Source organism: Wyeomyia smithii, chromosome 2 (genome assembly GCF_029784165.1).
Source record: "Wyeomyia smithii strain HCP4-BCI-WySm-NY-G18 chromosome 2, ASM2978416v1, whole genome shotgun sequence".
NCBI lineage: Eukaryota > Metazoa > Arthropoda > Insecta > Diptera > Culicidae > Wyeomyia > Wyeomyia smithii.
In genome coordinates, this window is record NC_073695.1 from 269,703,454 (window position 1) to 269,847,632 (window position 144,179).

Sequence of the window (144,179 nt, forward strand, 5' to 3'; positions counted from 1 at the left end):
GTATATCACAAATACTATTTCAATTTCATCAATCCATTATTTGATGTTTTTGTAATACAATAACTGTTTGCTCGCTAACTGGGCACGATTCCCAGTTTAAAAGACATCAAACGTCAATCATCATAACGATCCGGGGGTAAACTAGAACAGCGGTTCTCAACCTGGGGTACGCGTACCCCTAGGGGTACGCGAGAGCCTTCAGGGGGTACGCGAAAGAAAAATCAGTAATGGCGGACAGGAGAATTTTTTTAAATACTTTATTTGTTGTTCAAACTTGCTCTTAAAACATGACTGTAACAATCAAACAAGCCACAGTTTAATTTGAAACCTGAGCTAGACTACCACAACATGATCTACCACTACTCTCTCCCACTCTGCGAGAACATTCCAAGCCAGGGGGTACAATAGATTTGGAAAATATTGCCAAGGGGTACGCGGACAAAAAAAGGTTGAGTACCGCTGAACTAGAAGACTTCCTCTCCCTCTCAGACAGTTTTCTGTACAATCAAAAGTTTCTGAGCCATAATGCTTTGAATGTTTTGAAATGATAACCTCTGAAAAAATGCATAGCGCTTTTTTAGAAAATTACTCTTGAGTCTAAAAAATCCCTCCACCTGCGAAATATACGCAGTCTTAGCAGAGCAGCCAAAGTTGAATTCAAAGCAAAAATGGTCGATTAATTTTTTTACGCATTTCCAGGCACAAGATCAAAATAGTGGAAAAATTCAACGAACACTATAAAAAAGGTCATTTACCAGACCATTTGAAGAAAATAAGATGATTCTGAAAGCTGGACGTGATCCAAATGACTGCACAGCTTACAGACCGATTGTGATATTGGCTGTGAAAGAGCATTAAGCACTTACTGAGCCAGATACAAAATAAAACGTGCATCAAATATCGGACAAGATATTTGAGAACATAATAAGCATGCGAATAATTATCGAATGGATACCGTCACATGTTGGAATTACTATTCCAAACAAGGACTAACGTGTCCAGCAATCTCGTAAACAGTTAGAAGCAAGAAAGCAGGAGGTAAAACCAATCAAAATGGTAAGACTGTCCACGTTCTAATCGACGGTAAATCCTTCTCAAACGACATCAACGGTCGCACTTAGCGTGTAGTGCGAGTGTAGATTCGGACCTGGTTGCAGTATGCATGTACTCAAAACTTTTAATGATGCGAAACACGCGTCAAAGTCGCGACTACGGGACGCCGAAGTTGCACGGGAGTACGCAAAGCAGCTGGAAGCAGCATTTCCAACGGAGGAGCAGCTTAGCGCAGCTACTTTTGAAGATGGCTGGAGGGACATTCTGTAGCGGCACTTGGTATGGCACAATGGCTCCGAAAAGAAGAAACGACTGGTTTGACAACGAGTGCAAGCAGTTAGTGGAAGAGAAGAATGCTGCAACACCGAACGAAAGCGATCGTGGAGCGCTACTGACGCGCACGAAATAGACAAAACTCGGTCTTACGGAAGAAGGAGCGCCAGTGGGAAGATCGAAGCTAAACAGTTCCTGTAAAGCCTATGTACCACAAGCCGACCTGGACGGCAACCTTCTCACGAACAAGTATTAGGCGAGCATATTAGGGGCCGTTCAATAATTACGTAAGCATATTGTTTCATTTTTGTATGCTGGATGGATCTCAGCATCGCCCAAACCGTCAGAACACTCAATTACCTCAGTTGTCTCTCCTGCATCATTATGCTTTGCTTTGTTTATCTGACGACTATTGGTGAAAAAGGTGAAAAAAAGTCACCGAAACTATCGGAATAAGAAGAAACAAATCGTTTGTGCTTGTATACACGGACTAATTAAGTTAATCTTCCTTCCGTAGGAAAACCTTTTATGAATTTTACCGTTCACATTTTAATGAGCATGGTTTTTTGCACAGCTGCATTAACATGTTTTTCTTACGTAAGATAATCAATTCATCCCCTCCCCCCTTGTAATGTAATGTTTTTTCGTGGTTTTACCTTCACACGCATTGACGAAATTTCCCATGCAGTATAAACCTAACCCATGAGTCAGCAGACGAAAATTGGTTCAAACTCTTAACGTGATGGCGAAAACAGTGAAGCTACTTTATTCAGAAGTTTGCGCGTTCAAGGAACGGTAACCCGCCGAGTGCTATATGGCCATCGTACGGCAGTTTGTGGACGCCGGATACACCCGCTCCGGCATCTACAACATAGTACTATTGGACAGCAATCACAGCATCGAAAGGAAGCCCGATTCCGGACTGCCGACGATCCTGAGCGACAAGAAGCTTCATAGGATGCTGAAGAGAAATACCGAGGAACAAGTGGCTACTTCGCTGCATGCGCTTGGCCGGGAGGTCGATGCAACCGGCCAAACAGAAATAAAGTACCTGGTGAACATGAACATACAGCGGCAGTCCCGTCCACTTTTCTCGAGGCTGCAAGCAATGACGCAACGGCAGCGGCTGAATAAGATGGTAAAGTCGATTTTCCCAGCGAATCGCAACGTGGCGGTAGTGATGAACGTCGAGACCTATCTCAACCTGGATGGCAACGACTGGCAGGGCACTTCGTATTTTACTGCTCCCACGGAGGAAGTAAACTCCGAGGTGAAGTTCATTTCACACACTAAGTTCCCCACAGAGGGGCTTCTGTGGCTCGCGATCTTTTCGAAGCGATCGTTGAAGGAGATGGAGCTGCTCAATATCGATGTGGTCAATTCGAAAATCAAACTTTCCTTATACATTACATTGGTGCTTATTACGGGAGTCACTTCACGGTGAAATCAGAGTGAAGTGAACAAAATCCTATTACGGGACTCACGTAAGTGAGAAAAACGTCGCGAAGTGCCACGAATCTGCCGTGGAATCTGGGTTATTATGAGTGTCATATCAGTGAAGTGAGAACGGAAAAAGCGACGTTTTGCGTGGAATTATTTCACGATCATTTTGAACGGTGAAATGATTCCACGAAGCTGCCATAAGTCTTAAAGTTGATTGATTTGTGATCTTATGGTAAATATTGGAAATATTGGTTACTGAAGAATAAGTAACGAAGCGAATCGGAGTTTGATACGTGCCTTAAAGCGGTCAATTTTTCATTTTTTTGCCCGATGAAAAAAATGCAAACTAGTTCAGGAAATTTTCGATACCGAAAAAAACATTTTTTTTGATGCCGAATGTCTTAGAAATGCAGAACACGTCAAGATCTGGTGTTATCTAATAAAACGGGAAGAAACGACTTTCTGGGACGACTTTCTGGGACATTTTTGAGCTGGGAAACAATCTCATTTCACTTGTCCTATTCTTAATTTCACTTCACTGTCAATCTCACTCCACGGAGGTGATTTTTGTCACCTCACTTGAGGTGAAATCGGGAATAGGTCTAAAAAGTGAAGTGAGCGTGAGAGTGAAATATATTTCACCGCGAAGTGACTCCCGTAATAAGCACCATTGAGATCCTATTGCTGATGTATAGGTCGCCCCTCCCTGGCTACGCCTTTGCCATCCATGAACCTTCTCTATTCCTTACTACCCACTCGGGAAAAAAGTGTGACGCCGGCCCTGAGATCGGCCGGCTGTGAATCAACAAAGCAGCCGGAGCTGACCAACTCCTTAGTGAGCTATTGTAACATGGAGGCGAATCACCGGCTGAAACGCTGCTCTGGGTTATTGTCAAGATTTGGGTGGAGGAGGTACCTCACCTACAAAAAGGCGACAAGTTGGATTGCTGCAACTACCGTTCAATCACTCTGCTGAACGCCATCTACAAGGTACTCTCTCAAATTCTGTACCGTCGATTATCACCGTTTGCGAGGGAATTCGTGGGGCAATACCAAGCAAGTTTTCTAGGTTCCCGCACCGCCACGAATCAAATATTCACGGTATGGCAGGTGCGAAATCAAGGTCAGAAATGCGCGCTTTGAAAGGTGTGATACGTAGGGCTGTTCAGAAGGCTTGTCCAGCTCTTTGGCTTCGCCGATGACATTAATACTGTAGCACGAACGCTTGAGAAGATGACGTAGACGTACATCAGACTAAAGACTGAAGCTGGACGAGTTGGACTGGCCATAAACGCATCGTAGGCTAGTACTTGAGAGGATGAGGTTCCAGAGAAGACAGTATCAACCTCCCACCACGAATTCATATTACCCGGGGAAGGCTTTCGAACGGAAGGTGCTGCGTACCATCTGTGGTGGAGTGCAGATGGAAGATGGATCATGGCGGAGGCGGATAAACGACGAGTTGCATCAGCTGCTGAGAGAATCACTCATCGTTCAAACGGTGAAAATCGGGAGACTTCGCAGACGACATGGCTGGCGAGCTGTAGTCATGGACCAAATTGAATGTAGACGACTTCTGATGGTAATACCTTAGTATGACTGAATCCGTAAAGGACGTTTCAAAGTATCCAGAGGGTACTCGTTGTCGTTTGTGAAGTACAGAATCCTTCGGCCATGACAACGCAAAACCCAAAAAAAACGTGGTGGTGTGTTACGAGCGGATCTCCACAATACTCTCGAGTCGTTTGGTTTTACCACTGGAGCTAATTGTAAGTTAAAACCTATCATACTTATAGTAGAATGAGTTCGTCTCATACAAAGAAATGATTGCAGATAATCATGATAATTTAAGGGACCAATAATTCAACGGCACATAGTGGTAATGCATCCGACAATAGCAAGTCAGCTGGGACTAGGAGGATATAAAGGAAATGTGCCACCGAGTGCTTCAGCTAATCTCCGATCCAGGAAATTTAGAGCGTTTATTTTAAAAATAGATCGTCAGGAGTTTCACCTAACATTAAATTGGAAATTGAAGGCGCTATCCCTCATAAATTCACGTACTGCGGAAATGAGTAATTCCATTTCAAATTTAAAAAATCAACGCAGAAATTGGAGGTTGAAATTAGACTGGCTCGATGTTACAAAGTAAAAAGGTTGTCGTTTAAACGTAATTCATGAATTGAGGAACGACTACTAGAGCAAATTTGAAGAAACGAATTAATGAGAAACTAGAAATATGAGTTGAAGAGAGAATATATCTACTCTGCAACTACAGACCAAGAAAAGAACATGCTAAGTTGCTCAGAAAACTGCAAGATGAGTAAAATATTGTGCAGCAAAATATTAGGGTAAAGAAGATGGTAAAAAAGACTGTCTAGGCATTTTTAAATGTGGGGCACAAAGCATGAATTCAACGTTCAAGGATGCACTGTAATGGGTGACATGGAGAGAATAATAAATCCTTTCTCCTTTCTAAGAAAAATAACCTGCTGACAACAGTAAGTTCTTTCTTGAGTTTATGAATAAACCAAAGTTTATAAATTAAAGTTTGTTAAATCTTTTATACAGGGACAGAATTTAAAGGCAGTAAAAATGTCTAGAAAGCGACTCTGAACTTGACAAATTGGGCCCCATTATGTTATGAGAAGCTACAGTTTCCCAAGTGTCAGTAGAGTGGTGCTTTTTGGCAGGTAAGCTTGTTCTACAAAAAACTCATCCTCGCATGGCGCCAGATTTGTTAGAAGATTCGATTATTTTAAGATGTAATCGCGATTCAATTAATCTGAATCCAATTTTTTCCCGAAACTTCATTCACATTCATGTCTTGAAAGATGTGTGTTCCAATAAACTCTGACAGTGAATTATTGAATAAATTAAAAACAAAATTAACTTTTCAGACAAGCTTTACCGTCAGCACATCAAACTGGCTATGCTCAAAGAAGTTAACATTAATCGTCCTATTGGGGCGAGGATATTAAGTTGATTTTTTCACTGACACAGAAATAGAGGTCAAACGCTAAGCACTGAAAAATGAATCATAATAACACATTAACTAATGATTCTCTATTAAAATTTCCTCTGGCATTCGTATATCATTCGCTCGTATTGTATCCGGACTATTTTACCAATCTGTAGTATTTATCGAACATTACGAAGTCAGGCAATATGTCATGTCATCATATTTTCCTGGAATGTTGATTGATAGAAATAAATTGATAATATTTGATGGATGTTCAAGCCCGAAAGTAAATAACGAAAATACAGTTCAACATTTTTATTCAAGTTTTTTATACTCTGAATATATACATTTCAGCTATGGTTGTACTTGCTAAATCTACTCTATAAAGTAGTTTTATTTAATTTGTATCTATTCCTGCTTACCTTACACTTTCCTTAAGCTTCAACATTAACATCAGCTTTACCTAACAGAGTCAATCGTCATTGTTTGTGTGTGCGTGTGTTTTTTTTTTTTTTAAATAGATAATATAATTTAATTAAGTACCGGCCCTAAACTACATCATTAATTGTGACTGCATACAAGCTATGAAGAAGTAACTAAGCTCCTGATATTGGGAGGATATTTCACTTTTCAACATTGATTAAAACCAGCAAAGAAGAACGAATTTTTCGCCAGAGAGAGAATGCGAATATCACTCTTTGTTTTAAAACAGTTCCAAAAACACACAAACAGTATGCCATGGATTAAATGTTATTGATGAGGATGTAACAAAAAAACTAACAGAGGAACACGATAGTAATAACAGCAAGAGTTGTAATGGAATTTAAGCGTATGTGTGCGTGTATGTATGGCTGTATAAATAAACAGTTGGACAACTGGAGGATGATGGCACAATCCGTCCTGCTCACTTGTGAATGCTAGCCTGCAGTTGCTGCTGAATCTGCTTAACGGCGGAATTCGCACTGGAGGTGGCAGTGGTACGCTTGAGAAAGGAGTTGATCGATTTCATCGATCGATTCTCGACCGCATCGACAGCGTCCCAATCCACCGAAAGACTTCGAATTTTCATCGTATTCTTCAGGTTCTTGGTTGTTTCCAATACGCTCTGCTGTAGCTGTTGGTGATCTTTGTGAAACTTCTTTACTAGCTGATCCGCTTTGGGTACCGGATGGTTCGATTCGGTAGCTGCGAGCAGGTTGTTCTGTTCGAGGTATCGCTTCGCAACGCTGTTGATCGCCACCGGGACATCCCGGCTGCTCATTTGATTGACGCGGAACTTGGTTCGCTTAACCGTGGCCGACCTGTCCAGTGAGGGTTGAGGTGTTTTCAACTTGGGTTTCTCGTCTTCGGGTTCCTCGGCTATCTTCTTCTGCTTGACGATCGTCTTCCGAACGGTGACCGTTTTCGTTCCATCGGAGGAGGTTTTGCTGCTCTTCGTGGTTTTGGTTACGATCAGCTTGTTGGACCCGTCGGTCATCTGCTGGCTGGTGGTCGTTGTAACCGAAGAGATCACCTCCGGTGACGCTGCCGGCGACGCTTGAAGGTGGGAAGGTTTCTGAATGGCATTGCGATCACAGAATTTAGTGTAATTTTCTTTGAATACTGAGTCGTCGTTGCACAGACTGATCGATTTGGGTAGGAATTTGAAGGTTGGCAGCTTGAAGGCGTCACTCGCTAGGAACTCGGGCTGTTTGATTTTGGCCGTTCGGATTATCTTTACCTTCGATTTGAGACTCTCGAGTTCCGTGTCCAGATCGGCTGTGCCGAGCAGAGTTGTGTTGGGTAGGGAAGTAGTCACCACAGGACTGGCAATTGTTATTCCGTTGTTTAGTGTAGTGTCGTTGAGCGTGTTCTGTGGGGTTGAGGGGTTGGTCTTGGACAGGGGTTCCTCCTTATTTTGGGTGGTATTGTTTATGGTAGATAATTTTAGTAAATCGGATAGCTTTCGTAACTCATCACATACCTTCACTTTAGCCGGCTTAGCCACCTCCACCTCCGTGGGGGCTGGTAGAGCAGTCTGTTGAGGCGCCGGAGAATGATCTGAGAAAGATGAACGAGAATGGTCAGATGGGGATGGCGATTGGGGTTCTCCTTGATGATGCACGAGATGAGGTGACAATCTTTCGCAACTACTACTACTATTACTGTTATCATTGTTACTGTTAGCATGGATGTCACTGGTGGGATTACTGGGTTCGCAACTACTGCCGTTGGTGGTGCCAATAATGTTGCTGATCGACGTGGTGCCAGTGGTGGTGGTCGTGTTAGGAACTATCTCTAATGGCACTAGTGCGGGACGCATTGGTGCGGGATCAGGCAGGGAGGAGGCCATGATACTTTCACTACTCGATGCCAGAGCGAGATTAGTAGCGCTCACTTCCGATGATAGTGGTGACGATGACGAACAACACGAGGTCGATGAGGATGGCGAGAGGAGCAACGGTTCTTCGTCGCCTGCGAAAAAGAACGAGAAAGAATGATTTTTGTTTTTCTCCGTCTGTGAGGTGTCTGCTGCGTGCGCCAATTCGCTCTCAAGTGCCAGGATCGGGATCTACTGATCGGGTGAATATGTCCTCTTTATGCACGCTTTGGTGGGGTTTTGCCGAGTGTGTTTCAGGTTAAAGCAAAAAGCGGCGAGGCGAGTTAAGGGAAGAAAAGAACGATAATCGCAAACAATAAAATAAGGTTAATATTTTGCGTGAAATGTATATGCTGTTACGCCATGTTCTAACTTAACACTAAACTGTAATGCTGCGTACACTATTTACACCCGATGTGAAGTGAATGAAAAACTGTCCGCTCAGATTTCTAACTTATTTACACTATTAGTAATACTATATTGGTTCTATTTTGGCTGACGTTTTCTCTCGCTCGAAATGTCGAACTCCTAGTCGCATCCTAGCAGGCGGTGGATTGTCGTCTTTGGTGGGCTTGAAGTTAGCCCTAGCCTGGAGACGACGGGGTCAAGTTTGGTGCGTAGTTCGGTTTTGTAACAGTCGGGGCGTCGAGGCGAAGGGAGTGAGACGCGCGCATATCGGCATATGCAAAACAAGAGGAATAATTAGTTGTTTTATTTTGTTCGTGTAAGTGCAGCATGCGGTTGAAGGAACTGCAGGCTGTCCTTGAGTGCAGACCAGGGGGTGGAGTTCAAACTACTGACTGACATGCTGAAAATTGTCTATTTTTTGCAAACATTAGTTAAAAACATGCTTTATTACATTCTCTTATTAGTAGAGTGTGAAATTATTCAACATGAAAATCTAATATTTCACTGCTTTTGATGCCCTCGTGACGGCTGGTGATCATAACGGGTGGAAAGTTAGCGAGTAGTTTGCTGAGCAACTATGCAAAAGTGGTTAGGCGTTGATGGATGTACCTACAGAATATTAGCCTGAATGCTGTACAAACAATGAAGAACGACTTCCAGATAAAACTTTCAAAGCATGTATTATAGTTGTATATATAGGCAACATTATTTCCTAATAAGGCTTTGTTTATGAGAAGGCAAAAAAGTCTCAGGTGCTTATTACGGGAGTCACTTCACGGTGAAATATATTTCACTCTCACGCTCACTTCACTTTTTTAGACCTATTCCCGATTCCACTTCAAGTGAGGTGACAAAAATCACCTGCGTGGAGTGAGATTGACAGTGAAGTGAAATTGAGAATAGGACAAGTGAAATGAGATTGTTTCCCAGCTCAAAAATCTCTAAGTCCCAGAAAGTCGTTTTATTTCGTTTTTTTAGATAACACCAGATCTTGACGTGTTCTGCATTTCTAAGACTTTCGGCATCAAAAAAATGTTTTTTTTCGCGATCGAAAATTTCCTGAACTAGTTTGCATTTTTTTCATCGGGCAAAAAAATGAAAATTTAACCGCTTTAAGGCACGGATCAAATTTTGATTCGTTTCGTTATTAAAGAATAAATCCAATATTTACCATAAGATCACAAATCAATCAACTTTAAGACTTATGGCATCTTCGTGGAATCATTCCACCGTTCAAAATGGTCGTGAAATAATTCCACGCGAAACGTCGCTTTTTCCGTTCTCACTTCACTGATATGACACTCATAATAATCCAGATTCCGCGGCAGATGTCACTTTGCGACGTTTTTCTCATTTACGTGAGTCCCGTAATAGGATTTTGTTCACTTCACTCTGATTTCACCGTGAAGTGACTCCCGTAATAAGCACCTCAGGCTAGATTAGGTCTCTGAAACCGACTGATGTACAGCTGTATAATAGCTGGGACACGGTTATAAGTGAAAAAGTGTTGGTGTTATTTTTTCGCTACAAAGCACTTTTTGTGTTGGTTATGGTTACATCTGTGTAAATTTACAGATCAATCAAGGAAACCCTTGTTTTGCGTCATTTTTTTGCTCTTCGAAACTATTGCATGGGAAAATAGCACAACATTGATTTTTTCCAGTAACACTGCTGCAGCATGTTGCTGTTGCTGACTTACCTACGCAATGAGTAAGAATTTCACTACAACTAAACTTAAAAACGTGATTTTTTCCCATGTAGTACCTTTAAGAAGTAATAGTATCCTTAGGGTGATTAATCCCTAAGCTTTTTAATCCCCTGCGAGGTGAGGTGTGAGTTTTTGCACTTATGTTTATTATTACATTTTGATAGTAGCCGTAGGTTGATTCTTCCTAAAAGTGAGTGTCGGGAAACTATTTTCACGACGAGGTTAATCAGAAAATGAAATACGATCGTTTAGCAAGTCAAATAATGCTTTAAGCTGTAAATTTATTTTGATGATTATTTCTTTGGAACATTCCAATTGATTTTCACTCACATTTTAGTGTTTAAAGTGATTCCGTTATGCAAAAACGATCGATCTTAGTTCTTCCTTCCGTACCGTATCAAACCGTATCCAACTATAGTTGCACCACGTTTTAATCAATTTCTTCTATTGTTTTGACATTTTCATGCCAATAGGCGCCAAAGCAGGTGTGGACAATTTATTTATGACAGCGCGCTGTAATGATTCTGATGGGTGCTTAGATAATTCCAGCGATCCGACAGTGAGAAAGAAATTTTTTAGGGGACAACTTAGATTCTGGAGGCAATTTAAAAGGTAATACTCTGGTGGTTTTATGGAAGTAGCGTGGTGCGTACAGGGCCACAAATCTGCTTGGACAATGACGAAGTATTCATTGTCATATTTCACCAACTAACTGTAAAATATAAACGAAATTAATCCTTTTTATCAAATGTACAACGATCCCAGCATAAAGTTGCCCATGAGCTGCTCAGAAGTTATGTTTTTGATCCCTTGGCTTGCACTTCTGGAAATATCAAATATTTATATCCCTAATATTTCAAGTATGCAGCAAATTGATGAAAAAGAACTGACTCCAATGAATGTTATGGAAGAAAATGAATCAGATGAAAATTGTACGATAATGTTGCCGAAAACGAAAATAAACGACCGAGATACGAATAACCTTAGCGAAGATCGGGTAACCAATTTTTCTATGCTGACTGGGAAGAAGGATTGTACGCAGCTATGTCTCCATATTAGAGGCGGCGTACAACAGCGTCTGACCCGGAACGGGCGTCAGTGCGTCTTGAGCTGCCCGACAGATCAGACGTATTTTCGGTTGCTTGTGGACTGGTCTTTGACTGCCTATAGCTTCAAAGTTTGTGTTTTGTCAGTGTGTCTTTTAAAGATTACCTGGAAGTTAACTTACATCAGTCTTTCTCAAGACTACCTATTTCTTTCTTTCTCAATACTTGCAATTTGATATTATTTTTGAACTTTTTTCGTATCACCTGAAATGGCAGGACGAAAAAAGAAACCACGCATCGCTACGGGGAGGAAAAGAGAGGCATCTCTTTCTGAAACTAGCTTATGCAGTGAAAATTTATATGATATTCTGCCTGAGCAAGAAGCCGGCGAAATTTAAATGTTCGAAAGTCCCACCTATTGTGGTAACTATTGCTTCTGAATTTGATATTTTTAAAAGAGAACTTTCTACATTTCTCTCCGACGTCAAAGTTACTTATCAAATTGGCCGAAGAGGCGAATGCCGTTTACTGGCCCAAACATTGAAAGATTGGAATCGTCTCATTCAGTATTTAACTGAAAAGATGTATAATTTTTTTACATATGATACGAAGAGCGCCAAGCCGTTCAAGGTCGTATTGAAAGGTCTCACCAACGATCAAACCGTTGATAAGATCAAAATTACTTTGACAGAATTACTTGGTTTAGCCCCTATCCAAGTAATTCTGATGAAACAAAAATCACGAGGCGAAAACAGTCAGCGAACTGGAATTTCCCTTGTAAATTATTTAATTCATTTTAACCGCAGTGAGGTTAATAACTTAAATTTTTTTGAAAAAGCACATGCTTTATATAACGTGCGTGTAAAATGGGAATTATATCGAAAGTTTGGCGGAGGTGAAAAGCATATCACCCAATGCCGTGTTTGCCAACGTTATGGCCATGGTTCAAAGTTTTGTAACATGGACCAAAAATGCCTCATTTGTGGAGACTCTTCTCACAAAAAGGACACATGTCCTGTGAAAGAGAGTAAAAATTTTCGCTGTGCGAATTGTAACGGCAACCATATGTCGAATTTTTATCAATGCCCAGCCCGTTTAGCAATTGTTAAGGCAAGGCAAGGTAAACAAATTTCAAAACAAAATTCTCCAAGCGTACCAGTGACGCATAGTTTACCTACTCCTTTGCATACCCGTTTAACATATGCACAGGTTACAGGTAGTTCGAACATTCTACCGCCTAATGTTGGTTGCTCGAAAATGACCGCTAATATGGGTAAGCAAAACACGCTAGAAAATAATTGTACACCTATTACTCCAGCTTATATTGCTGCCGAAAATATTTTTTCTAATGTCAACTGCCTGGGGCCTATTACGGCAGGTAAACTTTCTTTTTTGCAACAGGCAATGTTCGATCTTATGAACGCCATGTTGCAGGCAAAATCAATGTTTGAAGCCATTCAAATAGGCACAAATTTTACTATTAAAATTGTTACTAATTTAAAATTTAGCAATTATTTTAAATAAAACAATTAAAATATTAAATTGGAATGCTCGCTCATTGAAGGCCAATGAGAATGAGCTTTTTAATTTTTCAATTTTTCAATATGATCCCAATTACGTGGTTCATAGATATGATAGGATTCAGGGTTCCGGCGGTGGAGTTGCAATTGTTATTCATCGCCGAATCAAACATCGTGCTCTTCCCCATCTTGAGACGAAAGTTATTGAAACTTTGGGAATTGAAGTTCAAACTGAAATTTAGATTTTATTTATTGCCGCAGCATATTTACCATTTCAATGCACACGCGAGCACAAACATTATTTTAAAGGTGATTTACAAAAACTCACCAGAAATCGTTCGAAATTTTTTATAATCGGCGATTTTAACGCTAAACATCGTTCATGGAATAATTCTCAAAATAATTCCAATGGCAAAATTTTATTCAATGATTGTTCTTCAGGATACTATTCTATTTTGTCTCCGAATAGTCCTACATGCTTTTCTTCTGTAAGAAACCCTTCAACAATTGATTTGGTGCTAACAGATGTGACGATGGAATCTTTAATTTATTAATCAAACATCTCCTTGAAAGCACAATGGAATTTTTAGTGAAAATTTTCAATTGCTGCTTCAAAATTGCATATTTTCCCAAATTATGGAAAAATGCAAAAATTACTCCAATTTTAAAACCGGATAAGAACCCAGCTGAAGTTTCAAGTTATCGACCAATCAGTTTGCTTTCTTCAATAAGTAAACTGTTTGAGAGAATTATTCTTAACAGAATGATGTCACACATTAACGAAAATTCAATTTTTGCAAATAAACAGTTTGGATTTCGCCATGGGCATTCCACAACTCATCAATTGCTCAGAGTTACTAATATGATACGAGCTAACAAATCTGAAGGTTATTCCACTGGAGCTGCTCTTTTAGACATAGAAAAAGCATTCGACAGTGTTTGGCATAAAGGTTTGATTGCGAAATTGCAAACTTTCAATTTTCCAATTTTCCTAATCAAAATTTTAAAAAATTATCTTACTGATCGAACTCTGCAGGTTGTCTATCAGAATTCAAAATCTGATAGATTTCCTGTCAGAGCAGGTGTGCCTCAAGGTTCAGTCTTGGGTCCAGTCCTGTACAACATATTCACTTCAGATCTTCCTGATTTGCCTCCAGGATGCACAAAGTCATTGTTCTGCGATGACACAAGCATTTCCGTAAAAGGAAAAAGTCTTCGTGTCATATGCAGTCGATTGCAGAAAAGTTTAGATATTTTTTCTTCCTACTTGCAAAAGTGGAAAATCTCTCCCAATGCTTCTAAAACTCAAATGATAATTTTTCCGCATAAGCCTAGGGCTTCTTTCCTCAAGCCAAACAATAATCACGTTGTCAAGATGAATGGGGTTATTTTACGTTGGTCTGACAAGGTTAAGTACTTGGGTCTAATTTATGAACTTTTGATTTACAAACAAATTTTTAGACCAGCAATGCTTTATGCTGTACCGATCTGGTCAAGTTGCTGTTCAACAAGGAAGAAAACGCTCCAAAGGATTCAGAATAAAATTCTAAAAATGATTTTGAAGCGTCCTCCTTGGTTTGGAACACTCGAATTACATAGACTTACTGGTGTTGAACCATTAGAAACTATGTCAAATAAAATTATTAACAATTTTCGACAAAAATCGTTGCAATCCTCAATTGCTACGATAAGCTCTCTTTATAGTCAATAAGTTAGCAATTAAGTTAGTTGTAAGTTTACTTCCCTTTTCTGACAAGTAGGTTTAAATCCCCAGAATGATAAGTCCTAATTGCGAAAGCAAACAAACCCTAACAATTAAAATTACAAATTTCTAACAGTGTTGAGAAGTCACCATTTGTGATTGGACACACATACTCATTATTTACTAATATTTATCATAAATACTTAAGCTACTAACAAATCCCCCTCTTAAAAAAAAACCCGGAACGGGCGGCTTGATCATTAAATGTTGTATCCCGCCAGCGGCGCCTAAGATGGCAGCTCCAGGTATCGCGACCCTGGTAAAGTAGCATACCGAAACCACAAACAACGAAATAAGAAATAGGGACCGCAACAATCGGCAAAGGTCTAGGCTACGAACACGGTAACAGGAAACGGTAAACGATTGGGAACTCGGTACTTGAAACATCTGATCGCTCAATGAACCGGCGCGAGCTGGCGTGCTTCGTGCAGCAGACCCCAATGCACACACTTCTTTTTTCCACTTGGCAGTAAAGCAGCGGAACGAGGCGTCAGTGTTGGAAATCAGAAAACAAGAGGCATCTGTTGGAGGCCCGTAGATGACTGTAATGTGTGTTGAGGATTAAGAGCAAATTCTCCAACTACAGTTTAATCAACCTCTACGCACCCATAAACGACAAATCTGAGGAGGTCACAGATAAGTTCAATGTCAAGCTACAACGAACCTATCACGAGTGTCCTGAAGACGACGTAAAAGTCGTCATCGGAGATGCAAACACACAGACTAGAAGGAAGAAATTCTTCCGTCCGGTCATTAGAAGGCATAATCTTCACTCGTAAACCAATGAAAACGGCCTGAGGCTGATAAACTAAGCCGCGGCCAGAGAAATGGCCATATGTAGCTCCTATTTTCCACGTTTAAATATTCGGAAACAAACCAGGAGGCATCCAAATGGAGAAGCCAGCTCCCAGATCGATCATATACTAATTGACGGTCGGCACTTTTCGGATGTTGCTGATGCTAGGTCTTTTCGGGACCCAAACATTCACTCTGACGTCAATTTTAAGTCGTCGAACCTTCTGAAATCTAACACAGAGAGAACGACGCGCTTCAAAATACAGCGGTTGAAAGCTGGATCACCGAATCTCAGAACACCAGAAGGATCGAGTGGAATACATAAATGGGCTGTGGAGTAGTATTTACGGTGTCATAAAAACGATTGCGAGAGAGGTTGTAGGTAAGACGTGTGGAAGACAACGTAACAGCTGGTTTTATGCTGAGTGCCAGAAACCACATGCTCACTATGGCTACACGTCAGAGCAGAGAGAGAGAGCTGCCGAAGATAAAGACCATCGTCGGAAAAAGCGCGAGCACGAGGAACAGGTGCTCGCCAGCGCATAAGACAACTATCCTGAGAACAATGGGCGGAGCTTCAATAGAACTATCAACAGAGTCAGAAGCAGGAATATCCCTGTGCCGTCCATGTTTTACGACAAGGACGGCAACCTGCTTTCGGATACACAGACGGTTGCAACCAGGAGGAAGGAGAACTTCCAGGCGCTATTGGACGGTGGAGACTAAGAGAAGTAAAACAGGAACAGGATGAGGATTATGAGCGACGAACAAGCTGTGGACCTACGAATACAAAAAGAGGTTAAAAAGGTGTGAGTTAAAAACTGTAATCATACTAAGGATCTGGGTAGATGAACGAATACCGAACGACTGGTTTAAAGGCATCATATGCCTAATCTACAAGAAGGGTCATCGACGCATTACGTTGCTCAACTCCGCATACAAAGTGCTCTCCCGTATCCTGTTCCTCAGATTGAGGCCGTTAACGTAAACCTTCGTTCGTCGGCGAATACCGGGCCGGTTTTCGACAAAGGCGTTCAACGAAGGATCAAATTTTTACCCTGTGACTCTCCTAGCTGGTCTCAAGGTACGATGCTGGCCTAACAAACCAGTCGTCGTAGGTTCGAGTCTCGGCGCTAGCCCCGCAATTGTCCTGTACACTTAACAGTTGGCTGCGAAGTCTGTGTATAACAAACAGAAGGTCAAGTTCCGATACGGAATGTAGCACCAAGGCTTTGCTTTGCTTTGTCAGAACCTCGATAAGTTCTGGGAGTATAACTTGCAGACTCACCATCTGTTTGTTGATTTGAAGGCGGCAAAGGACTCAGTGAAAAAAACCAGCTGCGGCAAATATGCTGGAACTCGGTTTCCCGACGAAACTAATTAAGCAGAGTCGCGAGAGGAATCGAAATCATGCGTGCGGATAGCTGGCGAAACATCAGTCGCGTTTGTAACGTTAGATGAACTGAAACGGGGGAAAGCGCTCTCCAGCTTACCATCCTTGAAGGTGCAGCTTCGTGCAAACGGTACGATCATCACGAAATCTCACATGCTCCTTGGTTTTGCGGACGACATTGATAACATCGGTAGCGACCATTTAAGCGCGAGCCCGCGGGGTTGGGATTCAACATTAACTCTGCCAAAACAAAGTACATAGTAGTTGGCAGGGAGCGTGGGAGTTCAGGTGGTGTTGGTACTGAAGTAGAGTTTGATGGGAAACGATTTGAAGTGGTTAAAGAATTCATTTATCTTGGACGCTTCTAACATGTGACAACGATATGAGCCGCGAAGTGAAACGACGAGTTGCAACTGCCAAGAAGGCTTTCTACAAACTACTTAACCAGCTAAGGTCCCTTAGTTTGCAAACTCGCACAAAACTAGCGCTGCATGGGACGCTAATCCTCCCGGTGGTCAGTATGGTCTATATAGGGTGTGGCAGTATTATTATAGTTGTATTGGTACATGTGTAAAACTGCTATGATTTTATTTACACTACCGTTGCTAGGAGAGGTGCTACGTCATACCAATGTTTTAGTTTTGTTTTCCTGCGTTGCTGTAGTGCAGTGATTCATAAATTTGAATATTCAGCTACTAAAACTTAAAGTATTCCGGAATGCCCAAGTGCGCAGTCTCCTGTTGTGGCCTTACTGACTACCAAGCTGGAAAATGTACCAGCTTACATTGTTTTCCGATAGAACAGACAATACGAAAACAATGGATGAAATTTTGTGACGTCAAAACAGATACGAAGGACCTCTTAACATGCTCGAAAGATTTCCAGCTGCTTGATTTTGAAAACATCTATCGTGATGATGCTCGAAGAAAATTGGTAAAAACAGGTACGTACTGACAAAATGAGAAAGAGTTCATCCTGTTGAAACAGTAAAATTCTAGCTGTCGCATCTATTTTATTACCTCCGCCCGAAAAACCATCTGATCGAGAAATTCGTTTCAAACGAAACGCTCAAAAAGAACTTGTGAGGGAACTCTGAAAATGCACGAAAAAGGCTCTACTTTAAATGATCAAGAAATAACAAAGTATCCCCGAGGTAGAAGCATTAAATGAAACAAATCTGCACAGTAATCGTCCGGTCATCGTATAATTACAGAGCTTCGTGCGACTATCGCTAATCTTCAACGTAATATTCGTGAATTAAGTGCGAAGGTAGGTACCAAAAGACCATACAAGTTTTCTTAGATAACACTTATGGCTGTGCAGCTTTGTGAAAAAAATGTCCAGATCCATTCGATAACATCAGCCTATCAGAAACGTGAGCTTCAGACAAACAAACAGATCAAAGACCTATATCAAGCTTTAGATAATCTTCGAAAAGCTCAAGAAAACTTAATCACATAACCGGAAGAACGAATCAAACGACGTGTGCGTTCCGAACTACTCAAGATTTTCACTGAAAATCAAACCAAACTGATTTTAGGCGAACAGAAAAAGGTTGTCTGGACTTCTGAAGAAATTGCAATGGCATTTTCGCTTAGGTAAATTTTTAATTTGAAATATAGGAATATTTTCGAAGTAATTTATTTTTACGCTGACATGACACAAAACATTAGTCCTGATTGGTTCATGACTCAAAAGCAGTTTACTAACTTCAGATTTTTATATACTAAGATAAGTGTTATAGTGCATACAACAATATGTTTAACATTAAACTGGATAGATACCACAGTCAACCCGCATATAAGATCGTGAGGACCGATTTAAAGATTCCATTACGAGTTATGTTTGCGAAGCCTTCGTGAATGGGCATCATGCATACAGATGAGGAAATGTATTTTGACGGAGATTTTTGATTATCTTAAGATCGTGTTGTGTTAGGATACGATGAAATGTCCGTCAACAGTACGGTGGAATATGACAAAAGAAACGATGAAGTTATCGGGCTTCATAAGGGGCCGTTCCTAAACCACGTGGTCATGTTTTCATCACTTTTTATACCCCCCGTACCCCCCCCCCCGTGGTCTTTCGTGGACTTTTGGCCAACCCCCCCCCCCCTTTCGATTTTAACCACGTGGTCTTTTCATTTGTCAAGTACCAAAAATTCGCTTAGTTTTTTACTTTTTTATTCTTAAATTTTCAGTACATTCGATATTTCTAAAATGCAAAAGTTTCATTCTTGACTTGGTGGCAACAATAAGTTATAAATCAGGAAAAAAGACCACGTGGTCACTTCGGTTAGCCCCCCTCCCCCCCGGGCGTGGTCTTTCGTGGTCTTTTGACAAACCCCCCCGTCCCCCTCTTCATGACCACGTGGTTTAGGAACGGCCCCTAAGGAAGTTGTTGTAGCTCGTGGATTGTTTTCGTCTTGGAAGCAAGCGGTGTATGCAGATTTCGATTGCAATATGTCCAAATATATTTTAGAAGACATGATCAACCGATTTCACGATATAAATTTTACGGTTGTGGCCAATGTTCATGACTGCGGTGGAGGTAACATAAAAGTATGAAGAGAAGCCAAAATCGACTATACAGTACAAAAAACGGCAATAAAGCATCCTGTGACTAATCGTGATGTATATTTCTTCCCCGACGCTCCTCACTTGCTCAAATTAATTAGAAATTGACTCCTTGATCACGGGTTCCTTCACAAAGGTACTTTTTACACTTAGAGATCAATTCAACTACTTTCCTGGTTAACACGTTTTTTTACATATACGTACAGGAAACCTAATTACTAAGCAATTTCTTGAGTAGTTGATAAAAAAGGCTATTACATAGAGCAAATCCATTCATTCAAATTTCATAAGAGGCAACCCAAAAATAAAAAGAATCATACAAAAGATAGGAACAAAAACAAAAAAAAAAGATTCAGCATTTCATTAATTGAATAAAAAAACATAATGCCAACATACTCTGAAATTGTTTTGAAAATTCGTTATAGATATTCGAAAATCAAGTGGTGGTTATTATCGAATGGGTATATTTATGCAATTTCTAAAAAAATCAGGATCATTTTACGGTTGAAGTACATTGTTCATCGCAAAAAAAACAACTAATTTATATCAAAATTTAACGAAAATAATCAGAGCGTGAATACCCGATCAGAAAGACAAAACAAAAATGTAACAGAGGCTGTTAGTTTGTTATGTGAAAAACTTTTCAGGTTGTGTTTTAATTTTGATCCCGTTAGGTGTTAAAATAACAGAAATCACAACAAAAAATATGCTACTAATATCAAACCCATATCAAACTTTGTTACTAACGTATCAACTTTCTAACAAAATTAGATAGCTCATAGAACAGTTTAATAACAACCATTGTTATAAACAACAGGTTTTAATAGAGACGGAAAAATTGTTAGATTTGTTTCAGGACAACTTTATTTCAGGATTTGTTATTATAACTCATTCAGATTCAATTTTGTTATCAAGAGCAAATGGGAAAATACAAAATCGTATCAAAATATGGTATTTGTATCTCCCGTTGATAGAATTTTGTAATTTTTCAGTTATGCTCTTCTGATCGGATAGTGCTTTCCCTTAGACTATTCTGGAAATGATTTTATAAAAAATATTTGTAAAATAAGTCAAAACATAAAAAACTATGCATTATCTTCATAAGAGTAATGAACAACATTTGCGGTATGACGTCACAGCTGTACGCTCGACCGTTACTATGATTATTCGACTCGCTGACACAATATTACATACACTTCTTCCACACCCTATATAAACCATACTGCCCGGTGGCCCTTTACTGACATGAAGCATGGAGGAAGTTGCATGACGAGTACTCAGAGTATTTGAGCGTAAAGTTCTGCGATCGATACTTGACGGTAGATTGAAAGATGGAGTGTAGCGAAGGCACATGGATCACGAGTTGTACCAGGTTTACAAACATGCTGATATAGTGAAGGTAATACAGTGGGGCAGGCTCTTGTGGGCTGGACATGTAGAATGCCTGACAAGAGAGTCACCAAAACTATACACAAAAAGAGGCCGTCGACCTTGAGATAGGCCTCGCACGTTGTGGATGTGCGCGGTGGAAGAAGATACACGATCTACTGGTGTACGAGGTGACTGGAGAACGGCTTCCCAAGACAGAAGTTCAACATCTTTGGTTCGTTCGACTCTAGACCGGTTTACGGTCCGACGACCAACGAGGTAAAGTAAGTAAGTATTAATCATATAAGGTATATCAAAACTCTAGTCGGTAACTTCTCCAACATCGTTAACAGCAAATTCAGAAACGAACGCAATAATGGAGAGTGAATACTATTAGCGAATGGACTCTACAGGACAGATTAGTAGGAATGATGTTTGACATGACCAGCGCCAACGGTTACCATACATAAACTGTTTTTCAATGTCCTTTTTTAGTAACTTAGCACTCTCCCGGCACCTTCGACAGATTTTATATTTAGATTTTGCAATGAACAACGTTCACTGAAGCAACATCGTGGCGATAATGAAGAACTGAATTGGTAATAATGTTTCTAGGTAACAAATGTTATGATGATAAGGATTTTGGGAGCTACTATTCCACGGTGGTTCTTTTCATTCCTCAATGTTATGCACGACAACAATAACAAATGCAGTAGCTGCTGAAATTAAAAAGACAGTAGCTGCTCCTGGTGTGGATTTGAAGTTTTGGAGAGATCTCCATGAATTCCATGAGAAAAACGCTTCAGTTGCTATGAACGCTTTTAAAACCATTTATGGTATCTATCCGAATCAAAACTTTGAACAGCCGCAGGAAACATCCGGGATGTCATGTAAAAGATCGCAATACGGTTTGAAAATGCAAAAATTCTGGTGAAGGCTGATAAGCTACAGAAAAACTTAACACTATCTAGCTTTGTCCTAAGATGTCGAAAAAATGTTTCAATATTATGAAAATTTCAACAGAATTGCTAAAAGATAACCCAGAAAATGACGATAAAATCAACAATGGTGCTTATTACGGGAGTCACTTCACAGTGAAATCCAAAGTTGCTGATTATCACAATCATTCATGATTCATCATCGTCGCTGCTCACTAGTGACTTGGTACTAGAGCTGCAGCCTATCGCATCATCAAGTGCGAATAATATCTGCTATCCGTACGAGTGCGTCGAAAAAATCTCCGGGACCCGACGGTTTACCCAAGGAATTTTATCTGCGCACTTTTGACGTCATTCATCGTGAGCTGAATCTTATACTGAATGAAGCGATACGTTCAAACTTCCCAGCACAATTTGTTGAAGGGGTGATCGTGTTGGTGAAAAAACGCGGAGCGGGGGATACTGCGCAATCATACAGGCCGATCAGTCTGTGCAATTTTGATTATAAAACTCTTTCCCGCATATTGAAGCAGCGGTTAGAAAATGTTGTTCGTAACCACAATGTTTTGACCGGCTCCCAAAAGTGCTCAAACGCCGGTCGAAATATTTTTCAAGCCACACTTGCTGTTAAAGACAGAATCGCGCAACTGAAAACAAACCGGAGGAAAGGCAAACTGATTTCATTTGACCTCGATCATGCTTTCGATCGAGTAGACCAGCGTTTTCTATTCAACACAATGCGGACGTTGGGGTTGAATTCATCGTTTGTGGATCTCCTTTCCAATATAGCAGCAGCTTCATCGTCGCGACTGCTTATTAATGGTCACCTTTCTTCTTCTTTTCCGATCGAGCGATCAGTGCGCCAAGGGGATCCTCTTTCTATGCATTTGTTCGTGCTGTATTTACATCCTCTCTTGCGGCGTCTGGAGCAAGTGTGCGGAACAGATTTAATCGTTGCCTACGCTGACGATATCAGTGCGATAGTAACCAGTACAGAACAACTGAATGCAATGCGGGATTTGTTCAGACACTTTGAAAGGGTTGCAGGAGCGCGTTTGAACGAAACAAAAACTGTGGCGATTGACGTTGGCATAACAAATTCACCATTGACCGTGCCATGGCTACGAACAGAAACCACAATCAAAATTCTCGGCGTGATTTTCGCGAACTCCGTGCGATTAATGAGTAAATTGAACTGGGACTTGCTAGTAGCAAGTTTCTCACGTCTTGTATGGCTACACTCACAGCGGACCCTGTCATTACATCAAAAAGTAACTCTGTTGAATACTTTCCTGACGTCACGCATCTGGTACATTTCTGCAAATTTATTTCCAACGGCGGCACACGTGGCGAAGTTGACTGTCACTATGAGGAGCTACCTGTTTCGTGGCGCATGTGCCACTATACCGATGCAGCAGCTAGCACGGAGAAAAGAGGACGGTGGTCTCAATCTACATCTGCCTGCACTTAAATGCAAGTCGTTGCTGATTAGCCGTCACTTACACGAGATCGAATCCCTTCCATATTACAATTCTGTCATCAACCAAACTAATCCTTCACCTACAAATCCCGCCACAGATCTCCCTTGCCTAAAACAAATTCTAGACAATATTGCTAATTTTCCCTTCCAAATTCGCCAACACCCTTCCGCCGAACTTATCCACCGTTTCTTTGTACAAGGCACAGATAAACCAAAGGTGGAAATAACAAATCCTACCATCAACTGGCTTCGTGTGTGGAAGAATATTAGTAGTAAAAATCTATTGCCTTCCCAGCGCAGCGCTTTATACATCTACGTGAATCAAAAAATCAATCACAAACAGTTGTTGCACACAATGCGACGAGCGGATACCAACGTGTGTACCAATTGCACAGCAGATGTAGTGGAAACCATTCAGCACAAATTTTTCGACTGTTTCAGAGTAAGAAATGCATTCAGATTTCTACAACAAAAATTAATGGAAATGAGTGGCGGTCGCACATTTCGAGCAGAAGAACTTCTCTTTCCTTCATTAGAGGGAATTTCATTAACATCAAAAATAATACTACTAAAGACATTAGTGGTTTATATCACCTTCATTGAAAATTGTAATGATAGGATAGACGTAGACACACTAAGATTCAGTATTGAAGTCGAAGTTTAAATAATTATGTATATAATTTTAATAACTAGAATAAACGTACTTTTACAAAAAAAAAAAAAAAAAAAAAAATAACAGTGCTTACTGAACTGTTTGGGTGTATTCTATCCTTTACTTCTTCTCCTGCTTGTATCTAACTGAGTTAACACATTCGGCCACCCGAAAAAAAGTTACTAACCATCAGTTCGACTAACAGCTGAAGCGAACGAATCTAACGAAGCGAACGAAGCGTCGGGAAAGACCAAGGACATTTACAAAGGAAAAAAACACCGTTGGTAGATAGATTCGTACAAGACCCAAGCAAACGTCGCCACCTAGGGTGGGCAAGCGAACTCTCTGTTTATCGAATAGGGTGTTCGATACATCTGAGAAGGGATGTATTCTTGACAAAATAAATTTTGCGGAATATAGTTTAAGGAATTAGTTTAGATGTTCACACGTATTGTTCGAGATGTTTGAAAAGGAAAAAATGACATTCTTTCAATGTATGTTTTTATTTTTATGTTTCTTGAAGTCAACTGATTATTGGTTTCTGAAATTTAAAATGAATTTAACAAAAGCGTCGATGAGGCACCTATATTCTATTGCCCCTGTAGCAGCAGCTTTTTCCTCCACAACATCCTTCATCTTTGTTTTTAACGCGCGGCAGTTCATCACTGCTAGACTCTTCCTATTTTCACAACTACAACTACGCAGCACTGTTGGCTGAAGAAAGCTAATTGCTTCGGTTCACCAAAAAAAAAGACCCGGAGAATATGACTGATGCAAATCGTACGAACGGTGCGAACGATGCAAATGAAGTGAATGATGCGAATCATCTGAATATTCTAAGTGATGAGATTACAGCGGAAAAAAAAACCTCTGTCTTCCCTATTGATCTGATCGGGTCCGAAGCGAAGATGGTGCGAAGAGAAAAAAAACTTCTCATACGTGAGTCACTCACCATGGCACGGGACAATCAACGCGTTCGTTTCATTTATGAGTGCATGCTTTGATGCCACTGAACTGAGTACTTCTGGTTGCAGACAACGTATTTGAGTGTAATGAAGTGTTAATCAGCAACACTGGTGCTTATTACGAGAGTCACTTCACGGTGAAATATATTTCACTGTCACGCTCACTTCACTTTTTTAGACCTATTCCCGATTCCACTTCGAGTGAGGTGACAAAAATCACCTGCGTGAGTGAGATTGACAGTGAAGTGAGATTGAGAATAGGACAAGTGAAATGAGATTGTTTCCTAGCTCAAAAATCTCTAAGTCCCAGAAAGTCGTTTTTCCGTTTTTTAGATAACACCAGATCGTGACGTGTTCTGCATTTCAAAGACATTCGGCATAAAAAAAATGTTTTTTTCGGTATGGAAAATTTCCTGAACTAGTTTGCATTTTTTTCATCGGGCAAAAAAATGAAAATTTTACCGCAGTCACGGATCAAATTCTGATTCGTTTCGTTACTGAAGAATAAATCCAATATTTACCATTAGATCAGAAATCAATCAACTTTGAAACTTATGGCATCTTCGTGGAATCATTTCACCGTTCAAAATGGTCGTGAAATAATTCCACGCGAAACGCCGCTTTTTCCGTTCTCACTTCACTGATATGACACTCATAATAACCCAGATTCCGCGGCAGATGTCACTTTGCGACGTTTTTCTCACTTACGTGAGTCCCGTAATAGGGTTTTGTTCACTTCACTCTGATTTCACCGTGAAGTGACTCTCGTAATAAGCACCACTGGGTGAAATCAGAGTGAAGTGAACTAAATCCTATTACGGGACTCACGTAAATGAGAGAATCTGGGTTATTATGAGTGTCATATCAGTGAAGTGAGAACGGAAAAAGCGACGTTTCGCGTGGAATTATTTCACGACCATTTTGAACGGTGAAATGATTCCACGAAGCTGCCATAAGTCTTAAAGTTGATTGATTTGTGATCTAATGGTAAATATTGGATTTATTCTTCAGTAACGAAGCGAATCAGAGTTTGATCCGTACCTTAAAGCGATCAATTTTTCATTTTTTTGCCCGATGAAAAAAATGCAAACTAGTTTAGGAAATTTTCGATACCGAAAAAAACATTTTTTTTGATGCCGAATGTCTTAAAAATGCAGAACACGTCATGATCTGGTGTTATCTAAAAAAACGGGAAAAAACGACTTTCTGGGACTTAAACATTTTTGAGCTGGGAAACAATCTCATTTCACTTGTCCTATTCTCAATTTCACTTCACTGTCAATCTCACTCCACGGAGGTGATTTTTGTCACCTCACTTGAGGTGGAATCGGGAATAGGTCTAAAAAAGTGAAGTGAGCGTGAGAGTGAAATATATTTCACCGTGAAGTGACTCCCGTAATGAGCACCAATATCTGAAAGCAGGAGACTGCGTGAAGGCAGCTCTACCGTAATCTCGCAGACTGACGTAAGCGCCATTTTTTCAAATATGGGGTTCTTATGCCAATTTGTTCGTTATTCGAAGACCCATCTTTTGATATCTTTCTTTTAGTTGTTACTTATTCGTACGTTGCATTAAAACAAAAGTGACAAGTAACCCGTTCGTTTTTGGGCCGTATTGAAAAGCTGATCAAATGGATGTACGTCATAATGTTGTATCACGGCAGAGATGCAGTGATGATTACATTGTGGATATAGGACCTATAAAGAACACGGAAAGTGCATTGAAGCGCTGACATTATTTTTTTTTGTCCCACCCTACTGTTTAACTCGTTGCCAAAGCGCTTTCTCAGAGACGAAATGTGTTTTGAAAAGCGTCTTCCTGTTTAATTTTTTTAATGAATTAAAATAATAATTTTTAGTGCTCACGAACATTAAATCAAATTAGCTCAACAAGTTCGGTTAGTGATTCGTGTTATCAGGACGACTTTATATTTAGCTGGTTGTGCTTGTTATCAAACAGTTATGTACACTCTCTCGAACGCACATCTAAACAAACAAACACAAGCATATACAAACTAAAGCTCACATTGTTGTACTCTGGGAATATCAGTTTTCGACCAACACTGGCAATTGTATATCTCGAGTAAACTCGCGATCTGTACACAGTGAAAATAGAAATACAAGATATAGAGGTCGGACAGGAACAGAAAGGAAAAAAAACCAAAACAGCAAGATTAATATACAAGTTAGCAGCTGCTGATATGGCCTGCCATCGCCCTCGCTCGTGGTTTTTAGTTATTTTGAGTTGCAATTCCAACTTGGTAGTAGACCAGTTAGTGGTGAAAGTTCGTTAAGTGTTGGTTGGATTCTGCGTATTGTGTCAGTATCTGAGATTGGAACGTTCTGTTGCTAGAGGCGCACACCAGCAGTGGCAGAGTGAAGCATGGAAACTCTACTTAGCGCGTCCAATTATGGCTGGCATTTAGGTTCTTTCTCTCTTGCTCACTCACTCACTCAACCGCACCAGAAATTATGGTTTCATGATAGTTTTGTGCAACACTTACCTCTTGCTAGGCTACCCCTTCGGCCTCCAGCGTCCGCACTCGGGCGACGAATCTGAATCGTGTCTCCACTGGGCGAGATCACACTTTCCGTCGACTGCTCGAACGCGTAACGATTGTTGGGGGTTTCATTCCACTTGGATACCAAGCCTTTAAGGTTTTCCTTGTCGATTTCGGCATTGGACTGAAAACAAAAAAAGGATAGGTTAGTCATGCGTTTCAAAGAAAACGGGCGCGAGATTATTAATGTTACCCGATTGTTGCCATTACTGTCGAGCAAAATTGGTTTGAAGTTTGTGATGGAGGGACGTCGATTCGTAGGATAATACTGCGGTTTCCGCTTGGTCCATTTGTGCTTGAGTGCTTCTTCCGCGGTGATTCGTTCCCTGGGAAAAGGCGGTTTGAAATTATTATATCTTTAAATTTAGTATGTCTTGGAATCCTCCTGTTACGTACTTTTGTTCCTTCACTAAACAACGATTGATAAAATCTGTCGCTTCCTCGGAGACACCTTCAAATGCTTCATCGAGAAAGTCATACCGGCCAATGGTTATATTTGCCATCGTTTGAATGTCATCTTCGCCTGCGAAGGGAGACAGACCAGAAACGCTGCAAAAAAAAAAATGTTGTTGTCAAAAATACACACCAGTAATCCAAACAATCTGTTCTCACAGCACATAGGCGATAACGCCCACGCTCCACATATCCGTCGCGAAGGAGATAGCTTCGAAGTTGACCACTTCCGGTGCAACGAACTCTGGGGTTCCGAACAGTACCTGAAGCTTGTTGTCCGGATCGTACTCTCGAGCCAAACCAAAATCGATCAGCTTTATCCGGTTGCCGCTCTCTGTGAGGCACAGTATATTTTCCGGCTTCAGGTCCAGATGTACGATGTTGTTCCCGTGGATGTAGGCGACTGCGTCGCAAATCTGTCGTAGAAAGATGGCGCAAGCCCGCTCAGTTAAGATGAACTTCTCGTCCAGTACTCGATCGAACAGTTCACCTCCTTCCACTCTGAGAAGAACAAAAAAGGTATTCGTGAATTCCAGTGTGATTCCGATCCACACTCTGTCGAAACTTACAATTCCATCACCATGCAGAAGGTGCGGTCATACTCGTATGCCCCGTACAGCTGGGCAATCTTCGGATGTCGAAGGACGTTCATCATGTGCACCTCGCGCTCGATGTTCCGCCGATCGCCCTTCTTCACGATCTGAATGAACTTCGCCGCCAGCCGGATGCCGGTGGATTTTTCCTTGCAGATGTGCACAACGCCGAATTTACCCCTGTGAATAAGAATAAGATTTAATGTTTGTTGTCTTACACACAACTCAAATGATTAATTGAATTAACAGACTCTAATTTCGAGAAATGAGCAAAATTTTAAAAAAGGATGAAACTTATCCAAAAAGTAGCTGTCCGCCCGCGCTCGATGCACCCATGCATTGCCGATTGTATTTTCAACAATACGGAAACTTAATAAATTCAGAACTGTTTTGATATGTTTTGGGTTAGGTGCAAAAAAAAAATAAATAAAAGCGAATATAAATGTAATTGAATTTGATATAAAAATTTGAAATGTCGAAATTTCATGACATGGCATTGACTCTTTCTCAAGTTATTGCTCTCGAAGTGACGCTACATTTGTTATTTTGGTTACCATGGAAAGAAACAAGTTTCGTGTTTTTATCGAGCATTGCTTCATGATGGGGAAAATACTGTTCAGGGAAAGCATTCTGTTACGGAACATTTACTCCAGCTAATTCAATTTCGTTGTGGTCGTTTTTCTATAACTGATACAGCACGTTCTGGAAGGCCTTATGCCACCATGCAGGAAAATATCCAAAAAATAGTCGGAAAATATTCGTGAAATGGAGCTAAATGGCCGCAAATTGAAATTGATTGAGCTAGTTCAGATCATGATGAGTAGAACATGGTGTAACGGTTTAACCAAAAACTAGACGCGGGGTGAGGAAGTGTTTTTTTCACTTTAGAGGGTTGGAGACGAAGCATCACTATGCAACAGCGAATAACTTTTTCGCGTTTGTTGATATATTCTCACTAACTAAGCAATTGAATACCCAGGGTGGCACACATTTTACATTTTCGAGTTCCCGCATTTTTCCCGACTTTTTCCCGCATGATTGCAAGAAATTCCCGATTGTCAAAAACGGTAACTAGCTTATGTTCTATCGACGGTTGAACGTCAATTTTTGAACCTTAAATTGAAAATAATAGCGACTTCTATTGAATTTGCTCGGGACATTCTACACAAACAGTTGATTAGTTACATAAAATGCAACTTTTGCCTTTCCATGGTAGACAGGTTAAATATAATTTTTGCGATTCTCTTCAATTTGCAAATTTTCCATTATGCAGTCAATAACCTCGTTAGCTATTTTGTGCATTTATTATGTTTGTCTATCTGACTTCTAAGAATATGATATAAGCACCGTTTTTATTCAACGCATAACAACCTATTAGGGCAGCGGTTCTCAACCTGGAGTACGCGTACCCCTAGGGGTACGCGAATGCCTTCAGAGGGTACGCGACAGAAAAATCAGTAATGGCGGACAAAGCAATGTTTTGATAATACTTAATTTGTTGTTCAAACTTGCTCTTGAAACATGACTGTACTGTAGCAATCAAACAAACTATAGTTCAATTTGAAACCTGAACTAGACTACCACAAAATAATTTACCACTACTCCCTCCCACTCTGCGAGAACATGCCAACCCGGGGGTATACAATTGATTTGGAAAATATCATCAAGGGGTACGCGGACAAAAAAAGGTTGAGAACCGCTGTATTAGGGTAACAACAAACAAAACAGCACTTTGCGTACAAAATATTTTTCCGTTGTTCAAATCATCGGAAAAAGTCACGGGAAGTTAAGGGTGAACATAAAACTACTTAACCTAAGAGTAAAAAATATTTTAGAATTGATTATTTAGGGAATAAAACTTGTGATATGGATTTGCGTTTTTTTTTTCTCAAATTAAAGATAATGTTATTTTACGTTCAGGAAAAATACTGCCATTTAACTGTATTTCGTTTATCACGCGTTACATATATTCAAAACATTTCAGAAGTGAATTCACAACTTTTTTGCCATTTTGATTTGCTAGTCCATCAACGTTGCATCTCTCTGGTCATCTGCCAACATCTGCAACTTCTTTGCATCCAGCGCTCAAAATGGTCAATCTAGCGGTCAGGCTCAGCCTTTCTCATTCAAACTTATTATTTGTAAAAATAGATTTACATGATTGCTCAAATCCAATAAAGGTATATTCACTCTTTGGGTTCTTAAATATTGATGTTGTAATTGAAGTATAAAATATAAAATTTGACGTAATGTTAGTGCTTAAGAAATAGCGAAATAAAAGAAATGACTCTTAATTTCGAACAATTTAATCACGAGCGATACCGGGAACGTTCAAATACATACGATACCACATTTAAATCATGTTGAGGCCATATATTAGGGTGGGGAAAAATGATCGATTTTCCAGAACCAAGTTTTTTTGGTTCCTTTTGGGGCCCCACACAACCCTAAACTTACCGGGAGTCGATTGGTTTTTTCTCCGCTTGGCGCATTTCAAATTTGTATGTAAATTTATATGGGAAAACCCACTTGTTTGCATTGACCTTTCTAGAGAGCTCAATAATGCTCTAATAATGCACTACATTATGTTAAAGTATAGTATTTTAGATGCCGAACAACTTTGTAGAAGACACTGAAGAGCTAGAATGTCCCTAGAAGGAGCTATAGCTGTTCAAAGTTAAGCATGTCGATTTAAATGATGAAAATCTTATTTTCTGCCAACATTACCAATGTACCGGCGTCAGTAGGATTCCCATCAGAAGTAACCTGTCATTACGAGTTTGTACACTCAGCTGGATCAAGCAAACAAATTTAGGTCAATATTCTAGGCGTAGAAAAAATCTACAACGTGTTTCAAAGGTTACTTCTGATGGAAATCTGACTGACGCCGGTACACTGGCAGTGTTGGCAGAAAAAACGATTTGCAACATAAATTTCGACATACTAAACTTCGAGCAGCTCTAGTATTTTTTTGGGACACCCTAGCTCTTCAGTGTCTTCGGCCAAGTTGTTAGGCATCAAAAAACCTACCATTTGAAGTTATGAAACCTATGGTTTGAGCCATTTTGAGCTCTTTAGAATGGAAAATGCATAAAAGTTGGTTTTTCCATACAAATCTCCATATAAATTTGAAATGCAATGCGCCAAGCGGAGACAAAATCAATCGACTTCCGATAAATTTAGGATTGTTTGGGGCCCCAAATAGAACAAAAAAAAACTTGGTTTCTGGCTTTCTGCTATCAAGTTTCGTTTTTTCCATATAACGATTCCCCACCCTACCATATATATTGATCAAAGCAGGTATAGTGTTGAATAGTCTTTGAATTTCTTTTCTTTCCAAAACTTTTGAACAGCATATCAATTTGTTATGAAGTTTGTTATTTGTAAGTTTGAGAGATGATTTGGTTGTATGACCCTAGTTATGTTCAAATAAATCGTGTAATACTTGAGATAATAGATTTTCGTTGTTTTAACAATTTAATACATAACGGTTGCTTAAGTTTGATAACAATCAAATGAAAAGGGAACGTATAGGGCAGCCAAACTTTGAAACCACGTGTTCAATCATAATTCATCAGTTAACCCTTAACTAGCCCGTTCATCTGATATCAATATTGTTAAAATCGGTTGTGTAGTTTCTAAGATAATGATGTTTCGAGATTATCACATTACGATACATTACAGACGAAGTTACAGTCCGATACAGTAAAATTCAATAGGGTGTTATGAGGCAGCTAGACCTTTCATTTGACACTAATTTTGTGGAAATCGGTTCAACCATCTCTAAGAAAAGTGAGTGAGTCCAAGTAGTCTTCGGAATATGTTTCTTTTCATAGCTGAATTTCACATTTTTAAACATAACAGGCAAAGTAATAATCCGTTTGCAAAAAAAATTAATAAGGTTTTATGGGGCAACAAGACCTTCCATATGACACTAATTTTATGAAAATCGGTCCAGCCATCTCTGAGAAACATGAGTGAGATTAAATAGTCTCCAGAACACGTTTCTTTCCATAACTTCTGAACCACAAGTTCAATCTTCATAAAATTCAAAAGCTAAGGTTTTTTTAGGTAGCCGTTCATATGAAATTAATTTTATTCAAATCGGTTGTGTAGTTTCTGAGATATTGATGTTTCGTGATTTTTACATTTTGATACATAATCTATAAACTAGAAATCAGATTACAATAAAATTCAATAAGGTCTTATGGGGCAACTAGACCTTTCATTTGCAATTAATTTCATTGAAATCGGTCCAGCCATCTCTGAGAAATCGAGTTAGATTGGGAGAGCGTTACACTCACAGCTTCTGAGATATAAGAGCGATTTTCACGTTCTGACGCAGCGCCAAAACTTAAAGTTTGATTACAATGAAATGCTATAGCGACCTAAGCGGCAAATAGACCTTTCATTTAAATAAAAAAGATAGAAAGAATCGGTCAGACCATCTCTGAGAGAAGTGAGTGCGAAAAAAAGGTGCACATACACACGTACACACCCACACACAAACATATACACCTATACATGCATATATGCAGATAATGCTCGATTCGTCGAACAAAGTTGAGTAGTATATGACATTCGGCCATTTCAATCATTTGTCTACCTTTTAATTAGCCAGTGATCGTTAGGAGAAAGTCAATATGTTTACTTTCATTGTGTGATTTCACATTTTCATGACCAACGGACAAAGTTACAATCGGATTACAATGAAATTCAATAGCAACCTATGGGGCAACTAGACCTCTCATTTGACACTAATTTTGTGGAAATCGGTTCATCCATCTCTGAGAAAAATGAGTGAGTTTAAAAAACCTCAGGATAACTTTTCTTTACATAACTTTTGAACCATATGTTCAATCATAACGAAATGTACAAGTTAAGGGTTTCAGAGACAGCCCGATCATTTGCAACCAGTTTTATTGAAATCGGTTGTGTGGTTTCTGAGATATTGATGTTTCGTGATTTTTACATTTTGATACATAACCTCTAAACTAAAATCCGATTACAATGAAATTCAATAGCAACCTATGGCGCAACTAGACCTTTCATTTGCAATTAATTTTATGAAAATCGGTCCAGCCATCTCTGAGAAAAGTGAGTGAGAAAAAAAAGTTGCACATACACACACACACACACACACACATACACGCATACATACATACATACATACAGAAAATGCTCAGTTCGTCGAAAGGTATATGAGGTGGTATATGACATTCGGCCATTGGGACCACTTTTATTCCTTTGGTTTTTCCAGTGATTGCTATATTTCCAGTGATTGCTATACCTTTCTAGGAGAATGGCAAAAACGGTACGAGAAAAAAAATATTGTCGTTGGTCGAGAAAGTCGGTTTCCAAGTCCAACGAAGATATTCGAGTAAATCAACTACCAGGTTAAAATGGTTTCAATAGTCGCGAGGTGTACGATCCAAGAAAATTTGTTAAACAATATTGAATGGTTGGAAGATTTTTAGTTTAATTTGTTCTATTGACGTTGATTGTGAATTGTTACTGAATTTCCGCTTTAAAGGTCTCTTGAATGCGGTCCTGTCTTAACTTGATTTTGAGAGATTCAACTATTCAAGATCACCTTTTTGCCTGGTCATTGAAGCAAAAAAAAATTTTTTTTTGGGCCATGTTCAAACTATTGGAGCGAACTGTTCGAACGATGCACTGTAAAATCGATGTAGGATGGAACAGCAAAAATTTATGCGAAAGCTTGGGCACCGATTTGCTGCAGAGTTTTGTTCGAAGTTGCATATCTGTTCTGTGATATCTTGCAGATCCTGAAATTTTTCCAAATCCATTTTATTAGGATTTTTTAAAAATTTTTAGTTTTTATTACTCCATGATCATCAATGTTCGGTTTACATTATGCAGTTTTTAAAAAATATAATAATATTTTTCGAAAATCAGCTCTTTGAATATTTAATTTAGAATATTCTCAATACTCAACTACTGCCAACAACTTTGCAGAAAACATCGCACCAATCAAACAAATCGTTCTGGTTTCGAAAAAAAAATCTTCAGAAATTTTATTTTTAAATTTATTTCCGTGTTCAAATAATCAACGTTGTAACATTTGGCAACTTAGAATTCAAAAAATAAGCTTTTTGAGATATTCATATCCAATTTTTTTAAATAGAACTAATATCTACAGCTTTGCCGGAAACATCACACCAATCAAGCTAATTATTTTGGCTTTTAGAATATTTAAAGTATTTTTGTTTATTGGCCACAAATTTAGCAGCCAACTGTTTAGTGCACGGGGCGATTGCGAGCTAGCGCAGACACTAATAGTCTCTCTCGAGCCGAGACACGAACCTACGACGACTGACTAGTTAGGCCAGCACCGTACCCTGAGATCAGTTGCAAAACAAAAAGTATGTAAATAGTCGTATAAAAACGTCGTTATATAATGTTTTCATGAAAAACCTCGCAAACGATTATGCTGTTTTCTAAGAACATTTCTGATTGTATTTACATCAAAAATAGTTTTTTTTGCAGTCATATTGTATAATTTACAGAAATAAAATACGATTTTGAAATATGTACAAAAATTAGTTATTCAGAAAATTCCAAAATAATGTTTATTTTGCGGCAAGTTTGTAATGTTTTTTCAATTAACTGCTTCGCATAGCAAGTTCGTCCCAAACCCAAATTTTCACCAGCATTGAGTTTCTTAGCGAAAACGGTAGCTAGTTTCGCTAGAGTTCGCCAAATATTTCTTCAAAAAGACTAGCTGAAATAAAAATCTATTTGAAAAACTGAAGAATCAGAACTGTGTGCCACTTATTTTATCCTCAATATGTTTACTCAAATAACTGCTAATAACTAGTAATGTTAGTAAGATTGTACAGTGAATCTTATTTCGCATTGCTCTCAGAAATTGAAACAGTTTCTATTGTACAAATGAGAATTTATGATTGATTCTCTCACTAAAAACGTTTTCTCGATAAACTGGCAACTTCCATTCCCAGACTCCGGACCGGTTTTCGACCCTGGTTTCAATTCGCTTTACCATCTAAAAAGTCGGGAATCTAGTCCCACAGAGTCTATTCAATTTTTATAGATAACATCAGATTTTGACGTTTTATGCTATTCTAAGACACTTGGTGTCAACATTTATTTTATTTGAAAAGCAGGACTGATAAAAGTAGTCAGCTGGTCAGCGGGTCAAAAAAGGAAGTTTTGATTAAAAAATTGACTGCTGAAGAAAAATGTGGCTTTTAAGGGACCAACTTGCAGTCCTGCACTTCCAACTTCTCTATCATTTGTAATTGCATCATACACATTACTATGAAAAAATCTTGGTAACAAAATCCCGATTGAATAAAAAAATTCCCGACTTTTTCCCGCATTTTTCCCGATGTAATTCAATTCCCGACTTTTTCCCGCATTTCCCGTTTTCCCGATTGAGTGGCCACCCTAAATACCGCAAATTCATGTGTTTTAAGTTGAAAATTGTTTCTTAAATTAATGAATATTGGTAGTAAGGTATGTAGCATTGCCATATTTATAATTTAAATGCATCCAAATGATATATTATGAGATGCGATAATTTTCATGCCCTAGTTGTTTATAAACAAACCTACTCGCTGGCAATTTTTTTTCCAATATGGCCGATTCTGCTTTTGACATATCGTTACACCATGTCTTTATACATCATGGTTCAGGTTATAAAAAAAATATGGAAATTTGTTAGAATAATGCGAATGAAAAATAATGGAATCCAGCAAAAGTGTATTTAGGCGACAAATCAGCCACTAATGCGAATTGTTTGCTGATCACTTTTATAGTGTTTGTAATACTACCATGGCCACTACTGAAGAAGCTGTACTCGCCGCTTCCGATATCGCAATGCACATTATTTTGGCTGATATTCCTAAGATTACCAAGAAATTGCTACTAAAGGCGGCACAACGATTGAAACATCCAATGCTCTTGGGCCTGATGGTATGCCTGCTATTATCTTCGAAAGATGCATAAATGAGCTCGCAAAACCACTGGCAAAAAGATTCAACTTGTCCTCACAACAATACAAGTTCCCAGCTTTTTGGATAAGCTCGCATATTTCGCCGGTATTTGAAAAAGGAAATAGACAAGACGTTACTCACTATCGTGGCATCACATCACTAAGCGCCTGCTAGAAATTGTTTAAATCAATGCTTAGTAACCACCTGTTGTCTCGAACAAAAATCAGCATTTCTTTTGCTTCGTCTCGGATTGTGTCTCTCACACTGAAAATGGAAATGGTTGATACTGTGAATACGGATTTGAAAGCTCCGACAGTTGGTTAAATGACTGCAGTCATTCCTTTGTGACAAAAGTCTGAGTGTGAAACTTGGATCCAACGCATCCCGACGGTTTACAAACACATCCGGTGTGCCCCAAGGGAGTAATCTTGGGCCACTTCTTTTTGTATTGTGTATCAATGATGTCGTAGCTTGTCTTGGAATTGGTTGTAAGCTGTTCAATGGTGATGGTTCCATGATTTTTGTGGTCGTTGGAGAATTATTCGATTGTCAAAAGCTGCACGAATTGTTGAATATTTTCGAGGATTGGTGCCAAAAAACCATCAGATCAGATAATCAATTTTCCAGCTGCATATATTTGCATCTTAGTCGATAACAAGCGGCTAAAGATGGTTTTTTTTTTAAAGATTCGTTTGAATTTCATACTTTTTACCTAGTTTTTTAGAAGGGTTGTGGTACATTCAGCTCAAATTTACAAACTTGTTCTTAAACATTTGTCTATAATCAAATTTGATGTTGAAATACGGGAGGTTCCTGAGAAAATATCGAATTTGTTTGAAGTTATTCCAGAAGAATAACGTAAAAAAAGAAAAATCAAACTTTGATCGTTCTGAGGGTTCATTTAACGAAACCAGATTGTGCTCAAATTTTGCATAATGACTTTTTCCGAGAAAGAAAAACTTTTGAAAGCTGCCGTATTTTGAAATGCAATGGTCAAACTTTTCCCTATATTCGATTTGCGCCCTATTATGCACGCATAATAATGGCAATGCCATAAAATTGAGACAACTTGGATGATGGCAGTCCCAGAAAAGTTTGTTCTAGTCACCTAATTCTGTCGATTTCAGCAGTTTTCATGGGCAATACTGTAAAAAAAATGATTTATGACCGCCCTTGCCATACAAATCGATAACTTGTAAATTCCATTCATTAACACGGTAATTGTCGGATGAATCAACAATAAATAACAAGTGATTAGAGTTGACTGAAACGCAATATTCAGTCGGTAAAGTGTTTACTCTCGGAATTAATTCGACAGAAGCACGATGGCTTTTAAAAATGAATATGTCGTTGGATAGATAAAATAATAGCCATTATTGGGACATGTCACTTTACTTACTTTTGCAGCCCAGTGCCGTAGTGGCTCGTGTGGTATCAAAATTTTTCCTTCACTTTTCTGGGTCCTAATTCCCAAGGCGTCTCGACCAGACTTGTAAACGGTCAACACCTTCATGTGCTCCCGCTTCGTTAGTGTGCGTCGCAATGTAAAACAACCGTCACCTCTCACACAAAGAACAGATGGTCAATTGACACTCGCGCATCGATGAGATACACACCTTGTCATACGTTTGGCGATGTTGTTTTGGCTTATTTTTGTGTACCTCGTTATATTTATGTCTGACATATTATTACAAGATCAATGATATGAGTAATTGCCAAAATCTCCGCACACATCGTGCGTAATTCTCATTTCTAGAAAAATTGTCAAAATACGTTTGAGTAAAATACATCGTGGTGGCGAGTACTTGTGTTTGCTCAAGAAGCCTTGCCACCGTCAAATTAGATTAACGCAGTGAAAAGTTGTTCTATCGTGACCAATTACAAGCCTGGTCTCGACACTCATAGATCCGCTTCAACCTGATTAAGCCACTCAGCACGTCAGGCCTCCCTGTTTCTGGTAGCGGTATAGAGAATCAGTTTTACAGCAGTGTTCTCCGACATTCTCGCCACATGTCCCGACCTTCGTCAGGTGCATAAAGGAAATCTCCTCTAAATGTTGTTCGCAACACTTACCGTTCAAGAGAGACCTATATGTCTAATTAGGGTTTTGTTCATCGTCAGTTCCTGGATTGAAGCGAAGGCCAAAGTATGATTGATTTCCAGTTCGATACGTCGTTGGATCTCCTTACTTGTGTTATTGTCGGCGGTTATTAGGGACCCCAGGTATGCGAATTCATCTATCACTTTGAGTTCATCGCCGTCCATGATCATCGTACGTGGGAGGCATATATGTCTGGTTTTCGACGCAATAAGCTTCAACTTTAAGGTGTAGATTGCCTCCGCCATCGTAAAGTTTCTCTTAACAGCGTCGAGGTCGTGTGGGAAGCCTATGAGTAGGCTATTGGCAAAATCGTGCCTCTGGTTTCGATGCCCGCTCGTCGGATTACACCCAAAAGACCAATGTTGACCAACGTGCAGGATAGTCCATCTCCTTGTCTCAACCCTCTGCGCGCTTCGAAGGGATTCGAGAGTGTCCCCGATACGAGCTTGGATAAGTCGTGAAGCCCGCTTGGCACTGCCCTACGGTTCTTTTTGCTAGAGAAGAAAGAAGACGAAACAGAATTTGGGGGCGGGCTTTGTAGACGGCGTTGATCAACGATATGCCACGGTAGTTGCTGCATTGTAGTCGATCGCCCTTTTTATAGATTCAGCATACAACTCCTTCCATTCATTTCTCCGGATAGTTTTAAGATAGTTTTGAGCGCAAATGTTCATAGTGTAATAGTTTAGACGTCATTACTCAGCAGCGCAAATTGATAAAAAATTTCAAGGTCGAATTTCCGCGAACAATGAACCAATCACGTGCGAGCATACGTAGCACAGATGCCATGAGTAGACACAACCCGTCAGCCGTGACGTTCCTTTTATCAGCAAGAAAAAAATTGACAGAATCTCCCCGTCCCAACAGGTTAACTATTGTTTGCTTCAATCAGCCTAGACAGGAAACTTAGTAAAGTACGCACACCATTATGAGCTGAGCTAAAATGTCAGTGCTCGATGCTCGTCGGCACGCAACGAATCAAGAGCTGCACCACATAGCGAATATCTCTTTTTTAGATCTTTTCTACTACTGCATGGAGTGTGGAGCTGCTATGAGGCTTGGATTGTTTGCCTGTCTTTGCTTTGTGCCGTCTACTTGCATACGTTTGTTTTTTTCTACACGTTGTAAATAGTGTGGTAGTCATTCCGCAATGTATACACGGATGACGTTTGTAGGTGATTTTCTAGTCATTTGATTTCAAGACTGGTACAACTGAAAATCGATAACTCTAGATTTTTTTGTTAATTTTGAAACCGATCTTCATGAGATGAAACTGAATTGTAGCCATCAATAACATAAAACTGTAAACATTTGATTTGTGTCAATATTGAAACCAACTGACGATATATTTCGTACAGGCATGCTTTCAGCAGCAAATCCTAGCGCATATACCAGAACTACTCGTTTTTGGTTTTCAAGCCAATGCAATTCTAGTGCTCAATTAACAACCACAAAAACCACAATGGAAAAGTATAAATAAAATTCATTCGGGTGTTGAAGAATGGATAATGAAAGAAGGATTTACGGGAAGCCTATGAATAAACATTCACATGCCTTTCGACAAATCACCTAATTCTGTCAAAATTCAAACCTACGACTACGCGATAATCGAAGTCGACACTGTAACTTTGTAACTAAAAACACTCTAATTACACTATTTATTCCTATGTCACCCATTTATACAACCATATCATCATCAGTGCTTATGTGGACTACAATGATGGTTGTATGTAGCAACCGAAACACGTATCTGGGGACGGTATGAGAGGGTATTCGATCTTTTGTAGTAGAATTAAGGAGAAACCACAAACGGCTAATTGCGAGCCATCACTTCGAATTTCCAGAAGCACAAGACTCGGAAATTGATAACGCGTTCCCTGTGAAAACGCAGCAAACATAAAACAGCGTTTTCACAGATAACGCATTAACTATTACCGAGTCTTGTGCCTTTGAAAATTCAAAGTGGTCGCTCGGAGTCAGCCATTTGTGGATTCAATACTTTTTTTTTTTTTTCATATATTTTGGATTCAATACTGTTTGGCCTTAAATGGAAACATGGCTTATTCTAAATATTCAGTTTCATTCTACTGAGAAGAAAGCCTCTTGATGGTTCATTTGAAAAAAGGAAGAGTCCAAAGAGAACTATTACTGGAATTTACCGCTTCAGACCACCAAATTGATTGACCCCAATTGAGTGTATTCCCTAATCTTTTGCAAGAAATACAATGAAAAAGACTGTCGTCTCATACAAAACCTCTTCAACTTTTTTCCTAAAAACTAGTTTCCCGAAGACTTTTCAGCTCATGTAGTACAACTCTTTTTTGAAAACTTGAAAACTCCAGTAGTAAATACAAATGCTGGAAAATGCTGGATCTACACAACAAAGTAATTTTGCTGCATGACAATGCTAGCCTTTTTTTTAAAACAAACTGAAAACAACATTCAAGAAAAAAAGAAGCACGAATTTGCATACTTTTCTATTCCAAATTGCAATTGGACTTCTGGAAAAAAAATCAAAGCCATTATGAGTATAATATAAAAATGTCTGTTTAAGCGGAATTCAACACAATCGTTCCCATTGATGTCTTTCGCCCAGAATTATTCTTTGGGTAGTAAATGCTATAAAAATATAATGATAAAGCGTTAAAATATCAAAAAACAGAATCGAAATTAAAATTAAAATTAATTAAAACAAATTAATCAGGGCAATTTTTTTGAATATAAAAATCTCGCTGATTTTCCCCTAATTAATACCAACTTTTCTGATTATTTCAAGGTTTCGTGTCTTTACAATGAAACTCAATCCAATTGATATTTTAATACTCCGTTAATCCACAGTGGTAATAATTCTTCGATCAAAGTCAGTAAGTTATAAGTTGACCATGCGCCTCCATATCCCTCAACTAGAGAGCATACAAAGCTTGCTCTATAAACCTTTCACCAGTTTTAAAATTTATTCGCTGGCATAGCAACCATAGCAACAACCGGCAAACAGCACCATCTGTTCCACCACTGTGGATTCAATAAATCTGCTTAAGAAACAAGCGGAAACGTAGCCTGCTTCGGGTGCCGTATGTTACGTTTCAAAGTATATGTACCAGTGACACCACGTGAGCACTCCGGCAGCGGCGTTGGCTACCCAGAGCGCACCCGAGCGTCATTCCTAGTTCGTAAAAATATTACAAACTATGTCATTCACTCTTCGCTTTCTTCGTTACGGTCATGTACTGCCCTGGGAACTTGGTTGGTATAAATTTTTCCAAACACGTGATTGTGGTCCCGTGTTGGTGAAATAGCACAGAAAATTAGTCTCGTTTTTCCGTCTTTTGTGGTTGGCGCACCAGCTCGGAAGTAGACCTGCATGTCCGTTAATTGTTTGCGACGCGGAATCTCACCTTCCAATTTCAGTGCTCAACTCGTACAGCTGCTTGGCGTCCACTCCGCGTTCTATCTCGACCTCACGATAAGGAAATGGCGGTGGTACATCTGTGAAAAAGACAGAGAGAAGAAAAGAAAATTTGAAAACAGATATTCGTAGTCATCCGAAAATTCGTTTTTCCCACTGGGGAGATGTTGCCAAAAGAAGTGATTCGCTCGAAGCAACGACAAGCGTCACATCAGAGTTAATGTTGCTTAACGGCCGCTCGCTTCCTTTCCGTATCATTAAACACGGCTCAGTCACAGAAACAGAAGACTAGCTTAATTAAATAAACTAAATCTGTAGAAATAAACTGCTCAACTTCTTCTCCTCCCACAGCCCTATGCTTACGATTAATTTTATTCCGTCAACAGGCTGCAGACTGCAGCCAACGCCAAATATTCTCTCTCTTTCGGACGGAAGGGCAGTGAATTCTCTTGACCGTCAAACCAAGCAAGGGGAAGTAAAGCAAACACGGAAAAGTCCCGCCAAGAGGAAGCATCACCCAGCGAAAGGAATGCATTTCCCGTGCGCATCTTGCATTTCCTCCGCTACGCTGTCACCCGCCAGTCAGTCAAATCACATCGGGTGGCATCGGAGAAACGTTCACAGTGATGGCTGCCAAGAGAATCAAAAATGAAAAAAAAAAACAGAAATCGATTTTCCCCATCTACCGTCCGGTACTAACTAAAGGATGCTGCAACAATAATAAATACACAACTGGTTGGTAATATATTTAGTTATAATTAATGACTTGAACTTTTCCTGTCTTAAGTTTGTGATACATTTTGAACAGTTGGTAGCGCGTATTTTGCACTGTTTACCATGATCGACAACACAGATGTTGGGTTAAGGCTCAAGCGTTTTTCAAGACCAGTGTATGCATTTTGACATACAATTTATTTGAAGCATTGTAGCTCCAAAACTTTTGGTTCTATACAAAAATTCACCAAGAACGAGTTTTGCAGAGCTAATAATGCTGTGTAAAAATACACTGAAAAAAAATGCTACAATAACACAGTCAACCATTGAGCAGATACTGATGGTATCAATACTGCTTACGCTGGTATTATACATACAGTTAAAAACAACACTTGCCGTAGGACTAGTACCAGTACCAGTACCCGCTAAATTTGAGCACCGTTCTCAAATCGATCGTTAAATGTAGCATACAAACTGTTTTAAATTGATGTTAGTTAGCAGTTTTTTTATGAACGTCACGAAAATTTTTATCTCAGCTAAACCTACAACCAATTTCTACAAGACTTCCCACAGTTTGAAAACAACCTTTTAGGCAAATACGACACATCTAAGTGAGTGACTATTTTAAGTTCTGTACTATTGTCACTAACATCCCATATCAATACAGTTTCCCTTGAAAAAGGCAACCAAATCGGCCGAAACGTCGGGCAATGTGACTAGTAGAGATGGAGACGGGTTCGGGTCGGGTTCGGGTTTGAAAATTTTTGAAAGTGTCGGGTACGGGTCAGGTTCGGGTTTTGTGAAAAAAAATATTTTCGGGTTCGGGTTTGAAAATGTCGGGTTAAGGTCGGGTTTGGGTAAGAAAACCCGAAACCCGACTATAAAATCTATAAAATCTCGGGTTCGGGTCGGTTTTCGGGTTTCACAATTTCGGGTTCGGGTTTCAAACAAATAAAATTTTCGGGTTCGGGTTGGGTTCGGGTTTGAACGAAAAAAAAAAAGTTTCGGGTTCGGGTCGGGCTAGGGTTTCAACCGAAAAAAAATCGGGTTCGGGTCGGGTAAGGGTTTGAAAAACATCAAACCCGACCATCTCTAGTGACTAGATCATCATGTACTTTTTTTCAAAAAGACCGGGATTTAAGATTGAAGCTTTTTAACCATTCGTGTGAAGTTGGGTGTCCCTAGCCACCAGCATGTTTTTAGACACAACGTTAAAGCGACGAACCCGGTGAGCAATTACACTGGGGTCTTTTTTACGCGGGTTATTATTTTCCCCTGAAGATGTCACTGATCAGTGACGAAACGTCGGACAGTAAAAAACCAGATCGTTCTACTTATTCGAGACTGCTTAGCTGAAATTACAAACCAACCATCATGTATATGATGTATATGAAGCACATACACTATACAACTTTTACTGATTCCGTCATTCTAGCTTCAGCGTTTTTTTTTCTTTTTCTCTGTGTGGACTCATCACTGCGACCAGTAACACTTGATCTATTGTGATTAAACCCAGGTGTTTTATGTACTCCGCACTTCATATTATTGGCAGTATAACTATTAAATTAAATGATACGCTTTTTCATGTATATCCGTGCTTGTGTGTGAGATTTTACCCTTTCGCTCAAGCTTACTGCTCTACAATACCGAGCCTCTTTTCATCCTACTAATTTTGCCACATTACAATTCCGAGGAGTGAGACTGCACCTAACGTTCCTCTCTGGCCAGGTTTATTCTAAGAGGGACTTATTATGTCAAGAGGAAGGAGTCTTATCGAAACCTCGTTTTTCCTGCCAAGATCGCGCCATAATCACAATTCCCTGAAGAGAACTATTATACGTTACTCAGACCAGTTTTATTCTAAGAGGGGCTTATTTTTGTTAGGATGAATGTCAGCAGGGCAGGGGTACTGTAGAATTCAACTTGAAGGAAGGGTTTGTAGTGGAGAGCCTGAGAATAAACCCATGTTAAAGTTTTTTGACAACCAAATGGCCTGATTCTACTAAGATTCGAACCCACGACAACCCACTTATCAAAGCGGACTCTTTAACCTTGCGGCTACGCTTCAGCGTTTACGAAGCTGGTCGTTTCTTCTCTAAGGTAATGAAAACACCCAGCTTCGTAAGCGCAGAAGCGAGAATGACGGAAGTAGAAAAAGTTGTACGCGCTTCATATGCATCATCTCTCGGAAGATATTTAAGAACTGTTGCTGATGCTTCTGTTTCAAAAGCCAGAGTGGATATGAATGCGTGTGCTGCTTTTATGCATGAAAACGAGACCATCTCTTCCACGGGAACAGTTGGATGATTGATGAAACGACCAATCAGCTGGAAGCGATGAAGATGCGAGGTGTAGAGGCAATATTTAATATATTTTTGTGATATATGTGATGTGAAGCGTGCACGTGGTTGGTTGAATAATATTGGTTTCGGGTTAACCTACGACTCGTTGATTGTTTTTTGCCTTTCTCCTAGAAAGGTATAGCAACCACTGGCAAGACAAAATGTATAAAAGTGGTCCCAATAGCCGAATGTCATATACCTCTCGACTCAGTTCGACAAACTGAGCATTTTCTGTATGTGTATGCATGCTTGTCTTTTCTCCTCAGAAAACCTCTAGAGTGCAGGAGAACATCTTGCACTGCAGGAATAACTGCCGTCACACTAAAGAGCAAATCAACGATCATACTAGAAGAGAGCGACAAACGATTTTCATCTGTTGAGCTACCTGAACGCACTGCGGTGAAATCTGAAAGCTCTCTTTTGCGAGACAATGAACTATGGTGTACTTTCTCACAGTGTGGACATCACGCACAATAATTACACTGCAGAGCTATCTGCGGTGCGTTTCACAGTTGGTTTCTTGAGCATGGCAGAAGAGGAAAAGAGATTGGAAAAAAATAGACTGCGTTGCTCGTGCCGCTCGTGCTGGTCGAATTTACTCTGGTGGAATTCGTTTTCGCAGTGCTACACGAGGATTACATTTTTGCCCGGTAGGTTTTTTTTTCACCTTCCGGACTACTCGCCAGTGGACACTGTTGTGTACTTCTGCGTTTTCTCTGTAGAGTGATTCACCCCTCTTGTTTCTATCAGATGTGAGGTGAGCTGGAAGTGTGTTTGTCTCTCCGTAAGCTGGTTGAGACACTGTGGAGTGAAGAAAGAAGCAGTGTGGTGGAAGCATTTGCTACACGCAGGCATATACTGGAAGGGAAGTGCGCGGTGAATTTTTCTCCTCTCCTTTCACATACTGAGGAGAATGACAAGCATGTGTGTGTGTGTATGCGCAACTTCTTTTTCTTAGTCACTTTTCTCAGAGATGGATGGACCGATTTTCATAAAATTATTGCAACTGAATCGGTTGCTCATAGGTTGGTCATAGGTTGCTGTTGAATTTCATTGTAATCGGATTTTTAGTTTGGAGGTTATGTATCGAAATGAAAAAACCACGAAACATCAATATCTCCGAAACCACACAACCGATTTTAACAAAGCTGGAGTCAAATGAACAGGCTGTCTTTAAAACCCATAACTTATAAGTTTCATAATGATTAAACAAATGGTTCAAAAGTTATGTAAATAAATGTTACCCAGAAGCTGTTCAAACTCACTCATTTTTCTCAGAGATTGCTGAACTAAATTTCACAAAATTAGTGTCAAATGAAAGGTCTAATTGTCTCATAGGTTGCTATTGAATTTCATTGTAATTGGACTATAACTTTGTTCGTTATTTATATACATGTAAAATCACGTTATAAAATGAAACGTATTCCAAAGACTGCTTAAACTCACTCACTTTTTTTAAAGATGGCTTAACCGATTTTCCCGAAATCAGTTGCAATTGAAAGGTCTAGTGGCTCCATAAAATGCTATTTATTTTTATTGTCATGATACATTTGGTTTAAGTTCAGTGTTTCAAAATGTGAAAATCATCAAACTTTATTATCTTCTGAACTACGCAACCAATTTTTACCAAGCTGGCGTCAAATGAAAAGACTGTCTTGGAAACACTTACTAATGATTTTAATGATGATTGAAAATGTGGTTCAAATGTTATTAAAAGAAACATGTTCCGGAGGTTGTTAAAACTTACTCATTTTTCTTAGAGATGACTGGACCGACTTTCACAAAATTATTATTGTCTGAAAGGTCTAGTTGCCCCAAGAACCTATTAAATTTTATTGTAGTCGGACTATAAATTTGTCCGCTATGTATGAAAATGTGAAATCGCGTTTTGAAACCTAAATTAATCCACCTAGCGGTCCGACTCAGCCTTTCTCATTCAAACTTATTATTTGTAAAAATAGATTTACATGAATGCTTAAATCCAATAAATGTTTATCCACTCTTTGGGTTCTAAAATATTGATGTTGTAATTAAAGTATAAAATATGAAATTTGACGTAATGTTAGTACTTAAGAAATAGCGAAATAAAAGCAATGACTCTTAATTTCGAACAATTTAATCACGAGCGATGCCGGGAACGTTCAGATAGTACGATACCACATTTAAATCATGTTGAGGCCATATATATTGATCGAAGCAGGTAAAGTGTTGAATAGTCTTTGAATTTCTGTTCTTTCTAAAACTTTTAAACAGCATATCAAATTGTTATGAAGTTTGTTATTTGTAAGTTTGAGAGATGACTCATTTGTATGACACTAGTTATGTTCAAATAAGTCGTGTAGTACTTGAGATAATAGACTTTCGTTGTTTTACAAATTAAAACATAACGCTTGCTTAAGCTTGATTACAATCAAATGAAAAGGTAACGTATGCGGCAGCCAAACTTTGAAACCACGTGTTCAATCATAATTCATCAGTTAACCCTTAACTAGCCCGTTCATCTGATATCAATATTGTTCAAATCGGTTGTGTAGTTTCTAAGATAATGAAGTTTCGTGATTTTCACATTTCGATACATTACAGACGAAGTTACAGTCCGATACAGTAAAATTCAATAGGGAGTTATGAGGTAGGTAGACCTTTCATTTGATACTAATTCTGTGGAAATCGGTTCAACCATCTCTAAGAAAAGTGAGTGAGTCCAAGTAGTCTTCGGAATATGTTTCTTTTCATAGCTGAATTTCACATTTTTAAACATAACAGGCAAAGTAATAATCCGTTTGCAAAAAAAATTAATAAGGTTTTATGGGGCAACAAGACCTTCCATATGACACTAATTTTATGAAAATCGGTCCAGCCATCTCTGAGAAACATGAGTGAGATTAAATAGTCTCCAGAACACGTTTCTTTCCATAACTCCTGAACCACATGTTCAATCTTCATAAAATTCAAAAGTTAAGGGTTTTTATGGTAGCCCGTTCATTTGAAACTAATTTTAATCAAATCAGATGTGTGGTTTCTGAGATATTGATGTTTCGTGATTTTTACACTTTGATACATAACCTCTAAACTAGAAATCAGATTACAATAAAATTCAATAGGGTCTTATAGGGCAACTAGACCTTTCATTTGCAGTTAATTTCATTGAAATCTGTTCGGTCAGACCATCTCTGAGAAAAGTGAGTGCGAAAAAAGGTGCACATACACACGTACACACCCACACACAAACATATACACCTATACATGCTTATATGCAGAAAATGCTCGATTCGTCTAACTGAGTCGAGTAGTATATGACATTCGGCCATTTGGATCACTTTTCTACCTTTTAATTAGCCAGTGATCGTTAGGAGGAAGTCAATATGTTAACTTTCATTATGTGATTTCACATTTTCATGAACAACGGACAAAGTTACAATCCGATTGCAATGAAATTCAATAGCAACCTATGGGGCAACTAGACCTTTCATTTGACAATAATTTTGTGAAAATCGGTTCAGCCATCTCTGAGAAAAATGAGTGAGTTTAAACAACCTCAGGATAACTTTTCTTTACATAACTTTCGAACCATATGTTCAATCATTACGAAATTCAAAAGTTAAGGATTCTGGAGACAGCCCGATCATTTGAAACCAATTTTATTAAAATCGGTTGTGTGGTTTCTGAGATATTGATGTTTCGTGATTTTTACATTTTGATACATAACCTCTAAACTAAAAATCCGATTACAATGAAATTCAATAGCAACCTATGGCGCAACTAGACCTTTCATTTGCAATTAATTTTATGAAAATCTCTAAAATCCAGCCATCTCTAAGAAAAGTGAGTGAGAAAAAAAAGTTGCACATACATACACACACACACACACACACACACACACACACACACACACACACACACACACATACACACATACATACATACATACAGAAAATGCTCAGTTCGTCGAAAGAAGTCGAGTGGTATATGACATTCGGCCATTGGGACCACTTTTATACCTTTGGTTTTGCAAGTGATTGCTATACCTTTCTAGGAGAAAGGCAAAAACATAATCCAAAGACTGCACAGTGTTTTATTTCGCCGTTTTCGTGCGATTAAATAAATAGCGTTTCAAATGTTGATTATAGCCATAACGTACGAGTGATCAATCCTCCTAAAAGTAAGATAGAAAATTTACTATTTCACCAGATTGAGATAGACGTATGGTGTCTTCGGAAAAATTGTAGGTGATCTCGAGTCAAGAAACTTTGTAGAAGACATCATGTTTTTATCTCTTACATATTACCAGCAACAAAGTTTTCTGTGAAGAGGCACTGAAAATAACAATTTTCGTTATAACATTTTTCTCAGATTTTTCCGTGTTTTCAAACCTTCTACAAAGTTATCAGGCATCCAAAAATGCATGTTTATGCTGAACAATGTTATTTTTTATCTCCTCAAATAAATAAATAACACCAAGGCTTGGGACTGTTTGGTAAGGTAGCTAAGTTGTACTATAAGCTAGTTAAGCTTTGATACTTGACAATTCATAAATGAATTTATGCCGTGCCAAATAAATTTTTGATGATGATTTGATATGATTTGATTTATTTCCTTTGAATCATAGATTAGATGAAGAAAAAAAAATTCATAAATGAATGAGTAGAGTGATGTTTTAGGTATGTATGTTTCTTGGGTTTTCCAAACAAAAATGCACCAACTACCTGATTAATGAATTATGGAATGTCTGAGAATGAACCCGCTTGTCGAAGTCGATACTGTAACGTTTGTAACTAAAAGACCCTCTAATTATACTAATAACACCGTCACCATTTCATACAACCTCTGGTGATATATACTTTGCAGTATTTTTTATGTATTTTCTAAGATTCAAAAGCCAATTTTTTGTTATTTTTTTATAAAGAATGTGAGCCCTTCAAATTTTCAATATATTAATGATTTGTTAACCAATGCTCAAATATTCTGTTCACCGCCTTGATTTTTTTAGCCTCTGATTTCATTTACGGCAAAACCATGAAAAATCAATCCGAACTCAAGGTTTCCGTACGCCCAAAATTGCAACCCGACAATCTTCCTCAGTAACTCGTTTTGGCAATGCATCCAAGCAGCTAAATAAACTTAGCACATGAAAAATAATTAAGCCATCCATTCTCCGCCCATTCCCCGGTTCCTCTCGTTGCGATACCAAACCGAAAAACTCAGTAAACAAGTCACAAATTATTACAAATTTCGCGAGTGCCTTTGGTGCCAAATTGACGAATGACTGTCAATGAAGCCGGCATTGCAAGCGCCCCGCTGACGGGGATCGATTTTTCCAGCAACCGCGGCGACGGTCGAACACGAACATCATCCGGTGTGGCCTTTTCGGCCTGCCCGATCGCGCGCATAAAATATACATAATGTCTCAAGACGAATGGAAAGAGGCAGAGAGCAGGAAGAAGAGAAAAATACATTTTTTAACGACATCCAATATCCGTTTCTCCGGTCCGAGCAGGCAGCTGTAGAATGATACGAACATACATTTTTCACCTGATAAACAGCGCCAAATAGCTGTCATTCCGAGTGCGAATCATGGGATGCCCGGACATGGCGAACAGGAGTGGAATGTTGGTGCTAAAAATACGTCCGATTTTCTTCTGCTTCTTAAATTTATTTTTTTGCCAACTGTGAGAAACTACGTTTACTTAAGCAGTCAGCTCTCAACAGACGGACGCTGATTAACTGAACGCTGCAAAGCAACCGCCCAGTCCAGGTCGGCTAATGTAAATGCAGCTTCGTTAATTATTTTTACTAGCGTGACCACGAAGAAAATTGCAATCAATCGTTCCACCCCATTGCGAAACGGTTGTGTTTTTTTTTTTCAGGAACGCCCCGCGAAATACGCTGTGATCCAAGCAATCGGCGACGGGAGACAACGGGTGAATAAGTGTTAGTTTTCGGTGAAAACGAAATGCAAGGTCAACTATTGGCCTTAGTTTCGACTAAAACACAGACGAACGAAGGTTAGCACCGAACTGTTGGTCTGGTTCCCGACGGCTCAACTATTCGACAGCATTTATTTGGAGGTAGTAAGCCCTTCCACACCTCATCCATTAGAGAGACAACCGAAAGCAACCACCGCAGTTAGTCGGTGGAAAACAAATCTAAGAATACTAAATTTGTTTCCCCACGATCTCCGCTATCCTACTGCTGATTTGTTACCCTTCCCCCCATTTCATCGAACTTAATGGCTACTAAGAAGAAACAAATCGATGAACCACTGGGAAGAAAAAGTAAAATGCTCTAGAAGAGTAGGCGAGGAAATCGACACTGCCACCGCTGCTGAATTGCAGAAGGAAGAAGCCGCGCTAGTGGTCGCTAAAAATAACAACCGAGTGGGGAGAATTTCAAGCTGAATGCGAGCCAAACAGCAGGAGGATGCTGCTTGCAAGAAGAAAATCGATAGACAATTTGTTTATAAGTAAAAAAAAATGACACCCTCCCACACACACGGCACCCTTTGTTTCCGTTTGTTCAACACGTTTAACGACGGCGAGGGGGAGGAAATCTGTCGTTTTTGTTGATGTTTTCATGCGCGAAAGTTGGCCCATTCAGGCGGATCTCGGATAAACGAATGAATGACTGCATCTGTTGTGGACCTTTGGCGAGATTCAACAAAAAGTTCTGTCATTCCTGTACTGCGTAATATTTAGTTGTAAGTTTTCAATAATTTAATGTTTTCATGGACTTGAAAGCAGTTTTCATCATTATTATTCAAATTAATTATTCAAAGATTCCTCAAGGCAGCAACATAGTATTGTCCTTTCTCATTATATTCTTTAGTTGACAGCTATAACAACTACAAAGTTAGAAAAAAGGGCCATAACTCATGTCGAATCGCATATAAAGACTTTCCTCCATCGCTTATGATAGAAAATTCCATAATATTCCACGCAAACTGAAATGATATTGCACATAATTTTCGAACAAAATCGTGGTTTCGTCAGAAGCAACTGAAATTCAAATATGAAAATAATGTATGTACGTGATTTGTAATATTCCGAATTTTTTACTGTCTAGTTTAGACATTTGCGAGGCCATAACGGTTCCTAGCAAGGACTTACTCCAGGTTTGGGTTCCTTTCATGCGGGATATTTCCGTCGACATGGAAAACTGCATGCATGTTTCCCACAAAAAGGAGATCGGGAGAATTTGAACAATTACCGAGGAATATCATCGTTTTGTACCATTTCCAAATTGTTTGAGCTTGTTATTACCTGAGAGAGAGGCGCCAGCTTTTATGCTTTATGTTTTTATGCTCACGAATGTCATCGTGAACCAGACAAGAAATGTCATTGGGAACCGGTAGGCCTAATGAAATGAAATATGGAGAGTATCGTAGTCGATGTAAATTAATCCGGCATTTATTTTTTCAAGATAATTTTTGAAATAAATATTTCTGAAAGATAAATTATTTCTGTTCTATCTTCCGCCTTGGCTCATTTCTAGTCTAATTTAGTTGTAAATTTGCTTATTTTTTTATGCTTTGGTGATTTAAGCGTTTTTACGAAAGCTCTCACTTTATCAAAAGCCTGCATATCAATATTTTAACCAACGTCGCTCAACCATAAATTTAGAATTGAAATACTGTATAGTTTATTTTTAATTTACAAGTAAATATGAACTTCCACTATGTAATCAATATTTACTGTATTCTTATTTATTATTTGAAATTGACGGTGAAGTTAATATCTCTTCACATATATTGTAAAATATGTTGGAGTTTTTTTTTACTTAAATAATATATAACCATCTCCTAACATGATGTAGAAATTGGAATAAGCCCAAAGTAAGAACAATAATAATAATGACAACTACAGTATAGGTGTAAAACTCATATTGGCGGGATCTCACTAGGCAATGTGGCACAAATGATATCAGAAACAATCTGCCTAAACTTTTATTTTTACCTTGTACGCACTGCTTAAAAGCACTTGTATCAACCACCCAAAAACAATAACACATTGCTGGTGCCTGACACTGTAAAATTGAAATTCTTTTGAATTAGTAACATTTGTTTGCCTGAAGAGCATTGAGCGAAAGCGACACATCGACTGGATTGGTTATTATTTTGAGCTGGTTAACATGCGTTGCAAACCTTCATTGCATCTGTCCGTTTCCAACAGCCTCTCACGTCACTGAATTCTAACCACCGCGTTAAAATAATGAATCAATCGAGTGTCGATGAAAAAAAATGTAGACAAATCCCATTGCAACCTAACCTTGATTCACAGAAGATTATCAGAACTACTAATTCATAACTGCACGGACGGAAACTGATTCCATGAATCTACTTTCGCTACATCAAAAATATATTATAATATTCAACTAATATGACAATCATCTCAAGTTTGAACATATTTTTGAAAAATATCATCATCAAAACGAGAGACAGATGCGCACGCTGACTTGATTCAAACGATTGTGAGATATTTTTCTTGCACAAAAACGAAAACGAAATAGACCAAAACAAAATTGAACTGCATTGAGCTGGCGCCTCTCTCTCAGGTTATTACGACTCCTTTGCTGTCACATTGCAAACAATACATGAGCGATAATTAACACGGATTCGTCTCAGCTAGATCAAGTACTACAAATGTCACGTCACATCGTATGTTGCGGAAAGTGTGGTGGATCGCACTCTAACGGACGTCATCTATACCGATTGGTCTACGACGCTTGACGAAATCAATCACTATTACGATTGAAAAACTCGAAAGATTCAGCATTAGCGGCAGTGTATTACTTTTGTGACAATCGATGATTTTTAAGCAAATGCTTTTTGGCTTCATCTGGAATTACCCAAGGAAGCCACTTGGGACCGTTAATCTTTCTGTTGTACTTCAATGATGTTACGTACTGAAAGTCCCTCGTTTATTCGTCGCTGGCGATTTGATGATTTTCATGGAAACTTGTTCTATGCTGGATGCCATCTGCCACCAGTGAGAGCTCGACTCCTTCATGAATTGGTGTGACTTAAACTGCATGCTTGTCAATACTGTTTTTGCTCGTATTCGTCACTCTGTCATCTTTGACTACAAGCTCTGTGGTACCGAAATCCGACGTGTCGACCATGTGAAGGATCTCGTCGTTATCTTGAATAACCAACTATCGTTTGAACGGAATGTTTCCTCATTAGTGGATAAGGCATCCAGAAGATTACTTTAGCGAAACCCGTTTCGCTTACCGAGTTATGACAGCCGAAGACGTCTGATCCACTATTCAACACAGTAGCTACAGTTTCAATGTGCCATAAAAATATCGATAACGAATTTTCTCAAATAATTTTGTTGATCGAGACCGCTATTATATACATGAGAATGTGAGCAGGGCAGTGGCTAGGCATTTCTGATCTAATTGTTGTGCTGAAAACCGGAAATCCGGCGTGGGTTGGTTAGTAGTCATCAAACGTTTTTTTTTTTTTTTTTTTTTTTTGACAAAGCCATGCTGCCATTGGGATAAAATGTGGTACACTTTTGGGTAGAGTGAATCGTGAACCAGACTTTCGAACACTTTCGGTAAGCTGCTCAGTATGGGAATAGCCCGATAATATTTTACGTCATGAACAAGGATGGAAAAAATCGTATCGCATAACAATCATTTGGGTATCATTATTGAACTTGCTATTCATAAGATTCCAATCCCAGCAAACCATCGCTATTAAAAGTTACACATTCTCACGCATGCAAGAGACAACTTATAGCAAAGAAATATATGGTAGCTTTCTTTGATGATTTTGTTTCAGTATTGCCTGCTTTAGGTGAAGCGAGCAACATATAGCGAGTGTTTCACGAAAGAATCGTAAACGATTGCAATCGAGCGATCGCAGCGATTCTTTCAATTGTTGGTTTTTTTTTATTTTTTTTTAAAGGGGGGATTTGTTAGTAGCCTAAGTATTTATGATAAATATTAGTAAATAATGAGTATGTGTGTCCAATCACAAATGGTGACTTCTCAACACTGTTAGAAATTTGTAATTTTAATTGTTAGGATTTGTTTGCTTTCGCAATTAGGACTTATCATTCGTAGGGATTTAAACCTACTTGTCAGAAAAGGGGAAGTAAACTTACAACTAACTTAATTGCTAACTTATTGGCTATAAAGAGAGCTTATCGTAGCAATTGAGGATTGCACCGATTTTTGTCGAAAATTGTTAATAATTTTATTTGACATAGCTTCTAATGGTTCAACACCAGTAAGTCTATGTAATTCGAGTGTACCAAACCAAGAAGGACGCTTCAAAATCATTTTCAGAATTTTATTCTGAATCCTTTGGAGCGTTTTCTTCCTTGTTGAACAGCAACTTGACCAGATCGGTACAGCATAAAGCATTGCTGGTCTAAAAATTTGTTTGTAAATCAAAAGTTTGTTCTTTAAACAAAGTTTAGAATTCCTGTTAATGAGAGGATATAAACATCTCGTATATTTGATGCACTTGGCTTGTATACTCTCAATGTGCTCTTTGAAAATAAGTTTTTTATCATAAATTAGTCCCAAGTACTTAACCTTGTCGGACCAACTTAAAATAACCCCATTCATCTTGACAACGTGATTATTGTTTGGCTTGAGGAAAGAAGCCCTAGGCTTATGCGGAAAAATTATAATTTGAGTTTTAGAAGCATTGGGAGAGATTTTCCACTTTTGCAAGTAGGAAGAAAAAATATCTAAACTTTTCTGCAATCGACTGCATATGACACGAAGACTTTTTCCTTTTACGGAAATGCTTGTGTCATCGCAGAACAATGACTTTGTGCATCCTGGAGGCAAATCAGGAAGATCTGAAGTGAATATGTTGTACAGGGCTGGACCCAAGACTGAACCTTGAGGTACACCTGCTCTGACAGGAAATCTATCAGATTTTGAATTCTGATAGACAACCTGCAGAGTTCGATCAGTAAGATAATTTTTTAAAATTTTGATTAGGAAAATTGGAAAATTAAAAGTTTGCAATTTCGCAATCAAACCTTTATGCCAAACACTGTCGAATGCTTTTTCTATGTCTAAAAGAGCAGCTCCAGTGGAATAACCTTCAGATTTGTTAGCTCGTATCATATTAGTAACTCTGAGCAATTGATGAGTTGTGGAATGCCCATGGCGAAATCCAAACTGTTCATTTGCAAAAATTGAATTTTCGTTGATGTGTGACATCATTCTGTTAAGAATAATTCTCTCAAACAGTTTACTTATTGAAGAAAGCAAACTGATTGGTCGATAACTTGAAACTTCAGCTGGGTTCTTATCCGGTTTTAAAATGGGAGTAATTTTTGCATTTTTCCATAATTTGGGAAAATATGCAATTTTGAAGCAGCAATTGAAAATTTTCACTAAAAATTCCATTGTGCTCTCAGGGAGATGTTTGATTAGTATATTAAAGATTCCATCGTCACCAGGTGCTTTTATATTTTTGAATTTTTTAATAATTGATTTAATCTCGTTCAAGTTAGTTTCAATTATTTCTGCAGGTAAAAAATTCTGGGAAGAAATTAAATCAAATTGACGTGTGACTTCATTTTCAATTGGACTCACAAAATTCAAATTTGAGTTATGAACACTCTCAAACTGCTGAGCAAGTCTTTGGGCCTTTTGTTCATTGGATACAAGAAAACGTTCACCATCTTTTAAAACTGGAATAGGCTTTGAAGGTTTCTTAAGAATCTTCGACAGCTTCCAAAATGGTTTTGAATATGGTTTCAATTTTTCAACTATAGTCTCAAAATTTTGATTTCTCAGAATAGTAAATCTATGTTTAATCTCTTTCTGGAAATTTTTATAAATAGTTTTAAAAACAGGGTCACGAGAACGTTGATATTGACGTCTGCGGACATTTTTCAAACGAATTAGAAGTTGAAGATTTTCATCAATTATTGGTGAATCAAATTTCACTTGAGCCTTTGGAACAGAATAATTCCTGGCATCAACAATTGCACATTTTAATGCGTCCAAAGCGGAATCAATATTCACTTCGTTTTGCAAATCAAGCTCATTATTGAAATTTCTCTCAATATGAGTTTTGTATCTTTCCCAATTAGCCTTGTTATAATTAAAAACAGGGCTCATAGGGTTTAAAACTGATTCATGTGATAAAGAAAAAGTTATTGGAAGATGATCAGAATCAAAGTCAGCATGTGTGATCAAATCACTACATACATGACTTTGATCTGTAAGCACCAAATCAATTGTTGAAGGGTTTCTTACAGAAGAAAAGCATGTAGGACTATTCGGAGACAAAATAGAATAGTATCCTGAAGAACAATCGTTGAATAAAATTTTGCCATTGGAATTACTTTGAGAATTATTCCATGAACGATGTTTAGCGTTAAAATCGCCGATTATTAAAAATTTCGAACGATTTCTGGTGAGTTTTTGTAAATCACCTTTAAAATAATTTTTGAGCTCGCGTGTGCATTGAAATAATAAATATGCTGCGGCAATAAATAAAATCCCAAGTTCAGTTTGAACTTCAATTCCCAAAGTTTCAATAACTTTCGTCTCAAGATGGGGAAGAGCACGATGTTTGATTCGGCGATGAATAACAATTGCAACTCCACCGCCGGAACCCTGAATCCTATCATATCTATGAACCACGTAATTGGGATCATATTTTAATTTTATGTTAGGTTTCAAAAATGTTTCAGTAATAATTGCAATATGCACATTATTTACTGTTAAAAAATTAAAAAGCTCATTCTCATTGGCCTTCAATGAGCGAGCATTCCAATTTAATATTTTAATTGCTTTATTTAAAATCATTGCTAAATTTTAAATTAGAAACAATTTTAATTGTAAAATTTGTGCCTATTTGAATGGCTTCAAACATTGATTTTGCCTGCAACATGGCGTTCATAAGATCGAACATTGCCTGTTGCAAAAAAGAAAGTTTACCTGCCGTAATAGGCCCCAGGCAGTCGACATTAGAAAAAATATTTTCGGTAGCAAAATTAGCTGGAGTAATAGGTGTACAATTATTTTCTAGCGTGTTTTGCTTACCCATATTAATGGTCATTTTCGAACTACCAACACTAGGCGGTATGATGTTCGAACTACCTGTAACCTGTGCATAAGTTAAACGGGTATGCAAAGGAGTAGGTAAACTATGCGTCACTGGTACGCTTGGAGAATTTTGTTTTGATGTTGGTTTTAATTGAGAAATTGAATTTTGTTTACCTTGCCTTGCCTTAACAATTGCTAAACGGACTGGGCATTGATAAAAATTTGACATATGGTCGCCGTTACAGTTCGTTACAAAAATTTTTACTCTCTTTCACAGGACATGTGTCCTTTTTGTGAGAAGAGTCTCCACAATTAAGACATTTTTGGTCCATGTTACAGAATTTGGAACCATGGCTATAACGTTGGCAAGTACGGCATTGGGTGATATGCTTTTCACCTCCGCCATACTTCCTATAAATTTCCCACTTTACACGCACATTATACAAAGCATGTGCTTTTTCAAAAAGTTTTAAGTTGTTAACCTCATTGCGATTAAAATGAATTAAATAATTAACAAGGGAAATTCCAGTTCTCTGACTGTTTTCGCCTCGTGATTTTTGTTTCATTAGAATTACTTGGGTAGGGGCTATGCCAAGTAATTCTGTTAAAGTAAGTTTGATCTCATCAACGGTTTGATCGTTGGTGAGACCTTTCAACACAACCTTGAACGGCTTGGCGTTCTTGGTGTCATATGTAAAAAATTTGTACATCTTGTCAGTTAAATACTGAACAAGACGATCACGACCCTTAACTGAGTCGGCTAATAAGCGGCATTCACCTCTACGGCCAATTTGATAGGTAACTTTAACGTCAGAAACAAACGTTGAAAGTTCCTTTTTGAATATATTAAATTCAGAAGAAATAGTTACCACGATAGGTGGAACTTTCTCCTTTTTTAAAGATTTTATATTTTGTATAGTTTCATTATTAATAACTTCCATTTCACCAGCTTCTTGCTCAGGCAAAATATCAAAAGGATTGTCACTACAGACACTCGATGTGTCAGAAAGAGATGCCTCTCTTTTCCTCCCCGCAGCGATGCGAGGTTTCTTTTTTCGTCCAGCCATTTCAGGTTATACGAAAAAAGTTAAAACAAATGTTAAATTCAAAAGTAGGTAGTCTTGAGAAAGACTGATGGGAAATAACTTTCAGGTAATCTTTAAAAGACACACTGACAAAACACAAACTTTGAAGCTATAGGCAGTCAAAGACCAGTCCACAAGCAACCGAAAAAACGTCTGATCTGTAGGACAGTTCAAGACGCACTGTTCAATTGTTGGTTGCTTGCAGGCGTAATTCGGCTACTCCACATCGTGCTTTCACCGTGATACACCGCGATGATTCTTAGTGATTTCAAATATCACATGCTAATGCACCATACTACCATTTCCGTAAGCATTGATGATACCTAGTTACTCCGGTAAGCAAACAGTTGAACGCAATCTAACGTTCATTTGGATTCATAATTTTGTATCACTGGCGATAATATCTCAAAGCTTGACGCGATACCGTTGAATGCAAGTGAACTTGGATACAATAAATACTATCGTGTTTGAATCATTAAGTCACCTTCTATGGTATTTGGAACTTTTAGAAGCGAAAAACAATCAGCAGCGTTTCTATGGAAAACTTGTACGCGAGTGGAAACAATTGAACGATACCTGATGAATCAAAGAACACATTTGCATGAAATATTGCTAGTGAGTGAAAATTTCCATGCTTGGTCATGAATACTATCTGCTTTATGAACGGGAACAATTGCTGCTGATTTCCATTACACTGGGAAAGCTTCCCTCGGATATTGATCTGTTGAAAATGATCCTTGTATTTTTATAAAGCTATCAATCAAATTGATGGAAAACATTGTAGACAAAAGCAAACGAAAACAAAACGTTTACGTTCAAAAAAATTCTGTTAATAAATATGGCGTACCTATCCGATCAGAAGAGTATAGCTAAAAAATTTCTAAAATCCATCTACTCGAGATACAAATAACATATTTTGATACGAATTTTGGTTTTTTCCATGTGCTTTTGACATAATTAATTAATCTGAACGAGATACCATAACAAACCCTGAAACGAAGATGTTCTGAACCAAATCTACAAATATGTCGTCTCTATTGAAGCAAGTTATTAGTAACAATGGTTGTTATCAACCTGTTCTACATGCTATCATATTTTGTTAGAAAGCTGATACGTTACAAACAATGTTTGATATGGGTTTGATACTAGTAGAATAATTTTTGTTATAATTTCTGTTATTTTAACACCTAACGGGATCAAATTGAAATCACAGCCTGATAGGTTTTTCGAATAATAAACTAACAGCATCTGTTTCATTTTTGTTTTGTCTTTCTGATCGGGTAGGTGCAAGGTAACTGAATATCTATGATGCGATTGTGAGAGATTTTGCCCGTTTGCGTCTTCTTGATGGCTCGTGCACAGATTTTAATGCAACCTTCATAGCAAGTTTCGAACGCTTTCATTGCACATAAGTGTTAGAGATATCTCCGGCACGAGACGGATAAAGTGTGCTGTGACATGCGAACTGTAGGTACTTACTCGTCTCTTTGGAAACGAATGTACAGTGCGATCTGAATTGCTCTTAGGGGCTATTCCCACTGCTTCCGATCCGGGACCGGGCTGGGACCGGGCCGTGGCTGATCCGTGTGTCATCCGGGCTCGTTTGAGATTGATTGCATGCGTTCTTACGAACGCATTCACACCGACGCGACGTGCCCAGACCGGAGCAGCGCTGAGTTGCCGTCGTGCTGCCGCCGTGCGAGAAAAAAACTATCGTTGCCGACGATACTTTGTGTTGCCGGGAGAGTGCACGGAAGGCATTCGGGTAGATGCGTGTATGTAGTAGTAACATATTTTCGGTTTTGCTTTGCATTTGCATTCATGCATATTGCCGTCACAGTCAAACGTTGAATTATAGTTCGGGAAAAGTGTTGTGTTTTCTCAGCCAGAGCGCAGCGCAGGCACGGTTCGTACACGGCGCAGTGTGAATGCATTAAAGTCCCGGACGGGACACGGACACGGCCCGGATCAGGCCTGGCCCCGGAACGGAAGCAGTGGGAATAGCCCTTCACTCGTCTCTTTCGAAATTGATGTGCAGTCTCCCAACGGCGTGTGCTTTGCTCGCAAAAAAACGAGTAGCAACCGATCACTGACTCACAAATAGAAAATCTCTCTCTCCTTCATCTCTTACACCTTCCAAATATTGGAGAGGTACACAAGACACGGTGTCTCTGGTTGAAGAACTTATCAAAAAAAAAAAAAAAAAAAATAGTATCGCTCTAATACTCGTCATTCGAAAGCTTAATATCCTACTAAAATTGAAATGTTCTATCGGGGGGTCTAAAACAATTTGTTTTCGATCATATATTTGTAATTGAAAAGCTAGTGAAATGGAAATAAATAATATGTTTCAGAAATATAAAAAGTTATCAGGGTTCTCTGATCATACTGAAATATTTAGGGTTGTTTTAATTTATATAACAAAACAAAGCTTTACATAATATCAGATTTTTTGAAAATAGTTAAGTGGGGTAAAAAAGACCCTCGAAAATTTAGAGTCGAAAATCAACTGAAAACAAATAAAATGTTGTGACTTTGATTACATTGATTTTGATTGATGATTGATTTGACTGATCTCTTAAAAAATCGACATGGTAATTCTATCCTATAAAAAGTATGAAATGCTGGTTGTTAAGAGTTGCTGTCATGATTTCGTTATAGGATATTTGCATTTTTCTTCAAAAAATGGTGATTATTACAGCTCTTTTTTGCTCGTCAACAAAACTGGACCCTGTATATAAGCTAAACGTTTTATAGAGCAACTCAAGAGCTTTCATTTGATGTTATCAAAAAATACGCCGTTTTAGTAACGAACCCATTGTGCCAAGAGCGCAACTCCGTTTTGTATCGATGTCCCCCAATCGAGCTTAAATTTCCAGGGTTTGTTCATCCATGAAATAATTTGTACATATAAGTTTTTTTGGGAAATGAGTTGAGGGCCCGGGATAGAAATTTTCGTGGGGCCTCTTTCTTTAAAAAAAATAGTTGAAATGATTTAACGCTTCGCTGGAAGGTGACGAGCAAAACAAAAAAAAGGTCTTCAACCTGTATTCACGTCTGGCCTAGCACTAGGGAGGCCCCTTGTGTCGAAAGGGCCGGTGCATTTGCCCCCCTTAAATCCGGTGCTGGTGGAATGGTATTTCATACTCTAAAGTCCAGGTGCTGCTAAAATCGTAATGTTACTGTAACTTTGAGTAAAATGCATCGATTTTTCTGAAATTCGGTATGTTTATTGTACCATTAGGAATGTTTGAAGTACTGGCTACAAGTGATGGTCGGGTTTGGCTTTTTTCAAACCCGTACCCGACCCGTACCCGATTTTTTTTTGGCTGAAACCCGAACCCGAAATTTTTTTTTTTTTCGATCAAACCCGAACCCGTAAATTTCCCAACCGAAATTGGAACATACGAGGACTGGCTTGTAAGTCAAGCATCGTACCTCAAAACTAGCTGGAGTGTTATAGAGTTATAGCCTGCTATAGCCAGCATTTTAAATGTAGGTACAAAATATAGTTGCGCTCCTTGTGCAACAGGTTCAAATGATGGCCTGAACCTTGTTATGAAAAAATCGTTTTCTTAAAACGGTGCACTTTTTGAATACGTCCAATAAAAGCTCTTGATTGATTTATAAAACGCATTGTTTAAATTTAAAACCTAGTTCTGATGACAAAAGAAAAAAAATCCAAAAATCACCATGTTTTTGAAGAAAAATGTAAATATTTAATTGTGTAACCTCGATAGCAACTTTCAAAAACCAACATTGTATATTTTATAGGATAGAATTACCATAACAATTTTCAGAGAAATCGATTAAGCGAACAAAAAGTTATAGCTTTTTTTGTCTTGTCAGCAGTTTTTGGACTCAAAATTTTCGAGTCTTTTTTACCCCACTTTACCCTTTTCGAAAAATCTAAGATCATGCCAAATATTGTTTCATTATATGAAAAAACAAAACTTGAAGGTTTCAACTTCTGATCGGGCCCCCCAGCACCTAAATCCCTTAATAAGTATACATAGTTCCCATTCCACCAGCTTTTCAATTACAAAAAATGTCTGAAAAAAAAAATTGTTCTGGACCCGCCGATAGAACATTTCAATTTCAGTAGCATACTGAAAGGGACACCTTGAGCTTTCGAATGATGAGTATAAGAGCGATACTAATTTTTTTCGGATAAGTTTCTTCTACCAGAGACAGCGTGAAGAATCTGCGAGACGCAGACGCAGATTTTCTGCGCAGCTCTGAATAGTTACCAGGTATACAAACATGCTGATTTAGTTCTGTGGACTGGACATGTAGCCAAAATGTCTGACGAGAGAGCAGCCAAAACTATCTTCTGCAGGAAGAGGCCGTCGTCTTCGTGGTTGGCCAGGACACTACAGCAAGATCGTCATCGGAAATGCAAATGCGCAGGTCGGAAAGGAAGACTTTATCCGCCCCGTAATTGGTAGAGAGAGCAAGCTTCCTCTCTACTACGAACGATAATGGCCTGAGCCTTATCAATTGCGCTACAGCCAAAGGCATTGCTATTGGTAGGCTTCCTCTAAGATCGATCGTATTCTGATCGATGGTTGGCACTTTTCGGACGTTACATACGTAAGGTCGTTCAGAGGAGCAGAGAAACGTTGACTCGGATCACTATCTCGTGGTGTGTAAGATCCGTGCCCGGTTGTTCATCTTTCAATACGAGAGAACAACGAGGAAGATACGATCGAACATCCAGCGGTTATCAACTGGAGGAGTGGCTGTAGAGTTCTCGCAGAAAGTTGATGAGCGGATCGAAGAGTAAGTTTGTTGGGACCTAAATGAACAGTGGAGACATCCCAAGTAACCAAAAGTTCGGATAAAAGTAGAATTCATAGACTAATCAGCCAATCTAACGATCATGAATAGAATTCTATTCAGCTTAATTTTTAAGTAACTAACCGTACTTTCAAGTTCGCATTTGTTGAATAAACTTCGAGTAGCATGCAAAGCAGCTTCTAAACCGAACTAGAAAGTTCACATTAAGTTCGTTTAGGTCGCTGAACAGAGCGCTATTTAGCTTGAAAAGAAAACTTCAAAATACTAAAAATAAAAATCACGCGTGAACTTTATGTAAACTTTAAGATTCCAATGAAGGGTAGTAAGCAGCTTCTTATGAACTTTCGTGCTGATTAGAAGTACGGATAAAATGTTAACCGAACTTTAATTTCCGGGGGTTTTGAAGTTCACGTGTGAACTTTATGTGAACTTTAAGGTTCCAATAAAACGGAACAAGCAGCTTCTCATTAACTTTTAAGTTGCTTTCAGGTGTAGACGGTACTTTATTTAGAATGAAGTTCGGTTTGTGAGTAATGTGTCTTGTTGTTCAGCAAGAAAGTTCCGCGGAACCAAATCCGAGCCTTATGTGAACTTCTAAGTTCGTTTGTTAAGTGAAATTCGAACTTCTGGTTGCTTGGGATATTCACAGTACGATCAGCACCATAGCGCGAGAAGTGGTAAGTATAGCTGCGGCAACCACGTCCACAGGTAAGAAGAACCTCACCAAAGATCACATGCTTGCTACGGCAGCTTGCTAACCCGTAAAAACTAGCATTCTATAAAACACTGATTTTCCCGGTGGCTCTCTATGGCCATTATGCGTGGACACTGAAAGAGGCTGATCGGCGAGCGTTTCTGAGTGTTGAATTTTGCGGTAAATCCTGGTAAATGCTGTTTGGCGCGGACGCATTAACCAGTCTACCAGGCATACGAATCGTCGAACGACATGCGGATAAAACACTGCCGGTTTCAGTGGGCTGGGCATGTAGCCAGAATGCCTAGAAACGATAAGTGAAAACTAAATTTAACAGGAATCTCGATAGATGAGAATAGACCCTACGGGATGCCCACTTATTAGGAGCTGGATGCGACTGAAGGATAATAGCCCAAAATCGAGTAACATGGTGACGAATTCTGGATTTTGCGGTGGCTTGATAATCGATCTGTCGCCGCAGAAGTAAAGTAAGTAAGTCATATTTTTACTACTATAACTGGGTTCTATCTGATTACCCTCTAGTTATTAGAAAGGCTTTAAAGCAGGTTTAATGATAGCAGCACTTTTCTTTCCGTGTGTAGTACGGCATATAGCGAATGTGCCCTACATACCCTTCTGTTACGTTAACACTTTTCAATGCCGCAGCTCGCAACTACATATTCAACATAGCATTGCCAATGCCTAGGAACATCATGCGAATGTTGAAATTGTGTATGTTTGTAAAATATACAGTGACTATAGTGTAGCGTGGAGTGACAACCACGAGAATATTTTTGGCGAACGATCCTCGAAAATAATTATCAATTATTTTGCGTGTTCTTAAGAGACAACATCCACGAAAACTATATTCATTCTCTCCTATTGGTTGCAAGATAATTTTACTAGAGGGTGGACATTCAAGGGTCTGGGGGTGACAACCAAATTTTCACCCCGGAAGTCACCTAGTCACGCTACGCCCCTGCCGATCACCTTGAAGCCTCTTCAGTTAACGACTAAATAATTAATGACCTCAGCAGGTGTGATAGAATATAGATTGAAAGCATCCTCTGGTTAACCGTTTTCTTGTTAGCCGAGCTGGAATAATATGCTATTTTAAATTTGCATTGAATTTTAAATTTGCAAAAATTCTGCTTACTGGATCAGCTTTCATATAAATATATATTTATATGATTTCTAGAAAAAAGGATGTTGACTAATCGACTCGAAGCTTTCGGAAGTACCTCATCACTGTTCTTATAAAAGTAACTCTAGTACGAATGTATAAAGTTGTCCAGCAGGCTATAACTTGCCTTGACACCAAGTTAATTCTTGATATGATCATCTTGTCAACACATAGGCACACTCCAGTTAGCATGTACTACCGAATAATTTCACTTCAACTCGAAACGAACACTGACAGCTAAAGTCTGCGTTTCTGCGGTTTTCTTCGAACGTGTTCTACTAGTGCGATAAGTAGGCCAGCTCAATACAAATCGACCAACTCAATTACCCACGTGTCTATCTACGCAAACAGACATGGCCAGCTGCGCAAAAAGTTGTGCTGGAATTTCTACACATCGTTATGACGTATATCTTCTGCCAGAACTCTGACATCTCGAACTCTGTTCGGATGTGCTCTTAACTTTCCAATAATATTTGCCTCCGTTTCAGTTGCTGTTTTTTTTCTGTGGCCTCAAATATAAATTCCACGGCGATGAGCACGAAACGGTGTACTCACAGTTTTAAACTGTTTTCATTTTTGTTGTTTATTCGACCATTTTTCACTGCCCAATCATGGCTGCTGCTGCTTTACAATTTTAAGTCGCACCTAAAACCACGAAGCACAACAGGATTTGCTTCGCATCAAGAGCGCCGCCAAGCATACCGAGCTCAATTACCGTCGCCGTCACGACCAGTTGGAGAGAAGTCAAAAATCTAGATTTTAACCTAAAATATTTGTCCTTTTGCATACGTGTGTGTAAATGAGTAGTGCTGGTACTTACCACCGAGGGGATCCGTTTCATCCACGTGAATCATGTTGACGGTGGTGATTAAGTAGGTTGACGGCTCTGTGTGACGTGGCCCGAAAGAGTACGGTTTTTACCGGCAGCAAGGCCAGACAGATATCTCCCGCAAAACGCAGACACTGGTCACCTGATGGGACACTGTTAGCGTGTGACTTCTAGAGGGGGGTCCTTTTCTAGCTTGCTAATGTTTCTTTTACTGCCCTAACTTCAAGAAAGGAGTGGTTCACAGTAAGGAAGCAGTTTGTTTGAGGTTAATGAATTCACCAATTTCGCTTTCTAATTTCCCACCAAAGTTGAATTCAGCTGCTGTTGCTGCATTCAAAAGTGAATCTTCGCTAGGTGAATGACTCCTACCAAATAGTCGCAAGTTTTGATTGGTTTGTTTGAAGAAAAAAGCAGGGGTGTGGCATGGCTCGTACTATCTCATGGCCTGCTACTGTGTCAAGGGATATCATTTCCGCCAACAAGAGCCATCGGTAAGTTATTTTACTTTCAGTTTCAAGGTTATCTCCTTTCAGGTGAGTGAAAAGTGAAAGTAAGTGAATAAGCTGATTACGAGTAGTGGATACACAGCCGTGCGCCGAATTTTCGGTTTTCCAGGAAGAGGGTTTACCCGAATGATCTGATCAATCGAATACAGGTTTACCATTATTGTTTATTCGTTCGAACCCCATTTAAATAAAAATAATTGTCAAAAGATAAAAATAGTTACATTTTCAAAAGATAGAAAATGCTACTAGATAAAAAAGTTACTTTTGGAAAATTCCTTTGAAAATAAACTTATCTAATAAACTTCACAGAAAAAAAGTAGAAAATCAATTCTCCAAAAGTTTCCAACCAGGCCAACATTAGAAAAAAAAACTAATATCAGGCCACAACAACCTGCTCTCGATGTACTGATCTGTGCGCTTTCCAAATTAGATGCTCGTCATAAGATGAAATCGGTATTCGACATTTTGATCACCTGTCCTAACTAGTCTTACCGACACCGGACGAACGCTTTAGATCAAAGTCATTCGCTGCTTCACATTCCGATAAATCAAACACAGTGAAACTCTACGGCATAAAGAAGTGGAAGATATCCCCCTGCACACATACATACACACATACATAACGTGTTTATTTTTGGAAAGCAAAACAACAGAATGCCACACCGACTGCTGTGTCGTCGCCATGTAGAATATGATTGAATTTTTGCACATTAACCAGACCAGACCAGTCAAGAGGCGGCAAAATGTACGCCAAACTGACTTCCCTGTCGCTACCGCTACCGCTACCGACGCCAGCCGCCGGGAGACACTGGTTCCGGACCCTGTCAGTTTAGCTCTCAAACAGCACGAATTCCTTTCACCACTCGTTTGCCACTCGGTTGCTCGATTTGGAATAGAAGCCAAGAAGTGATGTAACCTGACAACCCGAACGGCCAGCTTCCTAGAATGGATCGCAGCCAGCCGTAGACTCAATCAACGGTTAATTCTCATTTCTAGGGCAGCCGGGCTGTGAATGTCGTTGGTAATAAAATAACACAAGAAAATGTCCCATAACAATCTTGTCGAAGTTTCCACAAAACCACCGGTCCCATTGTCCCCCGTTGTTTTTACGGGTTTCTACGCAGCATCCCGCTTGCAGAATCCATCTCTACATCATCAACACAAGGAGTGAAACAAACGACGGAATGATGGGAAAAACGAGCGTTTGCGAAATTGGTGAATTCCTCGGTGCTTCGTCACTGTTTGCGTGATCGTCTTCGAAGTGTGCGTGTACACGTGCGCTGCGTACTAACGCGCACACACTATCCACCCTTTGCTCAAACATTTTCCACTGCACCAAAAAAAAAAAACAACCAACTGATAACTCTTGATAACACACGTTTGCACTTAGCCTAATCCGGTTTCAATAACTCGCAATGTTGCCCGCACGAAAACCGAAAAACTTGTTCTGATTTTCCTCCTGTCAATTTTTTTCCGAATCAAAACGCAAGATGCAGAAATTTTTTACTAGATTTCTCTCGTTCTCGTCGTCGTCGATTGCTTTGATCACAGAACACTTCTTCTACGTTTTTATTCCGCCGTGGAAACCCGCGATCATCCTATTTTTTTATAGCGCGCGCTGGTTCTCTGGTCGTGCGTCCGCCAGGCAACAATATCGAATGATCACTGCGGGCCAATCTGGCCACCGAACTGAAGATTCGCTGCGCCAAAAATTTCCCTCAGTGAGTGACGCTCAGCAGTACGAAAAATCCTTTGCCATCCACTCACCGTTACTGGCTCTGGCAGGTTCTCACATTCGATCGGAAGCTGAGTGGCGAGTGTGTGTGATTCAGCCGACGCTAGGAATGCAGAAAATCGTCCCTAGCTGCCCGGGTGGGACGAACCTCGCTGAAATGTCTTCTCCCTCTGGGCTAGCGAACCTATACATTAGAGAAATGACAAGACACTCACCGTTAAGGCAACTGTCAACATCAAAACGGATAACGGCAAAGCAAAATTATACAGATCGCCCGTTTTGATGTTGACAGCTGCCTTAACGGTGAGTGTCTCGGCGTCTCTCTGGTGTATAGGCTGACTACTCTGGGCGGTGTTCATTCATGGTAACCGTGGGGTGATTGATCACCACGCGCCTCCATGAAAAAATAGATGCGCGTAAAATTTCATTCATGCTACCTGTGGTTATACCTCACTTTAAACACTATATCTAAACAATAGTTTAGTTAGACGAAAACAATTATGAAATGGTTTGTATAACAAATTCTCAACGCGCAGCGCACAGCGCGTATCCAAGCGTCTTTTCACCGAAACAGTCTTTGTTGTAACTGGTCTGATGATGATGACGACGACGATGGGGCGGAAAAATATTTTCCAAACTAACGCACTTTCACCAACGCACCAGTGCTGCCCATTCGTGCAGTTCGACATCGTTTTTCATCTATAACATGGTTCACACGTACAAAGCAACGATTACATCGCATAGCGTAGCAGGCTTCGATGTGCTGCCAAGGTCAGGACGGCACTCGTTTCCGGCTGATCGATGAACGCAAGTTATGACGTTTCACCGTTGTTTATTTACCTACGGACGAGACGCAACCTTTTTTACGTGTTCTGTTTATAAATTACTGAGATTTAATAAGCGGATCACGGCTGTCGCTGTTTTTCTAACTTTGAAAATGTCATTTCTTCGAAGCCATTTTATTGCACCGCAAATCAATCGGCAGTGCAAAGCAGGATCATTTGCGCTTGCTTACGCTTGCTTGGCGAACTCGAAATCTTTATAAATGTTACTTAAAAGCAGTGGTTAAAATTATCAAATAAGTTTCACAACATTGAAACTATGCTTTTTCGTCGTGTAGGTGATACATATTACCATGACAATCGGTTTCACTATCCGATATGCGATGTAAACAAAAGTGTTCATCGTTACTTGACGTCTCAAAATGAATATAATATCCAACAAGAACGAAACAGAAGATATTCGGATTGGTTCATCTATCAATTCAAAAATAGCAACCGTGAAAATGAAAATGAAAATGAAACTTTTTTGAAGTGCAGTTACATTTTTTTTATTTCGAAAATAATCTGAAATGGATAGCAATACCAACTGGAAGCTCTTCTCGTAATAACGATATTATCAAAACTAGAAAGCTTTGTGCAGGTATGGTTATCGTCCATATGTTTTCAACGTTGTAAAAAGTGCTCCAACATAAAAAAATCTTCTTTTAGGGAAGCGTACGCTACAGGAAGTTGCTTTACCGCTGATTGCACGTGGGCGATGTCAAATTGATGTTGGGAGCGAATGCAAACATTCCTAAGTCGTTTTGGACGTCGGGAATATCATCCGGCATATCCGTACTAGTCATTCTTTTGAAGCGTATGAGCATGGTTTATTCAAAGGTGATGAAATTACACAGAAGAAACTAAGAATCATCACCAATAGACAGGGCGCTTTAGCTGATCAATTGTTCATGGATTCAAATAATAAGTTTGTGATTATGATTGAACTTATTTATGAGAAATATCATTTATTAGAATAAATGTATTAAATGTTATAACTTAAATAAATTTAATGAATTATATGCTATGATGGCTGCTGTAATTACGTATGAACTGGTCTAGGTCAGTCGGTTGCTTGTCGAATCCCAGAAATTTAATATTGAATATTGCATCTGAGCTCAACGTAATACAAATATTCAGTACAAGTTACTGACACTGATATTCGTTCTCATTTCCGTGGTGATGATAATGAATTTCAACTTTGACAACATATAAACGAATGTGAACTTTGACTGAGGAATGAATACCAACAAACGTGTTCATCGAAAATCAACATTTCGATCTGTCTAGCGCTCGTTGTCTAGCTACAGTTTATGTTTGTGCATAGAAAAGATATTTGACGCTAAGGTTGGCTTGATATCAGTCTGTTTGAGTTTCTAGGCGGTGATTTTTCTCAGCACTGCTAAAAAGTAAAAATTGTCAACACATATCTATACATGGAAAATATATTATTATTTTTTATATTATTATAATATAAAATGTAAAAATGTATCAACACAGTCAAGAAGATACAAAATTGCAAGAATGTCACAAATTTCAAGAAAGTCAATGAGGCCAACAATATCAAAGCAAGGCTTTGGTGCTATATTCCGCCATCGGAACTTGACTTTCTGTTTATTCGACACAGATTTCGCAGCAACAACTGAACTGACAACTAAATTTTTGAAAGTTTTTTCTACTGCTGTCAAAAAAAAGGTACTTAACAAAACATCGATTCATTTTCACAAAAAAATAAAATGCACATTTGGGAAAAGTCCGTAATCGGCAGAGGCAGGTTCGTTGGGTTGCGTATATTGGGTACAAATGGGGTCGATTGGTTGTTCAGGAACGTTTGTGTTTATTGCCGTAATGTGAAAATTCCATAACGGTGCTTTCACGGACCGTTATGAAAAAAATGCAACTGAGGATCAGAGTACACCATCCCATTCGTTATGACGTCCTGAATCTCTGGTCGAAATTTCAAAATCGTCGTACGGTACATTTTTGAGTAATGCCCTTTTGAAGTTCGTATAGTACAAAAAATGATATAAAAACGACGAAATGCTTATTGCCAAGCACGTTTTTCAACCACCAGAATATATCTTGGAATGTTAAAAACTTCCGAAATATTTTCTACACATTCCAAGTATTATATTTCATGACAGTCACCATTGGTGGAGAGATTTATTGTAAAATCCAACAGTACACGTTTAGATTTGGCTGTGAAAAATTAATTTTTTGTACTCAATGTCTGCAGCTTGGCATTTTCGGTTTTTCGATCAATCCACCTAACAGTTAGAAAAAAAAAAATTATTTTTGATTTTCAATTTACCAGATTGCTTCCTTTAGCAAACTTGTGGAAAAATTTATGAGAAAAAAAAAATTCAAAATACTATGATCTGTACGTTGGACACGACGAAATGGAGTTTTTTATGGCACACCTCTTTTCCAAAGTACTCACAGTAATAGTTATGACGATATTTTTTTTTTTAATTTTTGGCTTTCTCAATCTTTTTTAAAAAGCCCAATTGCCCAATTTTCGGCCGTTTCGGTAGCCTGAAAAAGAGTCAGAAAGCCAAAAAAATAAAAAAAATAATCCGCAGAACAAAGTACTTTTTGTCCATTACTTTGGCTGGTCATCCACTCATTCCTGGCGAATTGTTGTTAAGGTCTGAAGGAAATTTTACACAGTTGGAACGGAACGGAAAAAACATACAAAATTCTCTCCCGCATCCTGTTCCACAGACTGAGGCCGTTGCAGGAGACCTTTGTTGGCGAGTACCAATGCGGTTTTCTAGGGGGACGCTCCACGACGGACCAAATGTTTACCTTGCGACAAATCCTCGAGAATTTCGAGAATTCAACTTGCAGACGCACCATCTATTCATAGACTTCAGGGCAGCGTACGATTCAGTTAAGAGAAATGAGTTATGGCAGATTATGATCGAACATGGCTTCCCAACAAAGCTGAATAGGCTGATACGTGCCACCCTTGAAGGTTCTACATCAAGCGTCAGGATAGCCGGTGAGATATCGGACTTGTTCGTGACGTTAGATGGTTTGAAGCAGGGTGAGTGGCTGTCGAACTTATTGTTCAACATCGCATTGGAAGGTGCTATACGGAGGGCTGGTGTGCAGAGAAGTGGCACCATCATTACGAAGTCGCACATGCTTCTCGGTTTTGCGGACGATATCGACATCATTGGTATCAACCGTAGAGCTGTGGAAGAGGCCTTCGAACCTCTCAGGAGGGAAGCTGCGAGATTAGAGGTTGTCATAAACTCTGCCAAAACGAAATACATGGTGGCTGGCAGAGTGCGTGGTAGTCCCTCGGAGGTTGGTGCTGCGGTGGTGCTAGATGGGGAAACATCTGAAGTAGTCGACGAATTTGTTTGCCTGAGAACATTAGTGACATGTGACAACGAGGTTAGCCGTGTGATAAAGAGGCGGATAGCAGCCGCAAACAAGGCCTTTTACGGATTAAGTAACCAGCTAAGGTCCCGCAGTCTGCAAATCCGTACTAAACTTGCACTCTATAAAACACTGATTCTTCCTGTGGCTCTCTACGGCCATTAATCATGGACGCTGAAAGAGGCTAATCGGCGAGCTCCTGGTGTTTTTGAGTGTAGGATTTTGCGTTCAATCCTTGGCGGCAAACTAGAAAATGCTGTCTGGCGCAGACGCATGAACCATGAAGTGTACCAGGCATACAAATCGGCGGATATAGTCAAGCGGATAAATCACGGCAGGCTTCGGTGGGCTGGGCATGTAGCGAGAATGCCGGATGAGCGTCAAACGAAGGCTATATTTAGCAGGAATCCCGATAAAGGTCGTCGATTTCGGGGTAGACCCCGCACTCGCTGGATGTGTGCTGTCGACGAGGATGCACGCGAAATAGGTGTTAGGGGCGATTGGAGGATAGCAGCTCACGGCCGAGGGACATGGCGACGTATTCTGGATTCGGCACTAGGTCGATGATCGGTCTGTCGCCTTAAAAGTAAGTACGTAAGGAACGGAACGGAAGGCTTGCGCATTTGAAGTGGTTTACCGTGAACTTTTTGCTGAATATTTCATACCGTTCAATTAGAACAAGGCGACGCCATTTTGAACAGCACTAAGCATGCATAACCAGAACAAGAGAATAAATATCGTGATTAATCTAATACCATGGCTATTGTATACTTTTCAAAGAACCGCGTCCACCCAAGTGTGTTTGCTTGCTGGAGGAAAATCGTGATTGCCAATTGACAGTTTTTCAAACACTTGAATGCTTCTAGAAATGGATGGTCTTCGGGCACGCCGCTCACATAAGTTCGCGATGTTTGACGAGAGAGATACTCATCGTTCTTCTTCGTAGGGAGCTGACTTCGCGCGTAACATCGATCGATTTCGTCACTTACCACGGTGATACAACCCTTCCTTTCCGTCGCAGTCATGGAGATGCAGAGGTAAACTCGGTCTCCGACAACAACGGCTGTTACACTTCCTTCCTTACAACATCCTCCCTTACCCTAACGATCGTAAGGACGTGGCCGGCGCCGTTGAAGCAAAAGCAGAGCCTTGGTGCTACATTCCGATTGCTACATTGACCTTCTGTTTTTTATTGCACAGACTTCACAGCTGACTATTTAGTGTACAGGACAATTGCGGGGCTAGCGCTACGATCCTACTGACACTAACAGTCTCTCCCGAACCTACGAAGACTGGCTATCTGGGAGACGCCGTTATCGATCTTTACAAAGCGGTAGCTACTGAATTGTTGTACACTGAAAATGGCAACCTAATCCCAAGTAGCCATATACGTGGTTCCTTATGCAACTTCACTAGCTCAGTCCGCTCACGGAAATGAACGATCGTTCAAGCTCAAGCTCAAGTTTAAGCTCTGGAGAAAAATTTCAGATTTCATGCGGGATTTTTTGGAAGCTCCTCAGATACGAACGGTTCGCTGCTCTCAAGCGTCTTTTTGTCCACAATAATGAGAGCAGTTGTTTCGCAGTGTAGGATATTTTCGTGTACGCTAGTGATTCTCTGGGAAATACAACAAGCCTGGTCACTAATATATTAGTTTTGACTCCATCTCATTAGCGTGAGCAAGGGGGAGGTCAATTTGTTCTCTGTAAACTTGAAAAAATATCCCACGATCATTTGAGACTTTTCTGTATCTCATTATCGTAGTATCAGTATAGATTTCAATAAATTAATTCGGTATATAGAAGCTGTCTAGTAGCTGTATTTCAACGACTTTGAATTTTATCTATTTCATTCGCGTGGCCAGGTGAGGGGAGGTAAATTTGTTATTTGTGAACTCTTAAACACTTAACTCGGTCCTCGTACCAGTTTATACACGTAGATTCTCAAATATGTTTCTATGATATTGATTTTCCTGTACCTCAAAGGCGTAGGCAAAAGGAGGATTTCTTAAAATCGAGGATTGTCTTAAAATCTGAAATTTGACTCATTCACTTTTATAGGTATAAGTAGATGCTGGAGTATTTTTTTATAGATTTTATTTTTGCTATCACATTAACGAGGTCAACACTTTCCTCTAACAAATATATATGTACAAGGGTTTTCAAACATAGAGTGTATTTATGATATATTGAATTTGCTGCTTAACCCGTCAAATACGATTACTATGAAAATTTACATTTAAGTTATTTAAAAGGAGCAGTCCACATAACACTGATGATGGTTGTATGTAGCAACCGAAATACGGTATAAGTGGGTGTTCGATCTTTCTGTAGTAGAATTGAAGGGAAAATAACCTATTCTCAATATTCAAGAATCGAGAAATTCAAGTTCAACCTACCATAGCCTATTCCTCACAGCAAAACACGGTAGCTGAACCCGTCAATCTACGCTGGTTGAAAACGTTAGATCAATTCTGCTTTGATTTGAAAGTTCCGAGCCAGCAGAGAAAGAAACTAAACCTCAGGAGATGGTAATGATTGGTTACGTTCCGAATTTTGTCAAGTTCAACGAAGAAGCTTTCCTTTAGACTGAGCAAATTGAAGGGACATGTCAAGTTCCCTTGATGATTCCCAGTGGGCTTGCCAGTTCTACGGATTGATCCGTAGATCCACAGATTCGTTTCACTTCTACGGATGTAGAAGGGGGACTCCCCACCTTATATAATCCAAAGAGAGAGGTACACCTGTTCTAGTTGTCATACAAAACCTAGTGTGGCCCAGAGCATATTGCCCAGCAACACCTTCCTCCACGTGGTACAGTTTGTATGAGCGTCTGTTTCCCATGTCAGAGCCACCTCAAACTAGAACAATCGGCAACGACCTCGATGGGGAAATAGAAATTATTACTGGAAGCTCGGTACATGAAACTGTAGATAACCGAACATCCCGGGTGGCGACTGGATCCGCCAGAAACCCCGCCACTTCGACAGCGTTGCGCTCCAGGAGCTTTGCTGGAACGGAGAGAAGGTACGAAGAATTTGTGATCGCTCGGCACAGTACTGGTACTGGCTTTATAGTGCTGGGCAGGATGCAGAGTCGTGTGATCAAGTGGTAGAGAGTCTGCGACAGGTTGTGTATGATGAGAATAAAAGGCTGGTTTTACAACTACTTCATCTTCAACGTGCAATTCCCTCACGAAGGAAGACCCGATGTGGAGCAGCTCCGGGACTCACAGGCTGCGGAAGAACTCGCACAACAGCTCGACGTGGTACAACTCACGACGGAAGGGCTTGGCGCATCGCCTCTCTAGGACGAATGGTGCTGGATTCGCGTAGCTATCAGGAAGACCGCAACGGCGAGGCAGCGGTGAATGAGAAGAACCGGACCTGGACGATATACCTAGGCAAGTTAACGAGGGCGAACAAGGCCAAGTACAAACGGTCACGGAACGACATGACCACCGTTCTCAGACAAAAGAGACACCAGCAAGAGGAACGTGAACATGAGGTGCTCGATCAACTGTCCTGTGCCTGTAATACGTGGAAGCTCTAAAAAAAGGTGAACCAGTCTCGCAGATGCTGTGTGCTGCAAGTCAACATGTGCAATAACACGAATGGGAACCATCGCAGGTATGTCAGCGAGGTGGTCGACAGGGGGAAAAAAACCCCGATGGACACCTGAATGGCGATACAGTAAACAGAAGCGGAGCAGAAACTCAGCTAGGAGCACCAGCAGCAGATGACCGAGCACCAGCCCCCGTTCATGAAGTTCTTTATGAGATCCGGAGCTGAAGATCAGCAAAGCCGCAGGCAAAGATGGATTGCCGAGCGAGCTCTCTAAGCATGGTGGAAAGACGCTGGATACAGCGCTGCACCGGGTCATTTTCGGATTTGGAAGGAGAAAAAGTTACCAGACGAGATGAGTTATCTGGAGGTTCCTGAGCCAGTATCGAGAGGGTTTTATGGGAGCTTGCACCATCACGAACTTGATGTCGTGAATATAACATACCCACATATTACATCTTCATTGACTTCACAGCGACCTATGATACAATCAATCGAGAACAGCCATGGCAGTTCATGAACCGCAACGGATCTCTGGAAAAACTGATTCGAATGATCAAGTCCACCATGGAGCAAATCATCGGGCATCGACACGAGGGGCACGGTTTCCACAAGGTCGGTTCAGCCTCTGGGATTCGCGGATGACTTTGACATCATAACACATAACTGCGACGGCGACGGAAACCTACGCTCGACTGAAAGCCGGACGAATCGGACTGCGAATACACGCGAGCGAGAGGCTCCAAGGTGAACAACAGCAGCCTCCCAAACCAAGGCTCTGTAGACGGCGATGAACTTGAGGTGTCCGACGAGTTCGTGTATTTGGGGTTACTGATGACCGCCTGCAATAACACCAACAAAGATGCGTCCAGGCTGAAAACGGTGCCTACTTTCCAACATAGACGCGACGACGCCCAGGGTTGACGCTGTTCAAAAACCTGATGAGACCGGTAGTTCTTGACGGAATCGAGTCAACACTTGACTTTAATGCCCTTGAGATTTTCAACCGGAAGGATGTTGACAGGCTGGCGTAAGTTAATAGGCTACGGTGTGCCAGCCACGTCGTGAGAATGCTGGACGACAACTCTGTGAAATCGCTTCTCGCCAGCATCTCTACCAGCACCAGAAAAGCGTGCACGATGGCTCGACCAGATCGAAGGAGACTTGCGGGTGATGAGACGCCTGCGAAACTGCCGTAACCCAGCCCAGAACCGAGCAACACGGCGACAACTTCTGACACAGCTCTCGTCTGATTAGTGATGTAAGCTTCCCCCTGAAGTTGGAGAATCTGATGATGAAGTTCCTCATAGAAGTTCGAAGGAAGAAACAAGCCCTCCTTCCGCAACAAACTAGTGGTGATTGTTCGTAGAAAGCTACTAGGCACAGCGAACGAAAGCGTAGACTTGCAAAGCAAGGTTGGGCATGAAAGGGTTCCTCCAGAAGCCTGGCTTCAGTTATCATTAAATCTATGCACCGGTAGCCAAAATGACGAAGATTCAAAACGCTCTAACAGTCGAGCCAAAAAGAGGATTAGTCATACACCAGATGGATGTGAAGACGTCCTTTCTACATGGTGAACTCCAGGGAACAATTGTCATGGCTGCATTGGATGATATCGAAGCGGATCCTGATACAGTTTGTCAATTACAGAAGTTCTTCTACGATCTCGAGCAGGCTCCCAAATGTTGGAGCGAGGAGCTGGTTCAAGTACTGGTAAAGCTTAGGTTCAAGGTGACGGTTTGCAGTTTGAACGCTGGGAGATTCAAAGATCTACGACGAAAAGCTTAAACTGAATTGACAAAATTGTCAAAAATAACCAAAAAGTCAGAATTGAAAGAATTTTGATAAATTTTCGTTAAAAATCTAGATAAACATTTCAAAAGGTCCTATCTGCTTTTATCGGTTTTTTCTGGAGCGTCTTTTTATTTTGGTAATGGTTCAGCTTCAGTAACTTTCCCAAGCGTGGTTTTCGTTCAGAAGGCTAGATTGATCCCTCCACTATCAACTCGTGCAAATAACGTGGCATAATTGAATGAAAGTGATCGATCAAAAAATCGATCAAAGCAGATAGGACCTTTTGAAATTTTTCTCTAGAAATGTCAATAAAATCAACAATAAGCTAAAATTGTAAAAAAATGTAAGAATTGACAAGTTTTAGAAACTCGAATAATTGTCAAAAGTATCGAAATTATTAAAAAATCCTCAGTTAAAAAATATCAAATCTAATTTCCAAAGGGTCAAAATGATCGAAATTTGAATTTCAAATGTCGTCAAAATTGAGAAAAAAAAACGGCTAAAGTGTTCTAATCTTTTCAAACTGCCAGAAATGGTTCATAATTTACTTCTATCCTTCTTCGAAAGCTCAATGATGCGTATGAAATAAACCCGATTCTTTTGAGGTATTTGTCAAGAAAAAGTCCCCCGTTTGTCTCGATAAGAGACTGAAACCAGAAATATGATGCCGATAATAACATTGCCATCAAATTTTCTTTTTTCTTATCTCTGATAAATATCTGAGTGAGTACGTTTTCCATTGATAATTCTGCTCTACCAGTCAACAATAATTTCGGTAAAAATGAAATTTGAAATCTGACAGTAAGACGGTGCCAGGATGTCGCGAGAAGGCTACCTCAAGCAGCAACCTTGACAGTGCAAACCGTCTTATCACGGGCTGCGGCAGGCCAGCGGCGATCCGACAAGTAACGCAAGAACAGACATTGTCCGTAGAGAAACGTGATTCCTTTATTTATAGCTCTCACGACGTTTGACCCGGCTTGAAAGGTAGACCTTTCCGTTCTTATGTTTCTGTCTTCGGTGGAATAAATTATCACACTGCACTGAAGAACCCAACGAGGAGTGAAAAATAGTCTACGTTGTCCTCAACTGGTGACAATTAAAAACCGTCTATCCACCAAATCAGTACGGCTACAAAGTTCTGACCACGTGAGACAAGTTCGCTGTGGGAGAATGCAATCGCGCGGAAAGAAACCCTTCGCACATAAGAACGCAGATAATCGATACCGGTAAACTCCGGGACGGTCCGGCCAGCAATCAAATTGGATTAAAACCTCCAAGTCCAGCCGGGGAAAGTCTATAAAACTCTGCACTGGCACCGTTACTATTTCCGATGGCTGCCAACAGTCGCAGCAGGCACAGTTAGCGGTCAGTTACGTTGGAGCATCAGCCGGTCAATCAGAGCCTACCTAGATCGATTCGGGTGTTCTAGTTCCACTGTAGAGAACTAGTGAGTGTACAATTAGTGGGCTGTAATTGAAACCATAGTCGGGACGGAAAATCAGTTCGCGAAGAAAGAAGGATAATTGTGTGCCGGTGTGTGTGGGTTAATTAGTGCCAAGATTGGATGGCGATTTGCTAGTGATTCAGAAGGTGTGCGCTATAAATTAATAATTCGCGTGGCATACATTTGAGTATTGATACAGGTTTGTAAACTTTTCAAAAGCTACTTACAACTAAATTAAGAGTATTGAACAAATCCAGCAAACGATACTTAGAATCTTAGATTTACAAATCTTGCGATCCATAATGTAGAACCAAAAGCACAAAAACTAGACATTTAGGATACATAACTTCATACTGATAAGTTTGTAGATCCCGGTTTTAGGTTCTGCATCTTAGCCTTAAGTTTTCGAAATCATTGATTGATTTGATATAGACTTGAAATTCAGACTGTTCACATTTTAACCAAATTCAAAGTAATTCTTAGCAGTAGTGATGGCACGTATTATCGAAGATATAGGCTCATCAAATCCAAACGCTGTGATTAATCCGTGAATGGAGAAGAGTAGGGGTCCTTAGAGCACGCAATCGGACACGAATATCAAGTAATGTCAGCAATTCGACCAATTGTGCCACTTAATTCTGTTCCATTGGAAACATTTGAAATGTTAACTACACTAGATTACAAAGTACAATATGCGGTAGAAAAATGCGAATATGTTCAAACGTTAGTATTGGGTTAGTTTGTGTAACTAATGACCTGTTTTGTTGAACAGTATACACTAAGGTCGTTTTAACGCAGGTTTTTCTATGCGGCTTTTTCTACGCGGATCCCGGAATTTACGCGGTTTTTTTTCGCGGGTTCCGGAATTTACGCGATATTTTTTGACGTAGGACTACGCTGCCCCTCATGGCAAGTCCGTCCCAATTGCATTTTTATCAATTTTGACTTTATTGGTGGGATCATCACCTCTTTACAACTTCTTTCGATAGAACACATTATTTTGAATACTTTGTTCTGAGGAACTACGAAAAAAATAGCAAGTCGGTTTGTCGGATAGCAAAAATGATCGCAAGTCGGTCTCATAGAACAAATCATCACAATCATCAGTCCCACAGTCAAAAATAGTTATGAAACATGTCATGTTTAACATAGTTCATGGTCTTTAGGTTTAGAATTTCATGTACCAGTCGACCAAGTAATTTTCAACAGGCGGTTCGATTGAATTTTACTATAGTTTCGCGTTTAAAACGGGAAAAATGAAACATTTCGTTTCCTATAAGAGAAAACTGATTTCTAGAATCTGTTGGAATCGTTAGTTGTGTGCCGATATCTTGTTATAGGAAATTACGAGAGAACAAAGCTAATTACATATGCATTGAAGATGGGATAAAAATTAAAACCTTATTGTTTGGCAGTTGATCGGTAATGTCTTTGTATAATTCTAAAACTAAAACTACAAAAAATTGTCAATGCTAAGTTTTTACTGGAAGACTATTCCAAAAATACTTCTTCTCGTCGTTTAAAACTGGAAAATTGCCTTCAGTCGCCTTTTTATGACCGTGTGGATCTCGCTGTTTTCCTCAAGGAAAAAATCCCACCAGTTCTTTCTTTCATCTTTTTTTTTTGGTTGAAATTCGTTTTTGCCATCGCCGTTAGGTGTGTCACTGTACTGTTAATTAGAGCATCCAATCAATATAAAATTCATACTACTCTCGTATTTTATCCATGTTTGGCCGTGGGTAGAAATTGAGAAACGGTGTTTTTTTTTTTTGAAGAACGTGTCAACAGTCACAGGTTCCTCCACCTCTACTGATTTAGAATTTAATCATAGTATTAGATGAAGAATCAAGCGGGCAAACTATATAACCACATTGTAATACATTTCTCACTACAAAATCGTTTAATGATTATGTGGAAGCACGCGAGAAGGTGATCGGCCAGCGGCTGATTTGTTTCAAATGCAAGCTATCACCGGAATCGCTTTGAAGTAGTTTGCTTTTCATTACCAGTCGTAGGTGGCTATGGGACTGGTAAGCTATCATTCTGGATAGGTATCGTAAAAGTAATCGCATATGGGTCCCGGCTTATGGTTTGCAACATAATTTAATCAAATTTTGGTGTTTATGACCGGTTTAAAACGCGGAAGTATTGAATTGACATTGCAGTAACAATTTCTGTTGATGGTCTTGTTTAAAACAGCATAAAAGTGCAATATTTCTCCCAAAGCGTTACGATTTTTAATTGCTGTTTCCTCATCAGCACGAAAACGCAAATGGGACGAACTTGCTATGAGCGGCAGTACGTGTCACCTCACTATATCGAGATACATTCTGCGGAAACTAAAACCAAGGTGTAAAGTTGGAATGAAAGATTCAAACGGTAATACTTATGTAACCACCATAATCAATATGTCGTTGGATTCATAAAATGATGGACAATTTCGTGATTCTTCAGTTATCATTAAACAGAGAAAATTTCACAAAAGTTTCAAGGTCGAATTTTCACGAACAATGTACCAATCACATGCAAGCAGGAAAATTTCTTTGCCACTTGGTGATCGGAAAGTGAGCCATCGTTCACAAGACAAATAAATGTTGTTTAATTTCTACTAAATCGTACTCAATTTAGCTCTGTATAAAAATAAATGGACTGTATTAGAATAAAAGGTATTCATCAATTATAAAAAGAATTTTTTTTCTACCACAATAGAGTGCTGCAAATAAATAATCAAAATACAGACCCCGTTCGATTTTGCCAAACACGACACGGCAGAATTTTCTTGTTGCCAAGATTGAACCATGCAAAAAATGAACGGTTCTCTTTTCATGACATTTTCATAGATATTTCCACCAATGAAGTAGTTTTAGTTCCAAGTCGTTTGAGGTGTTGCTTGATGAATTGAGGCTGACGACCTAGATACTTGATATTACTACCCGAGTAATCAGAGGCTTAGCACTGCTTGGATCATGATCATTGTATTACCGGCACATGTGCATATTCCTGGAACCGTTTTACCGATTCCGGTCATCCGCTTCGGCAACATAAAGAACCAAAATACTCTTCTTTTGGAGGATGTGGAGCTTAAATTGATTCAAATAATCAAGAAAACTAAGAAATGTAATTAGACATAATCGCTCGTTTTTGGCACATGTGTGCCAAAATCGAACCGTGCCAAAAGTAAAACGAACTTAAATCAAACAGAGCCTCAAAGGGAAACATAAAACTATTGTAGTCCTACGTCAACTATGCGGTCGTGTCTTGGATACCACCCTCCTACTATTTTTTCTTACGCGGATTTCGGGTTTTTTTTTCACTTGGATTCCGGAATTTATGCGTTTTTTACGATGATTACGAAATTTACGCGGTTTCCTTTTACGCGGCGCGTATCCCCCGCGTAAAAAGCGACATTAGTGTATTTGTTTACATGCAGTTTGTGCTGCAAAAGAACATCAAAATTGGTTTATTGCAAATCAAAGAACTGGTTACGAGTTTACTGTTCGCTCAAACCTGCTATTTAAAGTTCTGTTCAGATAGAATCCGGAATGGCTTATTATGTTGCAGCGGCACGGAAAGTGACCGCTGCAAGATTTCTTTTACAGCGGTTTGTTTACTTGAACACCCACTTTCTGTGGTATAAATTCTTTGGTGTTTCGTGCAGTGCGTCAAAAGTTATTTTAGATGAAAAACGAGAGGAGAGGAACAGTGTAATCGGATAGCTAGTGTAATAAAAAGAATGATTATTATATACCATTTCGTTTCTTGGAACGTGTCCAATGATGTATAGCACCTTACTGTAGGGCCACTTCCTGGAAATCAGCAGGCGTTGAAAAAAGTGACAGTCAGTATCAACGATTTGCTTATCTATCTCTATGCAATTAGCATTGAAGTGTTCGGAGTTTGAATCATAATTTCTCCTTGTTCTCATGTCCAAAACGTGTTTTAATCAATATGAATAGCACTTAATTGAAACAACGATAAAATAACCAACATGCTAAACCTTTAAGATCGATGCGAAAGTGCAGTTTTCGTTGTTTTTATGTTGCAAGAAGTTACATCATAGCTTGAGTGTTCAAAATTTGATGCAGTACGGTACGGTTTAAAGAATTCGTTTGCGAGTATTTCGTCCTTACGAGCCAGCAAACAACCTAAAAGAACGTTAAAGCAAAGTTTGGTCACCGAAACTCGAGCTCGAAAGTTGTACCAGTAGGTTTTGACGAAGTACTAAGATCTACTTAGAAGTACTAAGAGGAGATGTTCCTGCGAAGTTTAAGTTTGCTTTTATGAACAAATTTGCCAATAAACTGATGGTTTGGCAAGGGATATACAGTTGCGGAGCAAAGACCAAAGTGTTCTTGACGAACTGTACAAGGAAGAATGCCTCAACAAATCGCGTACTACCTTTCATAAAACCCATGAAGGTCATGTGAAGTTTTTGCCAGATTTGGCGAGCTGCCAAAACGATGAAAACATAAATCCACCCAACTAACAGCAGTTTCGGCCTACCGAGAGATTTTCGGCAATAATGAAACAGAAGCTTAAGAAAAGTGGAAAGATGGCTCGGGACGCGACTCAGATGACCAAAATGTGGAACAAATGTGCCAAAGAAGTTGACTCCGAAGGTGTGCAGCGTTTGATGGGAGGAATAAAAAAGAAAGTGAGAATTTTCATTAAAAACGATAAGAAATGATTTATATTGATATTTTTTCTTTAAAGTATTACCTTTGTTTTGATGTATTCACCTTATTTGTACGTCAATCCGTTACCAAGGTACAGATGTTTTTATTTTTCCGAGCTTTAAATGGACATAACTTTAAAGAGTATGGGTATTCATGTCGAGCTCGTAAACAAATACCCAGCCGTAAAAATACTCTCCTCCATTGACGAGTAATGGAAGATACACAGTTTACGGCTGGGTATTCGTATACGAGCTCGATGTGAAGACCCCTAGTGTTTCTCATGCTTAAATATACAGTAAGTTTCCGTTTTTGGCAACAATATTTTAAATTTCAGTTGCCAAAACTGGAACCGTGCCAAAAACGGAATCCTTTTTTGCCATTAATATATTCAATTTGAGACTTCAAAATTATTATGAAAATTTATTTATTTATACGATTCAATAGGTTTTTAACTAAATCCGTCGTATATAGCGTACAGTAATAACAAATTTCAAATCACAGCACTTGTACAACAGCGTCTGTGACGTCAAACTCTCTGTTCTATTTGACATCAAGTGGGTAGAAACGACGGCTGGTTCTAGATTGCCAGACCTGCTGTCTACGACAGTGCGTTGTTTACAGTTGAAGTCAAATACACTAAAAACGCTTTTAACGCTAGGGATACGTACCTTGTAAAAGGAAACCTCGTAAAAGGAAGCCCCGTAAATTCCGGAAGCCGCGTAAAAAAATACGTAAATTCTGGAATCCGCGTAAAAACCCGCGTGAATTCCGGAATGCGAGTAAAGAAATTCCGGAGTCCGTGTAAGCAAAAAAAACCGCGTAAATTCCGTAATCCGCGTGAAAAACCGCATAAATTCCGGAACCCGCGTAAATAAATGGACTCCACGTAAAAAACCGCGTAAACTCCGGAATCTTTGTAAAAAACCGCGTAAAAGGCGACTAAGGTCACACGTACACGTTAAATTTAAATTACCCATTATTGAGAGAAATTTCACCCATTTTCGAAAGAATTGCACGACTTTTTATTGAGTAAATTTCTTACCCATTTGGTGAGTAATAGCTATTAGGGTGAGGAATCGTTATATGGAAAAAACGAAACTTGATAGCAGAAGGCCAGAACCAAGTTTTTTTTGCTCTTTTTGGGGCCCCTAACAATCCTAAATTTATCGGAAGTCGATTGATTTTGTCTCCGCTTGGCGCATTGCATTTCAAATTTATATGGAGATTTGTATGGAAGAACCAACTTTTTTGCATTTTCCATTCTAAAGAGCTCAAAATGGCTCAAACCAAAGATTTCATGACTCCAAATGGTAGGTTTTTTGATGCCTAACAACTTGACCGAAGACACTAAATAGCTAGGGTGTGCCAAAAAATGCTAGAGCCGTTCAAAGTTGAGTATGTCGGAATTTATGTTGCAAATTATTTTTTTCTGCCAACACTGCAAGTGTACCGGCGTCAGTCAGTTTTCCATTAGAAGTAACCTCTTAAACACGTTGTAGATTCTACCTACGACTAGAATATTGACCTAAATTTGTTTGCTTGGTCCAGTTGAGTGTATAAACTCGTTACGACAGGTTACTTCTGATGGGAACCCTACCGACGCCGGTACATTGGTAATGTTGGCAGAAAACAAGATTTTCTGCATTTAAATCGACATACTCAACTTTGAACAGCTATACTGCCGCTCATAGCAAGTCCGTCCCATTTGCGTTTTGGTGCTGACGAGAAAACAGCAATTGAAAATCGTAACGCTTTGGGTGAAATTTGGCACTCAAATGCTTTTTCAATCAAGACCATCAACAGAATTTAGTACTGCAATGACAATCTAACACTTTCACATCATAAAACTTGTATAAACACCAAAATTTGACTAAAATTTGTTGAAAATCATAAGCTGGGACTCACATGCGATTACTTTTACGGTACGTAGCCAGAATGTTAGCAAGTCAGTCCCATAGCCGGCTACGACCGGTGATGAACAACAAACTACTGCAAATCAATGGCGGTGCTATAGCTTGCGTTTGGAATGAATCCACCGCTGGTCAATTCATAAATGACCTTCTCTCGTGCTTTATTAAACAAGTTTTTTGTGAGAAGCATAACATAATGTACCAACTGCGCCGCTCAGAATAAAATTAGATTTTGTTTTTACATTTGATACTACTGATAAATTCGAAATCAGTGTAGGTAACTTATTCTAAATTTTCCTGAGAGCGGTCACACGTTCGTAACGGCGGACAGCTTCGACGTAGCAGTGGAAGCAAATATGAAAAAACAAATATAGCTTAGGAAAATGTTTGCTCCGTTAAAAATCAGTTAAGTAGCGTACCGAAGTATTTGATATAACTAACAAATTCTTCAAAACAAAATTCATGACAATAATGTTACAATTCTGGCCCACGTCTTTACATAAAATACGGATAAAATACGAAAAGTAGTATTTACTCAAGAATGCTTTAACTGACAATACAGTGACACACCTGAAGCGTTCATTGTCAACAACCAACAGCTGAAAGAAGCTACTGGTGGAAACTTTGTCTTGAAGAAAACATTGTACTATCAGCTAGAGCCACACGATGTAGAACGTGTAAAATTCAATCAAACCTCCTATCGAATATCACTTGGTACATCCAATTCTAAACCTGAAGACCATAAGTTGTGGTAAATATCACATTTTTCATAATCATTATTGGCTGTAGGGTTAAATTGCGAAGATTTTTGCAATGGGACCGACTTGCGATCACTTTAGCTATGGGACAAACCGACTTGCTATTTTTTTCATAGTTCCTCAGAACGAAGTATTCAAAAATATTTGTTTTATCGAAAGTAGACATCAAAAGAAATTGATTCCATAAATAAACTCAAAATTGACAAAAATGCAATTGGGACGGACTTGCCATGAGCGGCAGTATAGCTCTTATTATGGACATCCTAGCTCTTCAGTGTCTTCGGCAAAGTTGTTAGGCATCTAAAATACTATACTTCAACATAATATAGTGCATTATTAGAGTATAATTGAGCTCTCTAGAAAGGTAAATGCAAAAAAGTAAGTTTTCCCATACAAATTTCCATACAAATTTGAAATGCAATGCGCCAAGCGGAGACAAAACCAATCGACTTCCGGTAAGTTTAGGGTTGTTTGGGGCCCCAAAAGGAACCAAAAAAGCTTGGTTCTGGAAAATCGATAATTTTTCCCCACCCTAATAGCTATGTTTTGATGAATTTTGAGTGTATATTCTATTCGGAAAGACAAAATTATCATCTACAACTTTGCTGAAGACGTCATACCGATCAAACAAACCGTTTTGGCCTTAAAAGTATTTGTAACTATGTACCATAAAATGTTGCCAAAAACGGAACCCTTTTGTTGCTTAAATCGGAGTGTGCCAAAAACGGAGCATGCCAAAAACGGAAACCTACTGTATATTGAAATTAAAGATGTGTGTGTGTGTGTGTATAGTACCATACCTTACGTTTGATTTTGAGATTTTTTCTTCAGTTTTAAAAATGTCGTCGAAGTAAGATGAATAGTGCATTAAAATTTTGCTCGGCTCGGGCATCTCGAAAATCCTAACTAATCGCACGCCAAGTTGGCAGAATTGTTGAATGTGGCCAAATCAACCGCCAAACCAACGTAAAAAAAGTGTTTGGAGAATGTTTGACGACTGCCAGGGGAAGGAAATCGAAATCCCCAAATCGTGACGATAAGCAAAACAAATCCGTCAGACAACGATCGCGAAGCTGTATATGAAGATGCTGAAGAAGTTTGATTGCGTGGTAAAGGATGACGCAACTTACGTCAAGACAGACTTTAAACAGCTTCCTGGACAGGAATATTATACGGCACCCAGAAGAGGAAAGGTGGCAGAGATTTCCAAATACATTTAGCTGTCGAAGCTGGCGAAGAAATATGTCGTGAGGCAGGCCATCTGTTGCTGTGGTTTGTGGAGCATTATTTTCATCGCGAAAGGTTCCATCAAGCAAGATATTTAGGTGTAGGAGTGCCTACAAAGTTAGTTACCTTTCCTCAAGCAACGCGATTGTTCCTTTCTGTTGGGTCGGATTTGGCATCTTTCCATTACGGGAAAAAGGCTATGGAGTGGTATGCTGCAAAAAACGTCCAGGTGGTGCCAAAAGATATGAACCCTTCCAACACACCAGAGCTCCGCCCTATAGAAAAATACTGGGCTATCGTCAAACGGAATCTCAAGAAGACACAAAGGACAGTTGTCAACGAGATGCAGTCTAAGGTTAATTTGCGTTCTGCGGCGAACAAAGTGACCAAGAAGGCTGCATAAAACTTCATGGAAGGAGCCAAGAGAAGGGTCCGGCAATTTGCGTCCGCCAAAAAAAGCACACAGGAACACCTTAAGCTGTCAAAGACGAGTATTAGAGCTTTTTTTTTTAATAAAGTCCTGCCACCAGAGACACCGTGAAAAAACTACTTCTCCCTCATCGTCGCAAAACTCTTTAGGTTTTTGAAGACAAATGCTATCGCAACTTCTTGAAGTCAAAAGTTGATTAAAAAAGAGATTTTTCCACTTTAATAGAGGTGCAAGGTTATTTTGATTTGTTCATTATCACCTCTTCTTGATTCGTTCAAATTTATATTATTCAGAAGATGGAAAACGTGAAGTTGAATCATTTGGAGTTGAGTGAATTAATGGTTCAGAATAAAAATAAAATAGTGAAATGTCCATTACACAGCATGAACTCCAACACAAAATCCCCAGTATTTGTTGAACATTCTGGAATTCAGAAATTCAAATTCAAAGATATTGATTGAACCGATGAATATTTGATTTCGGATTACCAATTTGCCTGCGAAGCGAATTTGCGAATTTGCGTAGAATCGAAGGTAATATATTAATTTGCTGCAAAAGTTACTCACTAATTGAGAAAAAAGATTATCGGAAATGTTTATCCTTTGATGATGACAGTTCAAAGAAAGCTGGAACCAAGTTTACACGGAAATTTTCACGACTCAGAAATATCAGGAAACAATATTCCCAAAAAATATTGTTTCCTAACTTTACATGTTTAGTTTCCCTGTTAGTTTGAGAAACTGAAATTTTGAGTGGCTTTCGTACCAAAAAGGGGTACCTGTGGATTTTTTTATTTTTATCATCGTGATTTAATCGTGATTTAAAAATCATTGGCAACATATTCTGATTTGCTTCGGCTCAAGTCCTACAATAGAAAAGTTTGTGTTCTTATTTCTTGTGTTACTGCGTTTATCATGTTGATTCCTTCTTTGATTCCAAAACAATCACGACTATGTAATCGCGGATTATCACTACGGTTCAACGAACCGACCGGCAGAAATCCCTCTGAGACTTAATACCACAAGAATTAGTACCACATCCGCCTCTGTCCCCCATGAAACCCTACATGAGACTACATACGTTTTTTGTTATTCACGGTAACCAGAAACATTTCCCGGTATTTCTACCGTGGGTAACAAAACGATGTCGGTTTAATAGGATCAAGTCCAACATCACGTTTTGGCACATCGGCGCTAATACTGTTTCTTTTTTGCACTGTACAATTTAACTCATCCGCTTAGTTTGGACGTGTATATAGCTTAGCCATGCTCTGTTCCCTGATTTTACCATTGACATCTTTGGAGTCAAACTTTTAATTTAAGTCCAAAAGCTCTCAGAATTTTTTTTTACGAACTTGCGATAACCGACTTGACGGACTGAAAAAAACTCTCTACACCACCGGGAGGGACACTTCAGTGAACTGAGTTGCGTCGTAAACGTGTTCTCGCTGCAGACACCCCTAATTGAAGTGGTACGGCACTTAAATTATATTGACCGAGTCAAATTGGAAAACGCGTTCAAAAAAGGTGAGCCAATTTTTATTCATTGGAGGAATGTTTTTCCAACGTGTGGCAGATGCGAAAACCAGACTGGAGGGGATCGTTCCTAAAACACGTGACCAAATTTTGGTGGATGTTTGTTTTGGTGTGTTTTTCCAAAACATTACAAACAGTTAAATTTTACAAAGAGTATTGAAGTTTGATTTTTTTTTTTCCATATGCAGAAATGTGCCGAAAACAATTGTATGAAAAAGCGTAAAACTTACCTCCTTAGGATTACAGTAGGCGCTGGTTGTCAGGAAGAGTAGATTTATTTACATATTAGTTGCACGTTGTAAGCGAAAATCCACGGTGTGGAATAGTACGACCATCCACGGATTCCGTGGAGCGATAGAGACAGCGGATCCTAAAACACAGACGAAGGCGGTTGGCTTTTCTTAGCAGAACCCGAAGCAATCCGCCAAGGACGCGATAAAGACAAATGTTTCGGAAGTCTTTAGAAAAATAAACTATCTCCCGCCCCTTCCCCCCCCCCCCCTCTCACAACCCGTTCGGGACGAAAGAAGAGTGACTTTGAAATCCTCTTCTTGCTGATTGCCAGCCACAGCAGCACCTTCTTGGTTCTTGGGGAATTTGGTGTGTGAAATGAACTTCACTTGGTGCAAACTTCCTTCGTGGGGGAAGTAAAATATGAAGTGCCCTGCCAGTCGTTGCCATCCATGGTGAGAGAGGTCTCATCGTCCATCACCACCGCCACGATTTGCCGGGAGAACTTGACCATCTTATTCGGGCGTTGCTACTCGGTCATTGCCTGCAGCTCCAAAACTAGTGGACGGGACTGCCAATTTGCACTGTTTGGTCGGTTGCACCGATCTCCCGGCCAAGCTCACGCAGCGATGCAGCCACTTTTCCCTCGGTCTTCCTCTTCAGCATCCTAGGGAGCTTCTGGTCGCTCTGTTTGTTGTCCAATAATGCCAAGATGTTGTAGATCCCGGAAAGACGTATACGGTGTCCACGAACTCTATCACGATGTCCGTTTTCGACGCGACTGGGTACCGTCCTTTGAACGCGCATACTTCTAAACGGAGTAGCTACACTGTTTTCGCCATCACGGTTAAAGTTCGACTGATAGAACTGTAAATTTTTTTCTTCTGACTCATGGGTTACTATGATTGATGTTGCATGGGTTCGTTTCGTCAGTGTGTGTAAAGGTCAACCCATGAAAAATCGGCATGTTTTGTCCATTTTTCTACCGCAAACGTTAGATAGAAATTACATTTATTTAAGAAAAATAAAACGTATATTTTAACCCTGCAATTTTTCGTTTAGATTTTGAATATCATCATTCTGAAAAGCTCAATATTCCAGTCTCGTTCTCAATAACCGCGTGGTTTAGGAACGACCCCCTAAACAGCCACGAAAATAGTTCCTCGCACTAAGCTAAGAGTCGGATCATAATTCATTTGAATCGTTTGTATTATTTCATGTGGTGCTTTTCTTTCATTTAAGTCGTTCCAGTGGGGACCAACGCGTGCGCGTTTGTGGCCATTTTAAGTCCGCAACGAGACAAGTGGATCGTGCCTGACACATGCAGCAAAAGAGAAATCTATTTTGTATCAAGTAAGGACCTCAGCCGGAGTCGGAAGGCTCATCAAGACTTCCATCCGCAGCCATGGCCAATGAGAAGAAAGATCCTGGAGGCGTTAGTTATTGTTTATTTTCATCACTCAAAGAAAGTTTTAACATGTATTCCACTTACAGGTTGGCCTCCAGATCGAGGCACCTTCACCGGTGCCATCGAATTCCGTGTTCAGCATGGTCGTGAACACAATCAATCTGCCCGTTCCGCTCACGATGGAGGAGAAAAAATATCTGCTCGCGGTGGAGCGGGGCGATATGGCCACGGTCAAGAGAACACTCCAGCGGGCCCATCGGAAGCACCACATCAACGTGAACTGTGTGGATTCGTTCGGACGGGGTGCTCTGACGCTGGCCATCGAGGGCGAGAATCTGGAAATGGTTGAACTGCTAGTTATCATGCAGGTGGAAACTAAGGACGCTCTGCTGTTGGCCATCAACGCGGAATTTGTGGAAGCCGTCGAACTGCTGCTGGAGCATGAGGAACTTATCCACAAGGAAGGGGAACCTTATGTAAGATGTAATTTGAGTTTCAAAAGAGTATTCTGAGTTTTTCCTCTGTTTAGAGCTGGCAAAAAGTGGACATCAGCACTGCCGTGTTTATGCCCGATGTGACTCCACTGATGCTGGCTGCTCACAAGAACAACTACGAAATACTTAAGATTTTGCTGGATCGCGGTGCCACCTTGCCGATGCCTCACGACGTGAGGTAAGCTACAAACCCCCTCTTCAAATTGAAGATCTTTAACAAGAATATCTTCCAGATGCGGTTGCGATGACTGCATCAAACGTTCCACGGAGGACTCGCTGCGTCACTCGTTGGCACGCGTCAACGAGTACCGAGCGCTGGCTAGTCCGTCGCTGATTGCCCTCAGCTCACAGGATCCCTTGCTGACCGCCTTTCAGCTTTCCTGGGAGTTACGTAATCTCGCTTTTGCCGAGCAGGAAAGTAAGGCCGAGTATCTAGCGCTGCGCCGTCAGTGCCAAAAGTTTGCCGTCGATCTGCTCGATCAATCCCGAAGCTCGCAGGAGTTGGCCATCATACTGAACTACGATCCGGAATCAGCACCCTACATGGATGGCGATCAAATGAAGCTGGCCCGGCTTGAGCTAGCTGTCGAATTCAAGCAGAAAAAATTCGTTGCCCATCCGAACATCCAGCAGCTGCTCGCTGCCATGTGGTACGAAGGTGTGCCCGGATTTCGGCGAAAGTCAGCACTGCAGAAACTTGGCATTATCGCCAAAGTTGCCCTACTGTTTCCAATCTACTGCATGATCTATATGATAGCACCAAACTGCGAGACGTCGAAATTTGTGCGGAAACCGTTCATGAAGTTCTTGATCCACGCCTCGTCCTATCTGTTCTTCCTTTTTCTTCTCATTCTGGTTTCGCAACGGGCGGAAGTTCATGTGGTGCTTCTGTTTGGAACGGACAGTATGAAACGAGCACTGCAGGAAGATTTAGCACGTCAACGGGGCAACGGTCCAACGTACCTCGAGTGTCTGCTCGTGTTCTATGTGATCGGTTTCATATGGGAGGAAACGCAGGAAATTATCAACGAAGGTCTTCGAAGCTACCTGCGCAACATGTGGAACTTCATTGATTTCTCGCGAAACTTCCTGTACTGTTGTGTGGCTCTGCTAAGGCTGATTGCCTACATTCAGCAAACGTCCGAAATCAGCAAGGATTCGAGTACGGCGTACATCGCCCGGGAACACTGGGACGATTTTGATCCGCAGCTAATCGCCGAAGGACTGTTCGCCGGGGCCAATATCTTCTCGGCGCTGAAGTTAGTGCATCTGTTCTCGATCAACCCCCATCTGGGACCGCTGCAAATCTCCCTCGGACGGATGGTGATCGATATCGTTAAGTTCTTCTTCATCTATTCACTGGTGCTGTTTGCCTTCGCTTGTGGTAAGTGGTGTTTGTAGGGATTCATCTCACTAAATATTCTAAAATCAACTATCATTGTACAGGTCTAAACCAGCTGCTTTGGTACTTTGCCGATCTGGAAAAGTCCAAATGCTACAGCCTGCAGGGTGGCCTACCGGATTGGGACAACCAGGGCGATGCTTGTATGAAGTGGCGACGATTCGGAAAGTAAGTGTTCCACCCCAATCTACCAGACATAGTTAACCCCTTGTTTCACCTCTCTTCAGCCTGTTTGAATCGTCCCAGTCACTGTTCTGGGCCAGCTTCGGTATGGTCGGGCTAGAAAGCTTCGAACTGGCCGGCATCAAGTCGTACACCCGCTTCTGGGGTCTGCTGATGTTCGGCTCGTACTGTGTGATCAACGTGATCGTACTGTTGAATCTGCTGATCGCCATGATGTCCAACTCGTACGCGATGATTGATGAGCACTCGGATACGGAGTGGAAGTTCGCTCGGACCCGGCTCTGGATGAGCTACTTCGAGCAGAGTTCGACCCTGCCCCCGCCGTTCAACATCTTTCCGACGATGAAACATTTGATGCGGCTGTGTGGCAAGAAAAGTAAGCGTGAAATCAAGCGAGAATCAACTATCGTAAGTCATCGGATTTAGAATTCTTTGAGGAACATTAAACATTGTTTGTTTTTATGTCGAAAACAGCGTCGCAAAGAAGGTAAAGAACGGGCGGAGAGATACACCAACGTGATGCGTGCCCTGGTTTGGCGGTACGTGGCAGCCAAGCATCGCAAGGAGGAGGAGGACGCCGTCACTGAGGATGATATTAACGAGGTTAAGGGAGATATTTCCGCCTTGCGGTATGAGCTGTTGGAGGTCTTCGAGAAGAACGGAATGGACGTTTCGACAGCCGACCGTAAAGAGAAGGGTAAGTGAAAGACCGTGCGACTCCATTGGAAGACAATCGATGGAGACGCTTAGTAAGACAATTTCTTTTATTTTTACAGCTGTTCTGGCGAAGCGGATGAAGGTTTGGGAGCGTCGGCTAATGAAGGATTTCCACGTAGCTCCGGTAGACATACAGGCTGATATACTGGAGGAGGACGAAGAAGGTGCTGAGGAGAAGGCGACAGTGGACGCCAACCCACTGGCTAGATTCCGCCGCATAGCCCTCAAGGTGGCTAGTGAAACAAATGCCGCAAAATGGGGACATGTTATGTCCGGCGTGGGAATCGAAACCCATACCCAGATTGGGCGGTGCAAAACACGCGATAGTTACCGCCAACAGCAGCATCTTCAAAAAGCTATAGTGGAAGCGCAGCGACTGGTACAGCGTAGTCCGATGCTCCACTCGCGGAGTGCCTCTCCGGAAGTATATGAAAATGAAACCACTAACACTCTGCTTGAGCTGATAAATCAATTCTCGGCAGAATCGGAAGCAATGTCGAAAAAACATACGCTGCATGTGCAGAACGATAACCATCGAGCGACAACTCCCCTTGAATACTTAACCGCCCAGTTGCAGATTGCGCTGAGTAAATCTCCACGGGCTGAAACTAAGGGAATATTCCCTTCCCCTTCAGCTACGGCAAACCGATCGCGCTCTCCAGCGCTGCGTAAAACTCCCACTTCTCCCGAGCCGACCAGTTCTACCCTAAGAGTTAACTCACCTCCAAATATCATGTCGCCTCCACCGGATAGAATCCACTCACCAGTGCAGTCTCCTCCGCCGACCATTCGAGTAACAGGCACTGGATCTCAGCGAGTGAAAAAATCCAAATCTAGGGAGGGCATCGGCGATCGCTCGCCGTCTAGCAGCCCAACTGAACAGCCTAAATCGACTAAGAATCCCGTCAGATCTCCTCCCCAAGTGATCAAACGGAAGGCTCCGTCTCCAGTACCCTCTGAGGCTTCTCCAACTAACGCAGACATCTCGGTCTCCCGTTCAGTAGCTAATAAACCTCAACCGGGCCAAGGAATGCTACCCCCACCTCCTTCCAACTCTATCATAATCCCAACGCTTTCCACAACCCCAGCAACTCCGCTGCCTTCCCACAAGAAACTGGAAACCTCCCCGGCTTCCAGAACATCTCCCCCAACTCCAGCTCCTCCACGGGCCACCAAACCTCAATCCCCTCCACCGCCACAACCACCCAAACCCCCGTCATCACAAGCACCGGCGATGGCGACGACGACGAAACCCAACGTAAAACAATCGTCCCCAACGCCACCGCCGCCGCCACCACCGATGTCGACGGACGTCAACTCGAGCACCGAGCAGCTCATCACCAGTGGAAACGGGGATCCTGCGGCCTCATCGCCACCACCCTGTCTCCGTCCGATCCAAAAGATTGCCGACGTGAAAACCATCAAACGGCAGCCCAAATCCGGCTGGCTGTAATGCTCCTTTTAGTAGTTTTTTAAAAAAATAAAAAGTGAATTATAATTTTGTCTAGTCCGGTCTTCGCCGAGAAAAAATAAATAGTGGTCTGATTTTGAATGGGGAATGGTATAGCTAAACCTAAAGAGGGTGGTGATTAGTAAAACTTGGATGGGAAATAAAACAATCTAATAAATTTCGATGTTGAAATGATATTTTGGTTGGGTTTTGAGTTTGAAAAGAAAGTGCCTTTTCAATCAGCTAACAGCGTGATCGAGAAAAAATGGGCAACCATTTTATTCATGGTCATCTTCGATCTGCCTTAAACTTAACACAGACGTTCCTATAAATCATTGCATACAAAAAATAATCTCACTTTTTTGACTTTTTTTCCCACTGGTTTGTTTACAAGGTGTTAGAAATTTTTTTTTCATTCACTGTTCAGTGATAGGAGTGAAAATGAATGATACGAGTACGAAAAAGATCAGACATCTCCCCGCCTATGCGAATTCGTTACTAACAGGCAGTAAAACAATTTCTAACAACACACTTCCACATTTTCACTCGTGCCGAAAATTTTACAAGTCCATGTAAACAAACCCGCGACCACTGTGAAATCTTCTTCTTTTTCTTTTTTTGTGACGTCACCGTGCGATGATCTATTGTTTGAATCACGACTAGTTCTTGAAAAGGGCTTGTGTATGGTATTGATGCTTACAAATACTTTTAGAGCCAGAACAATATGTTTAAAGTTGTAGATAAGAATAGTGCGTCTTTCCTAAAGAAATATACACTGAAAAAAATACTTTTGGGCAAAACTATTAAAAAAACAAAGGTTTTTCTCTAGAGCTCAACTGAGAAAATGAATAGTTATAGCGACAAACCCGGCGAGTAATTACTCTGTCACATTTTGGCGCACTTCTGCATACACTAGTTAAACTCTTTACAAATCGCTAAGACAGGTTTGTATTTCCCGTAGTTAGTTCGTCTAAAATTCAGTCGCGAACGATCCCCAAATCTCATGGATATTACCGGCACATTCAGGTTTATTTGCACCAGAATGTTTGAAGAACCAGTAATTTGACGGCAAAATGAGCTGAGTTCCGCAGACACTGCATAGTTTCCATATCAAGTAGACGGCATTAATCCTTGGATGGCAAATCTTTGAGTTACTCCAAGTAAGAAACCCAAGTGCAAGTTTGCAAGTTTAATGAACTGCGATTAAATTGTTTCGATTATGGTGGTCCAAACGAAGGCGGCGTGTCCGAAAAAAAATTCCAAGGTCTCTAACAACTCCAACTATAACGTCCGGACATTCGTCAATTTCGTAAACTCATTCAATGGGAGATTTCCTCCTCGTGAAGGATATGACACAGCATTTATGTACGCTAATGACTAGCTTTTCGAACATTTTAATAAGCCGGTATAGTTCATTATTATAGTTCATGTCTTCTACTGATTTGACGATAAGTTTTTGAGCTCATCAGTATGCACAAGTTAACAGCCGGGAGGTAGAAACAAACAGACATCGTTGAAAAAGATCGAATACAGTAAAGGTCCCAAGTTACTTCCCTGAGGTACCCTGGAACTGTTTGCGGAGCTTCAGGAGAGAGTCAATCCAAGTTTTTTGTTTAATTCACGGTTGATTAAATAGGAAATCAGGAGAGGCACCCAAGCGCTCAAATTTAACAAGCAGCGAGAAGGCAGCCTCAAGATCTGTATAGATTGTGCCGATTTGATTACCGTCCTCCATAGCCTTGATGCAGAGCGAAGAGAATTCGAGAACGTTAGTGTCAATTGATCTTCCCTTGAATAAATCATGCTGAGCAGGTGAAATATAAAATCTGACTGCATAAAATAGAATATCTTAAACTAGAATTTTAAAAAGTTTAGATCCAGTGCATATTGATGTAATCCCTCGGTGGTTGTTGATATCACGCTTGTCCCCTTTTTTCCACATTTTCGGAAATTTTGCCTGCGAAAGGTTACGCGTTCAAAATGATGGTCAATGGAGTTGCAATAGACTTAAGCCCAGCTGGTCGGTGTTAAGTCAGACCGGACCAAGTCGCAAAATTGGAAAAAACGAGTTAATGATAGCATTGGATAAAGATTTTCTGAAGCTACACCACACAACAATCAGATTTTATTTATCTTTAAAACAGCAGAAATAACAGCATGATTTTTGTCTGCATGACCAATGAAAAGCGATCACAGTGTTCAGTCAGAATGGACCAAGTGTTTATTTTCAAGGAGACTGCCTTCGGTCAGCTATTGATAAAAGCGAACGAACGGAAGAATTTTTAAAGCGTTTTTCCGGAATTCTTTATATCAGAGAACTCTTTTACTCACCCCCCATCGGAATCTGTGAAGTTTCACACAATGCCGTGTTTTTTAATTATGTTTTTGGACCGTTTATTGCTGTCACTAATATGACCTGATATCATGCCTTATAGTGTGCAGACAAAGTGGACCATGTGTTAAGTAGAAAAAAGTTGAAATTATCGGAATTTACAGCATCGGATTGAAGTCAGCATAAATGGATTTCAACACTATCAGGCAACTTATCGGAATGCTTCATTGCCCGTTAGTCAAAAAAGCATACTTTACCAGTAAAGCAGGAAAACGTACATGGTCCACTCTGATTGAACACGTAAATGAAAAACGTTAGTCATTTGTGTGGGTGACACAAAATTCCACAATTTTAGAAAGAAGTTCAGGTTACAGTAGTAGTACTGACTTAAAACTTGACGATTTTACCTATGAATTATTTTCTCAGAAGATTAAAATAAGTGGTAAGTGTATGTTTGTTACTGTTTTATGCAAGCTTATTAGATTTCTGCCCGTAATGAAATTACAATGCTAAAGGCACAAGCTAAAGGCACAAGCGATTGTTTGGAGAAAACCTTTCATATTAATACAAGAAGAAGCTGACTCGATTGACATTTAAGTGTGTAAAGCATGTTGTCATAGCTGTTCAATTCTAATTAAATGTAATAAGATGAAGGCCCAATCGCAGAGAGCAACTGTTCAATATTATTTTGTAATCAATAATGGTGAACCTGTGCCAACTTTTCATGAAGCTGTCCTTGAAGCACTACATCCAAACGGGAAAGATATTCCAGAACCAACACACGAGGAAACCATCCAGTCCACCATCAATTCTACGGCAATTTTGGCCAAAGTTACAGAGAGAGTGGATGATTACGAATAACTTAATTGAGTGAATTAACCATGTTTTTGTTCCATTGAAACATTACGTTCCTACCATTGCTTTGTTGAAACAAATACAGTTTAAAACTCATTCAAACTATTTCCAATGATTGTTGATGTCGCAGAAGATAACCATGTAGATTAAAACTTTTTGACTGTTCGACGATCAATGGACTAAAATTTTTTGTTCAATTGTTCAGTCATAATGGACCAAGTCATTAATGATTCTTCTTTGATTCAATCAGAGTGGACCAAGTACATCTTATCAATTACAAACCTGTCCTTTGTTAGCTCACGGCACTCCTTTTTTTCAATTGTCACATTGCATGATACAGTTAAAGAGTTACTACAACTCATAACATCAAAACTGCGCAAAAATATTGAAAACTTCGTAATTCCCAGAGCAACAAACTTCAAATTCGTTTTTCTCGAAATGATCAAAATGTCACTTGGTCCGCTCTGACTTAACACCGACCAGCTGTAACAGACGATTTTACTGTACGAACTGTACGAACCCCGTCAATAGTAAACAAGGAAGTTAACATCGCGAGGCACAAATCCCAACGCCAAATTAGCTGTTCGTTAGCAGATTCAGCATCAAACACGCCAGAGGAATCGTCGGCAAAAAGATTACAAATTTCCTCACGTGAGTCCGCCCCTTTCGTACAAAGAAAAACACTCCATACGTTTTACGTTTTCCTTTCATAAAGTTCCAGAAATATTTCGGGATGTACCGTGCTGGATCGAAATCCGTACAGTATCGAAATCCGTACACCTTGATGTTTTTCTTCAATTTTAGCCATTATAAAAATGAAAATTCATATGATAGTTACATGTACATGTCCGTTGAACTATTGGCCTTCTGTTCAATTAAACTATGCGCAAGTAGGCCATGAAATAAAAATATTAAAAATAAAAAATCTATCGTGTATCGGTTTCAGTTGTCATTTCGTCGCATTGTTAGAGAATTTACTAAGGAAACATTCTTCAGATAAAAACATTTTTCAAGTGGGATATAAGTGTTTTACTTCGTAAATCTTTTTGAATTCGATTGAAAAGGTAAGTCTTTGTCCTTTTCTAGTTGCATATTGTCTGGTGTATAGTGTAAATTATATTTATTCATCAAAAACTGTGCCGTACGGATTATGATCCTTGTTAATCGCTTGGATCAAAATCCGTACAGTGTGTGTACCATACATATATTATTGAACTTTTATTCTTGTTTTCAGCATATTATGGAAGAAAACCATCATAAATATACAACAAACAATTTCGAAGAGCTGTGACTGAGGTTCGGGAAGTCGTATCGGGAAGCTTCGAGAGGTTCCGGCGTTCTGGTGACTACGATAAGGGATGCCGTAACGAATCGCTACGAATCTCAATCAAAGAAAGCTCCACCAACCTTCACTCCTGAAGAGAAAGATAGGAATATAAAGTGGGTGCTATGCATGGGCATAGCAATCGCACCCCCCCCCCCTTGATTCTGGGCCTGGAAGAAGGCGCCTTGTAGCTGGTTGTTGAGAAAAATTGTATGTTTTCTTTGGTCGAATCATTCACTTGGGATTCAAAGCTATACCAGTTTTTATATATCATTTTAAAAAGCCGCCTTTTCTGAGCAAAACGTGGTTTTCAAAAAAGTTTATCGTTTTTCTTAAACGAAGAATGAAAAACTGATCGAAATGTCTTAAATGGCAGATCGCCCATGTAAATCATGTTTTGCACAGAAAATTGCACTATTTCAGCTGATATGAAAAATTATAAAACCGTGTGAAACCTTCGGAACCAATTGACCCTCAAAATATATTTATTCGTAAATTTAAGGATACATTTAACAATAAAATTCATTTTTGTACTTCTATATCCATACGGATTTCGATTCATTGCTGTACTGACTTCGATTCAGTCTATATAGCGTGCGTGCGGATTTCGATTCAAAAGTGTACGGCTTTCGATTCAGACGAAAAACTGCGTACGGATTTCGATTCAAAACAAGTTCTATTCAAACATGATTTTTTCGAGTTTCAGAGTGATTTGAATCATTTTGCTTGAAAATAGTGATAAAATATAAGTAGACCTATGAGTAAACATGTCAGTTTAAAGCAATATGTGATTTTTTGATTTTATATTGACCGTCGAAGATTATCATGTGCTTAGGTGTACGGATTTCGATCCAGCACGGTATGCCCTTGAATAAAATCAAAGCCACGTTGAGAGTATTCACATGCATGTCGAGTTTGCTGCTACCACGCTATAGCGCTTTTACATAGAAAAGGTGTAGTAGGCAGCGAAAACGAATATCACTTTATATGTGAATCATCAACAGGTGCTTGTTTACTCAACAACGACGCCTCAATAACGACGCTAAAGGTCCAAACACAATGGTTTGCGTTGCGTTGACGTTAAATTGAGAGAAAATGTATGAGCTAACTGTCAAATTGCCGCAAACGCAGCCGCAACGTATCCATTGTGTTTAGACCTTAACAGCTTGTCTACCGCTCATAGCTTGCAATCATAGTAATCTAATGACGTTGTTTTTTGGACTAAAAGGCGGGAAAAGGCGAAAATGTATTTCAATTTTATTTTCAAACTTTATCAGTTGATTATTGTTATTTTAATGGCTTATTAACTCGTCGGAGATCAAGACAAAACAAACACAAAAAGAATAATTCAAATCCGTTGATTCTATTTGGAGTGAAACGCCGTTATACAGACACCAACTTATTTTTATCTAATAAATTTAAGATTTATGATTCTTTGTAGTCAGCAAAAAGAATCGTTCGCAGTGATTCGTTTTATTCATGCCAATTTTAAGCTTAACAAAATCATTAGTTTGTAGAAATCTGCAGACCAATGCAAGCGAGCCACTTGGAGCACCAAGAATGCGAACCAAGATCACCCTTTAAGAAAAAGTGTACATTTCAACTTATCGCTCTTAAAACAAACAGTTGAGACCAGTGCTTTGTAAAGGATCGCAAGTTGACTGTTAAAACACGAATGCGATACAACTTCGCTGAGTTGCGGGCCAGCGAAGACGGCACCGAAGGCGGGAAATTAAGAATGAAATAACTTTTGGTCGCTTGCGCGGCAATTAACACATGAGATTTGCTATTTCCTAATTGTGTGCTTTGCATCTGAGGTGGATGGCCTTTAGATTTTTTTTTGGTGACTCGACTGTGGTTGTAGCGTATCCTGCGCTGCGAAAGCGGCTCGCCCTACCGCAGTTTAATGTACAGGTATACTTAAGGCTGTACATTAACCCACGGTAAGGCGAACCGCCTACGCAGCGCAGGCCGCGCCAGTATGTTTTTAGCCACACAGTCTTTCGTGAGGGTGTAAAAGGAATCATATTTTCTAATCAATATTTTGTACCGTAAAACGGGGTATCATTGATCAGCGGGGTAACATTGATCAGTTTTACCCTTCTCATGAATAGTTGAAATAAAACTGCCCCGTGATTACTTTTGCTAAATTTGAGTAAAACATCTTAGTCTTGTGTCATTCGAGATCTGAACAATATTGCATTGTTTGAAATTTGTTATTGTTTTGATAACCAAATTTTCAAATCAATTTGATCGTTATATTTCTTACTCTCAGTAAGCGCCAAAAAAGCACTTTATACTAGTCGAGTATTAAACATTTTGTATTCATTGACATGTTTTTCAAATCCGTTATCTAATTTTCTCAATCAACTAGAAAAAAATTTATGGAAATTTATTACATTTATAATTAATTAATTTATATATGTTGAGAAAGTCCAGTTTTATGCTCTAACCACACATCATCCTGGTCTACGCCAGGATGTTGTCTTGGCTAGAGCATAGAACGTAAGAGGCTAGAGCTGGCCTATTGATACTTCCGTTGTTGGAAAGGCCTTGCATATATGATCAACATACGTTTCCTGAACACAAACATTTTACAACGATTGCTGACTTACAAAATACTTCTGGCACATTTCGCAACGTTTACGTTTTTCATCATCGAAAGGTGAAATTACATACGGCATAAAAATGACTCGCAGTAGGCCGCGGCTAGGTGCAAGGACAGGACTATCCTCCGCAATGAGAGCAGTCAAGGAGAACGTGATGTCAATCCGGAAAGCGTCTCTAAACATGTTATCAAAGCAATATCTAACATTTTTAGTTCAAAAAAGTTTCAAAACAATTCAAAATTGACACCGATCAAAGTTACCCCAAATAAGGAAACAACGACGAAAAACAAGTGTTTTAATGTTCAACATTTTCGAAGGGCTTTGAAAACTAACTTCTCAAGTTCTGAGGATGCCAGTACTGGTACTAAAAATATGAAAACTGTAATTTCAGTTGTAAAATATATAAATACACACGCAAAAGTTGAAGTCTTGTACAATCACTGTGTCTTCCCGATTCGCACAAATGTTGCACAGAAATCGCACAATAAATGTGTGAAACGCATAAGGCAACAGTTGTACTGCGAATACTTTGACATAGAATGAAATCAGAATATGTATCATATACCGACACTTTATTTCTCACGTCGAGTGTATTAGTGACTAGACTAGACACATCACATACAATTTGCAGGTTCCTCTTTCGCTTCTCTTTCGGTTCGGCTTGCGACGCGCAAGGCGATATTTCGTTGCTTCACGAAATGAGCGAGACACCCGTGCTGTACATACTTGATACCATAGTGTTGTTAGTCTCACTCATACTGTCGGTGCGTGCTTGCTGCTATTCAGAGAAATGCATGAAGAAGAAAAAGTATCTCAAAAGCGTGTGTGCAAAAGACTTGAAAAGCGTAGCATATGTCTCGTCCTCAAACAGAAAGGAGGAGAATGGTTTTGCTTCTCGCTCGCTTCGCAATGCTGCTTGATACCAGTTGAAACTGTTTAGGTGTAGTAGTTTGGAGCTGCCAAATACATTGGAGAAACGCTAGAGCATTAATTGCGTTATGCCCAACACGCAATCATTGTACTGGTTCCGAATTACATCAACAATTGCGCTAAAAACGCACAATTTTGTACTGGTTTCGCACCATCCAACTTTTGCGTGCACAGGGGTCTTTTTTTACGCGGTTGGTTGTACCGCGTTGAAAAAATCCGCGTATAAAAAACCGCGTAATTTTAAAAAATGCTCAAAAAACTCCATTCAAAAATAAGATCCGATTAAAAATAATGGCACGTAAGTAAATATAAACTTGAAAAATGATATAAAAATGGTAACGAAACACACAAAATAAGTTTTTAGTGCTTCTAAAATGAAAATTCATTGAAGAACATGACAATAACTTTTTTATAATAATTTTGCTACATGTTTAAGCTTTCGTTTCTTGAACGGAAGTAAATCGCAACGACCCTGACTCGTATCGTTATAAAATAATTAATGTATTTTTGGTTCTTCTTCACGAATCAACGGAAATTTGCATATTTTTTGATAATAACAGCAAATATATTTAAAATATGCATTATTTAAATTAATAATACAGAATATCTTATTGTCATGAACCATACGATTGATTTTTACTTTATTGGATTTACTTATACTGAACTTATTTCGCGTAAAAATAATCGTCACTGTGCTACAGCGATTTAGAACTTCTGAAGTGACCTAGTGTAGGTTATAGGTCTTGTTGAGTATAACATTCGCTTATACTAGAAATTTTACAAACACCCTCAAAATCTGAAGTTAGGATGAAAATACGGGTTTTGGGACCTTAGCGCATATAATATTTTTTAACTCAGTCATTTATCAACCGATTTTTAATATTTAAGCAGTTTTAGAAAGGGGTTGAATAGAGCTTTCAAAATATATACAGGTTTTACTAATATCAATAAAACATGTTGAGTTATTTGAGTTTAAATATAGGTTTATAGATTTTTTCACGCAGTTTTTCGACTTAATTTGAAATTTGCCGTTTTTTTTAAGAAACATACCACAAATATACTATAATTTTGAAAGTATATTCAATTCCGAATCAAATGAAAGTATTTTGGTGAAAATCGGTTGATATTTGGCTAAGTTATATATATTTTTTTAGAAAACCAGTATTTTTGGCTTCTATCGCACAATTATTTCACGGAGCTACAAATGATAAAAAAATGCAAGAACTTTTGATGTGGCTTAGTGTGGGTTATATTAGATCAATGATCTAATTAATCAGCCAATATAGGCTTTTACTTAGTATAAGTCGGGTCTTCTTCAATCAGTTATTAAAAACTATCTTTAGATTTAATCTTCTTAATTGTCTCCGTACGTACTCGTTCACGGCTCAAATCAGAAAGCTCTTATATTCGGTCTTTTCATGCTATCATTTATCGAGAGCGAGAAGTCTCTCGCATCGATTGATTTTAGTACAATTTGTTAGTTTTACATGCTCAATTTAAAGAACTAAACTATCAGCATATAACAGATTATAGTTTAAGTCATGCGTTACTTGCGCGTTTACTTTAAGTTTTTCAAAAAACCCCAAAAATTATAAGTTAAGGTCAAAACCCTGCTTTTTACCTCAGCTTACATTTTTATGTTTAATTCGGTTATTTTCCAACCAATTTTTTATATTTTGGCTGTAGGCGAAAATAGAAACTTTGAAGAATATAAATATGTTCAAAGAGTTTACCTGTATGTGATGAATAGTTTTAAAATAAATAAGATGATTCATAAATAATAAAATAAGATGATTTATATATTTTTTCAAATCTTACCTATACGTGATAAATAGTATGTTACACTCAACAAGACCTATAACCTACACTAGGTCACTTCAGAAGTTCTTGCATTTTTTTTTTCATTTGTAGCACAGTGTAATCCGCGTTATGTCAAAAAACCGCGTATAAATAATCCGCGTTATTGTAAAAATCGCGTATAAAAAACCACATAAAAAAACCCGCGTAAAAAAGACCCCAGCGTACTCACGAAAAAGTGAAAAAACTGATCAATGTTACCCCGTTTTACGGTATATACCTAGTTATTTGTGTTGTTGCGAGCACGAGTGGTTGATTTTTCTTTAAATGCTGTTAAGCAATTTACTTTGATTATTGAATTTCATAGATTCAACTGCACTAATGCTGTGCAGAGCATGCAACAAAACGAGACGATCAAAAGAATTGGAATTTTGTATTAAAACGTAATTGAATTTGGATACGACGGCCATATAGCATGTACCACTTTCACTCTATGAAAAAACAACGGATACAAACGTTGCGAGCTATTTATTTAACCCCCTAGTGCCCAAATTAATTTCTAAACGGACTTCGATAAAATCACTATAAACCATTATAAACACTTTTCAAGTATTTATTGAAGCTTTTCGGAACTTCGACTGAAGCCCGCCAAATGGCGGCATTGGGCACTAGAGGGTTAAAATATATACATTTAAAACTTATTCCAACCACAAATCGTAATTTTGACAACAATGCGAATGTCAAGCATCATTTCGGAATTCTCTCGCTCCGCCTCAAACGTAAGAATGCTTTAGACCAGTGGTTTTCAACCTTCTTCAGTTCATGCACCCCCTTTTGATAATTTACACAAGCTTTTCCCCCCTATTGGCACCATGAAAGAAAAGTTGTTGTAATTAAAAAATATAAGACTTTTTAAACTTTAATTTTTATCAGATTTCAAGCAGGAACAGAACATCAATACACGGGCATACAATTCAGCATCTTTTGTGAAGGTGTACCCTTTTCACATGTTTGGCGAGAAATGTGCTTGTTGACGATGTTCACATGTTTGGCGAGATTTGACGTATGAATGCCTATACACGCTCACTCTGGATAACCCAAAACTGAGTCAAAACCTAATCAGTTTCGCTAAAACTGTATGTACTCAAAATTTAGTAGAAGTTGTTTTACTCATTTTTGAGTACCACCGAATGTTGTAAAAATTGAGTAAATATTACCCATATTATACCTGATGCGCGATGCGTAAATGTTACTCATTTTCGACTCAAGAATGAGTACTTTAAGCTTCAATGAGGGAATTTCGGAGAAATTATCATTATTGACTCGATATTATTATATTTTGCCTTTTTAATGAATTTTATTTAAAAAAAGGCTTATTTCAAGAAATTTACCTTTGTTTGCTGGGACACGGGAGATCTTTGAATTTATTAGCCGTATATCCAACCAACGAGTCCTGGTGAAAAAGAAAAATTGGCATTAGTTGCAGTCAATTATTTCAAATTATGAATTACCTACCGATAACAACTAATTTCAAACATTTCTATTTCATCCTTTTTTCAGACGGTTTGCTTGGTTTTCTGTTTGCTTTTAATTGCAAAGAAAAATAACAAAAACAACACGCAAGCACCAGTTACCCAATTTTGAGGAAATTTGCCGCCATGATCAATTTAATTCTACTCATAATTTGACATCTTCGAACTGAAAAAAAAAATGATTAAAATTCAACTCAACTGCTGAGTAGCCCAGAGTGAGCGTGTAGAGCAAAATAATTCGCAACTGCTGCATGGGTTTTTTTCGAGCTAATTCATTGGACACTGAAAAAAATGTCGCACCACCGTCAATCACAAAAGCGCATTACATGTGAAATTTTTCCACTCGCAATTCCCCCCCTGCAACGGCCAAATTCCCCCCTAGGGGGGGAATTCCCCCCCGGTTGAAAACCGCTGCTTTAGACTGATTGACTGTTTTTTCGGTCGATCATGAACATAAACGAAAAACGGAATGGTAATGCAGACAGAACATTGTACGAAGTTTCCCGAACGGCCTTGAATACCGAAGCCGTGCTCCTTTTGCGGAAATAACGCACGCAGCCCGTTGCATATTCGTGAATGTTGAAGACTGATTGACTGTTTTTTCGGTCGATCATGAACGCAAACGAAAAGTGGTATGTGAATGCCGGCAGACGATTTTATGACGGACATGAAAGACAAATCGGCGGTCCTTTTGCGGAAGCAAACGTTGCCCGCAGCTCGTTCCACATTCGCTCTGCTTTGAGCCGTTCTTTGAAATGGAACATGCTGCAGATACAAGTTGAAAATGAGCGAAGGGTCGCACAAAAAGGAAAGCATGTAACTGAACGAGAAAACGTTCAAGCGTCTTTTTAGAAAAAGATTTTTCAAAGCTCTGAGTTGAGACTTCTCTCCTCTTTTTAAAAATGTTTTTAAAGTTTTACCTATCTTCGTGATATAAGCGTTGAGCTGCATGTTATTGGTTTGGTTATCAATTGAATGGATATGCTAATACTCGATAACAATAATAAATTTGTCGAAATTTTAGTAATAATAAAAAGGGATTCAGATAATTTCTTTGTATTCAATGAGTTTCTTACATGTTCCAATCCCGAGAGTTATACCCTTCGAATTATCAAAAGATATTCATTATGTAGATATTCAGATCAACTGTACACAATTAAGGCTGTTTTAATATTCGTGAATAATTTGTCTTAAAACATTGCATCAAACCGATTTTTACTTTGACTTTTGCGTACGACTGCTGCCTACTACGTTTTCCAGCACATCTGGAACACACGGTGTCTTTGGTTGAAGAACTTATCCATAAAAATTTAGTATCGCTCTTATACTCGTCATTCGAAAGCTTGAGCTACCAAAATTGAAATGTTCTATCGGGGGGTCTAGAACAATTTGTTTTCGAACATATATTTGTAATTGAAAAATTAGTGAAATGGAAATAAATAATATGTTTCAGATATACAAAAAGTTATCAGGGTTGTCTGTTCGTACTGAAATATTCAGGGTTGTTTTTATTTACATAACAAAACAAAGCTTTACATAATATCAGATTTTTTGAAAAGTGTTAAGTGGGTTAAAAAAGGCCCTTGAAAATTTGGAGTCGAAAATCAGCTGAAAACAAATAAAATGTTGTGACTTTTATTACATTGATTTAGATTGATGATTTTAATAGATGATTGATTTGATTGATTTCTTCAAAAATCGACATTCTATCCTATAAAAAAATATAAAATGCCAGTTGTTAAGAGTTGCTGTCGTGGTTTCATTGTAGGATATTTGCATTTTTCTTCAAAAAATTGTGATTATTGCAGCTCTTTTGTGCAACAAAACTGGACCGTGTATCTAAGCTATACGTTTTATACAGCAACTCAAGAGCTTTCATTTGATGTTATTAAAAAATGCGCCGTTTTAGTAACGACCGAGAAAATTTCATTATTCATACATGTTTTAAATCATTATTTGAACCCATTGTGTCAGGAGTGCAACTCCGTTTTTCATCGATGTCCCCCAATCGAGCTTAAATTTTCAGGGTTTGTTCATCCATGAAATAATTTGTACATATAAGTTTTTTTGGGAAAGGAGTTAGTGGGGTGAAATGCAGAGTGGGATTCAGGTGTTGGGGGCCCGGGACAGAAATTTTCGTGGGGCCTCTTTCCTCAACAAAATTAGTTGAAATGATTTAACGCTTCGCTAGAAGGTGACGAGCAAAATAAAAAAAAAGTTTCCAACCTGTATTCACGTCTGGACTAGAACCAGGGGGGCCCCTCGTGTCGAAAGGCCCGGGCATTAGCCCCCTCCCTCACTTAAATCCGGGCCTGTTGATATGCCATTTTAAACTGTAATGTCCAGGTGCTGGTAAAATCATCATGTTACTGTAACTTTGAGTAGAATGCATCAATTTTTCTGCAATTTGGTATGCTTATTGTACCATTAAGAATGTTTGAAGTACTGGCTACTAGAGATGGTCGGGTTTGGCTTTTTTCAAACCCGTTCCCGAATTTTGTTTTGGTTCGAGCCGAACCCGAAAATTTTATTTTCGGGAAACCCGAACCCGGCCCGAACCGGAAGCTGTGAAACCCGAGCCCGACCCGAACCCGAGATTGTTTTTTAGAGGTCAATTTTTTAAACCAATTTGAGACTGGGTGTTATAGAGCTATAGCCTGCTATAGCCAGCAAATTAAATGTGGGTACAAAATGGAGTTGCGCTCCTTGTGTAACTGGTTCAAATGATGGTCTAAACAAGTGGTTTTCAACCTTCTTCAGTTCATGCACCCCCTTTTGATAATTTACACAAGCTTCTCCCCCCTATTGGCACCATGAAAGAAAAGTTGTTGTAATTAAAAAATATAAGACTTTTTAAACTTCAATTTTTATCAGATTTCAAGCAGGAACAGGAGAACATCAATACACGGGCATACAATTCAGCATCTTTTGTGAAGGTGTACCCTTTTCACATGTTTGGCGAGAAATGTGCTTGTTGACGATGTTCACATGTTTGGCGAGATTTGACGTATGAATGCCTATACACGCTCACTCTGGATAACCCAAAACTGAGTCAAAACCTAATCAGTTTCGCTAAAACCATATGTACTCAAAATTTAGTAGAAGTTGTTTTACTCATTTTTGAGTACCACCGAATGTTGTAAAAATTTAGTAAATATTACCCATATTATACCTGATGCGCGATGCGTAAATGTTACTCATTTTCGACTCAAAAATGAGTACTTTAAGCTTCAATGAGGGAATTTCGGAAAAATTATCATTATTGACTCGATATTATTATATTTTGCCTTTTTAATGATTTTTATTTTAAAACAGGCTTATTTCAAGAAATTTACCTTTGTTCGCTGGGACACCGGAGATCTTTGAATTTATTAGCCGTATATCCAACCAACGAGTCCTGGTGAAAAAGAAAAATTGGCATTAGTTGCAGTCAATTATTTCAAATTATGAATCACCTACCGATAACAACTAATTTCAAACATTTCTATTTCATCCTTTTTTCAGACGGTTTGCTTGGTTTTCGGTTTGCTTTTAATTGCAAACAAAAATAACAAAAACAACACGCAAGCACCAGTTACCCAATTTTGAGGAAATTTGCCGCCATGATCAATTTAATTCTACTCATAATTTGACATCTTCGAACTGAAAAAAATGATTAAAATTCAACTCAACTGCTGAGTAGCCCAGAGTGAGCGTGTAGAGCAAAATAATTCGCAACTGCTGCATGGGTTTTTTTCGAGCTAATTCATTGGACACTGAAAAAAATGTCGCACCATCGTCAATCACAAAAGCGCATTACATGTGAAATTTTTCCACTCGCAATTCCCCCCCTGCAACGGCCAAATTCCCCCCTAGGGGGGAATTCCCCCCCGGTTGAAAACCGCTGGTCTAAACCTTGTTATGAAAGAAATCGATTTTTTTTAAACGATGCACTTTTTGAACACGTCCAATAAAAGCTCTTGAGTTGATTTATAAAACGTAGTGTTTAATTGTAAGACCTAGTTCTGATGACAATATCATGACAATATCTAATTATGTAACCTCGACAGCAACTTTTAATAACCGACATTGTATATTTTTATAGGATAGAATTACCATATCAATTTTCAGAGAAAACGATTCATTACAAAAAGTTATAGCTTTTTTTGTCTTTTCAACAATTTTGGACTCAAAATTTTCGAGTCTTTTTTACCCCACTTTACCCTTTTCAAAAAATCTAAGATCATGCCAAATATTGTTTCATTATATGAAAAAACAAAACTTGAAGTTTTCAACACTATCTGATCGGGCCCCCCAGCACCTAAATCTCTTGATAAGTATACATAGTTCCCATTCCACCAGCTTTTCAATTACAAAAAAATGTCTGAAAAAAAAATTGTTCTGGACCCGCCGATAGAACATTTCAATTTTAGTAGTATATTAAAGGGGACACCTTGAGCTTTCGAATGATGAGTATAAGAGCGATACTAATTTTTTTCGGATAAGTTTCTTCTACCAGAGACACCGTGAACATCCTTAATATGAACTAAAATGTGAACACTTGGAAAAAGGAACTTCAAAGACAAACCTTGCGGCTAGTGGGGACTCAATTCAAGTAGTTAATCTTATTATCACTATTTATGAGATAACTCTGATTGTGCGAGAAAAGATGGAGTATTCTTCAAAACTAGCAAATCGTTTCCCAACTTCCCTGATAGAAAGAGTGATCGAAAAAAAGAAACTACAATCACAAGACCAATAAAACAACGCCACCGGTAGACCCGTTTTATTTTTTGATTTTTTTTATATTTTTGCATTTTCTTCTTTTTTATGTAATATATCTATGATTAAATTCAATAATTAATAACAATGTACAATAAAATCAAAATTCTTTTCCTAGTTCGATTTTTTCCCTCGTGTTTTTGCTGCTACTGCTGCTGCCTTTGCTTATCCTCTTTCTTCCTTTCTCTACCTGTCTCTTGCTCTCTCTGTTTCTCAGTGTTTCTAGCTTAGCTCGCTCACTAAGGGAGCAGCACCTTTCCCCCCGGTGTTTGATTGTTATTTTCCTTCTCTTCTGCTGTTTTGGGCCTCTGTTTTTGCAGTTTTGGTTGCTCTAACTTTCGCTCTCTCTCTTTTCTTAAAAGGAAATGAAATGGTTCCGAAACTATTTCTTGTTTAGCATGTGTGTATGTGTGAGTGTGTACATGTTCGCCTTTATTTTTTGTTTTGTGTGTGTGTATTTTTTGTTCTGCTGCGAGGGAAATACACTGCCCTTGCCGGCTGCGGTTGACACTACGCTTCCGCACCGCACGCGCGTCGCAAGGGGAATGGCGGGTTTCGCACTGGCGTTTTTTTTTTGCTTCTTCACTTTTTAGAGGGGGAGAGGGAGCGCCATCAATTTATTTGACATGCTGTGTGGGTGAGTTGTTTTTTAAGTTTTCGTTTATCTGGTTTTCAATTTATTTTAACTTTTATGCTTTATGGCTAAGTTCTATACAATTTTATTCTCATTTCGCGTTTGATTTTTCTTCTCCTTTAATCATAGGTTTTTCCCCTTCTTTTTTCACTGGAATAACATTGATAGAGTGAATTTCAAGGCTTTTAGTTACTTCATTACTTTAGGTTTTTTTTCTTCCCTTCAATATTTGCTTGTTCAGAATTAAATGGGATAATACTCCTTCTCAGTGTTGGCATTTCTTGTGTCGCACTGCTTTTGCTTCGCGTTTTTTTTTTGCTCCTACATGTTTAGAGAATTAGTAAACATCATGATGAGAATCAAGTAAACGATCAATAGAAAATAAAACTTTTTCTGTATGACATTTGCTTGTAACAACTATTTAAAATAAATAACATTTTTTGTTCTCTTTTTTTACACACTAAAGGGTAGGTCACTACTTTTTTGTAAGTACCAGCTCGAACCTAAAGTAAAGATTTACCTCGTTTTTTTTTGTGGTTTACCTTTGGTTTGGGGCATACTTCCCTAAAGTCTGCTTTGCTCTCGGGCGGGACACAGAAGAATGGTTTTCGCGTGGGAGGAATCGAATGAAGTTATCAGAAAAGATGGGGAAAGGCGTGGAGATCAGTTTGTGTTTTTTTTTCTCTGTATGCTTCATGATTTTCTCGGTCACTTTAAACCCTACCGTTCGACGACGACGATAACGACGAAAAGACCGCAGAGATTTTTAGAAAAAAGGAACATAGTAGGCGTCAAGCTCTACTACACAAGTTTACTTTGATTGCGCACTGACGGTGGGCTTTCCTTTCTGCTCATTCCCTGCTTGGACTCTCGATCTCTGCTGCACCCCTGTCTGTCTTCTGTTATCGGTTTTGCTTGTACGGGGGGAATACCTTGTTCTGAACACATGTATGGCATTTGTGGTGATAAGAATCGTGTTGCTTGGATGCTGCGTTGGTTTTCATAATTCGCATAATTTGTTGCCTCTCTCTCTCTCTTCAAAAAGCGTGACCCTTTTTTCTTGTGCGTAATTATAACAGTTGGTATAATACACAGTACAAAAGGACAGATGTTTGTTGTTGTTTAATTTTTTTACAGCACTCCCACCTACACGCCTGATATCGGCTTATCCCTCAGAAAACTAGAAACCCACCGGGGGTGCGCACACGCAAATGAATCAAGAACTACGCGAAATGTTAACACAGTTAAAAGTGGCATATAACCTATAACTCTCTTACCACTAACTATCAACGAAAACAATGTCAAAAAATATGGCAACGGATTGCGTTAATGGCGAAATGTGTACGCGTTTTTGCTAGACTAATTTTCCTCTTCTCGCCGGATTCTGTCGAATGACAATCTCACTTTTCGCTTTATTTAGTTTTTCTATAAGAGAAATGGCTACGTAAAAAGATTTAGCTTAGAGTCCGCCTCGTTCTCGGGGTTTGAGGGAAGGAAGAAAAATTAGGAAGGGGGCCAGTGGAGATGAGGACGTGATGGAGGTCTGTGGGCAGGAGGGGTATCACACTAAATGCAAACAGAAGACTTAGAGCCACAACAACGACGGTCAGATTGGTCAACCTTTCGTTGCGCCGTTCTCAGTGGATTGCTTCGATGGGTGGTTGACAGTTGTTTGTTTTGGTTTCTCTCCTGGGGTCTGACTCTAGTAGAATAGCTTGGTGGGATTCGGTTGGTAAACGAAACTAAGCAAACGCGCGGACTTGCTGCGACTGGTCTAGTTCTCAGTTCGATTTGGTTTTCTCTTTTAGTTTAGTTAGTTAGTAAGTTAATTAGTTAATTAAGATTTTTCTTTTTTTTTGTCGGACTAGTTTGATCACTTGATAATTTTTTGCTCTTAGTAAAAACTACTACACGACTTAATCAACGCTGCTACGGTTCTTGCTTGGTTTACCCGCGATTTTTTATTTGTTTTACTTGTATCCTAACAATCGTATGTTTTATTTTTTTCCTTTGGCTAATATTCAGTAAAACGTTTAAATTCAAAGCAAAGAAAATCGTGGATCGAGACGGTAAACTAAACTTGCTAAGGGTTTTACACAGGGGGGGGGGGCGCTAGGAGTAGGCTGAGGAGGCAAGCTTTTCTCCCCGTTTAAGATGCCGTAGGTTTTGTGTTTTTGTTATTCTCTTATCTAGTGTCAGTGAACAATCGCTAACAAACTGATGTGTTTAGCATATGAGTTCGAAGTGTCATTTATTTATGAATTAGTTTTTAAATCGAGTTATTTCATCTTAGGTGACGTAAGTATTACACACACATATGTTGAAGAAATCTTCGATTTTTTTTGTTGGTTCCTATAGAAATATAAATGTCCATAAATGTGTACGAACGGTGTCAAGTGTTTGTTTATCTCTTACGTGTGGGAGATTAATTTGGTGTTACTTCGTATTTTCATTTCATTTAAATGTATGTGCACAGTAGAATGTGTTTTTTTTTTCTTTGTGTGTGAACTCTCCCTAGATCGCTTCTCTTCTCGTAATTATGATGTTAGTGTTTAAAAATGCTTATTTAGTTAGTTAAGTTAATCTCCCCGAGAAACGGTAGGCGGCGTTCGTCAAAAACAAAAACTGCCGTGCCTCTTGTCTTTCACGTTGAAGCAAATAACGAGAGCAACTCACCTATTCAACCACAAACAAATAAAAAATTGATAGCATTTTACACACGGCAAACTGCAAGCCTTTCTGCTGTTATGTGCGTCGCAGTAGACCATGAACTGAAGACACAAGATACTGCACACGTCATCGTATAACGAAAACAAATTTCTGATGACGGATCTAAAACATACTTCACAGCGGAAGTTTTCATATCTAAAGTATCGGCAAAAACTACAACAACAACAGCAAACGAAATGAAAAATCGCAAACAACACAGGAAAGGGAAAGAGAGAAGAAACGTTAGCTTCCCTATCACAGATTCGTCGTAGCAAGTCTGCTGGTCTACTGCAACGGCACGTTCTCATCATATATGAGGAAGTGGCCCTCTCTTCCAGTAACGCGCGCTACCGTTCCCCGCCCAAGCGTTTTTTACCCCGACTAAAGACTTAGTATTTAGTATTTTGCTTTATCATATCGTATCACCTTCCATCTATACACTAGCTGTTCATCACCAGACGTTGCTCTTCCTTCGCCATCTTTATTTCTTCTTATATTTTGACTAATCCCTTGCGTTTATTGGTTTATTTTACTGACTTTAGTAGACTAGATTTTTGTTTTGTATTTTAATATATAATACGCTATCGCTTTCATGGTATTTACTTTTGCGCTTAAATCAACAGTGTGTTGCCTCTCTTCTTGTTTTTTTTTTGTCTAATAACACGAAACTTAATCCAATTTGATTTAAAGTCAAGAACCGATGTTGTTTTTTTCTGTCTACGCTTGATTTTAGTTTTTTTGTTTTTCTAATGATTTCAACTTGCTGTTTTTATTTTTTTTTTTTCTCTCATTGGTTTATCTCTAGGTTTATCTTAAATGGTAGGTAACCTCAAACAAATCGGGTTCTTGTTTTTTTATTATTATTTTACTTCGCTCACGTGGAATCTCATTTAATTCGCTAACATTTGCGTCTCTTTCGCCGAGGGAAAGTTGTGACGTTTTTTTTTTAATTTTCTCCTTATTTTTTCTTGGTTTGGGAAATTGTATGCAACAGTAAAAATATCTTGTTTTCATTTTATTTCCTCCTTAATGTAAAAATGTGTTTTATTGCGTAAATATCTCGACCATCGTGATTATTTTAGATTTTTCTTCTTCAGTTATATATACGTTTTAATTATTAATCATTTACAATAATTCGCTTCTGCAGCACCATTTGCTACTATATCCTCTGCTGTTGGTTCTAGTACTTGGTCATATTGAAAGATTTTTCCTATGCTGTTAATTTACACGTTTACTAAGGGTTGTTTCTCATGATTTTGTTTTATTTTTTCTCCGGCGCGATTACAATACTTTACGCTCGCTTGCTGTTGTATTTTTTTCTCTGCCGAAAAGATCAACAGACGGTACGGTTCTGCGCTTATAACAAACTTAAACCAGAGGGAAAAATCTGATCAGGTTCCCTGTTCGATATTTGGTACAAATTATGCTCCTCGGGATGCTTTTGTTTTTCGTTTGTCCGAGATTTTCAAATACTCATTTTTCCGTTGCATTTTTGATCGTTCACAAATTTGTAAAAAAAAAACTCTCAAAGACTTCGACAAGATAAATAACACTGGAAGCAAGTAATTGTTAGATTTTTATTGAAAGAGGAATGTCCGGTGCTTCCCAAAGAAAATATTGCCAGAGTAAAGACATCGTTTGCTTTGTTTTAAGAGTCAATCCCGCTTATCCCGCCTATAAATCGTTACTTGTGAACACTCTTACTTTTAGGTAAAACGTCCGGTAAATGTCTCTTCAGTGAACGAAGAGAAACGAAAGTGAGTAATCTGAAAAAAAAACCTAAGTAAACTTCAAAAACTAGGAGTTGCCACTAGATTTGAAATGAATTCAGATGAAATACCGAAAAAAACTGGCGCTCAATCTTGCATCTAATTCAAGTTTCACAGAACCATTTAGAATAAATCACAGTAACTCTAAGACAAATCTTGTCATAAAGCAAAACTGTCTTGCCCCTCGTCAATAAAAACAAAACAAAATAAAGAAACTCTACAAAACATTTTCTAAACATATTACCTGAAATTCGAGTTATTTCTACGAGGTAAGTTCTCACTGTTAGATGGCACCAGTAGTAAATGCTGCTCGATTTTGATATCTCTTAACCAAGCTAAGACATATAGTAAACAACCCACTGTGACACATTAGTAATTTTGTGTTGCGTTTTATACTCTAAGTAAGTGTTAAAATGCCTGATTTTATGAGAAATCATCATTTGCAGGGACTGTTACGGCAGCTGAAGTACATCGAGAGTTAAAAATGTTTAGTGAAGTGCTGCTCTAAGTGTAACATCGTGTTTTGATTGGTTCCGTCACATGGTGATTTCGATGGTGGTGACTCCGCATAAATGAAAGCCGAAAACCTTCGAAGATGGCGATTCATGCCAAGCGCAGGAACAGCTTGCTTCGGTATTGAGAGTTACCCACCAATCAAACTGCATTTTTGTTTGAAAAAAAAAACAGCGAGAACGTAGTTATGCACCTACTGTTTACGATTTTGGAAAAGTTGTCCTCAAGGTTTTTACAGCAAATTTAAAAAAAGCTTCCTTGTTTAAATAGTCCTTCAACCTATTTCGATCTCCACAAAATTGGTAACATCAACAGTAAAATAAGCTTCGTCCTTTGTATTTCACTACAACCCAACTTTAAGTCTGATTCTGTCGAGTTTTAATACCAACAATTAACTCAGGAAATGTTCATTTTTTCTATTTTGAATGAGTTTCAGACAGCAGGATTAGATTAATCCGATCTCGATTTAACATGAAACAACATTACAGTTAAATCGAAAGTCCAAACAAATACTTCCAACTTGAAACCTTTTCACCAAACAAAATGGCGATAAGAAAAGTTCCCATGCAACATCTGATTTTGATGAGAATGAATTGATGAAAATGCATGTTTGTTTTTCGTATCTCATTTTATGCAAAATAAAGGTTAAGACTTAGAAAAAATTACGTACTATTCAACAGATCAAAATAACAAAAACAATAACCTTGAATTAGTATTACCCGAGGGGCAAGTTAGTCTTTTTTTCGAAATAACTCAGAGTTACTCAATATAACAGGGGGAAATTATATCCCACTCGAGTGTTTTACATAAAGCCCTATTTAGAGTTCCAAGCGAAGTGAAAATCTCATACAAAATGTTCATTTTTTCACGCTCGTGAAAAAAGCAACCTGGAAAAATTTCACCTCGCTTGAAACTGTAAACAAATTCGATCCAGCGAAATCGAAAGTTGTGGATCTCATCTTTTTCACTTGGGTTCACTGTTTTCGCGCATGCAAACGCTAGTGAAAAAAGCAGCAGCAAGCGAAAACTTATGTGCGTTTAAATTCTGTCAGTTGCAGCCAATTTTCACTTCGCTCGAAATGTAAACTCGTGAATTTCGCCTCACTTAAACTGTAAACTGCAGGCTGATGAAATACCTGCGTGTTCCACAAACGGGTTTTCACGACAGATTTCGCAAGCGAAAATTTACGCTTTTTCACCTGTCAAATTTTTCACTTCGCTTGGAACTGTAAACTATGCTTAAGCTAAAAACCACTGCGCGGATCTTTGTTCTTTATGACTTTTCCAAAATATTTGCGGAAAGTTAAGCCAAGAAAACCTCACGCTTTTGTCAATGCAATGATCCGACCAGTCGACATCATCAGCGTGTCAATTTGGAGAACATTCACGAGTAACGATACACAAAGGTAAGCGGTTAGAATATTCGTCGCTTAAAAGAAACTCTTACCTTAACAGTTCGTTTTTCTTTTCAGGGCCGAAATTAATTCATTCTTCTCTTCAAAATTTACCGTTATTTAAAGGTGTTCAGTTTTTCAAGCGATCGTTTGATAGTTTGACTTTTTTTTTAACTGCGGGAAGCTGGACTCGATTTTCTTGAAGGCCTGCAACGAAGGGTAATTAATTGTGTGAACTGTGAATTTGTACGGATATTTTACAACAATTTCATACAAATCATACAAATGTTTCTCGGTGATAACTGAAGGGTTTTACATATTGCATACCATTTTTCTGAAGTTTTATTTTCACTTTTTTACATTTTTCATATGACGTTTGCCGTTGGTCTTTTTGCTGATTGTAGACTGCAGACTCACACGCGTTTTTTTGGTTAATCTTTTCCTGTCGTGCATTACGATCCACACTACCTAATGATTCAGATGCACGATCCTCGCTTGCATTTCTGTCGTCTTGGAAGTTGGTACAGTTTTTCCACTGGTCGGCGGAATCAAAAAGTGTAGAGTGGTTTCATGGTGATATTCCAATTTGTCAGTCGTTTGAAAAGAGGAGGTGAGAAGCAAGCTGTGGAAATACGCTGTTAACAAAGTAGGTCTGCTGGATAATCGGGCTGGTTGGCCCATCCAACGCCAACTAAGATACGCAGACGCATGTCAACACAGCTCGACCCCTATAACAATTGAAGGAGGAAAGGGAAAGAAATCGAACAAACCAAAATGCGCCGCCATCATCGCTTAGTATCCTTCTAACCCGGGTGTGCGCGGGGTGGTTGGTCCCGGACACCCCGAAAAACTTCGGTCATCTGGACTTACAGCCCAGTAACCGAACAGTTTAAGCAGCTGGAACAGTAAACTAACAACAATAACACGGGCGATTGCGAGGAGACGGTTTCCGCTCAGCACACTGCACAGGTTGTTCGAGTTTGACAGGATGTTGTTTTTTTTTTGTTTCTGTTGCCAATTTGTTTTTCTCTCGCTTCCACGTTCCGTCAAATCGTCGCCGCATTGTGTACTGAGTAGCGAACCTATACATTAGAGAAATGACAAGACACTCACCGTTAAGGCAACTGTCAACATCAAAACGGGTGAGCTGTATAAATTTGCATTGCCGTTATCCGTTTTGATGTTGACAGTTGCCTTAACGGTGAGTGTCTTGTCACTTCTCTAATGTATAGGTTCGCTAGTACTGAGGGAGAGTGTGTGGGTGTGTGTAAGTGAGTGTGAGAGTGTGTTTGTCTGTGCCAATCCTCCCACCCTCGCTGTCGGTTGTTTATGTTTATCTTTTTTTGTTCGTTTTTGATTTTGTTTCGGGGGGTAAGCTGTCTTTTGATATTTACTAATTGCTCATAAATTTTTTGGAATTTTTTTTTGTTTTGTTTTGGTTTCTTTTGTATTTTGCAAGGTGTTTCACCTCTACTAGGTCGATTCAAGACTTTGTCGCTTTTCAATCGTTCTTAACTATAAGGCAGAAAAACAGTGCTTTAATTTTTTTTTGTTTCTTTTACTCTATGTATATACGATTTATCAACGATTTTATCAGAAGAAAATGGAAGGTAAATCAACAGGGCTTAAAAGTATAAATGTAAACATAGACTATACACGTGTCAATTTTTTGTTTGTTTTCTTCATATGAAGAGTTAATAGAAGAAAAAAAACACTAACAAAGTCAAATCATAAATGCCACTGCAATCTGTTTCACCAATGTATAACGATTATGCTTATATTCGCTTATTTCTTTTGTTTTTTTTCTTGGTTGTGTAATTATTTTGTGGTGAAAACTATTATTAATTATATCGTATCCATTAACTTATAATTGAACTATCATATCTTTGCTTGTCTCCTACGGTAGTTTAATTATCCAATTTACAAAATAAAGAACAAACAGTACCCTGAAACTTTCCGAATTACGATTGCAAAGTTCATTATCTGTTTTTCTTGAATAATGGTTTTAAGTGTATTTAGTCCTCTCTTGTATTTTTAAGTGCCTTTCCATTCCAGGGAAAAGTTTACCATTGTTTGTGAATGAAGGAGGGAAGGGTTAGATTGAATGGACGGGGGATGTTTGATGAAACATTGACGAGTGAAGATTTCGAAGTAAAAATCTAATGTGACTTGCTTTGATCTAGTGTTTGTGGAAAGGGAAAGTGGATGGGAGAGGGGGGTAAGTGTGGTTGTATCATAAGTCATCTTTTAAATTCTTACCATACCAATAGCTTTGTTTGTATGTTTCTGTTCATCAAACATAATACTCATGTTTTTCGCGTGTCGTCTTATTTTCTTTTTTTTTAATATTATCGTTAAACCGTTAAACTCGATTGAGGGTTTTGTTTGCTTTGTTTATGATATAGATAATTCGACTTGTCCAGCAAATCACAGCAAGCTGTGACCAATTTCATTTCCTTTTATGCGCTGCTCGTTTTGGCAGATAAATTCTACTCGGCTTGCTACTCTGCTGACGCTCGGTCGGTCGCTGCCTGTATTTCTTGGTTCTTTTTGGTTCTAGATGGCCTACTACTGTTTGTTTGTTTATGTATGTTTGTTTGTTTTTCTTGCCGAGAAAAAACCCTACGGATACGCAACATACAGCTTCAAGGTTATTTTCTTTCTACTCTGAACGAAATGCATTCTGTCGTCGGTCGGCTGCCGCGCGGTGATTTGCGCTCGCCCCTATCTTTTGCACTCTCTCTCCCTCTTCTGTCGGACGCTTTCTAATGTCGTTTTCGTTTTTGCGGTGTAGCTACCCCGCGGACTACACTTTGTCCTATCACTGTTTTTTTTTACATTTTCCGGACTATCCCAGACTACCCTTTTTCTGTCCCGGACAGTCCGCGCAAGAAACAGAGTGCAGTTTTGAAGACACCAACACATTCACACGTATGTGTCAAAATAAAAAAAAATGTGTCAAAATCGGTTTGCTTTGATTATTGTTCTTCGCGTGTCAAACATCAGGTTGAATTTTATTTATTTTATTTTGTTATTTTGTGATTTTTCAGTAAATTGGCAAATTTTTCGTACAGTAGCACAAACGCGATAAAAGACAATGGCGATAATGACCAAAAAAAAGGGACAGCTACCTTTGGTATTACGCACAGCATTGCTACTGCTCGGGAAGTGTTTTTTTTTTAGCTGCAAAGCGTAGTCCGGGACGGGATAGTCCTGCCGTAAAAACGAATTCGACATAAACTTGTATTTCTATTCTAGCTATAGAAGTATTGCTCTCTAAACCACATTGGATAGAAAATAACGAACCGCGCGAGATCTTCCCTTCATCTTCTTCTTCTTCATTTGTATATCAAAGGAATTTATACTGTTGTCGATTTTGTCCAAACCGCGAATTTCTCTGTAAGAAATCAAAGAAAGTAAATTTAAGATTTTCAGAATATGAATTAGAGATAGGAGTTTTTTTAAGTGTAGAATTTAGACAAATGCGTTTCTTACAGTAAAGAAAAAAAACACAACAACTGGTTGCTTTTTGCTTCGCAAAAAGAGCATGCATTTTTATTTCAACAGGAAAAAAAATAAAATCAAAAACACTTTCTACTCTAGCGCTAGCACTACCGATATATGCAAATACAGCCGCGAACAATGTTGAGTGAGGAAGCTGCTATAAGCTCTTCGTGTTTTGCCCGCGAACCACTTTACCTATACGAATAGGTGTCATTTTCATTTTGAAACATACACACACACACAAATACATCTGAACTCATACACATGTATGCATACCCGCAAAACGCAGACACGTCTCCACGAGCCACTTCGCACTACGGGCAACTGTTCAAAAAAGTCGACAAAAGTCGTTTTATTTCGAAATTTTATTTAAATTACTCCTCATGTATGAAGAAAGCTTCATACTTTACTAGAACAGGTTACTTCAAGAACTAAAAACTATTTTTTTAGCTGAAATCTAAAGGAAGCTTCCAGAGAAACACAATAGCAACCGAAACTGAATAAACAAAACTCTCAAATATGAGCTGAAAGCTTTTACAAAAGTGCTACCCAAAGCAGGCGTGGAGTTTGCATTAAACTTCACGGTCCAAGAACGCTGAACAAAAGTTGCAGCAATCCAAGCTATAATAATATTCAAAAACTATCAAAATAATTAATGTGTTTTTAGTCACTCGAAAGTTTGAGGGAAATTTCATGATGACCAAACTTTATTGTCCATAGTTGTGTTTATCTCAACACTTCTTGATATTACTGAGACAGCCATGAAGTGTCAATTGAAAATTACTTTTTTATCATGACAATTTAACTCCTAAGATAGTACACACTGTCGTAAACTTTATTATTAAAGGACAAATCATCATAAATTTCAAGCGAGCATGAGTTACTCCGAGTAACTCCAGAAACGAGTCACTGAATAATTTGAAAACGAAGTTGAAGACTTCAAGCATGAGACAGTGTCTTTCTTGCAATGGGCCAGGAAATACACGCGATCGGAATTAGTCAATTTATTTGTCGAAGCGATAAATTCAGTAATTGCGTCACTATGTGCTATTTTTTAAAACTCGAAAATTGCAACAATGGAATTCAGAATTGCGTCTTGAGTTGACTTCAAACCAGTGGGCATCAACTCTATTCCGGAAGTACTCATATTAGATGGTATCTGGTCAACTGGAAGTCACCATCTTGGATTCCAAAGTTGCGTCTGGAGTTGATTTCTGACCTCAGGGCATCATCTCGAGTCCAGCAATGCCCACATTGGGCGATATTCGGTCATTTGAGGTGTCTAAAGTTGATTTCTGGACTCTGGGCATCTTTCTTATCCCGAAAATATCCACATTAGGTGATATTTGGACATTAAATGCCGTTTTCCAGAAACCGAAAGTTGCAACCATGAAACTCTGGGTGTCATTCCGATTCCAAAAGTAACTTTTGCATTAAAAAAAGGATAAAAAAATCTGATTTTTCTTGAATTAACCTTCACACGCACAGACGAAACTACCCATGCAGCATCAATCATATTAACCCATGCGTCAACAGAACAAAATTTGACAGCTTTATCAGGCGACCTCTAACCGCGATGGCGGAAACAGTGGACTTACTTTATTCAGAACTGTACGAACGGTTCTCGTGCGGCACTCTGTGGACGCCGAATACACTCTTTCTGGCATCTACAACATCTTGGCAGTATTGGACAACAAACAGATCATCGGAAGAAAGCCCGGTTCTGGACGGCCGACGACCCTGAGCGACAAGAAGCTTCAAAGGATGCTGAAGAGGAAGACCGAGGGAAAAATAGCTACATCGCTGCGTGCGTTTGGCCGGGAAGTTGATGCAACCGGTCAAACAGTGAAAAAGTAACTGGCGAACGTGGACATACATATCAGGAAGCCATAGTCCCGTCCACTGGTTTCGGAGCTACAGGAAATGAAGCAGTGGCAGCGGCTAAATAAGTTGACCAAGTCGATTTTCCCGGCAAATCGCGACATGGATGGATGACGAGACCTATCTCACCCTGGGTGGCAACGACAGGCAGGGCACTTCGTATTTTAATTCTCACACGAAGGAAGTGAGCTCCGGGCAGAAGTTCATTCCGCACACCAAGTTTTCCAAAAGGGTGCTGCTGTGGTTAACATTTAGCGAGAAGGGGATGTCAAATTCGCTCTTCTTTTGCTCTGGCCTGGCCGTAAACGGAAAAATTAATAGTACGAAGTGCCTGCCGGAAGTCGCGTCGTTTATCAAGAAATATCATAAGGGCGAAGACGCGGTGCTCTGGCCGGATCTGGCGTCGACTCACTACTCGAAGCGTCTTGGAGAATGTTCCATTTAACTGCCGAAAGGCCGCTCGCAAGGGCATAGAATTTTTGGCAGGTATGCTAATATAATTAACTTGCATAGGAAATTTATCGAACTCAATTATCTGTCTTAGCTTTTTCATCATCATCCGAAAAAATCCATATTTTCATGCAAACGTTACTAATATTAAGTAGTATTTGGTTATTTACGACAGTTTAACAGGAACTGGAAGTTACCGTCCTGAGTTTCAAAGGAGGTCTAGAATCGATTTCCGCATTTTGAATATCATCTCAATTTCGAAAATATCCATATTGGATGTGATTTATTTTTAATGCTGCTCTGGTTGGTCAAAGTCTGTGTTCAAAACAAGGCTTTTAATTAATGCAATAGTACAATTTTCCGAATTTCGGTTACCGTCTTGAAATTAAAGGCAACTTGAGTTATTCTGAGTAACTCTATAGAAATTCAATCAGAGAACATGGAACTGAAACGAGTATGCATATCCAAGAGATCCACATTTCTTATAGAATCGAATATAACTGAAATTGCATAACTCTGATAAAGTCTTCACACAGGAGAGGAGCTGTAGACAGCCTCTGGTGAAAAGGTAAATCTGTAAATCTATATTTAGGACTTTTTTGTTTTACATGGCGACTGTGACCTTTCCTAAAAATGACTTTTTCTCAAATTAATCATCATTATTCGTCGTTTTGGAAAGAGTTTTCCGTTTTGTAACTGTTGCTTAGCGAGAACGACCTTCAAAATCTACACGTGTCAATTACTCTTCTCAGTCAACTTTTTTTAATGAATAATTGTTGCCCGAAAATTCAAGAGATTGGATTTTTTTCGCGATTTTGTCGATGGGAGAACGACGCGTCCACAAAGTCAGTCAATTTATTATGGAAACAGAGCGATGAATGATTATATTCGATGCGAGAGTCCATTTTCCTACCCCAGAGGCATACAAATATTAGTTACCTTATTCACTCAGACTTACTATTCTCTTTTCTTCTTTATCGACCTTATCATCTCGTCAAGTATATTACCAAAGCGGATAACATGCTATGAGTGCCGGAAATTTCCGGAGGTTTGAATACCAGTTTTTCAGTCTAGAGTGAAGTTTTCGTGTGGAGGAGCCTGAGAATTAACCCTTGCCTAAAAGTCCCTTTAAATTGTGACTTGTGTCTAATAAGATTCGAACCTATGACCACCCGTTTTTTTCAAAGCGAACTCTGTAGCCTTGCGGCTGCGAAGCTCCGAAGCTGTTGGTTAAATTGATCGACTGCATGAGTAAACTGCACAAAACTCTGCCTGAGGCAACGCGACTGCAAAAAACGATGTCCAAACGTCATACGAATGGTCATGGGCAATTGAAAAAGCAAGATGGGAGTACGACTGTCACAGCCAAAGAAACACTGGATGTTCTTATGAACATTCACTTTTCTGGCTCGACAGTGACCTCCGAGTCGAACGTTGAAGACCTAAGGAGCCTCGGATTCATACGCAAGACGTCTCGTGACTCCGCAGTGCTCACTCGTCGACTATTCACGAAGTTTTCTATCAACTGAGCATTAAACTCTTTGAGCCTATGAAGTCTCCAGGACCGAAAGGCATGCTACCATTTTTTTGAAAAAATCGGACGGAATCATCATGTCCGAATTCATCAGCCTTTTTCGGGCCAGCTTTACTCTGGGCCACATCCGGGTCAGCTGGCGGAACGATAAAGTGGTGCTTATACCAAAGCCAGGTAAAAAAGACAAAACATTGTCTAAAACATTGAGACCCAGACTTCAACTCTCCTCAAGTTGATGGAAAAAATTACGGATAACTACATCCGCATCGAGTTTCTAAAGGAGTTACCCTTGCGTAAACATCAATATACTTTGCTTACCAACAAGGTAAATCTACTGAAACCACTTTGCATTGTCTAGTGACAAAGATCGAGAAGTCACTGAAATATAAAGAGACAGCGGTCTGCGCTTTTCTTGATATTGAGGCGTCGATAACACATCCTTTGCATCAATTTACACGGCTTTACAACATAAAAGAGTCGACAAGACTACAATGAGCTGTCCTCAAAGAAGAATTCTCCACTGTTCCACTGTTACGGTCACTGCTAATAGACGTTCTTCTAACCAAAGTATCGCAGCTAGGCTACGAAGTCATTGGTTATGCGGATGACACAGTCCTTATTGTATAGAGAAAATGTGATGCGACTCTATCTAGTCGTACTAAACGTTAACCCCGCTAAAACAGTCATCTTTACAAAGCCAAGGATGCATTCAATCACTCCTCCACTATTTAAATGGGTAAGACTAAGCTTCAGACTCAGACCAAATATATTGGAATCATTCTGGATAAGAAGCTGAACTGGACTGCTCAAATAGACCACGCTATCAAGAAGGGTAAAACCACAAATAGCGCTCTGATCTTACATCAACCTTAGAGCTCAAGCGCAGCGCATCTACTTTGCTTTTGCGAGGCTCTTGCTTCATCGAAGTTCAACTTTTTCGGAAGTTACCTCTCAACTCCATACCAGGTATGCAGAACCAATCCCAAACGGCTTACAACTAACTAGCTCAACTCCATCAATGAGCTCGAGCATCTTGTAATTAGTGTAAAGCAATCGGGGCCAACCACAAAAGACAGAGAGTCGTAATGGCACATTTGCCCAACGCCCTTCAGGCATATAAAAAAAACTGTTCGAAAAGGGGTCAACCGGAAATGTTACACGAACATGTATTTTCATGAAATTTCTTTCTGTTTTTCCTCTTTGGATTTTACTATATTGTAAAGTCTGTCATTTCTTTATTAAGGTGAATCTTAACTGACAATTTATAATGATATAATCGGAAAGTACAATGACAACAACTTCATATAACGTACATTGATTTAGGGTTCTTGCCCTCAGAAAAAATTACTCGAATTCAGGAGATTATTTTGTACAATTGTTGTTCTTTTTAAAACAAAAAAGAAACCATGGGTCACAATAGCATTTTATTAGTGATTTTCATGTCGACAGTTACGGTCACCATGTAGGATTGGTACATCAATAACGTTATGAAAATTTTGCAGCTTTTATTCGAATGGGTAGGTATGGCATATCAATAAGCAGTTAATCATGACCAAATGGCTGATCCTGCGTGTGAATAGAGCCAAATTAAATTTCATTACTCATTCTAAATCAGATGATCACAATGAAGCATCAAGTCACATCATAGTAAAACATCGAATGTCGAAATGAATCTTTTAAAGGAAACCTATTTCGATACGTTGGCAAAAACAGAAATCTTCGGATTGGAAAACTTCAATTTAAATTAAGTTTTTGTGCTACACACTTAGAATTAACTGCTGAATCTTGGTAATTTTTTGCTGAGAACGGCACCACCGAGTGCTCGGTTAAAAGAGTGAGCAGTCACATTTTTACGTTTCGTTTTTTTTTTTTTTGTAAATTCTCAGTAAGTTGAGGTTAAACTGTGACAGCTCGGTAATGCATTACAGAGCTCGAGAATTATTTTCAAGTGTGTATGACAATTCAAAGAAAATATGCGTAGTCCAGCGCAGAAAAGTAACGAAACAGTATCATTGATTTGACATTCTTATGTAAACATAAATACTGAAAAAAAACTTTCGAATTATCGGTAAAAAGTCACACCATTCGAATTGGCCATTTCAAGCATTCTGGCCCGTAGTGCGCCCACATTAAGAAGCGCATGGGCCTACTTTGCCTGGTATAACCGTCGTCAGCAGCGGCAGCAGCAATCAGCACAACAGCACACGAGAAAAACATCCCATTTCCAAGCGACTTGAAAAATGCGCTTTCCACTTGAGACCTCGCGCGCGCGTTTAAAAGCCTGCGCTTCGCCCGACTTCCCCCGCACCCGTCTCGCGTGCAGATTATCATCATGGAAGGAGGCTACGGAAATACTGGAAAAAGCAGCATATGGCTCCGGTTGTACGTACGTACATGATAACAACAACGGCGGCGGCGCCCCCCCACCGGCTACAATCGCATTGAATCGATCTTATGCTTCCACTTGACTTTCTCGGCTGGTGTCCGCTCGGCAGGCTGGCTGGCGACGACGCACGGTGCCGGAAGAGTTCGACAGTTGAACGTCTTGCCTGGCGCATGCTTCTCCACTTTGCATAAGACATAATTACATTTTGTCCGTTTGCCTCGTTCTTTATGCATGATGACACAACGCATAGCATGGTATGCTGTGTGTATGTGTAACTTTGCTGCCAGCCTGCTGAGTGCTGATTCTATCAGGACTTGATTTTCTGTACTTTTTTTTTTTGCTTTTGTTATTATTTGCCTACTTTCAATATAAAGGAAAAGAACGAGAGAGGGGGTGTATGACACAAAGGCGCTACAGCATCGGAACCAACGATGATAACTTTCCAAAGGTGACACAACAAGCGGAACCGGCGAAAGTTGCTGCGAGTTTTGATTAAACTATCTGGAAGTAACAATGTTTAATCAAATTACATTGCCCTGCTCTCGGGCCCACTCTGCGATGGCGTATTTTTCCGTTGGAATTAAATTTAGTGAGAAAAAAAAACGGAACGCGAAGTTTGCATGTGACACACACAAACACACGCGCACCCGAAAGTCATAACCATCACGGAGTAATTCCGCAGATCACTGATATCGTTAATCTTGCGATAGGCATGTTTCCAACAGGCCGCGACTTGTTCTCGATGGAGACGCTGGCGGACGATGGGATACCATGCGTCTCCATTGGAGGTTGGTTTGATGCTTTCGTTAGCAGAAGACGACCAGGGTTTCGCTTATTTTTTTTACGAAACCTCGAGAGTAGTTTCACAAGATTGATTTTCGGGTTGGATTCAAATTTCTTATTCCTTTCAGTTGCTTTCACAAAAAAAAAAAAATTCATGTGTCTGGCTCTTGTTGAAATAAATCTCTACCATCAACTGCGTTTTTCATTCTATAAAAAACATAGGCTCCAAGAACAGGATTCGGCAAAGCAAATGAAGCATTTTACTAAGTATTGATGTTAGAAGCCAAAAACTGATTGAATTTCACAGAATAGTATGAATAAAATATTTTTCGTTGTTCAACCGCAAACCTAAACCCGACTTTTTGCCGCAGATTTCAACCACTTTTGCCTGCATTTTTCTGTTCAAAGTTTTCAAAAAAGCGTGAAACAGACAAAGAAAAATGAAGAAAACTGATAGAATTTTTATATTTGATGACAAAAAAATCTTCAGCGTGGTCACCCAAAATGAGGCCCGTTATTGTAACTGTACTGTTCAAAGAATTTTCGTCTATATTGTATAGTTTTCATGTATTATCTAAAGCCGTCATCCGTTGCTCTGGATTCTAAACTGATATCGTTTATTGAAAAAAATTAAAGAAATAACTATTCTCTGAAATTGATAGCTGTCTTTGTTGACTTTTTGTATTCCAGTGTCTAATGAAGAAAAGAATATGCAAAAATTACTAAAAGCTTTTCAGAAAGGCATTTTGAAATTCATTTTCTTCTCAAAACGACTTGCAAAATGAATCTTCTACATGGCAACCGTGACAGAAGCGATTTTTTCCAAACTTACTGTAAGGGTAGATCTCTATCATTTGTGTTTATTACAATGGCACTTTAAATTTCACGCTCCAGAAAAACTCGTTTTTTGACAAAGTCGAATTAACTCGGTTTAAAAACTCAAAAGTGTTATGATAATTGTTTCGTGACCTTTAAATTTTCCAATACGAAATTTGATTCTCGCTCCTTATGGCAAAATACATTCGTATTGGTAGAAATTTTGAAGCATCCTCTTGCCAGGAAACCGAAAGCAGAGTTGAAACGTATAACTGCTGCCAGAATGTTTTCTCTTTTCTTTTTTCTTTTTTTAGGGCAACGTACCGCTTTTGTAATTTTATATTTTAAGATGTGAATTTATTCACTATATTTTAAGAGGAAGTATCAATAAACCAGTATAATTACTTCCAGGTTCACATTCACAGTTACTTGGAGCCTCTAAGAGTAGTATTTTATCTATTATTAATCAATGATTTGGAAAGAAACGAAGGTATTTCAATTCGAATTATTAGAAAAAAAAAATTGTAACTATTTTTTTAGAATTCTTCTCATATTTGGATTCCAGGGTACTCTTTTTCATCGTAATACAGAACAAAAAATCAATCACATATTTTGCCTCACTTATGTCACGGTCGCCATGTGAAAAATTACACCTTCGCATATATGCTAATAAAAGGTTCACATTATTTTCTTCAATTAGATCCTGCAGATACGTTTTTGTGATTCACTGACGTTGATTTACCGACAAACATTCAGAATTGATGTTGAAGTTCATTTTTAGGTTCATACATCCAACAGAAACGGAGAAGATTTTGTTACTTTGATGCAACATTTTATTACTTTTTGTGTTCTATGACCACGCATTAGACACAAAGTGTAATAACCAAAAAGTAACAAAATATATGAGGGCTACACGCTTGTGTGTGTTCCTGCCGGAGAACATACAACCAAGAACTGCAATGCATGTGTATCGAGACTTCATTCGCTGCATCTGTATTGATGCAACGATCAGGTTCATTTCTGTCCCCTCTATTCGCACATAATCAGAATCTCAACCGTCAACCTCTAATGTCTAATTAGAAACACCACTGTTTCGTTGCCTAGTGTTTAATTGAAATGGAAATATGTGATATCATGTGATTAGAGTTGCCGGAGTTGCGAATGTTGTTCTAGACGGGCACGAGTTTTGTATCTTCAAACAGGTCCAAATGAGTTTCCATGAACCAATGAGTGTGTGTTTTAGATAGCTTTTAAGAAAGCAAATGTTTGTGTTTTTCTCTAACGCAGATCGTGATGTGATTTCAAGACGCATTTGAAGTCTTTGAAATCATCAACGATTGCATACTGTATGACGGGAAAAATGCTGTTTGGCAGCTCTTGTCATATTTTTTCTCTACTCCGTATGCATACAACGCGCGAACTAATACACGCACACCGGATGAATTGGAGATAGAAGAAACTAGTAACATATGCGACGGTGTGGTGTGTGATTTTTCTTGACTGGAGATGGAAAAGGAGCATTTTTTGACAGAGAAAATTTTGCTTGTGGTTGAAACGACCATTATTATAGTCGTACTTCCGTAGCACGTACAAAATATATAACAGTATGTGTTGTTACTTGACTTTGGAAGAACTTTATTGCCTTTAAATAACAAATTTGTTACCTAAAGGGCAATTTTGCGCTATTGCTTTTAAAGTAACAAGAAAAAGTTTTGCGTGTAACTGAGATTTTTTTCAAGCAATATGATTGAATTGGTAGACACCATTTTCTGTACTAATTGCCAAACCAAAAGATACCAAGTTGAATAGAAAAGTTTATTAACAAAACAGTAGACTTTCTATAGACATATGATAATTTGTTTTAATTTCATGATGAATATTTTGCAATATTCAATGCGCAGTGAGACGAAATGAAAAATAGCGGGACATCGGTATTTGTGGCGAAGCGCATAGTTTTAGAGTTTCGATGTATTCTAGAGAGTTTCTCAGTTTTATTAGTTTTTTATTTGGATGGTAAAATTTTTTGTTCAAGGGGGCTGTTCACTAAAATAAAATATTTAACATTTTTGTTTCTTAATAAACTCAATATATTTCTTCCGACGGATTGTAGTACTAACTATTTAATTCAAGTTTGTAGAAGATCGTAAAATTCTATCTTTTAGACTGACAAAGTTATAAGGTAAAAAAGTGAAGCACCCCCTGAAATACGTTTTTGCGTGATAACTCTCTTATCTTGATTTCCCCTTTTTCAAGTGTTCTACAAAGCTCAGAAATTATTTGTCACATTTTTCTAGAAAAAAGTGTATCGTTATCTCTTAGTTTGGAAAAGTTATGTCTGTTTTTGCAATTTCCTGACAAAATTTTCAGGGGAACATTTCTTAAGGAAAGGCAGACATTGACAGCTACTTTCAGTTTCATTTTATTCGGACATTCATTCTCTTCGATTGTGTTTGTATATCATACTGGAATTCATAATAGTTTTTCGGAAATTAAATTACAACTTTTTTGGAATTTGAATATATTGGTGGAAAGGCAAGACATGCTCTCGTGAACATTGTGTCAGAAAATTGCAAAAACAGACATAACTCATCCAAACTAAGATATAGCGATACACTTTTCCCTAGAAAAATTTGACAAGTAATCTTAGTTTGAACTTTGTAGAACACTTGAACAATGTGAAAATTAAGATAAGAGAGTTATCACGCAAAAACACAGTTTGTAGGGGTGCTTTACTTTTATACCTTATAACTTTGTCAGATTAAGAGATAAAATTTGTTGATCTTCTACAAACTTGCTCGGAATAGTTGGTTCTACAATGTGTCGAAAGAAAGTTATCAAGTTTATCGAGAAATAAAAAGGTTAATTTTTTATTTTAATGCATTGCATTGTTATTTTTTTAAATCAATCAGTAAATACTACACGATAAATTACATGAATAAGGCTATTTCCAATACAAATATAACTTGATGTAGAAGACAAAATTTGAAGCCTCTCATAACACAAATTGAAGCCGAATAATGTTGCAAGACAACCTTTGAAAAAGAACAATAGGCAAAAGTCAAGAAAAAAAATGATTAGGAAACGCAATTTATGAAAACTTCCAACAAATTCATCAAACTAAAAAGCGTCCACAAATGATGGAATTCTGAGAATATAGAATCTAGATTGAGGAAAATTCACTTCTATGGCGGTCGTCATGTAGAACACTCACTTTCCCAGTTGTTTAGAGAAGAAAATGAATTTAAGAACGCCTCCCTGTAAGTTTTTAATCACTTTTTCCTGAAACTTTCACATCAAACATTGTAATGGAAGAAATCGACAGCGCATTCTAATTTCAGAGAATGATTAACTCATACTAAAATCGGAAACAACAGATTACAGTTGTAAATGATATATGGAAACTTTACAGTATGGACATTTATGGTATAGAAATAACCTGGTAGGATAAAAGCGAAGTGTTCTAAGCTAAGTGAAATTCGAAACGTAAATTTTCGTTATGCATGCGACTTGTGAAAGCCTAGAGTCGACGCCCGTCACTAAAATAAACCATAATATTTCCGTGATTTACCGTGATTTTTTTTTTTCGTTTGTCTTTAATCCACAGATTCCGAAAGTACAACCTGTTACAGTCATGGACGAGAAATATTTTTAGAAATTGATTAAAAAAAACAGTTCAGCTCATATCACGGTCGCCATGTAGCAAACTTATTTTTCAATAGAAAAATGGTCTAAGCAATAGTTCTAAAAAATTGAATATTTCTGCTCATTTTTTTTTCGGATAACATCAGCAGTGACGACATTCACTGCACACAAGCACACAAAAGGCACTCTTTCGCGCACTCGACCAAAACCATTGGCACAGCTTTAACCTTTACTCATCTCAACATTGTTAGATAGTGTATCATTTAGTACAGAAACTACATAAGTTAAGATTACTTCATTCAGGGTTTCTAGTTTGACTTTTTTTACAACTTTACAACAATCACCGTTCTGATAAGGAGCAATCAACAGGATTAAACAAATCATACAAAAAAAAACTTAAGAAGAAAATATCGAGCAACACACAAATATTAAATATTCACAACCGGTTTTTGTTTTCTTTCTTTTCTCTTCTGTCTTCTTTCACGCATTTATACATTCTCTAGTCTAGTGGATTTTTTCTTCCTTCACTTCCACGAAAAAAAACGGATAGACCAGCGAACTGCGAAGCTCAGAAGTTAGTTTCTACTCTGTGTTACGACAAAAAATGATACCAGTAAGTCTATAAACTATGAAACAAAAGTTCGATTTTAGGCACATAACGAAAAAAAAATAAATCACACCATTTGAGATATGCTTGCTTGGTTGTTTATACATACATACGAGAAAGATGCAAGGCATATATAAATATTTAATAGAGAGGAAGAGTAACAGAAAAACACAACAAAAGTGCTGCACAACAATACAATATCAGGAAACTTCAAATTTCGGTATGTTCGAATTGGTGGACTTTGTTTCTTCTTGTTGATTTTGGAATTTTGGACTGCATCAATTCATTCCTTGTTGGTATTTGTTTTTTTTTTTCTTCTTCATTTTGCTTTGACACAACATTGTCTTAAACTTTCCGAACAGAAATCTAGTGAACCGTGTACTGTTGTTTTTTTTTTTCATTTTCATTTAATCATTCCAATTGAAAATTTTTGAGTATAAAGATTGGCTTTCGTCTAGAAAGCAGGAGCAAACAAACAAAACAAACCAAAGTGAGTGGAGAGGAGAGCGGTCGAAAACTTAGTCGGCATTGACAAAAAAAAACGACACAAAATGACAGTTGCTTTAGTACAGAGTAGCTAGGAAAGTGATAGGGACTGCTTCTAAACAAAATCAACAACAGGTTTCGGGTGGTTCTAGTGGTGATGTTGGGGGTGGTACGAATTGTTATAAATTTTTTTTTTTTAAGACAGAAATCGCATTCGATCGGGGATTGGTTTAGTAGTGGTTGTTGCAACTACGGTGTTAGTTCGTGCTGGTTTAGTACTAAGTCGATTTTTTTTTTGTTTGGTTGTTGTTTCTGCAATCCTGTTACTAATAATTCAGTCCGTTCCGCTATATTGCTATTGGGGCTTTACTTATTCAACAACTAAAACAGCTCAGGTGCTCCGTGCCGCTAAAAAATTGACACGGGAACTAACGCTTATTGCCTACATGAGTATGCTTATTATTATGTATATCTATATGCGTTTATATATAAATATGGTATATGTAAATATGAATACTAGGGTAGCGCCAATCAGAAAACACGTCTAATGCAAACAATTACAGAAAGATATATAAGTAACCAACACAAAACAAAAAAAACTGCTAACGGGGCTGTTAACTCTAGATGTATATGTATATAGTATAATAACAGTTAAACAACATCATTCGAATTCTGCAGCGGGTGGCGGGGGAGGCTAGGACGAGGGCAAAGGTGGCAAGCGTTTAGCTCAACTGTATGTCTATCGATTAACACAATTAAATGGGCGGCGCTGTGATTTTTGCTGGCAGTGCAGCGCAATGCCGATTCTTTGTGGTCTGTGAATGTGGATCTGAGGAGGCTCTGATCCACAATGGAACAGCCCTAGAGAGCGGGTTCAAAAATAGCAATCATCGAAGGAGGCTAGCTGTCGGAATTGATTGTGGCCGCGGCCCTCGCTAGAGCACCGCGTGGGTGCGATCTTCACTCCTTCTAATGAGTGTTCTAAGCGTTTCTCAAGGTCTACTATGATTGGTACAATGAAGTGAATCCTAAGGGTTAATCCATACACACGTCTACACACGCACACCATAAGAAGACACATACACAACCCGGAAGGGAATTGCAATTATGCTCGAAATCTACGACAGGTTGGGTGCTTCTGCTTCTGTACATCGCGTGGTTATTCGCGGAATGCTAATCGATGCAAATATTCAATGAGAGTTGAGTGATTTCACACCAATCCGTCTGACCGTTGGCAGCAGCCTCTCAGATTCGGTTTTTAAAACGACTTTCCATACCTCAAATCTCAAAAGAATCGGCCAGTTTATTTACATGGCTTACACAAAAATTATACGATCTACGAAATTTTGGTCAGAAATTAAAATGTTGTAAATTGTTCGAGTTATCATAAAACAAATTTGGAAAAATATATTTTCTAAAACTCGTATTTTTTTTCATAGAGAATCCATATAACATTCTAAAAGTCGGTTCTAGTTTTAGTCGGAGAATAATGAGTGTGATATTCTTTTACAAAATGAAGAATGAAAAATTTTGTTATACCAAACACTGACTTTCGAAGTTACAATGCAATTTTCTCGAGTATAATATCCAAATCAGTTAAATAAATTTGTGAAAAAAATCTGATTTGAAACTTTTATTTTTTCCAGTGTAATGTTTTTTTTTTTTTTAAATAGCTAATATCTTTGTATGAAAATTCGAACAAATTTAAACATTAAACTCTGCAACAAAAACTTGGCAGATATAGCTTTTTACACATTTTTAGAAAAAAATATTTAAAAAATCGAAAAAGTTGTTACGAAATTTATTATCTGCACCACCTTCTCATGCATCTCACCTTTTTAGATATTACATAAATGGACTACCAAGTTTTCACGTTTTGTTTGAGTTAGGTTTTCACAAAAAAAAAAAAAAAACGTTGCTTCTTCTCATAAATACAAATTTTTGCACTAAAAACTGCAAGGCCACTGGACCATCAGCTGGATGAATTGACGTAAAATCCCCCAACCGAGAATCGTGAACTCTAGTAGTCATTGTGTGTAGGGGGGGGGGGGGGGGGGTGGCTGGGTGATAGCTAGTTGAAAGGAGCAGGAAGTGCCTGCACCACGTGAAACACAGAAAAGCACAGATTGGCAAGCACACACACTGACACACACACGCACATACAGTAGCACGGGAATAATCGTGGGAAAACTGTGGTTGAAGTGACCTAAATGAAGGTCAGATTGAGCACGCTAACCGCTGCTGTTGCTGCTGCTACTGGAGTGGGGCACTAGAAAAAGAACAAGAAGAAGAAGAAGATGGGTTGAGGGTGGCGCATGAATCGATAGCGCTGCCAAAAGCTACTAAGGCAGAACACACGTAATGACACAATTTCACACACACACACACATACACGCGCAGGCACACACTCAAGTAAAGTCATGTGATGATGATGATGATGATGATGATGATGATGCTGATGAGAGGGGAATGTGGTGTGGGGGCTCTCTTTCGTCATAATATATAGTAGGCTTTGATGAATGACACACGGATTAATGCAGCAGCTTTTCGGGTGGCGACTGCAGGCAGCCATCGGCTGCGTGCAGACAACGATGACGGCGGCAGTGTGAGGCAAGGGTGGTATTTTGAGTAGTAACTCTCAGCATTTGGTTGTTGACTTTGTTGTTGGTTGGTTTTTTTTCGGCTTCCGGATTTTGGGATGGCACAAACTGGCTAGGTATTAAAGTGACACACACAACAATGCGGTGATCTATAACTCGGTACTCTATAAAGTAAATCGAGCAAAACAACGATAAACTGAACCATTACTGAATGGGTGTAAAATATGTGCGATCAAACTTGGCTCGATCAACTTGGCTGCTAGCTATCTAATTATGATGCTCTATCATCATTACCGCACTATGTCTAGAGAAAAATAACACTCTAAATGAGATCCAACTTTTCTAGATGCGCCAAATGATTTTTTGTTTGTTTACTATTTCAATTACGTAGAAGTAAGAAAACAAAACTAAACACATCCGCACTAGAAACGATTGCTTAGCTCTAAGTTGGTTCATATTACTTGTTTGACTTTTGTCTACGCAAACGAAAGCAATCATCATGTTGTTGAAAACAGATAAGAAAACAGAAAAAAATCAAAGTTTGGTTGGTAGGAACAACTCAGCAGTCGGGAAAATACTACATACAGAAGAAAAACGAAAAAAAACTGAAGATGGAGGGACGGTTGGCAGAGCAGACAACAGAAGGCTGTCGCTTGTTCGTGTAACATTTTGGTTGTTCCCACGCCTACTGGGTCAGCGCGGAGTGACGTTTCCCTACTACAGCCTACTGAAGTTCGTTGTGAACACGGTCAGTTAAAAGAGCGGTTTAGAGCTTGATTAGTTGATGTTTAGTTTTGGACAGCGTTTCCGGTGGTGACTGTTGGTTGTTTACTGTTCATGTGTGTATGAGTGTTGAAAGGGCTGACAGATTTTTTTACAGAGATTATTCCTATTGGCATTGGTTGGGATTTTTTGGAATGGACAGACCCTTCGGGTTTTCCCTAGCTATGTACAGTAACTCCCGACAGTTATTCCAAGTTGAAAATCTCGTGTTTTCGACAACCTATAAAGTTGCTGCCTTCAGCAAACTTGTTCTGAAAGTAAAGGCTTGCAGGTTGATGGACAGCTTAATGCAGAATTCTTCCGCTTTACGGCGCAAGTGAGCACGAAATTTGTCGTATTTTGGTCGCAATTCCCACCTCCAAAAAAGTTGCGATCTCCAGCAAAGTATTTTGGTTGATGAATAGTTTAGTGCAAAAATCTCCCGTTTTGTGGCAGCAATGAGAACGAAACTCGTCGTATTTTGACGTATTTTGAAAAATTTACCTAATTTTGAGTACAGCTTCGAAAGAGAGTATGAGTAAAAATTACCCTCGTTTGCACACTCCCCCAAGAGCGTGTACCAAATATGACAGTTCTCACTACTTGCTCTGAATATCGTTCACGTAAATTTGTTTGAATTCGTTCGTTTTTTCGCTTGTGAACGATATTCTAGCGTTTAATAGGTTCAGTTATTTTATCGTCATATTTGTGAATTCATAGTTAGGGTTAGATAGGCTGAGTCCGACGTCTCGGTTTATTTTGGGTCGGCAGCGGAGGATGCCATCGCGGGATAATCAGTTTAGCCTCGATCACGGTAGGACACACACGTCGCGTGTTGTTTTTGTTTACTTAGTGCGCGTTTTACTGTTTTTTTCTTTACAGTTTATTTTTTTTCCGGTTTGTGCCTCGCGTAGTTTGCAGCGAAGGTTGTTCCGCTGGCCCGTTATTCGAGTGTCTGGATTTGCGGTTTGCTCGCCGAATAAGGTCAGCTACACTATTGGGTATTATTCTCCATTTTATAGAAGCTGCAATTTTGTGATTATTCCACCTAAAAATAAACATTTTTTTCAATTTTTAGGCATTTGACAGAGAGTTTCTTGCCTTGCCTCTGTTTAAGTGTATTAGTGCATTATTTTAATTTTCAATAAAAAAAGAGCCCTATCCTATCGATTCATCGAAAGAAATGCCTCAATTTCTTCTGATAAAGTTTAATCACTGAGTTGCTGAATACTTCTAAATATAGACCGCACCAGAAAATATGGGCACAAATGGCCAATCTCTGTGCTTTGAATTGGTTGCGTACGTTTGTTTACATTAGTTCGGTCATCTCCGTGCAGAGTGTTTTTTTCCGGTCTGGTTTCAAAACGCGGGGACTTCCGCCAGAACGCCGTGAAAAAATCATGCACAAAAGGCCTACTGTGCTAGGACTGTCGCTGAGAAAGTTGTCGAAAGATGAAGGAGTTAGCGTCAAAGCCGTTCGTACTGCGATCCGCAAGTATATAGGTCTGCCTTTCTAGGATTTATCGAGAAGTGGTCGATAACGTAGTCCAGTACGTCCGGAAATTGACAAAAAAAGTGGCTTGGTGTGACGAAAAAGCTGGGTACATCAGTATCGAACGTTGTCCGTGATAAGAAGAGACTTGGTCTGAAGACATAGGTTTACGAAGCAACGAATGCCGAAAAGTAGCCCAAAACATGCCGCATCGATTAAACCGAGAGCCAGAAACTTGTACGGCGACGTCTTTTGCAAAAATGATGCCTGTGTTATAATAGATAATGAGACCTACGTAAAAGTGGACTATAAAACTCTGCCAGGAACACAGTTCTACACGATACGGGAAAGAAAAACCCTTGAGAAATAACAGACGTCTATTTTTACCGTAAATTTGGGAGAAAGGCTATGGTATGGCAAGCAATATGCGAATGTGGTAAATTTTGACCTGATTTGGCATCCTGCCACTATGCGAAAGCCACTCAGAAGTGGTTTGAAGACAACGAGGTCATTTTTGTGCCAAAGGACATGAATCTACCAAGCTGCCCGGAAATACGCCTAATTGAGAGATTTTTGGCATTAGTGAGGCAAACCTCAGGAAACATGTCAGAGCACCAGATACAGTGGAAGAATTAAAAAAAGACTGGGTTCTTATGGTAAATTTAGTCATAAAACTTGAAACCAAATACACCCAACTAAACCTGAACTGCTGATCAACTTTGTTGAAGACCGCTACTTCGTAGGCGGTTGAATTCACGACATAAAGTAGAGAATTTTGAAAACTTCATGTATACTAGCACCGAGATAAATCGAGATAAATTATGTTCAAAATATTCAAAATTATATACACACTAGCAGCGGAGATTCAAATGATGCTGTCCGACGAACACAAGCTCTTGACATCAAGAACAGTTTTGCTGAAGACCTCTCTAGGTTATCGGAATCACGAAGTAGAGTGGAATAAATCTTCCCTCTCTAGGCGACACTAAACTTTTTGGGATAGTGTATGTAGATTTTTTTGGTGTATGTAGATAATAAAATGTGCCTGGAACAATACCCATTAGGATTCATTTTTGTTGAAAAATGGAACCTTTTTTTTAAAGTGTACCATTCTTTTTCTTTTTCAACATTTGAAACAATTTTAAATAGAACCAAATTACTTTTTTTAACAAAACCATGTCAAAACCGGATTGTGTTTGCAAAAAAAAAACAGAAAAAAATGTGAGTGCAAAAGCTATTGCTAATTGGGCAACTCAGCATACTTTTTTTCATTTAAAAAAAACTATAGACTGTGTTATAAAGAGATACGCAAAGCGGAAAGCAGTAAATATGGCAACCCTTTGATAATATTCTATTTTTATCAATTCTGGCAACCACATTTAATTTCGCATGACTTTTCATATGCACTAGGAAGTATAATAAAATTTCGAAACTTTGTATTTGGATATATTACTGAGTTTCAAAGCTTGTTCCATCACATACATACAAATTTTAAATTTTCAATGTATCGATCATAATACGAGCATGAAGAACACATTTTCCGTTAATAATTGTATGTTATTCACAAAATTTATGCTGATTTTGACTCAATTCTTTAAAAAAATCGATCGAGGAAAACATCTAAAAAACCAAGACTCATTTTTCCTGAACGGCTATTTGATAATTCGACCATGTTGCTTTAAGAGAGATACTTATGTGACCTGCTCTGTCTGTCTACAAATATACCAGTGAATTTTCCTATTGACGGCTGAAACGGCTCAGACGCATTGTGTTTCAAAATGTGTTGAGTTCGTAAAATGTGTTTAATAATTCATTCCTTGAAGAGAAGAGTATTTGCAATATCTCGACGAAAAATAAGCTTAAATTCTCTTGATGAACACAAAGAAAACGGTGCAAGATTTTTGCTATATTACTTCGAGTGTCATATGTCTGAAACTAAGCGATTGCATACTTCTAGGCGCATTATAACTTATTGTTGCTAATCCTAAGACGTATAACATAAAACTAACATCAACATCTACTTAATGTGATAGGAGTAGATTACAATTCCATTTATGGGCAACAAACATATAATTTTACTGGAATTTTGCTTTTCATATTCCATAAAAATCCATGGAACCTTCAAACTTGAAAAAAAAACTTTAGATCAAACTAAACTATCTTTCCTTTGAAATAAAACAATAGAAAAATCGACCCGTTTATCCCACTGGTCTTGATTGATTTTAAACAGGAAAGAAAAATGAGCAAAGCATACTCATTCAGACACAATTTTAACACCCACACAATTATATCTGAGTTGGTGAGGAATCCATCAAAGAGAAAGACGTAAGAAATACTCATAGCTTATCTATAACACCTCAATAAATCTTATCATGGAAATGCTTTTAATAATCCCAGAAAAACAGTTTTAATTAAAGATCAAGATTTACTTTATGTTTTTAGATAAGATTATACGCCTGGCCATAAAATTCACTTTACTATCTTGCATGAATCTTCCATGAATAAAAGACACCAAAAATCAGGTTCCAAGTACTCACATCAGCATTTCAGCTCCCCCGAAACAAGGACCATCATTCTTAGAATTCAGCATCCAGCTTATAACCTATGCAAAAACTATTCAGTGAAGGCATTAAAAATTTACTCATTCATCACCATTTATTATTTGGTGCTGCCGCAAAATTCTTCTGCACATTGTTTGCGGGTTGAATGAATGGGAGAGACCTTCCGTTAATTTTCTCATTTTGGCATTCCTCAGTGATAATTTTTTCGGGCACCGGAGTTTGCTTTGAACAACCAAAAACAAAAAAAGTTTTGTCAGTATATTTAAAGCAAACAGGTCTTTAAACCGCTAGTCACGCAAAACACCAACAACGAAAAATTCACGCCCGATTGGTTGTTGCACATTCTGTGACAGTCAGTGTCAACATCGCAGTGATAAGGTCACGTGGCTCACATTTCGCTGTCCTTGGAAACTCATATCTACTGACAGCAGAAATAACATCGCAAGGGATTCCACTGGGTCAAAGTAAGCTGAGACTATGTGTCTCCATGCAAGACTTTACTGATTCATTATACCGTTACCGTGCCTAATTCTGCGCAGTTCCTAATTCTGCGCAATTTTTGTTATACTTATGTTTTATTGTATTTTTTGTAACTATGAGCATAATTTTTCAGTTTTCTTAAATAGAATTATTGATTCTGTGTCAGTGGTCACAATAATATCAAGAATACATGCGAATAAAAGAAAAAAAACCGAATAGTCAATACGATCAACGTCGCAATCACCTTTGTTCGTAGTAACGAAAAGACAACGGCAGGAAATAGTTTTGTTCATTTCCTCTTAGAGCGAGTGCAACGATTTAAACAAACATCGTAGTTGGTAATAAAAGTTAGTATTGGTCATGATTTAGGTAAAATGAAATATTAGCTTACGCTAAATAGCGCATAGTACTGAAAAAGTGCAAAAAAATAATACGCAGATTTACGCACCAAATTGGTTTTTTGTGTTCCTAACTATGCGCAGTTTCACAGAGATGAATTCTGGCAAAATTAGGCGGAAGCACATGCAATATGATAAGAACAAAATGCTTGCGAATGTGGACAAGGTAAGAAGAGGCTTTTCCATACGCCGAGCCGCAAGGAAATATGGGATTCTCGAAAGCACACTTCGTGCAAAGTTTTCAGCTGGTGTTTAGTTGAACTCTGCGACGCGTTCCGGGAGGCCAGAAGCGTTCACAACGCAAGAGGAAGGCCGGATTGTCGATTGGATTATTCAAATAGCGAGAGCTGGATTTCGGGTGGATTCTCAGAGGTTAAAGACATCTGTGGCACATTACCTTGAATCGATTGGGCGACCTAGTTTCGTTGGAACCCGTCTGCCGACAGAAATCGTCAATAGTACTCCGGATGGTTGGTCTATTGAGAAAAATGT

General features: G+C 39.0%; 3 protein-coding genes across 14 annotated transcripts in view; 1 reads left to right on the forward strand and 2 right to left on the reverse strand.

Annotated features, from left to right (window-relative positions):
* Nucleotides 1-6,031: 6,031 nt before the first annotated feature.
* LOC129725917 (uncharacterized) lies at nucleotides 6,032-68,651 on the reverse strand. 6 transcript variants are annotated; one of them, XM_055682355.1, is made up of 10 exons: nucleotides 68,355-68,651; nucleotides 66,462-66,690; nucleotides 41,784-41,874; nucleotides 28,285-28,488; nucleotides 27,875-28,216; nucleotides 27,659-27,811; nucleotides 27,456-27,588; nucleotides 27,206-27,386; nucleotides 7,695-7,771; nucleotides 6,032-7,622 (listed from the first exon to the last, which is right to left on the reverse strand). In XM_055682355.1, the coding sequence occupies exons 2-10, from the start codon at nucleotides 66,493-66,495 to the stop codon at nucleotides 6,636-6,638; spliced, it is 2,202 nt and encodes a 733-aa protein (XP_055538330.1). In that variant the 5' UTR covers nucleotides 66,496-66,690; nucleotides 68,355-68,651; the 3' UTR covers nucleotides 6,032-6,635. The 6 variants fall into 6 exon arrangements, with proteins under 6 accessions (XP_055538330.1, XP_055538328.1, XP_055538326.1 ...); XM_055682353.1 differs by having other exon boundaries at nucleotides 7,695-8,185; XM_055682351.1 differs by having other exon boundaries at nucleotides 6,032-8,185; nucleotides 66,462-66,686.
* A 10,949-nt stretch (nucleotides 68,652-79,600) lies between these two features.
* LOC129725920 (transient-receptor-potential-like protein) lies at nucleotides 79,601-96,343 on the forward strand. 2 transcript variants are annotated; one of them, XM_055682357.1, is made up of 9 exons: nucleotides 79,601-79,924; nucleotides 91,735-91,927; nucleotides 91,987-92,376; nucleotides 92,430-92,572; nucleotides 92,628-93,778; nucleotides 93,841-93,964; nucleotides 94,024-94,387; nucleotides 94,454-94,676; nucleotides 94,756-96,343. In XM_055682357.1, exons 2-9 carry the CDS (start codon nucleotides 91,898-91,900, stop codon nucleotides 96,147-96,149), a joined length of 3,819 nt encoding a protein of 1,272 aa, XP_055538332.1. In that variant the 5' UTR covers nucleotides 79,601-79,924; nucleotides 91,735-91,897; the 3' UTR covers nucleotides 96,150-96,343. The 2 variants fall into 2 exon arrangements, with proteins under 2 accessions (XP_055538332.1, XP_055538333.1); XM_055682358.1 differs by lacking the exon at nucleotides 79,601-79,924 and adding an exon at nucleotides 90,118-90,252.
* Nucleotides 96,344-112,288: 15,945 nt separating this feature from the next.
* LOC129725921 (plasma membrane calcium-transporting ATPase 1) overlaps nucleotides 112,289-144,179 on the reverse strand; it is a 64,334-nt gene continuing 32,443 nt past the window's right edge. For 5 of the 6 annotated variants that reach the window (XM_055682360.1, XM_055682366.1, XM_055682363.1 and 2 more), the window contains one exon: nucleotides 112,289-122,702. In XM_055682360.1, coding sequence (XP_055538335.1) covers nucleotides 122,665-122,702 — 38 coding nt within the window. In that variant the 3' untranslated portion in view covers nucleotides 112,289-122,664. Of the gene's footprint in view, nucleotides 122,703-137,630; nucleotides 137,664-144,179 lie in introns of all 6 variants that reach the window. The other variant, XM_055682365.1, reaches the window with a different exon arrangement.

Excerpts from the sequence above, each read along its gene's own strand:
- LOC129725917 (XM_055682351.1), bottom strand. The coding sequence starts at position 66,495 with ATGATTCACGTGGATGAAACGGATCCCCTCGGTG. Across the intron at positions 27,812-27,874 it reads GGCGTTATCGCCTATGTGCT|CGTTTCTGGTCTGTCTCCCT; the intron begins GTGAGAACAGAT and ends TTTTTTTTGCAG. Across the intron at positions 27,387-27,455 it reads ACAGTAATGGCAACAATCGG|TCCAATGCCGAAATCGACAA; the intron begins GTAACATTAATA and ends TTTTGTTTTCAG.
- LOC129725920 (XM_055682357.1), top strand. The coding sequence starts at position 91,898 with ATGGCCAATGAGAAGAAAGATCCTGGAGGC. Across the intron at positions 91,928-91,986 it reads AGAAGAAAGATCCTGGAGGC|GTTGGCCTCCAGATCGAGGC; the intron begins GTTAGTTATTGT and ends TTCCACTTACAG. Across the intron at positions 93,779-93,840 it reads GCTGTTTGCCTTCGCTTGTG|GTCTAAACCAGCTGCTTTGG; the intron begins GTAAGTGGTGTT and ends ATCATTGTACAG.